General features: G+C 47.8%; 3 protein-coding genes across 3 annotated transcripts in view; 2 read left to right on the top strand and 1 right to left on the bottom strand.

Annotated features, from left to right (window-relative positions):
- Positions 1–3,957: 3,957 nt before the first annotated feature.
- On the top strand, positions 3,958–13,642 carry SELENOM (selenoprotein M). The gene is made up of 5 exons (XM_014053061.2): positions 3,958–4,163; positions 8,578–8,613; positions 9,787–9,821; positions 11,223–11,301; positions 12,414–13,642. The coding sequence occupies exons 1-5, from the start codon at positions 4,044–4,046 to the stop codon at positions 12,612–12,614; spliced, it is 471 nt and encodes a 156-aa protein (XP_013908536.2). The 5' UTR covers positions 3,958–4,043; the 3' UTR covers positions 12,615–13,642.
- Positions 13,643–15,548: 1,906 nt separating this feature from the next.
- On the bottom strand, positions 15,549–79,277 carry SMTN (smoothelin). The gene is made up of 21 exons (XM_087705560.1): positions 79,202–79,277; positions 75,855–76,038; positions 66,343–66,491; positions 63,465–63,564; positions 61,740–61,818; positions 60,682–60,785; positions 59,634–59,712; positions 58,438–58,775; positions 56,281–56,347; positions 49,914–49,979; positions 48,641–49,246; positions 45,260–45,339; positions 35,832–35,975; positions 34,177–34,252; positions 32,857–33,009; positions 32,509–32,571; positions 31,917–31,980; positions 28,240–28,410; positions 26,899–27,022; positions 26,646–26,797; positions 15,549–17,061 (listed from the first exon to the last, which is right to left on the bottom strand). The coding sequence occupies exons 2-21, from the start codon at positions 75,903–75,905 to the stop codon at positions 16,911–16,913; spliced, it is 2,817 nt and encodes a 938-aa protein (XP_087561686.1). The 5' UTR covers positions 75,906–76,038; positions 79,202–79,277; the 3' UTR covers positions 15,549–16,910.
- Positions 79,278–107,871: 28,594 nt separating this feature from the next.
- The window catches only part of MORC2 (MORC family CW-type zinc finger 2), a 46,608-nt gene continuing 12,060 nt past the window's right edge, over positions 107,872–142,419 (top strand). Inside the window, exons 1-18 of the mRNA XM_087705561.1 lie at positions 107,872–108,110; positions 115,588–115,641; positions 116,766–116,800; positions 117,134–117,202; positions 124,840–124,930; positions 125,226–125,334; positions 125,458–125,617; positions 126,007–126,118; positions 126,339–126,464; positions 128,452–128,531; positions 129,584–129,666; positions 130,579–130,664; positions 134,049–134,189; positions 134,870–135,024; positions 135,166–135,294; positions 138,450–138,555; positions 139,137–139,266; positions 140,834–140,908. Of these exons, the coding sequence (XP_087561687.1) occupies positions 108,043–108,110; positions 115,588–115,641; positions 116,766–116,800; positions 117,134–117,202; positions 124,840–124,930; positions 125,226–125,334; positions 125,458–125,617; positions 126,007–126,118; positions 126,339–126,464; positions 128,452–128,531; positions 129,584–129,666; positions 130,579–130,664; positions 134,049–134,189; positions 134,870–135,024; positions 135,166–135,294; positions 138,450–138,555; positions 139,137–139,266; positions 140,834–140,908 (1,809 nt within the window). The 5' untranslated portion in view covers positions 107,872–108,042. The remainder of the gene's footprint in view (positions 108,111–115,587; positions 115,642–116,765; positions 116,801–117,133; positions 117,203–124,839; positions 124,931–125,225; positions 125,335–125,457; positions 125,618–126,006; positions 126,119–126,338; positions 126,465–128,451; positions 128,532–129,583; positions 129,667–130,578; positions 130,665–134,048; positions 134,190–134,869; positions 135,025–135,165; positions 135,295–138,449; positions 138,556–139,136; positions 139,267–140,833; positions 140,909–142,419) is intronic.

Below are 142,419 nucleotides of genomic sequence, written 5' to 3' on the forward strand. Positions count from 1 at the left end.
CACATCTGCATGGCAAAATCAGAAAACTAAGGCTTAGAATGAGCTCAGACTTGAAATGCCATAAATAATTTGAAAAAAATGCAATATTGGGAGAATTAAATAGGGAAGTTGAAAACTTATGCCACTTATATTTGCATAAAATATCCGTGGCTTTATTTTAAGCCTTGCAACACCGCAGCTCCAGGAAGTATACAGTATGTCTCATTCTTCTGTTCTTGATTTTATTTCATTTTTTTCTTGGGAGCAGGTGCACAAACCGGGGATTCTGGATAAAATCCAAGTTTCCGCAGCACTTTGCAAAAGAAACACCAAAACACACAACTCTTCAAAGCGATGATAAATCTGACATCCATTTGGAAGGTGTGCCCCCTTGTGGTTTTATGTCCAAACTACATCCCGATGCCACGAAAAAAATGGTGCTTAACATTTAGGAGAATGGATCTTAAAAGTTAAGAATTGTTGCATGAACAACAGCCAGAGAATAATTCTTGCCAGAATAATCCTCTGCAGGTTAAAGCAAAAATTTGGCACCAGCAAGCAAGGAAAATGCAGCTCTGTATGTGTGTGTGATGGTTTGTTTTTTAAAATTTATTATCAAAGAGAGATTTTCCAAAATGTGGCATAGTCTCTTTCTATTGCCTTTTATTTTTTAGCAGTTAGACTTATATACCGCTTCATAGGGCTTTCAGCCCTCTCTAAGCGGTTTACAGAGTCAGCATATTGCCCCCAACAACAATCCGGGTCCTCATTTTACCCACCTCAGAAGGATGGAAGGCTGAGTCAACCCTGAGCCGGTGAGATTTGAACAGCCGAACTGCAGAACTGCAATCAGCTGAGTAGCCTGCAGTGCTGCATTTAACCACTGTGCCACCTCAGCTCTTGGCCTTGGTCGACTCAGCCTTCCATCTTTCCGAGGTGGGTGAAATGAGGACCCAGACTGTGGGGGCAAGTTGCTGACTCAATTTGCTAAAAAATCTGTAAACCGCTTAGAGAGGGCTGAAAGCCTATGAAGTGGTATATAAGTCTAATTAATAAATAAATAAATAAATGCAAAACATTAAAGAAATCAGACTTAAGAGGAAATGAATTTCCAACATTCCATTGTTTCGGGCTGCCAAATTTCAAGAGGAAACATAGACACTGTACTGAATCTTAAAAAATAAATAAATTGAATGTTAATATGCACAAGGGACGCAGTGGCTCAGGGGCTAAGACTCTGAGCTTGTTGATCAGAAAGGTCAGCAGTTCAGCGGTTCAAATCCCTAGCGCTGCGTAACGGAGGGAGCTCCCGTGACTTGTCCCAGCTTCTGCCAAACTAGCAGTTCGAAAGGACGTTAAAAAAAAATGCAAGTAGAAAAATAGGAACCACCTTTGGTGGGAAGGGAACAGCGTTCCGTGCGCCTTCGGCGTTGAGTCATGCCGGCCACATGACCACGGAGACGTCTTGGGACAGCGCTGGCTCTTCGGCTTTGGAACGGAGATGAGCACTGCCCCCTAGAGCCGGGACCGGCTAGCACACATGTGCAAAGGGGAACCTTTATCTTTATGGCCACGTATAATTTATCTGATTAGAAATCTTAACAGGGTAGATTATGCAAGCGAATCAAGAGATTATTTGTCCATGCAGAGTGGGAGAAAACTTCTAAATCTGGATTTACAGGTTTGGCATACGATTGGGCCAAAAAGGAAGTTTGGAAGCAGCAGCATAACAAGTGAAGCCCTCAATTAAGGAGAACCAGCCCTGGTTAGTATTTGGATGGGAGGCCAGTAGGAAATCCCAGAGTTTGACTGCGTTGAAAAGCCCCCCCAAATCCCAGGAGCCGATAGAGAGAGACAAACCATTTCTTCTATACAGTGGCCCAAAAAAGATCAGTGGAAGAATTCCGGAAGCCCCCGGGGAATCTAGCTTGATTCCATAGAGTCTTTAATTCAGAAATAACAGAGTTGGAAGGGACCTGGGAGGTCCTGTAGCCTGACCCCCTGCTCAAGCAGCCTACACCATGTAGAAAAAATAGTTGTCCAATCTCTTCTTGAAAGCGATTGATGGAGCACCCATAACATCTGGTGGCAAACTGTTCCACTGGTTAATTGTTCTCACTGTCGGGAAATTTCTCCTTAGTTCTAGTTTCCTTCTCTGCTTGATTAGTTTCCACCCATTGCTTCTTGTCCTGCCTGAAGGAGCTTTGGAGAATAGCTTGACTCCCTCTTCTTTGGGGCATCCCCTGAGAGATTGGGAAATTGCATCAACCTTTAAGGAGTTTTGCTTTTTGACGCAAGGCTTGCCACGGGGGAAGCGACTGCCATAGTATTTTCCTTTTATTCTCGGCTCAGGTGCCCCTTTGCCCCTCACAGGAGTGAATCACGGCTCAGAAGGCGGGAAATGACCCGGAGATGCTCCTCCCAGCCCACGGCTGTCTTTTCCCCCCCGTCTGATTCACAACTGCCCACCTGCTTTCCGATTTCCCACACTCACCATGACTCACGGAGCCTTGCTGCCGAGGCAGGAGTCCTGACGTGGCTATTATGAACGGCGATATTCTTAGAAGTTTTGCATGAGACATGAGGGAGAATGGGGATGGAGAAAAGGGAGGCCTCTTCCCCTTTGGGCAACCTGGGCATGGGGAGTTTCCAGGCAGGATGACTTGGCAGAGCCTGGGAGTTTGACATGGCCAACTCATTGCAGAACAACTCACCATGGTCAACTCATCATGGTCAAATCATCATGGGCAACTGACAAAGGGCAACTCATCATGGTCAACTCACTATGGTCAACTCACCATGGTCAACTCATCATGGTCAACTCACTATGGTCAACTCACCATGTGCAACTCATCATGGTCAACTCACCATGGTCAACTCATCATGGTCAACTCACCATGGTAAACTCACCATGGTCAACTCACCATGGGCAACTCATCATGGGCAACTCACCATGGCCAACTCATCATGGCTAACTCACCATGGGCAACTCATCATTGCCAACTCATCATGACCAACTTATCACAGGGAACTCGCCATGGGCAACTTGCCATGCCAATTAATAATGGTCAACTCTCCATGGTCAACTTATCATGGCCAACTCATCATGACCAATTCATCCTGGGCAACTCACCATGGTCAACTTGCCATGGTCAACTTGCCAAGGCCAATTAATCATAGTCAACTCGCCATAGTCAACTCGCCATGGCCAATTAATCATGGGCAACTCATCATGGCTAAAAGCCAAAGGAGGGACAGAATGACATGTGAATGACAAGGGTTAAAAAAATGTTAAGGAGAAATTTCCTGGCAGGGACGTGAGATTTCCTGAAGAACCGTCGGTGGAATGGCCTTGCCCTCCAACATTGTGGGTGCTCCATGACCAGAGGTTCACAAGATGAGGTTGGGGATCCATTTGTAGATCTCTTGCTTGAGCAGGGCATTGGACTAGAACAGGGGTCTCCAACCTTGGCAACGTTAAGCCTTGCAGATGAGGAACTCTGGGAGTTGAAGTCCACAAGTCTTAAAGTTGCCAAGGTTGGAGAACCCTGGACTAGAAGACCTCCAAGGTCCCTTCATCTCACTTAACAGCAGCCCTGATTCTCTTCCCAACCGAGCGCAGGGAAGTCCTAAAACGGGACAAAACTCAGTTTCACCAATGTCTTACTCAGCGACATAACTTCGGGGCTCCACTGTGATCATAACTGGAGAGGTTTGGGTGGGAGGGGGGGCTTCAAAGGGGCGCACTGCCCCTGGGGGGGGGAGGGGACTCATGCCCCCCACCTCCTCATGATAGCTGCCAGCTTCGTGGTAGCCCAGCGCTGAGCTCCTACCCGCCTGGGAGCGATGGGGGTTGTAGTCCCAAGACTACAAGACCCCGGGGAAAGGCGGGGAGGAGGCGCGGCAGGGGCGCAGCGGGACCCGCCTGGGACCCACCCTGGGCGGGGAAATCCTCCTCGGGCCCGCCCCGCCTGGCTTGACGTGGCAACAGCTGCAGCGGCGAAGGAAGCTCCGTGTCAAAGCGAAGCGCGCCCGGCTCGGCTCCAGCTCCGCTCAGCATCTGGATGGGGACGCCGCTGCTTCTGCCGCTGCTGCTGCTGGGGCTGCTCTCGGCCGTGGCGCCGCTGCGCGCCGTGCAAATCGACCGGAGCCGCCTACAGTGGTTGGCCCGCGGGAAGGTGGAGGTGAGCGGGCAGGGACGGGGTCCCCAATGCGGGCAGGGGGTCCGCCGCCGGGCCGGGGTTGCACGTCTCCCTCCGCGGGGATCTGGCGAGGTGGCTGCGCCTGCGGGACTGGCCAGGCCCCCTCCCCTCCGAGTGTGTGTGTGTGTGTGTGTGTGTGTGTGTGTGTGTGTCTGGAGTCCTCGACTTATGGACACAATGGAGCCCCTCCCCATTTATCTTGCTAAAGGGGACAGGGGGAAGCGAGTTTTGCCCCCTTTTCTTGCCAGCGAATGGGCGCGGTCGTTAAATGAGGAGCGCAAGAGAGCTTTTTCCCCGTTGCTTTTGTTGGTCGGAAAGTTAATAGATGAAGTCCAGCCCCCCCTCCCCCCCCCCCCCGCTCAGACAGGAGATCCTATAACATTTTAGAATAACAACAGTGTGGGAAGGTACCTTGGAGGTCATCTAGTCCAGCCCCCTTGCTCGGGCAGGAGACCCTGTCACATTTTAGAATAATAACAGTGTGGGAAGGGACCTTGGAGGTCATCTAAACCAGCCCCCTTGCTCGGGCAGGAGACCCTGTCACATTTTAGAATAACAACAGTGTGGGAAGGCACCTTGGAGGTCATCTAGTCCAGCCCCCTTGCTCGGGCAGGAGATCCTATAACATTTTAGAATAATAACAGTGTGGGAAGGGACCTTGGAGGTCATCTAGTCCAGCCCCCCTGCTCGGGCAGGAGACCCTGTAACATTTTAGAATAACAACAGTGTGGGAAGGCACCTTGGAGGTCATCTAGTCCAACCCCCTGCCCAAGCAGGAGGAGACCCTAAATCTGCCTCTACCTAGGATTGAACTCACGACCTCCAGATTGCGAGGCGGGGGCTCCACCTTTAGGCCAAGCATCAGCGGTTGTGTGTCTCGCTTGAACGGCAGGAAATTTAGAAAATTAGAAACTCTTAGGCTGACGTGGCCCATTTACACACATACACGCCCCCCCGCCCCCAACACACACCAGTCAGATTTGGCAAAGTAGAGCCTCTGTGTTTAGAGGCAGGCTATCTCTTGACTCACCCCGGGCTGACTTTTGGGAGCCAAGCAACATTCCCTCCTGGCTTGAGCCTCGGGACAAAAAACACAATAAATCAATTAAGTAGCAAATTGCATAATTTCCTCCCGGGAATTTCTGGAAATTGCAGCAATTATATTGCTGTTGTTATTGAAGTGTTGTTGATTTCCTTGCTGGATTGTTTTGAGACCGGGGTGGGTGGGTGGGGGGTGAAGAGTTGCAAAGTTTGCTGCGGATTAAGGCAAGCCCCCCCCCCCAATCTTTGAGGCACCAGTTGGTGAGAGGTTTTTCTGCAAACCGAAGGGGCCGCCTTCAATTTCACCGATGGAGTTTCGGTCGTTTGCGTGGCCCAGTCCATAGATCGGGCATTGGGGAAGCCTTGGGTTAAGCCAATGGTGGGATTCAGCCAGTTCGCCCCGCTTCGTGAGAACCGGTAACTTTCTGCGCAGCTTGGTGAACTGATCCGTTGAAAGAAATCATTACGGCGGAGAACCAGTTGTTAAATTGTTTGAATCCCACCACTGGGTTAAGGTTTTCCCTTGCAATCTGCCTCCTATGAAAGTTGGCTTCTTGCAACCATGTTAAGCTGTGGTTGGCCAGGCAGGATGGACTACAAAGCCCAGCTGTCTTGGTTTAGGTGCCGAGGTGGCGCAGTGGTTAGAGTGCAGTACTGCAGGCCACTTCAGCTGACTGCTATCTGCAGTTTGGCGGTTCAAATCTCACCGGCTCAAGGTTGACTCAGCCTTCCATCCTTCCGAGGTGGGTGAAATGAGGACCCGGATTGTTGGGGGTGATATGCTGACTCTGTAAACCGCTTAGAGAGGGCTGAAAGCCCTATGAAGCGGTATATAAGTCTAACTGCTATTGCTATTCATTCCAGCTGTAAAAGAACAAATCCCATTTTAGCTTCGCGTATCATCCCAACCTCTGCAGATGGTTTCCCACCATGAAATGGGGAAGATGGTGGGGAAACCCACAAGGGAAGGCACCCGATGGAGACATCATTTCATTTCCCCCATCAGACATTCGTAGATTTTTTAATGTACATGTTAAAGACAAGTCTAGGTACCCTAAATTGGGAAATTAAAAGGGAAACATTTTTTCTTCTTCTTCTCCTCCTCTCTTCTGGTTTTGTCTTCGCACTAATAGCACCTGCTATTAGTATTAGTCACGAAAGAAAATGAAACTATTAGAGGGAAAGAATTGGAGGCTGAAAAATGCTATCATTAGGTATATTTAAATAATACGATGATTGGCACTAGAATGGCGTACAGAAATATTGAATAACCAAATAATGAAGGACTATGTCTTAACATAACCATGTGCATTAACTCTAGGATAAGTAATGGTGACCTGATTAGAAGCTAGAATAGGGATAGGAATTAGGAGGAATATTAGCATATATAAATGTTGTATAACAGAATATAAGCAATAATTAGATGGAAAGTTTAGCAGTTAAAAGATGGCTTTGCCATGTATGTTTAAATAATATTACCGTTGGCATTAACTATTTTAAAACAAACAAGTATATTAATATTATTAAAGGTAAAGGTTACCCTCGCACATATGTGCTAGTCGTTCCCGACTCTAGGGGGCGCTGCTCATCTCCGTTTCAAAGCCGAAGAAGAGCCAGCGCTGTCCGAAGACATCTCCGTGGTCATGTGGCCAGCATGACTCAACGCCGAAGGGGCACCGAACGCTGTTCCCTTCCCACCAAAGTTGGTTCCTATTTTTCTACTTGCATTTTTACGTGCTTTCGAACTGCTAGGTTGGCAGAAGCTGGGACAAGTCACGGGAGTTCACTCCGTTACGCGGCGCTAGGGATTCGAACCGCCGAACCGCTGATCTTTCCGATCGACAAGCTCTTAGCCACTGAGCCACCACGCCCCTTACCATTGGCATTCACTACTTTAAAGCAAACAAATCTATTAACACTAGGATGATATCAGTTTGATTAATGTGAGAAATATATTATTAATACTATTATTGAGGCTTGTATCAAAATGAATTACACTCAGAGGCCACACTGTATTGATACTGATGTACATTTAAAAGTAAAAATCCAATAAAACTTGTAAAATATAGGAAGGAAAGGAAAGAAAACTCGCAGTGCAGAGAACAGATTCTTTCAAGAGATGAAAAGCAGGCCTTGGCAACAGTGATTTACAAGAGCGTGTAAAGACTGAGGATGCAAAAGACACCGGAATGTGTTGGTCATGGGAACTGGGAATGAATTAGACAGGAGCCGTGTGGGTGTGTGTTGCTGGCGAGTGTTGTTATTCAAAAAGCAACACGCTGTGCTCTTTGAAAAGGGCCCTAAAACGGTCTAGGAAACGTAATTATTGTGGCCCGCCAGCAGCCAGCACAGGTGGCAGCCGATTCAGACAGTGAGGAGGGTTGGGGAGGAACCTGGGCCAGTCCTGGAGTCTGGGGAAGGCTCTGAGGAGGGCTCTGTGTCGGAGGCAGAGAGGGGGACAGGGCCATATGCCAGTTATCAGCTGCCTTCGGAGTCAGACAGCAGTGAGGCAGAAGAACAGCTGGAGCCTGTTCCCAGTGTACCCATGCGCAGGGTTGCCAGGCAAAGGGAACAGCTAAAGAACAGGGGTCGACTCTGTTTTTTATTCTCTCTATTTTAATTTGTTAATTTTGAAATGTATTTCTGTAAGCCGCCCGGAGTCCTTCGGGATTGGGCGGCCTATAAATTTATTAAACAGTTAAACAGACTTGGGAGTAAGGCCACAGGTGGACGGTGAATGGCCCCTCCCAGAGGAAATAAAAGAGGAGCGAATAGGGAGTGGAGTTTGCAGGAGACCATCAGTTCGCTTCATTGGTTCGTGACTCTCCGAGGCTCCTAGCCAAGTTCTGCAGATCTCCGCCTGGCAGCTCTCCAAGCCAGATGAGGTCTGTGACCGTAAATCCTCCCTCGAAAGACTTTGCTGGATGTGAATGTGGAGAATTCACAGGAAATTAATACAAGGGGTTTTTGTCGGGACCAGGAGTTGGCTTCCTGCTCTCGGGAAGCCGAGACTCCTTGCTATGTATTTCCTTGTGTTTGGATAATATCAGCCTGGCAGCTCTCCAAGCCTGATAAGGTCGGTGGTTGTAAATTCACCCTTGAAAGGCTGTTGACTCGAAGACTTGGCTGGATGTGAATGAGAGGAAGTCACACTAGTTTCATTAAAAAAGGTGGGGGGTTTCGGGACACGAAGTCTGCTTCGTGATTTGATGAAGCTTGTCGCACAAAAAGTAAACCAACCAGTTGAATGGAATTACGTAGCCTTAGAAACACGCTTTTGATAGTACTTTCCTCTCTCTCTCTCTCTCTCTCTCTCTCTCTCTCTCTCTCTCTCTCTCTCTCTCCCCTCCTCTAGAGCTGTGGTGGATGACAGTTGAACCGCCTTCCAGAGGTAAGCAATGCTTCGAATTCGCTCCCCTCTTCCCCTGGAACATCTGCTTCCCTGCTGGAAAACCCCCGGGGGGTGGGGAGGGAGAAAACACGGCCCCTCCGTATTCAGATTTGCTGAATACAGAATAACAGAGTTGGAAGGGACCTTGGAGGTCTTCTAGTTCAACCCCCTTCTTGTGCAGGAGACCCTAGAGCAATGCTTCTCAACCTTGGCAACTTGAAGATGTCCGGACTTCAACTCCCAGAATTCCCCAGCCAGTTGGCTGGGGAATTCTGGGAGTTGAAGTCCAGACATCTTCAAGTTGCCAAGGTTGAGAAACGCCACCCTAGAGCCTTTCAAACAGGGTACTGTCCAATCTCTTCTTTAAAAACCTCCAGTGATGGAATCCCTACAACCTCTGAAGGCAGCTTCTGTTCCACGGATTAATTAACAGAATAACAAGAGTTGGAAGGGACCTTGGAGGTCTTCTAGTCCAACCCCCTGCTCAAGCAGGAGAACCTGTACTATTTTCACATATGTGACTATCTAGTTTCTTCCTCACTCCTTAATTCCAGGTCACTTCTCTCCTTGATTAGTTTCCACCCATTGCTTCTTGTCCTGCCCTCGAGTGCTTTGGAGAACAGCTTGACTCCCTCTTCTTTGGGGCAGCCCCCGAGATATCGGAAGACTGCTATCATGTCTCCCCTGGTCCTTCTTTTCATTAAACTAGATATATCTGCAATTGTTCTTCATATGTTTGAGCCTCCAGTCCCCTAATCCTCTTTGTTGCTCTTCTCTGCACTCTTTCCAGAGTCTCTGCATCCTTTTTACATCGTGGCGACCAAAACTGGACGCAAATATTCCAAGCGTGGCCTTACCAAGGCCTTATAAAGTGGTATTCACCCTTAATGTGATCTTGAGTCTATCCCTTTATTGATGCAGTCTAGGATTGCATTGGCCTTTTTTGGCAGCTGCTGCACACAGCTGGCTCCTATTTTAAATGGTGGCCCAGTAACCACCCAGTCCATGGGATTTCCAGAGCGTCAGTTGCCAGAAAAGCTCCTGGGTTTCCTTCCTTGGGCGCTGGGAGCTGATGCCAAGTCTTTCTCCCTCTCGTTTCTCCATCCACACCCGGAGCAGAATCTCCAGCAACCAGCCTATCTCCTCTAATGGCCGATTCTTCCTTTTTTCTAGGTGAAGGCCTTCATCAATGAAGACCTGCCTTTGTAGTATCCTTTGCTGAGGTTTCACCCAGGATCAACTTCTGTTGGGTTCATCCGCTACCTGGGCTCTGGTGTCCTTCTGGAGTGAGGTTCACCGGGTCTCGAGCCAGAGTCCCTCCTTCAATGGAATGGGACAGGTTGCCATGGCCAATTCGCTGTGGCCAACTTTGTGTGTGATGATGGAATGCTTACAAAAACTCCATCCAAATTATTCCAACGCATTTCAAAACTCCCCACCTCGGGCTGGGATCCGGGAGCTTGCAATGCGCTCTACATGGGGCAGCCCTTGAAGAATATTCGGAGACTTCAACTCGTCCAGAATGCAGCCGCGCGAGCGATTGTGGGTGCACCTCGGTACACCCACGTTACACCTATCCTCCGCGAGCTGAACTGGTTACCGATTGGTCTCCGGATATGCTTCAAGGTGCTAGTCGTAACTTATAAAGCCCTTCATGGTATTGGATCTGGGTACTTGAGAGACCGCCTGCTGCCAATTACCTCCCACAGACCCATTAGATCTCACAGGGTTGGCCTCCTCCGGGTGCCATCTACCAGCCAATGCCACCTGGCTACTACCCGGGGGAGGGCCTTCTCTGTGGCAGCTCCGGCCCTCTGGAACGAGCTCCCCGCAGGGATTCGGACCCTCACCTCTCTCCACGCCTTCCGAAAAGCCATCAAAACCTGGCTTTGCCAGCAGGCCTGGGGGTGATGAGTTCCCTCCCCTCTCGACATGTATGGTTGTGCGACTGTTGTTTACTTTTATTATTTGTATTTTGTTTTTTATGTTCCCCTTTTTCCCCCTTGAATTGTTCGCCGCCCTGAGTCCTCCCGGAGAAGGGTGGCATACAAATAATAAAATTCTATTCTATTCTATTCTTGTAGTCGGAGCCCGTTTTGGGGGGGAGGGGGGAGGTTCAGGGAAGACTATGCATGTGGGGCCAATTTGTGAAAAAATAGAAGCCGCTCAGGCCCCGAATTCCAGGCGTATGCAGGGAACTGAATCGCGACACAGACATTGGCGGGGTTCACCGACAAATGCGCGCCCGACAAATGCGTGCCGACAAAAACGCCGCGGCAAAACGGCGACGTCGAAAGCACACCCACTAAAGCGCGTTGAGAAGTGCGCACCGACAAAAGCGTGCCATCAAAAACAACGCAAAAACAATGGTAACAACGTTAACAACCCTAACCCTTACTCTAACCTTAAACCTAACCCTAACCCTAACCCTAACCTAAAAACCCTAATCGAGCTTTTGTGGGCGAGGTTTTGTCGGCGTGCTTTAGTGGGCGCGCTTTCAACGTCGCCGTTTTGTCATCACGCATTTGTCGGGCGTGCATTTGTCGGGTCACGCATTGGCGGTGTCCCTTTCCAGCAGCTGAGACGGCTCCTTAACGCTCCCCCCTTAGCCACAACATGGACCTGAAATATCTGGCGGGGGCGGATCCCGAACTCATCCTGCTCAACATTAAGTTTGAAGAGCTCCAGGTGAGAGAGAATTAAGTATTTTCGCCATCTTTTGCCTTACTTCTATTATTCAGGCACGTTCGTCACGAGCCAGGGTGAAATCCAAATTTTCTTACTCCCAGCTGTGTGGGCGTGGCTTGGTGGGCGTGGCTTGGTTTGGTGGGCATGACCTGGTGGGGGTGCCAGAGGAAGGGTACTGCAAAAATCTCCATTCCCACCCCATTCTAGGGTCAGCCAGAGGTGGCATTTGCCGATTCTCCGAACTACTCAAAATTTCCACTCCAGAACCTGTCACAACCTGCTGAGTTTCACCCCTGGTCATGAAGCTTTGAACAGTTCAAGTGTTCAGCTCAGCAAGGCTTGCGCCCTGCGGCCACCAGCTGTTCATGTAGCTTCTACATTGCAGCGGTTGTTTGAAACAGATACAATAGTCTCGGCAAAATATTCATTTTTATAGTAGCTATTTATCCCGTCAATGGCAGTTGCAGGTTTTTCCACTTCTCCAAATCTATTTTAATTTGTTAAGTCAATTTATACCATGTTTCCCCGAAAATAAGACAGGGTCTTATTTTCTTTTGGCCCCTAAAATATACACTTGACCTTATTTTCGGGGAGGTCTTATTTTTGGGGTGCAGGAGGCGGCGAGCGTGGTCACCTTATGGCTGCTGCTGTGTTGCATGTTGCCTGCTGCTCTTTTTACCGCGGCGATTAGCATCAGAAGAACTGGTTAGGGTTGCGGGAGCAGCCATTAAGGAAGGGCGTGCGGGGTGCTTGAGGCATGTTCCCCCCTCCCTTACCTCCCCCCCCCCGGCCTCACCTCCTCACCTTGTGTTGTTTGTGTGGCAAGCAACCAGAGGAAATAGCAGGGACCAGCTGCGCATGATTTAAATATTTTCAGGGAGGGCTTATTTTTGGGGTAGGGCTTATTTTAGCGCATGTGCTCAAAAGCCTGATTGGGCTTATTATCCAGGGAGGTCTCATTTCCGGGGAAACAGAGTAGATTAACTCCAAGGTTAACATCCAGCTTTCTTTCTGTGGTTGCGGCCAGAGGACGCTTGATCCCCCCCCCCCCTTACGATTCCCTTGATTTCTTTCTCTACGATTTTTTCCTTACGGTTTCCTTTCATTTACAGAGAATCCCCTTGAGTGACATGTCCCGGGACGAGATAAACCAACTGATGCAACAATTGGGGTTCTACCGCAAAGAAACACCGGATTCCCCAGTTCCCGATGCCTTCCAGATGGCGCCCGCCAACTCGCTGCCCCCAGATGTGGAAGCAAAGAAGGGCAAACCCGGGAAGCAGAAAAAGGGGGCGGGGGGCTCAGACCTATAGAATTCGGGGTGCTCTGTTGGTGTTTGTGAGGGGTGCCGTCTTGGAAGGAAGGGGAGATCTTGGGGCATTCAAAATATCTAGGTATAAGATCTCTTTTGTGGTTCACACACAATTGTGCTGTCAGAGATTAATATTCACAGATGCATAGCCAGTGGTGAGATTCAACCGATTTGCGCTACTTTGAGAGAACCGGTTGTGAGTGAGTAGTTTGGTGAACTGGTTGTTGGAAGAAATCATGAGGGCAGAGAACCGGTTGTTAAAATTATTTGAATCCCACTGCTGTGCACATTTTGCTCAAGGGGAAGAACGTGTTGCCACCCGCAAGAGAAACGTGGAAAATAAAGACAGCCACACATACGCAATCCTGGGCCTGCTACAGACGGTCCTCGACTTATGACCGCAGAGGAGACTGGGAAAAAACCGTGGGCAGAGCAGCGCGGTTGTTAAGCAAGACGCCGCACGCACGCCCCCCCCCCCGACTTGTGAATTTCCCTGCCAGTTTTCCCATTTGCCGATTGGAAGCCAGCTGGGAAGGTTGCGAATGGGGGATCGTGCGGGACACCAACCCTTGTTAAGGGCAAGCCAGTCGCCGCAAGCACAATCACAATTGCGGCACTGGGGATGGTTACGCAAGTCGGGGTGTGTGTGCGTTTCAGCGCCGTTCTTAACAGTCGCGAAGCGAACGGTTGTAAGTCAAGGACAGCCTGTAACAGAGAGAGAGAGAGAGAGAGAGAGAACACGGTTCTCTTTAACAGGATTTATTGGAAGATGCCTTGAGCAATTCTGCCCTTCATTCCAAGACTGGCATTCTGGCACCACCCGAGGCGCCACTCGCGTGCCCAGCACTTCCCTTCTAGCTGTGCCTCACCTGTGTAGGACCGGATGAAGCCTTCCGCAGAAAGCTCTTGCTGCCGGAGGTGGATAGACACGTCCTATCAGGCTGGGGGAGCGCAGTCCGTTGGGGGGAGCAGGCCGGCGATCCCGAACTGGTTTAGGATAGTAACAATAAACTTACATCTCCCACCAGAGATCCACCTCATTTGTATTTTTGCAGACGTTCCACGGGTAAAATTCCCTGCCGAACTTTACCGCTCAAGTCACGAGAATTAACGGCGAGGGTCTCCTAAAGGTGCACTTCCCCACCCCCCAGGAGGCCGTTGGACTTTCTGCTTTTTCTTTTGTAAATGTTTTGCTTCTCATCCAAGAAGCTTCTGACCGGATGGTGGGGAAGGAAAGGATCGATACTCCTTGCAGACGGCTGGCTGTTTGCATCCTTTTAGAGAGACGTCGAGGCCACTTGGAGGTTTTTATCCGTGTCCTCGGGGTGGTCTGTGTCCACCATCCGGGCAGAATTGAAGCAGCTTCTTAGAGGAGAAGCGAAACGCCTTCAAAAGAAAAAGCAGGAAGTCCAGCAGCCTCTTGGGGAAAATAAACCACTTTTGGGACAACCACGATCTGGATGCCTGGGAATCTCCATACATATTTAGTGGTGAGGAGGAGGATTGTGGGGTCCTTGGTGCTCTCTCTTAGCTTGCTTGTTTTCTGGCAGAGGTTTCGTTAGCCAAACTAGGCAACGTCATCAGAACTAGAAGGGAGAGGAGGAAGTGGAGGGAGAGGAGGAGGAGGAAGAAGAGGACGACTGTGGGGTCCTAGTCACTCTCTGAGCTTGCTTGTTTTCTTGCAGATGTTTTATTACCCAACTAGGTAACATCATCAGTGCTAGAAGGGAGTTGGGGGAGGAGGAGGGAGAAGAAGAAGAGGAGGGGGACTGTGGGGTCCTTGGGTGCTCTCCAGTGGTGGGTTTCAAAAACTGTTCGAACCTACTCTGTGGGTGTGGCCTCCTTTGTGGGAGTGGCTTACCACCCATGTGACCAGATGGGAGTGGCTTGCCGTCCATGTGACAGGATATGAAGATGCCGACGACACTTGTCAGAACCACCTTAAATTGCCTCACACACAGCACTGGCATGCATAAGAATAGGATGTAAACTTGTTTTTTAAAAGGCATCTTTGGTTTGCGTTAAAACAACTTCAACACACGCAATGTTCTGATTGCACCACAAACGCAGTAGTCATCCTTACCTTCCACAGAGGCACTGCGGTTTATAAATAGGAGCATGATAGTGTAGAATAATCATATCCAAGGACCAGTGGTGGGTTTCAAAAACTTTTGGAACCTCTTCTGTAGGTGTGGCCTGCTTTCCGGGTCCACCGGTGGAACCTCTTCTAACCGGTTCGGTAGATTTGACGAACCGGTTCTACCGAATTGGTGCGAACTGGTAGGAACCCACCTCTGGTGCTCTCTGAACTTTCTTGCTTTCTTGGAGAAGTTTCAAGACCCAACTAGGTAACATCATCAGTACTAGAAGGGAGAGGGATTTGCAGAGGAGGAGGAGGAGGAGAGGAGGACTGTGGGGTCCTTGATGCTCTCTGAGTGGTTTTCTTGCAGGCGTTTCAAGACCCAATTAGGGAACATCATCAGTGCTAGAAGGGAGTGGGGTGTGCAGGGAGGAGGAAAAGGAGGAGGAGGAGGTGGGGGGAAAGTGGGAGGACTGTAGGGTCCTCCATGCTCTCTCCACTTGCTTGTTTTCTTGCAAACGTTTCATTACCCAGCTAGGGAACATCATCAGAAGTAAAGGGGAGAGGGGTTTGGAGAGGGAGGAAAACGGTGGGGTCCTCGGTGCTCTTCTGAGCTGGCTTGCTTCCTTGCAGATGTCTCATGACCCAACTAGATAACATCATCAGTGCTAGAAAGGAGTGGGGTTTGCAGGGGGGAGGAGGAAGAGGAGGAGGAGGAAGAGTGTGGGGTCCTTGGTGCTCTCTGAGCTGGCTTGCTTCCTTGCAGACGTCTCATGACCCAGCTAGGTAACATCATCATTGCCAGGGAGGGAGGGAGGTGTGCGGGCGAGGCGAAGGCAGGAATGAGGCAGGGACGACAATCCAAACGCTTTTATTGTCTTGGTGGTGCTGATACACTCTTGTGCTGGTGCGAGAAGGGTTAACAATCCCAGAGGGAGGCGCTGAGGAGCACAAGTCCACTGTCCCGTTGGCACCCCGCGCAGGAATGGCCTGCCCCACTTCGGAGTCACTCGAGGAAGCGGGCAAGGCAGCTTGGTGTGTGTGTGTGTGTGTGCGTGCGGGTGTGTTTACCCAAGGAACAGATCCGTGGCGGGAACCCACGGGAAATAAAACTCCCCATTTGGGTCCTCCTTGGTGATGGAGATACACACACACACACACCCTCAGGAGGATCATCTCGGCAACATCTGTTGTTGGTCACCGCCAGTGGAAAGAGCTGGCACAGCCCCCTCCCGCATCCCACGGCGGACCTCAGCTTTTTAAAAAGCGCCCCTCCTCTTCATATTTTCTTGCGAACCAAAGAAAGGACACGATTTCACGATCGCGTCCCCCACCCCCAGCGCCAGAGGCTACCTCCCCAAAGGCCGAGGCGAGCTAATTTTGGGATGGGTGGGGTCAGGAGCACAACTCCCCCCCTTTCCCTTCCCACGCCCTCTGCCCCCTCCTTCGCGGCTCTCTCGGTGACAAAAAAGCGTGCCAAAAAACAAACAGTGGACACACACACACGGCTATCCGTGATCCGAGCTGGGCTTTGCTGGTGGGCAACCCCCGAGGCAGCCACGGAAGACTGGCGTCCCCCCGCAGGAGGGGTTCTACGTGTGGGCCCCTGGTTCGGCTTGCCTTTAGAAGGGTGGGGGAGTGGTCCCTAAGAACGAGGGGTGGGTGGGAGGGGAAAAAGCTGCTGCAATCAAATGAACTAGCCTGCGTTTGCGGAGAAAGCAGAAGGGAGCTTTCCCCCAAACCGCCGGACACAGCGTGGGGCTCACACAACGGACAGACCCTACGCTGAGATCCAGTAGATCTCTTGCAAGCCGCCTCCAAACAGATCCCCCTTTGTTGGGTTTGGGGCTTCAGGGAAAGAAAGCTCTGGTACCGTCAGGACTGGGGAGGGGGCGTTTTTTTAAAACAAAAACAGAATAACTTATCACAATCAAAGCAACCTTAGTATAAAAAGCAAGTGTGGTGCAGAATCGGCAGTCAAACCTTACGGTGTTCCCTTTTTCTGTGCCGGGCGGCCTCACCCGGCACTCGGTGTGGTCCAAATTTGCCAAACGGCTGGCCTGCGGTGGGGGGAAACGGGTGCTGCTGCAGCCCCCAGAAGAACAGGAGGTGGGGAAGAGTGGGGAAAGCTTTCACCCACCCCCCTGCTCCTCGACTGCCCGCCCAGCCTTTGGCGGGGGGGGGGGGAGAGGGAGGTCCCTCGGGAAGAGGAGAAGGCTACAGGTGCGCCTGCCGCCGCTGAAGCTCGTAACGCCGCAGGTGGTTGTAGAGGGACTGGACGTAGGTGAAGACGCACTTCGCATCCGGGCGTTTGCCCATGATCATCATGTCTTCCACGTCGACCAGCGGGACGCAATCCACCAGCATCCTGCAAAAACCAAGGGACACGGGGTTTGATTCGGGGGTGGGTGGGGTGGGAGGAAGAGCCCACCGTCCCCTCGGACTAAGCTGCGATTGGGGCCAGGATCCAGGATCCAGGTGTGTCTAGGGCAGGGGTGTCAAACTCGATTTCATCGAGGGCTGCATCAGGATTGTGTTTGACCTCAGGGGGATGGGGTGGGCGTAGTCAGATCGACGTCACTCATGTCGGGGGCACCTGTGGTGGGCTGAGCGCCCTGCCAGCCAAAATGGGCTCCCCAGCTCCTTTTTCGGCTGCGGCGGCCTCCTGCAACCCTCTGCCAGTGGAAGTGGAGCTCCGGAGGGCAGGATGCGGCCCTTCCCAAGCTCCATTTTTGCTGGCAGAGGACTGCAGGGGGCTGTTGCAGCCAAAAACGGAGCTGGGGAGCAGAGGCACTGCGGGCCAGTCCTTCGCTGTTTCCAAGGTGGCCCCGCGGGTCAGATCGAAGTACCCCGCGAGTTGGATCTGGCCCGCGGGCCTTGAGTTTGACACCCCTAGTCTAGGACAACTCGCCGTGGGACGGAAGTGGCATTAATATCAACAAAACCGGAGCCGAGGTGGCGCAGTGGTTAGGGTGCAGTACTGCAGGCCACTTCAGCTGACTGTTATCTGCAGTTCAGCGGTTCTAATCTCACCGGCTCAAGGTTGACTCAGCCTTCCATCCGAGGTGGGTGAAATGAGGACCCAGACTGTGGGGGGCGATATGCTGACTCTGTAAACCGCTTAGAGAGGGCTGAAAGCCCTATGAAGCGGTATATAAGTCTAACTGCTATTGCTAAAACGGTGGAATAGAACGGTGAAAGAAAGGATGCCAAAGGAGGGACAGGATTGAAATGGGCGTGGCGAGAATTACAATCACGTTTAAAAATATTTGTCTCACTTAGTGACATCCACGTTGGGCTGTGGTCATAAGTTTAAGAGCACCTGCATACAAATTCAGCAAAGTTTTAATACGGATATCAACTTCTCACCCGCGGAGTAGGGCCCAGGCATTCTGATCGATACAGCTAATCGTCCCTCCTTCCCTGGAGCAAAACGCCACTTACAAAATGGTCAGGCTTCTAGTCCTCAGTGAGGCTGACTGGTGAACTAACATCATAGTTTTGAGGCCATCAAATTTCTTAAGATTTAGCCTTCGGAGGAAGCCGGGTGTAAATTCCGAGATCTACATTTCTGCTGCTCAGAGAATGCCACGTTGGCACAGAGATGCCTCAGGGGGTTCTCACTTACCAACGGCTTTGCTTAGTGACCGTTTAACATTACAGTGGTGTCACCCCCCCCACCCGCAGTCTCTGCAACCAGTCCTCACACTTATAACGATAGCAGCCTCTCGTGCCCCCCCCCATGAAATGGAGAAGCCGCTCCGGGAATCGCACCTCGGGGTCCACTGGGACCTCGTTTTAACAACCTGCAGTGACTCACTTAGCAACCGAGGAGGAATGAGGCCGTGAACCCATCGTGGTCATGTGATTTTCTGTGGGCTTACTGACCACGGTGCTTGTCTGTCCCAAGAGGGGACGCTAAACGAGGACTACCTGTCGGTTTGAACACCGCAGTTATTTATTTTTTTATTTTCAAAGCGTAACCAATGATACTGTACTGACAGTATTTCTTTGGGGGTGGGGGAAACTCCAGTGAAATTTGTAACCGGTGGTTCAAATCAGCAGGGCTGGGACCAAGGGGTGGGTTTCAATTTTTTTTACTACCGGTTCGGTGGGCGTGGCTAGATGGGGGGTTATGACTGAATGGGCGTGGCTAACTTGATGTCTCTCACGTACACTCAGTCACATGACCCCCTCACCAAGCCATGCCCACCGAAACGGTGGCAAAAAGTTTTGATGGGTTTGGGGGGGGGGGCGCCCTTCAGCCTCGCCAGAACTAAGGGAGCACCGGCAAACTTACCCAGTAAGAAAAACAAGTTTTGTCCTCCCCCCGCCGGCCCCCAGGAACACTCTACAGGCTTCAGCAGGGCTGGAGGAAGGGAAAAATGCCCCCCCCCCTTTGCAAAAAACGGGCAGAAAATTGCCATTTTTAATTCCTTTCCCCAGCCCTGCTGAAGCCTGCAGACTGATTCTGGAGGCCGGGGAAAGGCAAAAACGCCTCCGTTTTTGTGAAAAAACGGTCCATTTCTGAGATTGGCATTAAAAAAAGGGGGAAAAAATATATTTTTTTCAGTGAAGATTGTTCTGTGCATATGCAGAACAGAAAATAAAGATGGCGGCGTCCGGGATAGAACCGGTATGGTGTCTGGCCGAGTTACTATCTATTTGACCAAACCGTACCCTACCGGTAGAAACCCACCTCTGGCTGGGGAAGGTGGAAATCAAAATTTCCCACCATAAAAGAGAAAGTCTGATGGATCAGTGGTGTGGTTTTCCCACAGCTACACAAGAAGAGAAACTCCGCTGTCTTCTTCCAAAGGGGCCTTTTTCTACATCCCACTCTAGCTGACAGCCCGTGCCTTTCCTGGTGGTGTCCCATCCCAGGGCTTTCTCAGCCAGAATGCCCCCCAAACCCCAACAGGGACGAGGGCCGCAGGGCCAATTGAGGCAGCAACTCAGTTACGCACAGGGTAGCTGAGGGGGGGGCGGGCAAGAGAGGAATTGATGGATGCCACCACTGTGCCCCCCCCCGCCGGAGGCAGAGGAGGAGGAGGCCTGGGCGAGCTCTAAGTGAGCCAGGCTGTCCTTATAAAGCCACTGTGTAGCTCGCTCGGTGTGAGGCTTCCCGGCCCCCAAGGAGAGGGGAGGAGATGCTGTTAAGAAGGCCGGAGTGACTCACTTTTTCCAGCTTCTCTCCAAGAACTTACAAGATCTGGCTGAAGCATGTGTAGAGGAGGGACCCTCCATCACCTGTCCGCTCCTGCCTTTTCCAAGGAGCTGGGAAGGGACCCTCCACCACCTGTCCGCTCCTGCCTTTCCCAAAGTCCTAGGAAGGGACCCTCAATCACCTGTCCGCTCCTGATTGTCCCAGTCCTGGGAAGGGATCCTCCACCACCTGTCTGTCTCCTGCCTTTTCCAAGGAGCTGGGAAGGGACCCCCCACCACCTGTCCGCTCCTGCCTTTCCCAAAGTCCTAGGAAGGGCCCCTTAATCACCTGTCCGTTCCTGCTTGTCCCAGTCCTGGGAAGGGACCTTCTATCACCTGTCCGTCTCCTGCCTTTTCCAAGGAGCTGGGAAGGGACCCTCCACCACCTGTCTGCTCCTGCCTTTCCCAAAGTCCTAGGAAGGGACCCTCAATCACCTGTCCGCTCCTGATTGTCCCAGTCCTGGGAAGGGATCCTCCACCACCTGTCTGTCTCCTGCCTTTTCCAAGGAGCTGGGAAGGGACCCCCCCCCCACCTGTCCGCTCCTGCCTTTCCCAAAGTCCTGGGAAGGGACCCTCCACCACCTGTCCGCTTCTGCCTTTCTCAAAGTCCTGGGAAGGGACCTTCTATCCTGTCCGTCTCCTGCCTTTTCCAAGGAGTTGGGAAGGGACCCTCCACCGCTGTCCGCTCCTGCCTTTCCCAAAGTCCTAGGGAGGGACCTTCTATCACCTGTCCGTCTCCTGCCTTTTCCAAGGAGCTGGGAAGGGACCCTCCACCACCTGTCCACTTCTGCCTTTCCCAAAGTCCTAGGACCCTCCACCACCTGTCCGCTCCTGCTTGTCCCAGTCCTGGGAAGGGACCTTCTATTCTGTCCGTCTCCTGCCTTTTCCAAGGAGCTGGGAAGGGACCCTCCACCACCTGTCCGCTTCTGCCTTTCCCAAAGTCCTAGGAAGGGACCCTCAATCACCTGTCCGCTCCTGCTTGTCCCAGTCCTGGGAAGGGACCTTCTATCACCTGTCCGTCTCCTGCCTTTTCCAAGGAGCTGGGAAGGGCCCCTTAATCACCTGTCCGCTCCTGCTTGTCCCAGTCCTGGGAAGGGATCCTCCACCACCTGTCCGCTCCTGCCTTTCCCAAAGTCCTAAGGAAGGGCCCCCTTAATCACCTGTCCGCTCCTGCTTGTCCCAAAGTCCTGGGAAGGGATCCTCCACCACCTGTCTGTCTCCTGCCTTTTCCAAGGAGCTGGGAAGGGGACCCCCCACCACCTGTCCGCTCCTGCCTTTCCCAAAGTCCTAGGAAGGGACCCTCAATCACCTGTCCGCTCCTGATTGTCCCAGTCCTGGGAAGGGATCCTCCACCACCTGTCCGTCTCCTGCCTTTTCCAAGGAGCTGGGAAGGGACCCTCCACCACCTGTCCGCTCCTGCCTTTCCCAAAGTCCTAGGAAGGGACCCTCCACCACCTGTCCGCTCCTGATTGTCCCAGTCCTGGGAAGGGATCCTCCACCACCTGTCTGTCTCCTGCCTTTTCCAAGGAGCTGGGGAAGGGACCCCCCACCACCTGTCCGCTCCTGCCTTTCCCAAAGTCCTAGGAAGGGACCCTCAATCACCTGTCCGCTCCTGATTGTCCCAGTCCTGGGAAGGGACCTTCTATAACCGGTTCATCTCCTGCCTTTTCCAAGGAGCTGGGAAGGGACCCTCAACCACCTGTCTGCTCCTGCCTTTCCCAAAGTCCTAGGAAGGGACCCTCAATCACCTGTCCGCTCCTGCCTTGTCCCAGTCCTGGGAAGGGACCTTCTATAACCGGTTCATCTCCTGCCTTTTCCAAGGAGCTGGGAAGGGACCCTCAACCACCTGTCTGCTCCTGCCTTTCCCAAAGTCCTAGGAAGGGACCCTCAATCACCTGTCCGCTCCTGCCTTGTCCCAGTCCTGGGAAGGGACCTTCTATCACCTGTCCGTCTCCTGCCTTTTCCAAGGAGCTGGGAAGGGACCCTCAACCACCTGTCTGCTCCTGCTTGTCCCAGTCCTGGGAAGGGACCTTCTATTCTGTCTGTCTCCTGCCTTTTCCAAGGAGCTGGGAAGGGACCTTCCACCACCTGTCCGCTTCTGCCTTTCCCAAAGTCCTAGGAAGGGACCCTCTGTCTCTGAGGAAGCACCCCTCTTTCCAGGCTAAAACCCCCTAAATCTGGGAATCCCTGCATTTCTCACAAATGCACGCAACCTACCAACTGAGGACACCCGAGGGGTAGGGGTCTGCACCTCTCGGCTTGCATCCACGGGGGAACCCCGAAGCCCCAGTCCCTAAACACAATCCCCCCTCCACCTACCACCCCCCGAAAGGAACAACCCCGGGGAAGAAGGAGAGGAAAGCTTCTCACCGTGGCGCCGTAGCGAAGGGGAGCTTAAGACTTTTTGGTTTTGACCAGCCCTTTCTGGACCAGACAGCGATAGAATTCCTGGATGTACGTGTAAACGCACTTCCAATCCGGTTCCCTCATCCGGACCATGTCTTCCACGTCCAGCAACTGCGGGCATTCTGCCTGTGTCCTGGGGGAGGAGGGGAGGAGGAAGGGAGAGGTCGTGGTGGAGGGAGGGGAGGGGGAGAGGAAGCCAGTGATCACAGCCCGGACAAATTTGGGGGCGGGGGGAAAGAGAAGATAGAGAGAAATCGGACAAAGAAAGAGAGAGAAAAAAAACAAAACAAGGTACATAAATCCAGTTCACATTCTCGGTGACGAGACCCACATGTTCATGCAACGGGGGTGAGCAGGCACGGACTCTCTCCACCATGCAATGCAAACAGAGGAAGGGGGACGTTGGGGTTCCAATGGACTGAGGAGTGGGCTCATTCCTGAGCGAGATGCAAAAGAGCAGGGAGCAGAGGAGGATGCGACGGAAATCCAGACGGGATGGCCAGAAGAGACAGACAAAAAGACAGAGAGGTGGATAGGACAGGAAAGCGAGTGGGGTGCTCTTTGCGCCCTCTGTTATCAGGGGTCCCCAACCTGTGGGCCACGGCCCACGACCTGGTCTGTGGCCTATTCAGAACCACATACGTTGCGGGTGGTTGAGGCCTCACTCGCGCGGGCCTCGTGGGCGCTCTGGGTCCCACTTGTGCGAGCTACGATGCTCGCGAACGCCCCTGCTCCTCCCATCCCTACTTTCCCCGATACCAACTCAGAACGGTTGGGGACCCCTGCTCTATATGGCCACATATAGAGAAGGGATGAACGCCTTGCTCTGCGCGTCCCATCCTTGGAAATGGGCCTCGGCACGGCGGGAGTGCACCAAGCCAAGAAACATGAGAAATAATCAAGGGATGGAAGGGGGAGGAGGGCAAGGCAGAAGCTGCACAGGAGACCCCTGAGTTTGGGCCGTGGGAAAAGGGCTCGCTCGGTCTCGCGGTCCATGCCTCGGACCCTCGGCGGAAAAACAGTAGGGCGGACAACACTGCAGTCTGGATCCCCCCGGCCTGATTTTTCCCAAACACGAATGGTTCAGAAGCCGCAGGCAGCGGGGGGGGGGAGGGGGGGAGCTGCAGAGAGGCAAGTCGGGGCTCCCACACACCACACACACACACACACACCACTCAAACACGGTCCCAGATTAGTTCTGCAAGCGCCGCTTTCCACCAGACCGCCGGATCCTGGAAAGGGTGGAGGGAGAGATTCCTGGCGCTGCTCAGGGGAAGGATGAGAGAGGCCTTGGGGGAGGAAGCACCGGGAGGGAACAGGCAGAAAACAGCAAAAAAAAGAGGAAAAGGCAGAAAGTTTTCTCACACACTTCCTTTCAACTGCCGGAGCAAAATCCTCACCGGAAAGGCAAAGCTGAGGAAGCCACCGCCGTGCCAGCTGCTCCGTAGATCAACAGGCCCTAAGTCGGCCCCCCAACCCCATCGCATCCCTACTCCAAGCTGCAATGGGAGCCCAGCCGGTGATGCCAACCTTAGACAGCCGTGGCAGCTACTTATCGCCCTTGGCCAATGATGCCGCCTCTCCCCTGCCCATGCTCAGCTCCAGCCAGCAATGCGCCCCGTATTTGAATGCATCCCAACCATGACGTGTCGTCCAGGAGCCGTTTCACGGAGGGAAAAAAAAAAAAACGCCCGAGGGAAGAAGTTTCTGGAATCCCAGGGCAGAGAAGAAGAGGTGCCCTACGGGAAAGCAGTGGCTCGGGGGCTAAGACGCTGAGCTTGTCGATCAGAAAGGTCGGCAGTTCGGCGGTTCGAATCCCCAGCGCCGCGTGACGGAGTGAGCTCCTGTGAATCGTCCCAGCTTCTGCCAACCTAGCCGTTCAAAAGCACGTAAAAAAAAATGCAAGTAGAAAAATAGGAACCACCTTTGGTGGGAAGGGAACAGTGTTTTGTGCGCCTTCGGGGTTGAGCCATGCTGGCCACATGACCACGGAGACGTCTTGGGACAGCGCTGGCTCTTCGGCTTTGAAACGGAGATGATCACCAACGCCCCCTAGAGTCGGGAACGGCTAGCACAGATGTCTGGCAACCTTTTTGATCGACAAGCTCAGTGTTTAGCCACTGAGCCACCGTGTCCCTGTCATACTAGTGCTGAAATCTCAAAAGGCCCGGAGTCAGGGTCCTGCAACCCCCACTCTCCTTTTGTCTTTCCAATGAAGGAAAAACAAGCCACGATTCTGCTTGGCTTACAGCCGTTCACTTAACCATGGTTTAAAATGGCAACGGCTTTCAGGAAAAGTTGAGTTAAAGCCCGTCCTTGAAGCTTTGTAACCATCGCCCCGTGCCTGGAGTTGCACTGGCTTCAATTGAGGCTGGTCTCACACCTATGATGGTGGCAATGCCTTGCGGTCACACAACGTTATCGCAATTTGCAACTGAAATCCCCCCCCCGCCAAAAAAAAGAATCAATGGGGGTTAAGCCCAGGTTTTGTTTCACCGTTGTGGTGATTCGCTTAAGAACTATGGTTAAAAAAAAAAGACGATTGTAAAATTGGGTTCGGTTGCCGGATGACTCGTTTAAGGACGGCATCGCTCAGTGACTGAAAGTCTCAGGTTCTGGTATGAGTCGAGAACTCCTTGTAAAAGGAGGGAGGTCGTTTGCTTTTTCCGACATCCAGAATTTGGGGCGTTCAGAAAGCTACGGACGCTGATTTTGACGTTCTGCTTCCCAAAATTTACAGCTTTCTTTTTCATTGGCCGGATCGTATTCTTCTGCGTCTTTCCTAACTGGATTTCCCCGCACCCCCCCCCACTTCCACATTCTTTGGCCTAGCGGGCAGCTCCGGGGCGCTTGGCGAGTGAGTTGTGAGTGCTCTCACAAATTGGCTGCCATTGGCAGAGTCCGATTGACCGAGCTGGCTCCAATTTCTATCCGTCATCTCCTGGTCCTCTTTTTTTCAGCCTGATGGAGATGCTGCCCAGTTTTGCCCCAACATGTTGGGGTTTACCATTTTATTTTGTGAAACATGGGAGGCGCCAGGAAGCTCTGGGGTGTCCTAGAGCAGGAGTCCCCCCACCCCCCGGGTCTGTGGATGTGCGGCGGGCTGTGGCATGCCAGAAACTGGGCCACGCAAACAAGGGAAGCCACATCTGTGGAATGCAGCCAGAATGCAAAACCACGTTCCCTCCGGTCCACAGAAAAACTCCTTGCCACGAAACCGATCCCTGGTACCCCAAAATTTGGGGAGGGGGCACTGCCCTAGAGCGCTGGGAATCTCGGGCTTGGCTCTTTTGGGGTCAGGAGTCCAGCACAATTCTGGGTCACTGTATGGACACGGCTTTCTTCTGTTTCTCCAACAACCCAGCCTTTGATTTTCCTTGTGGTCTCCCGTCCGAATAGCTACCCACCCCTGATCTGCTTAGCTGTCTCGGAATCCTCCGAGGTCAGCTCGGCACTGGCCGTGGGGCAGGTGGGATGGACCAGGAAGCCACCGTAGCTCTGGGGAGAATTACCTAGGTGGCCCTCTATCACTTCAGCCGTCCGTCCTTCCGAGGTGGGTCAAATGAGGACCCGGATTGTTGGGGGCAAGAGGCGGACTCTGTAAACCGCCTAGAGAGGGCTGTAATATCTCTATGACGCGGTATATAAGTATAAGTGCTATTGCCTTTCCTCCTTCCTTCCTTCCTTCCTTCCTTCCTTCCTTCCTTCCTTCCTTCCTTCCTTCCTTCCTTCCTTCCTTCCTTCCAGAATGTAGTAATTCTGCCGACTGCCAGCAGTTCGATCTTGACTGGCTCAAGGTTGACTCAGCCTTCCGTCCCCCCGTAAAACGAGGACCCGGATTGTTGGGGGCAAGAGGCTGACTCTGTAAACTGCTTAAAGAGGGCTGGGAAAGCACTGCGAAGCGGCATATAAGTCTACTTGTTATTGCCTTGCCTTGCCTTCCTCCCTTCCCCCCACACTCCCTCCCTTTTATCCTTCCTTCCTTCCTTCCTTCCTTCCTTCCTTCCTTCCTTCCTTCCTTCCTTCCTTCCTTCCTTCCTTCCTTCCTTCCTTCCTGTGGTTAGAATGTAGTATTGCAGGCTCACTCTGCCCATAGCCAAGAGTTCGATCATGACCAGCTCAAGGTTGACTCAGCCTCCCGTCCTTCCGAGGTGGGTCAAATGAGGACCCAGATTGTTGGGGGGCAAGAGAGGCTGACTCTGTAAACCGCTTAGAGAGGGTCGTAAAGCCCTGTGAAGCGGTCTATAAGTCTTAAGTGCTGGTGCTCCTGGGTGGGCTAGATAAGGGGGGTCAGGAGTTCGTCCGGTCGGGACAGACCCTGCCTCGCGGAGGGATACCTACTCAGCTGCGGAGAAGGCCATCTCAAAGTTGTGCCTCCGGTCCTGGGGCGAGAGTTGCGTGTAGTCAAAGGCCTCTGGGAAGAAGTTGTGGACCAGAGCGCAGAAGGCCATCCCGTCGCTCCAGCTGGAGGAGAAGTTCTGGATGTCCACGTGCTGCCCGGGAGGAAGAGAAATGAGGGGTGGGGGGTATGTCAAGAAAACGAGGACGGGGCCCAGGGAGGCCGTGGGAGACGAACGGGCGGGCGGGCGCTCACCTCGTAGCCCCGGGTCTTGGCACGGCACCAGTCCAGAAGCATCTGCTTGATGGTGTTGGCGTTGGGAACCCCGAAGCTGGAGGAGCGCTGGACGCCCACCCGGGCCATGGCAGGGTTGGCGGGGCTGCGGAGAAGACGAAAGCAGGGGTCATGTAGCCGCTTTGGGGCAGGCCGGCCAGCTGGCCCAGGGGCCTCCCAAAAGGAGGACCCTCCGAAGGATGGCAAGGGAAGAATGGAGGGAAGAAGGAAGTAAGTAAAAGGAAGAGAGGGAGGGAAGGAAGACTGGAGGGAGGGAAGGAAAGAAGAATGGAAGGAGGGAGGGAGAGAGGGAGGAAGGTAGGAGAGGGAAGAGAAAGGAGGGAGGGAGAGGGAAGGAATTAGGGTAGGGAAGAAGGAAGGATGGAGGGAAGAAGAAGGGAAGCAGAAGGGAGAGGCATGAGAGAGGAAGGGAGGAGGGGAAAGAAGGAAGGAGGGAGGAGAGGGAGGAGAAAGAAGGAGGGAGGGGCGAACGAGGGTAGGAAAGAAGGAAGGACGGCAAGGAAAGAATGGAGGGAAGAAGGAAGGAAGTAGAAGGGAGAGAGGGGGGAAACAAGACAGGAGGGAAGGAAGGAAAGAAGAATGGAGGGAGAGAGGGAGGAAGGCAGGAGAGGGAGGAGAAAGGAGGGAGGGAGAGGGAAGGAATCAGGGTGGGAAAGAAGGGATGGAGGGGGAAGAATGGAGGGAAGAAGGAAAGCAGAAGGGAGAGGCATGGGAGAGGAAGGAAGTAAGGAGGGAAAAGAAGGAAGGAAGAGAGGGAGGAGAAAGAAGGAGGGAGGGGGAATGAGGTTAGGAAAGAAGGAAGGATGGCAAGGGAAGAATGTAGGGAAGAAGGAAGTAAGTAGAAGGGAGAGGGGGGGAAGGAAGACAGGAGGGAGGGAAGGAAAGAAGAATGGAAGGATGGAGGGAGAGAGGGAGGAAGGCAGGAGAGGGAGGAGAAAGCAGGGAGGGAGAGGGAAGGAATCAGGGTGGGAAAGAAGGGATGGAGGGGGAAGAATGGGGGGAAGAAGAAAGGAAGCAGAAGGGAGAGAGGGAGGGAGAGAGGAAGGAAGGGAAGGAGGAGGGGGAAGAATGGAGGGAAGAAGGAAGGAAGCAGAAGGGAGAGAGGGAGGGAGGAAGGAGGGAAGGAAAGAAAGGAAGGAAAGAGAGGGGGGAGAAAGGAGGAACTGAGGGAGGGACGAGGGTTGGCCATTGTAAGTTGGCCATGGGAAGTTGGCCATGATGAATTGGCTGTGGCACAGACCCCCACCCGCCCAGAGGGTCCCAAGCACGCCCCGTCTCTTCCCCCTTGACCCAGCCCCTCACCTCCCACCCTCCTTCTCCAATTTCTCAATCATGGCCTTGCGCGCCTGCGAGGCGGACATCTTGGGCATGGCCTGGGCCTTCATGATCTCCTTCTTCCTCTCGGCTTGGCGCCGCTCCAAGTCAGCTAGACTGCCCCCGGACCTGGGGCTCGGATCCTCCCGTTCGAAGATGCTGCGCCAAGGGGTGGAAGAAAACGGAGAGAAATGACAAACCGCGGAGCAAAACAAGAGATTCCTCCTTCCCTTCCGAGGCTCTCGAGAAGACAAGCGCATCCACTCCAACTACTCGACGGGTTATTTATTAATTCGATTAAATAGCATCCGTTGTCTCTGTGCAAACAACCCCCCCCCTCAGCTCTTTTGAGCACTTCTGGCACCCTCTGAGCCCCAAAAGACCCATAGCACCCTGGGGGAAAGGCAGAGCTGCCACCTGCACCCACAGGTTTGGTCCAGGGGTGAAATCCTCCCAGTTCAGTGAACCGGTTCTGCAAACTGGTAGTTAAAAAAAAAAAAAAAGTTCTGAGGATCGCGCGGCTCGTCGAAAGCTTTTTCCCCGAATTTTAAAGTACCGTATTTTTCGGAGTATAAGACGCACCTTTTTCCCTCAAAAAAGAGGCTGAAAATCTGGGTGCGTCTTATACACTGAATACAGCATTTTTTTGCCTCCTGAAACCCCGCCCCCTTCACCAAAATGGCCGTGCATAGACTTTAGGAGGCTTTCAGAGAGCTCCTGGGGGCTGGGGAGGGTGAGCAAAAAATGGCCTGTTTTTTGCTCAAATTTGCCCCCCTCCCCACTTTATAAGCTTCCTAATTTCCCCTTTTTTTAAACAAAAAAAAAAGGGCCTGTTTTCATGAAAGAAGGGCCATTTTTTGCTCGTTTTTGCCCCCACACGCCCCCAGGAACACTCTACAAGTCTCCTAAGGGCTATTCATGCCCTTTTTTGAAAAAAAAATGGACCCATTTTTGCGAAAAACAGGCCATTTTTGGGAGGTTTGCAGAGTGCAAGAATGTTTTCTTTTAAAAAATTGCCTCTTAAAACCTTGGTGCGTCTTATACTGCGGTGCGTCTTATACTCTGAAAAATACGGTATTTTTCCCCTCGTCTGAACCGGTAGTAAAAAAATGCTTTAAAAAGTGTGTGTGTGGGGAGTTCCCACAATCGCACGGCACAGCTGAACCTTTTCCCCCCCACTTCTTAAAAGCATTTTTGCTGCCAGTTCGGGCGAATAGGCTGTAAAAAAAATGCTTTAAAAATAAAAATAAAAAAAAGTTGGTCGCGCCCACCCAGTCACATGACCCCGCCCCCACCGCCAAGCCACGCCCGGAGAACCGGTGCCAACTTTTTATTTTTTTTTACATTTCACCACTTCTTTGGTCCCTTTCAGATTGCAAACTTGGGGAGCGGGGAATAACAAGGGGAAAACAAAGAAAGAGAAGAGAGAAAAGCATCTTGGAAGCCGAATTCAGAGAATTCAAGATTTGGAGGGCTTCAAGTCCTTCGGGGCGAGGGGCGCAGAAGGCCACTTGCCAACGCTGGGCAGTGCCAACCGCAGAGCCGGAGGGATGGATGATGGTTTAGAGTGGCCCCTTTTCTTGCCTTTTTGTGTTTTATTTCCATTCGAGTTATTTTTAGCCCGTTTTTTTTTCTCCGCGGCGTGTTTCCAGCACTGGCGTTCAGCTGTCTTATTTAAAAACAGGATATAAATAACACCGGGGGGGGGGGGGGGGGAAACGCATGCAGTGAAGGGACAGCTCAGCTTTTACCAAGCAATGTAAGTTACCGCCCCCCCTGGGTTCTTTTTTTTTGGGGGGGGGGGAATGTCCCTTGACTGTGTGGGGCGGGGACTACAAAGTCTGCTTCCCCTCCTCAAGTCGCCCTTCCGGGTTGGCTTCAGAGAAACCCTTAGGGATCACTCATCCCTCTGTGTGTGTGTGTGTGTGTGTGTGTGTGTGTGTGTGTCACTTCCTCCTAAGATAACTGCTGTTGTCATTTATTTATTTTTTACTCTAAGCACACTGGAACACATTAAAAATGAAATTCTGCTTTCCAATCTCAAAAGTGTGTGTGTGTATGTCTGTATGTATATTATGTCTGTATGTATGTTTATAAATGTGCAAAAGTTAAAGGTTCCCCTCACACGTATGTGCTAGTCATTCCAGACTCTAGGGGGCGGTGCTCATCTCCGTTTCAAAGCCGAAGAGCCAGCACTGTCCGAAGACATTTCCGTGGTCATGTGGCCGGCGTGACTCAACGCCGAAGGCGCACGGAACGCTGTTCCCTTCCCACCAAAGGTGGTTCCTGTTTTTTTACTTGCATTTTTTACGTGCTTTCGAACTGCTAGGTTGGCAGAAGCTGGGACAAGTGACTGGAGCTTATGTCATTCTGGTCGACAAGCTCAGTGGCTTAGCCACTGAGCCACCACATATCCATCCATCCATCCATCCATCCATCCATCCATCTATCGTCTCTCTCTCTCTCTCTCTGTCTGCCTGTCCGTCCACCCACTCATACCGAAATCTAACATAACACACACATATATATGCTATATACATACATACATACATACATACATACATACATACATACATACACACACACACACACACATATATATTTACATACACACAAACACACACACAAATATAAATCACTGCCCATTTTTGAATACACGACAGAAATAGGAAACTTGGGGAGTTTGCAAGGTTGATGCTGTATGGAACAAAACTGTGATGAAATTTGGACGTTCTGCTTTGTATACCACAAAGCCCCCCCCCCCCCCCTTGAAGGTAACAAGGGAAACAGGTTGTGAAGATCTTTTCTACAGTCCTCACCACTCTCAGCATAACTTTCCTGTCTAAAAACGGTAGTATCTCCAAACCACATAGTGATAGAATATCAAACTATTTTCCAAGGCATCTGAGGATAGAACAAGAAGCAATGGGTGGAAACTAATCAAGGAAAGAAGCAACTTAGAACTGAGGAGAAACTTCCTGACAGTTAGAACAATTAATCAGTGGAACCGTTTGCCTCCAGAAGTTGTGAATGCCCCAATGCTGGAAGTCTTTAAGAAGATGTTGGATAGCCATTTGTCTGAAACGGTATTGGGGTTTCCTGCCTAGGCAGGAGGTTGGACTAGAAGACCTCCAAGGTCCCTTCCAACTCTGCTATTGTATTGTATAACAGGATGCTCTCCATCCTCCTCCTATAGAAAGTGGTAAGGACAGTGGGAAGAAGATGTACTTTTCTCACATGACACAGAAAGTGCAGGTGCTGTTGTGCCTGCTTCATCAGTGTCTCGCCGCTGAGCGACCAGGTTCTCCTCCTCGTTAGCTGCACACCCAGAATCCTGATGTTGGCAACCACCTCCACAGTTGAATCATTAACACACAGAGGTTGTGTAGCTGTGCCTGCCTTTTCTGAGGAGCACACACTTCCAGGACCAGAGCATTCCTTAGCCAAATCTCAGCTGGAGACCAGTGTAAACATCCTGGATCACCTGTGCGTCCACACAGACACACACCGAGCCTCCTTTACTCTGTGCACTCTCTGAACATTTCCTAACATAAGATCAGCCTTCTGGGGGGTAGGTCCGCCTGGGGTTTGGCTGCATCCCAAATTGGCAGCCGTGCAAGGCTCAGAAAACCCGGAGTTGTGGGGGAAGGGGGTGGTGGTCTTACCTGCCCACTTTCTTGGAAGACGACGAGCTGTAGGATTTAGTCTGGACAAAGGTGTTGCCGTCTTCTGGAAACGGGCAGCAAGAGAGAAAGAAAAGGAAATGAACACCGGTGCAATAGAAGCTTCGGAGCGCCACCCAAAATGCCAGCGATCTTCTGGAATGCCACCCCGGGAGAGAAAATAGGCAAGGAGGGAGGACGAGGAGGGAAAGGAAGGAAGGGTAAAGCAGAGGAAGTAAGGGAGGGGAAGTAAGAGGAGGAAAGAGGGGAAGGAGGAGGAGAAGAGAGGAGTGGGGAAAGAGAAGTTTTTGCCAAGTTCTGCAGAGATCGGCCTGGCAGCTCTCCAAGCCAGATGAGGTCTGTGACCGTAAATCCTCCCTTGAAAGACTTTGCTGGATGTGAATGATTAAATTCACAGTCAATTAATAAAAGGGGTTTTTGTCGGGACCAGGAGTTTGTTTCATGCTCTTGGGGAGCCTCGATCAGAACAGGGTTCGACACACACATACAAATCTTTGTGCGTGCATACACCCCACCACACACACACACAGAGCATCTTTTGGAAGGAAAAAAGAGAGAGACTGCGGCAACTTACTTTCTGATCTCTTTGTGTAGCTTGCCTCCATTGTGATTGTGCGGGACGCTTTGTTGCCATCATCTGGGACACAAAAATGAGGGAGGGAAGAGGAGACAAGGACTAGTTATGTCACCAGGGTGATGATGATGACGATGATGATTAGAAGTCTGAAGAAATTGTGCAACGAAGGAAGGGTTTTTCTGAAATTCCCGCCTTCGGGGTCAGGAGACGTTTTCAGGTTCTCACGCTCTGAGAAAACCTTGCCGGGAACCGGGCTGGGCCTTGGGTCCCAAGACTGGGATGGAGATTCAGGAGGAAGGAGTGGCCTGGGTGTTTTTCCGTGAAACCCTGCCCCCCCCCTCTTACTGGATTGCACGAGGCGCTGGGTCTTGGTAACCATGCTGATAGCCGAGCCGTCCGCGGACGTCCTGCTTTGCTGGGAAGTGGTCTCGGTGGTGTGGGAGCCCCCCTTCGCCTTGGATACTTGCAGCCGCTCGTTCCGCTCCTTCTCTCGCTGGTCTGCAAAATGGGGGGAGGGGTGGAAAGGGAGGGGAGGAATTGTTCAGCAAACGGGATTTGTTTGGCATTTAGAAGGCTGCTGCCCCCCGTCCCCCCGTTCTCCAAAGGAAGCCTTACTCCTTGGTCTGCTTGGTGATGGCATAAGCTAGCAAGCTTTATTTGGCGAGGGGGGCAGAGGTTCCTTTCATCTCTAAGGTGGGGGGGGCAGGCAAAGAAAGTTGAGAGGGGGCCGAGAGGAAACCCTCCCTCCCCCCTTGGCTAACTCGACATGACAGTAATTGAGCTTGGAATCATGGTCATAAGTTGTGGCCGTTTTCCAAGTGGAAGGGCGCCTGATTTTTATGACCTTTTTGGGGGGGGGAGAGGAGAAGGGGCGGTCGTTAAGCAAACATGGCAGGGAATGCGGCGGTCCTTAAGCGGATGCTGCAGTCATTAAGCAAGTGCACCATGCTCAGAAAGAAAAAATCATAATCGTTAAGCAAAACCCCATTTTGGTCAACGGGGCACAGAAATCAGAAGTAAAAAGGTAAAAGTTCCCCTCGCACATCTGTGCCAGTCGTTCCCGACTCTAGGGGGCGGCGCTCATCTCCGTTTCAAAGCCGAAGAGCCAGCGCTGTCCGAAGACGTCTCCGTGGTCATGTGGCCGGCATGACTCAACGCCAAAGGCGCACGGAACGCTGTTCCCTTCCCACCAAAGGTGGCTCCTATTTTTCTACTTGCATTGTTTTACGTGCTTTCGAACTGCTAGGTTGGCAGAAGCTGGGACAAGTCCCGGGGGTTCACTCCGTTAGGCGGCGCCAGAGATTCGAACAGCCGAACTGCCGACCTTTCTGATCGACAAGCTCAACAGCCCCTGAGCCACCACGTCCCTCTTAAATCAGAAGCCCCCCCCCAAAACTCACAAAAACCTGCCCCAAATTCGCAATCCTAAGGCCACCGGGCACTGCAAACAGCTATCTGTGCCAGCTGGCATCTCCTTGCCAAGGGCCCAAAATCCGATACGGTGGGGGAAACACTCATCAGAAGTCCTGAAATGGGTCATCAGTAGCTCTGGGGGATGTTCTGTCGCAATTCTTTGAGCAGGAACAGCCTGCACTTCTCGATATAAAGTACAGTATGGGTAGTCCTCAACTTACAACCCTCCATTCAGTGACCGTTCAAAGTTACCTCGCTTCCGCTGGCGCAGATCCCGCATGGCTGCCCGGATCAGCCGTCGCTCCTCAAAATCTCTGGTCTGGTCCAGCTGCGGAGAAAAAGAGGCGTAAACGCAGTACAGTACAATGGGTCAAAGCTCACTTAAATAATTTCGCTCACTTAGCAACATAAACTCTGGGCTCGGCTGTGGTCTTAAATTGAGGCCCACCTGGATTATTACAAAGAGGTAGATTGTCTCTGAATAGGCAGGTTCCTCTTAGCGTCCACAACTATACACATCAATCATCTTTTAACGACACCGTAATCCCTTGCAGGGTGGAGTTAGAGCAACTGAATGGAGCAGAGGGATTACTGGCCGGATGCCTTTCATGTCACCAATGCGGAGTTCCATTCAGCAGATAAATTCTCATCGTGCCCAGAGAGAGAAATAACTGCCTCTACCAAGGATCGAACTCACAGCCTCCCGATTGGGAGGCGAGAGTGCCACCTCTAGGCCACCTCATCACTCACAACTATACCTATCGATGAATTGGCCTACATTTGTTTTAATGCCCTGAGGGGGGAGACAAGGAGTTGGGGGCCCTGTTGGCTGCTGTTGTGGCCTGCTGGCAGCCTGTAGAATTGGCAGCAGAGTCAAAAAGTGAGGAAGTTGGGGAGGAACATGGGCCAGTCCTGGGGGGTTGAGGAGATCTGACTGCAGTGGTGTATTGCCGAAATGATGTTTCTAATAAATGACTGGATTTCTTTTGAAACTTGGCTCCAGGCTCATGAATTAATTAGGGCATTTTTCGGAGACCTGACGCTAGAACAGCAGCGAGGAAGAGGAACAGCTGGAGCCTGTTCCCAGTGTGCGCATGGGCAGAGCTGCCAGAAGACAAGAGCAACTAAGAAAGCAGGGTCGACTTGGGAGTAAAGCCACACCTTGGAGGTGATTGACCCCTCCCATGGGAAACAAGAGCGAATGGGGAGTGGGCTTTTGCAGGAAACAATTCGTTCCTTCGGTCGTTTCAAGAGTGGAAAGTTCTGTTTGTGACTATAAGAGATCCTGTGCCACGTTTTGCCTTGCCCTATGTTTAGTTATCTGGCAGCCTTCCAAGCGAGATAAGGTTCGTGTGGATAAACATTCCTTTGAAAGACTGTTTGCTAAAGCCTTGCTGACTGTGGATGAAAGGAATTCACAGTCGTGTAAATAAAAGGGGGTTTGCCGGGACCAAGACTCTGCTGCTTGCTTTCTAAGGAAGCCTGGGTCAGAACACCTGCTTTTCAGTGGTGGGACAGACTACGCCCCACATCCCGCTACTCTTTTAATGCTGCTCCCTGGTGGCTTGAATATTAGGGGAAGGACCCTGTCTTTCTCCTGCTTCCCTCCCAGATGGAGACCTGTGTTAAGCCGTGATCGAAAACACCTCTTGGCCACAAACTTCCCAACCCAAAACATGGGGAATTGTAACCCATTTCAGCATTCAGTTGCCCCATTTCCCTCTCAGTCCCTCCGCCATGAATGCGGCACTATCCAGAAATCCGGCAAAATCAAACTGGAAGGATTCACCCAGGACGGTGGGTGTGAAAGATTTGCTACAGAAATGTCTCCCCGCATAAACCCCGATGCCCGTCAGCCTAACCAGCATTTACTGATGGGAGCACGCATTTACACAGCGGATACGCACCATCTTATCCAAGACGTCTTCTTCCTCAATTTTGCCCAGCTCCTCAGCACTCAGTCGGTTTGGTTTCTGCTCTTCTGCCACCTTTTCCTTCTCTGTCCTGGTCAGCACGGACACCTTGGGCTGCGTTGGCAGCTTGGCATCCATCTGGAAAGACAGGGTGGCACAGTGAGGCTGGACCAGCCGCTCAGCTTCCTGGAGGGGCATCCGGGTGTAATAGCAATAGGACGTAGACTTATATGCGGCTTATATACCTTGGAAGGATGGAAGGCTGAGTCAACCTTCCAGCCGGTCAGGATCGAACTGCCGGCAGTTGGCAGAATTAGCCTGCAATGCTGCATTCTAACAGGAAGGAAGGAAGGAATAAGGAAGGAAGGAATAAGGAAAGAAGGAAGGATGGAAGGAAGGAAGGAAGGAAGGAAGGAAGGAGCCGAGGTGGCGCAGTGGTTAAATGCAGCACTGCAGGCTACTTCAGCTGACTGCACTTCTGCAGTTCGGCTGTTCAAATCTCACCGGCTCAGGGTTGACTCAGCCTTCCATCCTTCCGAGGTGGGAAAAATGAGGACCCGGATTATTGTTGGGGGCAATATGCTGACTCTGTAAACCGCTTAGAGAGGGCTGAAAGCCCTATGAAGCGGTATATAAGTCTAACTGCTATTGCTATTGCTAAGGAAGGAATAAGGAAGGAAGGAAGGAAGGAAGGAAGGAAGCAAGGAAGGAATAAGGAAGGAAGGAAGGAATAAGGGAAGGAAAGAATAAGGAAGGAAGGAATAAGGGAGGAAGGAAGGAATAATAGCAATAGCAATTGCAGTTAGACTTATATACCGCTTCATAGGGCTTTCAGCCCTCTCTAAGCAGTTTACAGAGTCAGCATATCGCCCCCAACAACAATCCGGGTCCTCATTTGACCCACCTCGGAAGGATGGAAGGCTGAGTCAACCCTGAGCCGGTGAGATTTGAACAGCCGAACTGCAGAACTGCAGTCAGCTGAAGTAGCCTGCAGTGCTGCATTTAACCACTGCGCCACCTCGGCTCAGTAAAGGAGGAAGGAAGGAAGGAAGGAAGGAAGGAAGGAAGGAAGGAAGGAAGGAAGGAAGGAAGGAAGGAAGGAAGGAAGAAGGAAGGAAGGCATAAGGAAGGAAGGAAGGAATAGCAGCACTTATTTATATACTGCTTCCCAGTGCTTCCCAGCCTTCTCTAAGCAGTTTACAGAGTCAGCCTCTTGCCCCCAACAATCCGCGTCCTCATTTTACCACCTCGGAAGGACGGAAGATTGAGTCAAGCAGGGGTCAGACTAGAAAACCTCCAAGGTCCTTCCAACTCTAAACAACTGGGTGAAAGACTAGGGGTAACATGATAGCAGTGTGCTAACATCCGAAGGACTGCCACAAATAAGAGACGGTGAACTTATTCTCCAAAGAACCCGAAGGCAGGACAAGAAGCAATGGATGGAAACTAATCCAGGAGAGGAGCAACCTGGAATTAAGGAGAAACTTCCTAACAGCGAGGACAATTAACCCGTGGAACCGCTTGCCACCAGAAGTTGTGGATGCTCCAACACTGGAGGTTTTTAAGAAGAGACTGGACAGCCCTTTGTCTGAAATGGTGTACGGTTTCCTGCTTGAGCAGAGGGCTGGACTAGATGACCTCCAAGATCCCCTTCAACTCTTGACATTCTATATTCTATGTCCATGGAACCCTGAGGCTAATGTTTGCTTGTTCAAAAGTTCAATTTTCGACGCGTCCCAACGGTGCTTTTTTCCCCCAAGAAGCAATAGAGCCGAGGTGGCGCAGTGGTTAAATGCAGCACTGCAGGCTACTTCAGCTGACTGCTAGCTGCAGTTCGGCGGTTCAAATCTCACCGGCTCAAGGTTGACTCAGCCTTCCATCCTTCCGAGGTGGGTGAAATGAGGACCCGGATTGTTGTTGGGGGCGATATGCTGACTCTGTAAACCGCTTGGAGAGGGCTGAAAGCCCTATGAAGCGGTATATAAGTCTAACTGCTATTGCTATATTGCTATAATTGGACTTTCTTGGGGGGTAGTGGTGGTCTAGAAGAGATTTCACTTCTCCTCCAAGAAGCTTCTTCAGCTCTGAAGAAGAACGGAGCTGAGAACCAAGGAAGCTTCTTGGAGGAGAAGCGAAACCTCTTCCAAGGGGGGAGGAAAAAAACCTCCAGAAAGTTCAGTTGCCTCTTGACAAAAAAATAATAATAAAGCACCTTTCGGGGGAACAATTGTGATCTGGACGACCTGAGAATCTCTCCAGCCTTTCCAGAAAGTGAGTTCCAAATATTTCGTCCTGGGCAATTCTTTTTGGCATTTTTAACAAGCAGCTGTTGGGTTTCCAGGAACCGACTGGGCTTCAGTTAAGGGGAAACGGTCATACAATACACAGCAACCACCTGCTGGGAAAGGGGTTTTTTTTGCAGGAAGATTTAAAGGGCTTAGTAGTTGAAATCCGCTTTGAGAAAGGGGCTCAAACTAGACTTGGCAACTCCTAGCAGCCCCCCAAAAGGACAATGTCTCGTTGGCATAATCCCTGCACGATGCAAAGCAGGACATCAGCCAGGTCGGGGGGAAAAACACCCCCGAGGGCCATTTGCAGAAATGGAGACCCTCTGTTGTCGCCCGCAGGCAGCCAGAGGAGCAGGCAGCAGAGTCAGAGAGTGAGGAGGGTTGGGGAGGAACCTGGGCCAGTCCTGGAGTCTGGGGAAGGCTCTGAGGAGGGCTCTGCGTCGGAGGCAGAGAGGGGGCCAAGGCCGTCTGATAGTTATCAGCTGCCTTCGGAGTCAGATATCAGTGAGGCGGAAGAACAGCTGGAGCCTGTTCCCAGTGTACACATGCGCAGAAATGCCAGAAGGCAAGAACAATTAAGAAAACAGGGTCGACGTGGGAGTAAGGCTTGGAGATGATTGGCCCCTCCCATAAGACATAAAATTAACTGCCACGTCGGGAAAGGACATACTTTCAGTCCCAACTCCAGGGTGAATTCCCCGCCTTAAGTTATCGGCGGCGGCCTCCCTCCATCGCGGTCCCCAGACATGTTGGGATTTTAGTCACCAATCTGCCCAAGGATGATGGGCTTTGCAGTCCAACCGACTTGAAAAGGGCAGAGCTGCCTCTTGGTTTGGGGGTGGGGGGGGAGTAAAGATGGAAGAAAGGACGCGGTGGCTCAGTGGGTAAGACACTGAGCTTGTCGATCAGAAAGGCCGGCAGTTCGGCGGTTTTGAATCTGGCTTCTAGCGCACGCCCGCACGCCAGTGAGCTTCCAGTGCTCCCCCCGCACATGCGCACACTCCCGTTTCGGCACTCGGTGCCGAAAAGGTTCGCCAACTCTGGTATAGGATCTTCTGACCAAGCAGGGGGGCTGGACTAGATGACCTCCAAGATCCCTTCCCACTCTTCTCCCCCCAGGAAATCATTCTCCACAGGTGCCTTTTCCTCCCAGGCCCGATCCCGTCCCCAAATCGATTCGCTTTGATCTGTTTTGATCCCAGAAGGGAGATCCGATCCCCTGTTATTTCCTGCCCCTTCCTTAGATTCGCTAGCCAAGGTTTCTGGAACGAAACTTGGCTGGGAATGCTGGGTTTTGACATCCGCCCACTTGGACGCGGCCGAGGTTTTAGGAAACCCCCCTCTAGGCGCTGCTGCCCCCCAGCCTCATTTGCAATTTTGCCACGGCTTAGGAGACTGATAGGAAAAAAAACAACCTGCTTTTCCTTTGGGGAAAAAACTAAATCAGCCTCTATTTATAGGACGCTATATTTTCTTCCCGGTAAGGCGACACCGGCGAGGTTGCGCTACGCCCCCCCCCTCCCCAGGTGCAGGAGAGACCCCACTGCACAGATAGCAAAGCTCCCTAAAGCCAGGAGAATCCAGGTTCCCCCCCCCCAATTCCCCCTCCCCATAATCTCCTCCCCCCTCCCTAAACATAACAAGCGATACGACATCGTAAAGCAGTAAATTTTTACTCGAGCCGCCAAAATTGCCACGCGCTTTCCGCCGCCGTTCTTCGGCGCCGCTTTCCGTCGTGCGCCAGGCTTCCGTAATGTCCTCGTTTCAATGTTCGTTTAAATTCTTTTTTTGGGGGGGACACATGGGAATCTCTCTGCCCCCCACACACACAAAAAAAGAGTCCCGGAATTTGGTTTTTTTCGGAGGAACCCGGATGGTGGTGTTTTAAGGGGGGTGGGGGCAGAAGCATCCTTGTTCCTTCTTCGTGCCAGGAAGTGAGCAGGGTCAGCCGTGCCCTTCTGCTCCAAGGAGAAGTGGGTGGGCGGGCACGAATAATCCTTCCCCAAAACTAATCGCCGTTCCCCGCAGTTGAGGGGCTCTTGGTTATGCTGTTGCTGGACACAGGCATTTCCGAAGGCTTCTCAGTGTCGGCAGAGGTTGGACTGTGGGCCGACGTCTCCTTGGCCGTCTCGGTGCCCTCGCACGGATCTTCCGAGCCCTTGCTGGGCTCTTTCTCCTTCTTCAGGAACTGCCGGAGCTTCTCCATGTGCTCGCGGAGGTGCTGCTGCTCCGCCCGCAGGGTGGCGGCCTCCTGGCGCAGGTGGCCGATGGTCGAGACCAGCAGGCTCACCACGCGCTTGGCCTCGGCCACTCGCTGTTCCAGGATCTGCCGAGGGGTCGCTTGCAAAGCCGGGTCCTCGGAGCCGGCCGCCGGCGGCTCCTGCCTTTCTTCCACGTCGGGGGTGGGCACTCCAGGCATGATGCGAAGCCGAGGGGCAACACCAAAGGACACTTCAGGGGTGTCGGAGAGCTCGCTCCAGGTGCAGGCCAGGCGTCCCGAGAGAAAGCAGAGCCCGGTGTTCTCGGCTGCCTGGCTTTGTCCGCGGGTCACAAGGCAGGACGGTGGGCTGAGTCCTGATGTCAGTGGTCGGCTATTCTGGTCGCGGAGAAGCCCTCCGTCCTGGGTGGCATTTCCCGTGACGGACAAGCACAGAGGGCTGGGCAGGAGCCAAGAGACCCGGCTGGTGAGGGGAAGGGAAGGGAGAGGATCTGGGTTTCTCCGGGAATAGCAATAGCAATAGCAATAGCAGTAGACTTATATACCGCTTCATAGGGCTTTCAGGCCTCTCTAAGCGGTTTACAGAGAGTCAGCATATTGCCCCCAACAATCTGGGTCCTCATTTTACCCACCTCGGAAGGATGGAAGGCTGAGTCAACCCTGAGCCGGTGAGATTTGAACCGCTGAACTGCTGATCTAGCAGTAGCCTGCAGTGCTGCATTTAACCACTGCGCCACCTTGGCTCTTCACAGCTTCCCTTTGGCAAGGGTCCATTCCCTTGCCATCACACTCCGCAGAGGGTCGCGGTGGAGAGGCGAGTGGCCAGGCTGTCTTCCCTGGGACGTTTGGGGGGTGAGAAGAACTGCTTGAAAGTGGGGAGGGGGTGTGAGGGGGGTCTCCTGCCCCAGAACTCGGACCCAGACAAGTTTGAGCCGCAGGTAAGGGCAGTAAAGCGACCGGAGACAGAGGTGTCAGCGCTCAACCCTCCATCTGTCGCACACAGTTGTACAATATGGTACCACCCACATCTGCTTACACAATAATTTGTCTTCACCCAAAGGAGCACCTGGCTCTCATCCATTAAGTACGGCTCCTTATGGCAGGTCAAGGGGATTCTATAAAGCGAATGAGAGAGAGAGACAGAGAGACAGAGAGACAGAGAGGCAGACAGAGAGAACAGAGAGAAAGAGGAAAGAGAGAGAGAGAAAAGAGAGAAAGGTGGAGAGGGAAGAGATAGGGAAAAGAGACAGAAAGAAAAAAGAGAGAGAGAAGAGAAAGAGAGAAAAGAGGGAAGAGAGAGAAGAGAGAGAAAGACTAAAGAGGGAAAAGAGGGAGAAAGAGAGAAAAAAAGAGGGAGAAAGAGAAAAGAGGGAGAGAGAAAGAGAGAGAGAGAATCAGAGACGGACAGATACAGAGAGAGAGAGAATAGAGAGAAAGAGGAAAGAGAGAAAGAGAAAAGAGAGAGAAAAGAGAGAAAGGGGGAGAGGGAAGAGAGAAGGAAAAGAGACAGAAAGAGAAGAGAGAGAGGAGAGAGGGAAAAGAGAAGAGAGAGAGAAAGAGGGAAAAGAGAGAGAAAGAGAGAAGAGAGAAAAGAGAGAAAGAGAAGAGAAAGAGAGAAAGAGAAAAGAGGGAAAAGAGAAAGAGAGAAAAAAGAAAGAGGGAGAAAGAGAAAAGAGGGAGAGTGAAAGAGGAAGAGAGAGAGAGGGAAAAGGAAGAGAAAAGAGAGAGGGGGAAAAGAGAGAGAAGAGACAGAAAGAGAAAGGAGAGACAGAAAGAGAGGGAAAACAGAGAAAGAAAAGAGAGAAACCTTTTGACCTTTGCAACATCCCCATAATCACATGAACAACATTCAAACGCAGGGCAACCGGTCCCAGTTTACGACCACTGCTGTGTCCCAAGGTCACCTGATCTCCTCTTGCGACCTGAACATCATCGTCCCCCCCACCTTCGCGTCTGAGCAGACCAAGCCGGACTCGGACACAAGGCCGAAACCCCACGCGACGGCCGAGGGAGCTGCACCCCCCGACTCCCTTTCAAATACTTCTCACACACCTGGGGGAGGGGGGGGCAGTCCTCACAGGTCCTAGCAGAGAGGAGGAGGAGGAGGAGGAGGAGGAGGAGTCCCATCTGGCTCACCTGAGCAGCTGTTCCCAGCCTCCGTCCCGGTGGCGGCCTGAATAATGCAGGACTCGAGCGGTGGAGATCGGATTCCCGATTTGACCGGCTCGCCTCACTTCGGCCCTCTTCAGTTCTGTATCCCTCCCTCCTGACTCGCACCCGGGACCTCGCAACCCTGGCTCTCTGCCCTTTGGGAGTGCCGGAGGGCTCCCATCTCGGCTCCTTCCTCACCTGGGCATGGGAGGGAGCTTCGCCCAGGGGCCGCTTCTGCTGGGCAACCCGAGCCAGGCTCTCCTACAGCCGGAAGGATTTTCCCGAGCTGCCCAACGTCACCCCCTTAAAGAGGGATGAGGCGGGTCAGCTCCCGGCCCTGGAGGAGGCTTAGCATAATCCGCCTGGACACCGAGGGGAGGGGGGAGAAAGTGGGGGGGGGGAATCCTGCCTTCGCTGCAGCCAGAGAAGAATTTGGGGGCTGGGGAGTGGAAACAGCGTCTCTAATTCCCAGGCTAAAATTGCAATCATCTCTTTCAAACTCCCAAACCACTTTCGTTTTTTTTAATTTTTCTTTACAAAAGAAATACAGGTAGTTTCAAATATTTCATTTAACAATAGCACTAACGTTAGCCCTTAGACTTATATGCCGCTTCACTATGCTTTCCAGCCCTCTAAGCGGTTTACAGAGTCAGCTTCTTGGCCCCCAACAACCAGGGATGGATGGATGGATGGGTGGATGGGTGGAAGGAAGGAAGGAAGGAAGGAAGGAAGGAAGGAAGGAAGGAAGGAAGGAAGGAAGGAAGGAAGGAAGGAAGGAGAAAAGGAATAGCAATAGCTCTTAGACATATACCGCTTCACAGCCCTCTCTAAGTGATTTACAGAGTCAGCTTCTTGGCCCCCAACATCCTGGGATGGATGGGTGGGTGGGTGGGTGGGTGGATGGGTGGAAGGAAGGAAGGAAGGAAGGAAGGAAGGAAGGAAGGAAGGAAGGAAGGAAGGAAGGAAGGAGAAAAGGCATAGCAATTGTTCTTAGACTTATATACCGCTTCACAGCCCACTCTAAGCGGTTTACAGAGTCAGCTTCTTGGCCCCCAACATCCTGGGATGGATGGGTGGGTGGGTGGGTGGGTGGGTGGGTGGGTGGATGGATGGATGGAAGGAAGGAAGGAAGGAAGGAAGGAAGGAAGGAAGGAAGGAAGGAAGGAAGGAAGGAAGGAAGGAGAAAGGGTATAGCAATAGCACTTAAGACTTATATACTGCTTCACAGAGCTTCACAGCCCTCTCTAAGCGGTTTACAGAGTCAGCCTCTTGTCCCCAACAATCTGAGATGGACGGATGAAAGAAAGGAAGGAAGGAAGGAAGGAAGGAAGGAAGGAAGGAAGGAAGGAAGGAGAAAAGGAATAGCAATAGCACTTAGACTTATATACTGCTTCACAGAGCTTCACAGCCCTCTCTAAGCGGTTTACAGTCAGCTTCTTGGCCCCCAACATCCTGGGATGGATGGATGGAAGGAGGGAAGGAAGGAAGGAGGGAAGGAAGGAAGGAAGGAAGGAAAGAAGGAAAGAAGGAAAGAAGGAAAGAAGGAAAGAAGGAAAAAAGGAATAGCAATAGCACTTAGACTTATATACCGCTTCACAGAGCTTCACAGCCCTCTCTAAGCGGTTGACAGAGTCAGCCTTTTGCCCCCAACAATCTGGGTCCTCATTTGACCCACCTCGGAAGGACGGGAGGGATTTGAACTGCCCAAATTGCAGGCAGCCGGCAGTCAGCAGAAATAGCCTGCAGTACTGCACTCTAAGCACTGCGCCACCATGGCTCTTAGTGAGCATTCAAAGTCACTAAGTCACCAATCAAAGTCACCTAGGATCGAACTCACAGCCTCCTGACTGTGAGGGGAGAGCGCCACCTCTAGGCCACCACTTAACTCTATCGAAAGCCTGAAAAAAAGACACAGCTACTTTAAAGGGGAGTCCGATCTCCCTCCATTCTTCCCCATGTCGCTTCCAAAAGGACAAACAGCCCCAGCAGGCCAGATTTTTACGGTGCTGCAGAATTTGGACCCCAGGGCAAATATCCCCATCCAGAACCGAAGTTTTCCTCCCCCGCCATCCGGCTGCTCCCTCCTGTTGTGGCCCGGCAGCAGACAGCATAACTGGCATCAGATTCGGGCAGTGAGGAGGGTTGGGGAGGAACCTGGGCCAGTCCTGGAGTCTGGGGAAGGCTCAGACGAGGGCTCTGCGTCGGAGACAGAGAGGGGGATAGAGCCGTATGCCAGTTATCAGCTGCCTTCGGAGCCAGACATCAGTGAGGCAGAGGAACAGCTGGAGCCTGTTCCCACTGGGTGCATGAAAGAGTGGCCAGACGAAGGGAACAGCTAAAGAACAGGGGCCGACTTGGGAGTAAGGCCACAGGTGGACGGTGAATGGCCCCTCCCAGAGGGAATAAAAGAGGAGCGACAGGGGAGTGGAGTTTACAGGAGACAATCAGTTCGCTTCATTGGTTCATGAGTCTCCGAGGCTCATTGCCAAATTCTGCAGATATCGGCTTGGCAGCTCTCCAAGCCAGATAAGGTCTGTGACCGTAAATCCTCCCTTGAAAGATTTTAATAATAATAGTCAATTAATAGAAGAGTTTTTTGTCGGGACAAGGAGTTCGCTTCAGGCTCTCAGGAAGCCTCGGTCAGAACAGGGTTTTACACACGCACACACAGAGCCTGTGTGCATATACACACACAGCCCCGCCGAGCCAAGGCAGCCTCTTCCTGCCGTCAGAATCGGAGGCCCGACAAACGGCGACGGACTCACCTTCTCAAAGCTGCCGCTGGAGCCGCCATGGCTGGAGGTGGTGATTCGCAGCGGGGAGTTCCTCAGACCCAAGGTGAGCTCTACGGGTAAGGGAAAAAAAGGGGGTTAGGGATGCCCCCCACCAAAAGGGTTATTGCAAGAGGACAGGCCTGCAGAGAAAAGATTAAGCAGGATTTGGATGGAGCCGTTGGCTTCGTGTGTGCGCGCAGATCCGCAAAATACGGCGCGCGACATTTACGAGTCGTGGAGCTAAAAAGTTCCCAAATGTTTCCTCCGGCTTAGCCTAACCATGTAAGAAGGATCAAAGGGGATTCCCGGGACGCCAAGGAACAGGGTTAATCTCTTCCCGAGCTTTCCCGATCGAGCGGGCTGTACACCAGATCGGAAAAGGGAAAAGGGTCTCCCTTAATAGGAAGTATTTCTGCCCCGTACCCCAAATTTGGACGCTTGGCAAGTTGTCACCTTACTTAGGACGGTTGCAAATTTCTCCGGGGTCGTCCGTTCACTTTTGGGGACCTTCTGACAAGGCATTCGATTCCCTTCACCGCAGTGGTACTAATTCAACGACCGCGGGGAATTCACAATTAGGGGCGAGACAGGTTGTAAAAACGGTGTGTCTGTGTGTAAAACTCGTTGAACACAAGTCTTGCTTAACGACTGATTTCGGGCTTAATCGCAGTCGTAAGTCGAGCGAGACAGGTTGTAAAAACAGTATGTCTGTGTGTAAAACTTGTTGAACACAACTGTCTTGCTTAACGACTGATTTCAGGCTTAATCGCAGTCGTAAGTCGAGCGAGACAGGTTGTAAAAACGGTGTGTCTGTGTGTAAAACTCGTTGAACACAACTGTCTTGCTTAACGACTGATTTCAGGCTTAATCGCAGTCGTAAGTCGAGCGAGACAGGTTGTAAAAAAGGTGTGTCTATGTGTAAAACTTGTTGAACACAACTGTCTTGCTTAACGACTGATTTCGGGCTTAATCGCAGTCGTAAGTCGAGCGAGACAGGTTGTAAAAACGGTGTCTCTGTGTGTAAAACTCGTTGAACACAACTGTCTTGCTTAACGACTGATTTCGGGCTTAATCGCAGTCGTAAGTCGAAGGACGAGCTACGTATCACGGTTTAACGCCGCCGTCGAGGCCGAAATGCTTTGTTAAACCGATTTGCACCTCTCAAAACCCCTTTTCCTCCAAGCGGAATCCTGCGTTTTGAAGCCGGCGCCAACGTCCTTCGGGCCGCCCGAGCGGCAAGGCTCGGCTGGGAATGATGGGGGTTGTAGTTCAGGGCCTGAAGGAACGGGGTCGGCAGACGACGCGAAGCGCAACGCTACCACCGACAAAACCGCTCTCCCAAAGCGATCACAAACGGGTTCGATATGAACGGAAGGGGTAAGTTGTGGAACATGCAAGGCAGCTGCGCAACTCAACGCAACCCAACGAGGAAGACGCATGTCTCGGCGTCCGTACGGGGGGGGAGGCACCATCATCCACAGCCTTTTGTGAAAATCAAGATTTTAGCCTGCTGTAAATTTTGCAAGGAGAGGTCTTAATATGGGCAACGAACAGGTTTTCTCAGCTGCAAAAGGAGGAGCCGGTGCCAGGATTTAAAACACACACACACACACACACAGACACACACACACACATGCGCGCACAGATAAAACTTTCCATCCAGTTAAGTGGATAAACATCAGCCAGGGGACGTTGCGTCCAGAAGTGATTTCGCCCAAAATAGGAAAATTTCCAGCCTCTGGGACCTCACTCACGCAGGAGCCCAATGGCCACAGTTCGTGGCTAATGTTTCCAGTGGTCGCTGCTATGGGGAAGGGGTGGGGGGTCTCCCTGGGAGCAGCGCAAGCCCACCTCCGGCTGCCCAACTTTCAGCCGTGCTGGGATCAAGCGGATCTGCAGAGCGCAGAGGAAGAATGAATCAGCCGAGGGAATGAAAGGAGAGAGAGGGAGGGAAGGAAGGTAAGAATGAGAGAAGGAAGGAATGGAGATAAGATAGGAAGGAAGGAAGGAAGATAAGAATGAGAAGGAAGGAAGGAAGGAAGAATGAGAAGGAAGGAAGGAAGGAAGGAAGAATGAGAAGGAAGGAAGGAAGAATGAGAAGGAAGGAAGGAAGGAAGGAAGAATGAGAAGGAAGGAAGGAAGATAAGAATGAGAAGGAAGGAAGGAAGGAAGATAAGAATGAGAAGGAAGGAAGGAAGGAAGAATGAGAAGGAAGATAAGATTGAGAAGGAAGGAAGGAAGGAAGGAAGATAAGAATGAGAAGGAAGATAAGAATGAGAGGAAGGGACGGAGGAAGATAAGAATAGAAGGGAGGGAGGGAAGAAGATAAGAATGGAAGGAAGGAAGGAAGGAAGGAAGGAAGGAAGAAATGGAGGAAGGAAGGAAGAAATGGAGGAAGGAAGGAAGGAAGGAAGGAAGGAAGGAAGGAAGGAAGGAAGGAAGGAAGGAAGGAAGGAAGGAAGAAGAAGCTGCTGTGTAGCCTTTCTTGGTAAGGAGAGGCACAGGTCGGTCAGCCTTAAATCAGCCTAAATGCCCAATCCCAAGGGGGAGGAAAAGGAGGGAGAGAAGGGAGGGATGAATCAGAAGAGAAGGGAAGGAAAGGGAAGAAGGAAGAAAGGAAGGAGGGAGGGAGGAAGGAGGAAAGGAACAGAGTTTTTTAGAGTTTAGAGTTTTATTTGGCATTTATAGGCCGCCCTTTTCCCTGAGGGGACTCAGGGCGGCTTACAACTGTAACAGGAGGGAGAGAGGGAAGGAATCAGAAGGGAAGGAAGGAAGGAAAGAAGGAAGGAAAGAAGGAAGAAAGGAAGGAAGGAAGGAAGGAAGCCCTTCTTGACAATTAACATGGTCCTGAACCTTCCACCGGAGTCATTGACCCACTCGTGACTTTACCCAAAGCCTCCTGGATCCCCGAAAATGCCCAGCAATTATTTAAGTGAACCGAAATGCAACCGAAATTTTTTGGGGTGGGGGGCCCACCTGAAAAGGCAGCCCCCATATCCTGAGCAGAAGGTCTCTCGCTCTGGCTCTCAGAGAAGCTCCAGGTTGCAACGCAGAATTGTCTCCATAGACTTTTTTTGCGGTGTGTCAGGATGAGCCCCGCAGAGATTCCCTCCTTTGCAAAACCCTATTTTCCTCTCTTTTCTTTTCTTTTTCATTCCCCCCTTTCCCCCCGCCTATCTCCCCTTTGCTCTCCTGCCTGGAAAAGGCCACAGCTGCCTGCCTCCCACAGCTGCCCGCCTCCCACCAACCCCCCTGTTTTGCAAGGGACCCCCCCAAGAGGAATGAGAGCCCCCTTCTTCCTCACCCCCAAAAGAGGGACAAAGGGGGAGAATCTGAGGTGCCCTCACCCTCCAACCCTCCCAGGCCCCTCACCTGCTTGCTGGTTCCCGGGGCCCCCCACGAGGTGGTCCCGTAGAGGCTGATTCCGGCTGTCCTTGATCTCGATGGTCAGGAGGGTCTTCATCTCGTCGTCAGGGTGGGCAGCTGGGCGGCGGACCAGGGAGCCTGCCGGGTTGTGGGCAGTGCCGCTTGGCTGGCCGCGGAGCACCTCTGAGTCCAGGGAGACCCCCTTGGCGTTTTCAACCCCGGACCGGGCGGGGGGCAGCTTCCTCTCCTGCCATTGGCCGGCCTGGATCCGCCCTTGGGGGCCGGCCGCCTCTTGAGGGACGGACGGAGCCTGCGAAGGGAGCCTGCCCACCCCAGCCTTGGCGTCTGTAGGGACCGCCCGGGATGCCTCCTGCGCCTTGCTGCCGGCCTGCAGCGTCCGGACGGCGGTGGTGGTGGTGCTGCGATCCCTCAAGGGTGAGTTGGCTGCATGGCGGGAGGGCAGAAGACGGTGCTGTTGCTGCGACGGGACGGGCGACCCTCCGGAGACCTTCTGGGGCGCAGCCGGAGGACGATTTGTGGGGTCCGAGGTGAACTGGCGAGCGCGCTCGCGGATGGAGCCGGCTCTTTGGAAGGGCTGCTCCTGGCACGGCTCTGCAGAGAGGGAAGGAAAGGGGAGGGAGATGTCAGTGGAGGGAGGGGGAGGACCAGCCTGGGAGCAGAGCGTGGTTTATCTCAAGCAGCTGGGAGCCCTGCCAGACTTGGGGGGGGGGAGGAAGGGGTGATGGGGAAAGGGGGGGTGTCAAGCGCTCAGCGGTGTCCTCTGCCTCCCTCCCACTTCGATTCGGAAACTCTCGTTTTCTTTCCAAAAAAAGGAAAGGGAGAAAACACCCAGCGGTGCCTCCCTTCCCCGCCTCACCGGAGCTTCTCGGCTAAGTTTTCAGCCTTTCTGGGATAGGCAGATCTCAACCGTGTGTGTGTGTGTGTGTGTGTGGCAGTCAGAGGGGTCCCCCGCCCTATACATTCCCCCGATCGGTTAAAGAGCGGGACAAGGTGCAAGGGGACCTTTTCGGCTCCGAGGGCCCAAAGCAGAAGGCGGTTACATGCGCGGGCCCTGAGTGCCGAAAAAGCTGAAGACAAACCGGCTTTTGGCCATTTCTCAGGCTGTTTTCAAGCTGTAAAACAGCCCCCCAAAATGGCCTGAAAATGGCGCAATAAAGGCCCCAAAAGCAGCCGGGAGGAAAGGAGGCCTCGGGGGGAGGGGGGTTGTATTCTGAATTGAGGCCGAGGCCCACCGGGGGGAAAGAACCAAGAGAATTACCTGGACCAGGTGGCTTCGAAGGAGCTTTGCAGCCGTCCGTTTCTACTGTTCGGGAGCCTCCAGTTGCTAAACGAGCATTACATTGAAAAAAGAGAAGGTGTGTTGAGAGAGGAAGGGATTCGGCCTCCCACTGGCACGGACACCGATGTGACTAAACGGCTGTGACCAGATCCCTGGGCCTGGATCGCACCCCTGCTGATCTTGTGAGCATTAAGAGATCCCAGAACACTTCACAACTCTATCATCGTAACCGACGGCATGGCCAACTCATCATAGCCAACTTGCCATGGCCAACTCATCATAGCCAACTTGCTATAGCCAACTTGCCATGGCCAACTCATGATAACCAACTTGCCATGGCCAACTCATCATAGTCAAATTGCCATGGCCAACTCATCATAGCCAATTTGCCATGACCAACTCATGATAGTCAACTTGCAATGGCCAACTCATGATAACCAACTTGCCATGGCCAACTCATCATAGTCAACTTGCCATGGCCAACTCATCATAGTCAACTTGCCATGGCCAACTCATGGTAACCAATTTGCCATGGCCAACTCATGATAGTCAACTTGCCATGGCCAACTCATCATAGCCAACTTGCTATAGCCAACTCATCATAGCCAACTTGCCATGGCCAACTCATCATAGCCAACTTGCCAACTCATCATAGCTAACTTGCCATGGCCAACTCATGATAGTCAACTTGCCATGGCCAACTCATGATAGTCAACTTGCCATGGCCAACTCATGATAGTCAACTTGCCATGGCCAACTCATCATAGCCAACTTGCCATGGCCAACTCATCATAGCCAACTTGCCAACTCATCATAGCCAACTTGCCAACTCATCATAGCCAACTTGCCCCAGCCAACTCGTCACAGATGGGGGGGGGGAGAACTCTGGGAATTGGAACCCCCTCCACTGGCAGATACCCAAGTAAACCCCTTCTTGCTGCTTCATCAGGCCACCCAGTCAAGGAAACTGCCCTTCAAAGGCACAGCTGGTCACAGCTGGAGCTTCTCCAACCCATTTCAAGTTGGCCGCAAATCCCCTTCCCCCAGTCGGGCCGGCTGTCCAGTGAGGCTCACTCCCGCTTTGTCCTCAGCTGAGCTCCGTGGCCCTGGCTGGCCTCCAGTCCCTCCCAGCGCTGCTCATCCTCACTGCGTTTCTCCACTGTTGGAAGGCTCCCACCAACAAGACAGATCGTGCGTCAAACTCCTTCCCCCCCCACGATCTGCAGAGCAGTGCCCTGACGGATGTCCGCCTCCCGCTCCAAGTGGGGTCAGCCAAACATTTAACAGATTAACAGAGTTGGAAGGGACCTTGTAGGTCATCTAGACCAACCCCCGCCCAAGCAGGAGGCCCAACCACTGTTTCCGACAGATGGCAGTCCAGTCTCTTCTTGAAAGCCTCCAGGGATGAAGCTCCCACAACTTCTGAAGGCAACTTCTGTTCCATGGGTTGATGGTTCTCACTGTCAGAAAATTCCTCCTTAGAGCCAAGGCGGCACAGTGGTTAGGGTGCAGTACTGCAGGCCACTTCAGCTGACTGTTATCTGCAGTTCAGCGGTTCTAATCTCACCGGCTCAAGGTTGACTCAGCCTTCCATCCTTCCGAGGTGGGTGAAATGAGGACCCAGACTGTGGGGGCGATATGCTGACTCTGTAAACCGCTTAGAGAGGGCTGAAAGCCCTATGAAGCGGTATATAAGTCTAACTGCTATTGCTATTTCCCGGTTGAATCTCTCCTTCCATTATTCCTTGTCTGGCCTTCAGGGGCTTTGGAAAATAGCTTGACCCCCTCCTCATTGGGGCAGCCCCTAAGATATCGGAAGACTGCTATCCTGTGTCCCCTGGTCCTTCTCTTCACTAGACTAGCCAGGCCCAGTTCCTGCAACCGTTCTTCATATATTTTAGCCTCCAGTCCCCTAATCATCCTGGTTGCTCTTCTCTGCACTCTTTCCAGAGTCTCAACATCTTTTTTATAGTATGGTAACCAAAACTGGATACAGTTCTCTAGGTGTGGCCTTACTAAGGCTTTACGGAGTGACATTAGAGCAAATTCAATGCTTCACTCGGTATCCACAATCCACGAAAGGTGGGAGCTTGGCGTATAGCATGCGCCCATGCACACAAATAAAATCACCAAAAACTTCACACCAAGATTATTAGGTGCAAATAGGGCTCAAATCGTTGGAAGATACAATAGAATGAGCTGGGAGGGACCTTGGAGGTCTTCTAGTCCAGCCCCCTGCTCCAGCAGGGGAACCTATACCATACTAAGAAGGACCACCACGGGGAACGAGCATCGTGGAGAATGTTATTTAGGTGGTCATGAAGAATCAATGACAACATGATGGCTTAGCAATAGCAATAGCAGTTAGACTTATATACCGCTTCATAGGGCTTTCAGCCCTCTCTAAGCGGTTTACAGAGTCAGCATATCGCCCCCAACAATCCGATAGATAGATAGACAGACAGACAGATATATATATATAGAGAGAGAGATATATAGATAGATATATATATAGATAGATAGATAGATAGATAGATAGATAGATAGATAGATAGATAGATAGATAGCAATAGCAGTTAGACTTATATAGCGCTTCATAGGGCTTTCAGCCCTCTCTAAGCGGTTTACAGAGTCAGCATATCACCCCCAACAATCCGATAGATAGATAGACAGACAGACAAAGATATAGAGATAGATAGATAGATAGATAGATAGATAGATAGATAGATAGCAATAGCAGTTAGACTTATATGCCGCTTCATAGGGCTTTCAGCCCTCTCTAAGCGGTTTACAGAGTCAGCATATCGCCCCCACAATCTGGGTTCTCATTTTACCCACCTCGGAAGGATGGAAGGCTGAGTCAACCCTGAGCCAGTGAGATTTGAACAGTCGAACTGCAGAACTGCAGTCAGCTGAAGTAGCCTGCAGTGCTGCATTTAACCCCTGCGCCACCTCGGCTTGCAATCATGATCATCATTTTATGGTGTGGTGACCAAAACTGGATGCAGGACTCTAGGTGTGGCCTTACTAGGGATTTATAGAGTTGCATTAGTACTTCCTATGATCTTGATCTGTGAATGCAATTTAGGATTGCATTAACCTTTTTGGCTGCCGCTGCACACTGCTCAAAGAAGATCATGAGCGGTGACCCCACAAAGGCACCTGGCTTTGCTCCCCAACCCCCAAAGAAGTCCGTGCTAGGAAAAACTGGGGTCAGCAGTCAGCTCGAGCCAGTGAGCCAAGGAATAAAATGATCCGGGGCTGTGGCAGGAGTGGAAGGGGAAAGAATTAGGCCTGTGTGGGTGGAGAAGATTTTCTGTAATGCTTTCTTAAGCTGAGCTGAGCTGGGCTTAGGATAGAGAGGGGGGCTGCAGAATGACAACCCCTCGACCCCCCCCCCCCGGTGAGATCTCCAAGGAAAGGGAAAGGGCCTGGAAGGTACCAAGACCCTCCCCACAAAACCAGTTTGCAGGATTTCTCCAGCAATAAACATAAAACACGCCCAGGGTCATCAGTCAGGGAAACTGGGGAGAGAGAAAGACCGAGAATGGCTGTTTAGGATCCAGAAGGATGAGAACTAGGCTCCCTGCCCAATCGCCCCTTGGGACCAGACCAGCTCCTTCCTCTTTCTCGCTGAGGGACTGCCAGGAAAGGCCCCCCCCCCCGCTCCCCAAGTGCCCATCGAAAGTCAAGAGGGGGAAACAGGAGAGGAAGGGGAGGAAAGGAAGGAGAGGGAGAAAGAGGAAGGAAAGGAGAGAAGAAGGAAAGGAGAGGAGGAAATGGGAAGGGGAGGGAAGGAAGGAGAGAGAAGGAGACAGAGAAGGGAAGAGAAAGGAAAAGAGAAGGGAAGGGAAGAAAGGGAAAGGAAAGGAGGAAAAGGGAAGGGAAGAAAGGGAAAGGAATGAGAAGGAAAGAGAAGGAAAGGAACAGAAAGAAAGGAAAGGAAAGGAGAAAGGAAAGGAAGGGAAAGGAAGAAGGAGAGAGGGAGATGGAGAAGGAGGAAGGAAAGAAAGGGAAAGGAAAGGAGGAAAAGGAAAGGAATGAGAAGAGAAGGAAAGGAAAAGAAAGAAAGGAAAGGAGGAAGAAGGAAGGAAAGGAAAGGAAGAAGGAGAGAGGGAGACGGAGAAGGAGGAAGGAAAGGAAAGAAGAGAAAGGAAAGGGAAGGGAAGGAAAGGAAGAGGAAGAGAAGAGAAGGGAAGGGAAGAAAGGGAAAGAGGAGGAAGGAAGGGAAGAAAGGGAAAGGAAAGAAAGGAAAGGAAAAGGAAAGGAAAGAAGGAAAAGAAGGGGGAGATGGAGAAGGATGAAGGAAAGGGAAGGGAAGGAAAAGAAAGGGAAGGAGGAAGAAGGAAGAGAAGGAAAGGGAAGGGAAGAGAAGGGAAGGAAAGAAAGGGAAGGAAAAGGAAAGAAGGAAAAGAAAGGGAAGGAGGAAGAGAAAGGGAAGGAAGAGGGAGATAGAGAAGGAAGAAGGAAAGGAAAGGAAAGGAAAGGGAGGAGGAAGAAGGAAGAGAAGGGAAGAGAAGAAAGGGAAAGGAAAGAAAGGGAAGGAAAAGAAAAAAAGGAAAAGAAAGAGAAGGAGGAAGAAGGAAGATAGAGAAGGAGGAAGGAAAGGAAAGGAGTGGGGAAAGGGAGAAGGAGGAGGAGAAAGGGGCTTTCACAAATAAAAGAAAGCAAGGAAGGAGGGAGGGAAGGAGGGAGGGAGGGAAGAGAAGCTCCTGACCTTATTGGGAGAAAGAATGTGAAGGTTCAACGCTGAAGAGTAAATTCCCTTTCTGGATCTGGGCAGAAACTGCAGCTTCCCTTGGAGACCGGAGACCGCAGGGCAAAGGGGGGGGGGGGAGCCCAGCCTCCAGGCAGGAGTCCCGGGAGGCGGGGGCTGCGGGGGGGGGGAATCTTTCGGAGCAAGGAGACCCTGCAGAAATCCCTTTCCCTGCCCCCCCTGCAGCCCCCCTCTTCCCAGGAAAGGGAGGCCGAGGGGGGGGGCAGGAGAGTGCAGGGAACCAGCGCTGGGGGCCCCTTCGGAGTGGAAACAGCCTTGGGGTGAACCCTGAAAGGTGGGCTCTCTGAGCATGGTGGTGGTCTTGGGGCTGATTGTGTTACCCAGGTGGGTCATGAAACGTTTGCAAGAAAGCCAGCAAGCTCAGAGAGCACCAAGGAGCCCACCGTCCTCCTCCTCTTCCTCCTCCTCCTCTCTGCAAACCCCTCTTCCTCCTAGCACTGATGATGTTACCTAGGTGGGTCATCAAAGGTCATCAAGAAAGCTCAGAGAGTACCAATGACGTCACAGAGATCCTCCTCCTCCTCCTCCTCCTAACCCTTCTTCTCTTCTCTGCAAACCTCCCTACCTCCTAGCACTGATGATGTTACCTAGTTGGGTCATGAGAAGTCTGCAAGAAAACAAGCAAGCTCAGAGAGCACCCAGGACCCCATAATCTTCCCTCCTCCTCCTCCTCCTCGCAACCCCCACTCCCTTCTAGCACTGATGATGTTCCCTAGTTGGGTCATGAGACGTTTGCAAGAAAGCAACCAAACTCACAGAGCATCAAGGACCCCACAGTCGTCCTCCCCCTCCTCCTCCTCTCTGCAAACCCCACTTCTTTCTAGCACTGATGATGTTCCCTAGCTGGGTCATGAGAAGTCTGCAAGAAAACAAGCAAACTCAGAGAGCACCAAGGACCCCACAGTCTTCCTCTTCCCTCTTCTTCCTTTTTCCTCCTCCTGCTCCCTCCCTCCTCCTCCTCCTCCTCCTCTCTGTAATCTCCCTTCCCTTCTAGCACTGATAATGTTCCCTAGTTGGGTAATAAAACGTCTTCAAGAAAACAACCAAGCTCAGAGAGCACCAAGGACCCCACAGTCTTCCTCCTCCTCCTCCTCCTCCTCCTCCTCCTCCTCCTCCTCCTCCTCCTCCTCCTCCTCCTCCTCCTCCTCGTGTTCTCTACAAATCCCTCTCCCTTTTAGCACTGATGATGTTACCTAGTTAGGTCATGAAACGTCTGCAACAAAACCACCCAGCTCAGAGAGCACCAAGGACCCCAGTTATCTTCTTCTTCTTCCTCCTCCTCCTCCTCCTCCTCCTCCTCCTCCTCCTCCTCCTCCTCCTCCTCCTCCTTTCTGCAAACTCCTCTCCCTTCTAACACTGATGACGTTACCTAGTTGGCTCATGAAACGCCTTCAAGAAAACCACCCAGCTCAGAGAGCACCAAGCACCCCACAGTCCCCCCTCTTCAAACCACCCTGTCCTCCAGCACCGATGGCGTTACCTAGTAGGGTTATGAAACGTCCGCCAGAAACCCCAGCAAGCAACATTTCCAACAGAGTTGCTGTTCACCCCCCCACCCCTCCCAATTACCTTCTCTGTCTCCCTTCTGGCCTGCAGCACCTTCTCCTCCTCCCTCTTCTGGGGCCTGAGGCACAATCTGGGGCAGAGAGAAAAAACCATATTCTGAACAGGATTCTGACACCCCACCCCTCAAAACGGGCTGCAGCATGGATGAGCCCAGAAGGGGAAGCTCAAACACCCCTCCCTCAAACATCTGGCTTGATCTGGGGCTGGGGAGGGAGACGGCGTCCGTGGCATCCCCTAATATTTCTCTCCCCTCCCTCCTCTTGGCTCGAGATTTTTAAAATCTTCATTTATTCGTTTATTATATTTATATTTATATGGCGCCCTTTCCCCCCCGAAGGGGACTCCCCTTTATCTTAGGTGAAGGTAAACTTGCACATGTGTGCCAGTTGTTCCTGACTCTAGGGGGCGCTGCTCATCTCATAAGCATGTGCATTAACTCTAGGATAAGTAATGGTGACCTGATTAGAAGCTAGAATAGGGATAGAAATAAGGAGGAATATTAGCATATATGAATGTTATATAACAGAATAAAAGCAGTAATTAGATGGAAACTTTATACATAGCTTTGCCATGTATATTTAAATAATATTACCATTGGCATTAACTATTTTAAAACAAACAAGTATATTAATACTACTAAAGGTTTTCCCCGCACATATGAGCTAGTCATTCTTGACTCTAGGGGGCGCTGCTCATCTCCGTTTCAAAGCCGAAGAGCCAGCGCTGTCCGAAGACGCCTCCGTGGTCGTGTGGCCGGCATGACTCAACGCCGAAGGCGCACGGAACGCCGTTCCCTTCCCACCAAAGGTGGTTCCTATTTTTCTACTTGCATTTTTCAACGTGCTTTCGAACTGCTAGGTTGGCAGAAGCTGGGACAAGTCCCGGGAGCTCACTCCGTTACGCGGCGCTGGGGATTCGAACCGCCGAACTGCCGACCTTTCTGATCGACAAGCTCAGCTGTCTTAGCCACTGAGTCCCCTTAAAATCTTAAGCCGAGTGCAAATTACATCGGCCGGGGAGTTGAAAAGGGCTGCCGTAGTCGCTATTTTCAACTTTTACAAAAAGAGGCCACCCCCCCAGAAAACCAGCAGAGATGGTTCCGGAAATATCTTTTCATTTGGGTCTTTGCCCTGCTGCAATTTCTATGATTCTACTATGCATTTTCTATGGTGGGAAAATGGGATTGTACAGGGTTTGATGATATGCAGCCATAACAACATTCTTTCCAGAAAGCCAAGGTCATCCTTTGTCTCTGCACCTCTGCACCTGACCGGAACTGGATGGGTGGAAGCTGCTAGTGTGGCAGTGGATGATTGGACCATGGGATGGACTTGTGGGTGTGGGGGGGGGGGAGGGCAAGATCTTGAACTTTCAACTGGGTGGGGAAAACCGGGAAGCTTTCAGATTCGGGTTTTCCCAGATGTGCCAACGTGGCTCTCTTCATAAATTGGAACTTTGAGGAATCTTTTGCCTTGGACTCTGATTTAATTTTGGATGCTATTTGGAAGATAGACACTTTGAGCTCAAAGGAGGGGCGTTTTTCTTTGCAGATCCAGATGTTTCCAGCATCTGAACGTCCATTGTCCGGTTCCACCACAAAACCGCGGACGACAAAATCGCGGTCGACGAAAGCGCGCATTTGACGTCATCACAGCGCGACGAAAACATCGCACTGTGATCGAAAAATGTAAAAATAAAGCAAAAACCTTACCCTAACCCCCCCAAACCTAACCCTAAACCTAACCCTTAACCTAAGCCTAAATCTAACCCTAAACCTAACCCTTAACCTAACGCTAAACCGAACGCTAACCTTTAACGTAACGCTAAACGTAACCCTAACGCTCTAAACCTAACCCTAACCCTTAACCTAACCCTAACCCTAACCCTTACCTTTATGTGAATCGGCTTGCTTTAATTTTAATTTTATTTCAATTTTTAATTTTTTTTGTCGCGCTGTGATGACGTCAAATGCGCGCTTTTGTCGATCGCGCTTTTGTGGACCGCGGTTTTGACGGGTCACGCATTGTCCAAGTAACTCTCCTACTCTTCCCCATTCAACAGAAGAGGAGTGTTTGTCTGTCAGGTGCAGGAGTCCATTCCTGCAGGGGATGCCCCCCCCCAAAACCCAATTCGCAGCCAACCGGGATTTTCCCACCATACCTCTCTCTTCTGGCTCAGGAGAGACTCTTCTTTTTGGGGGGCGTCCCCCGCGACGCTGCCACTCTCCCGCTGCTCCTCTTCCCTGGTTTGAGAGGCGGCTTCCCCTTCGGAGGAGGTCAGCCCCTCCTGGACTTTGGGGGGCGCCAGGCCTCCAGCTTCTTCTTCCTCCTCCTCCTCCTCCTCCTCCGAAGGCGGCTGTGGTTCGGGACTGGAATCTTGCTCATGGGAATTTGGCCCAGGGTCTTCACCGCTCGCCTCGCTGTCTGGGAAAGGCGCCGGCTTGGAAAACGGGTGGCTGGGGACGGCTTCCAGGAGCAGGACGGTCCCCAGAGGTGGTTCTGTAGGGGGAGGAAGGAGCTTGAGAAAGCCCACCTCAATCAGAAGGAGCAGCCAAGCGTTGTGGGGCCCCACAACTCCCATCATCCCTGTTACGGCCGGCCAGGGATGATGTGTGCTGGTTTTATAAACTCGGGAGCTTAACATGTGTGCTGAACTAAATTAGTGGCACCTGTTGTGGCCCACCAGCCGCCAGCGGTGCCGACAACACATTCGGAGAGCGGAGGAGTTGGGGAGGAAACATGGGCCAGCCCTGGAGTCTCTGGAAGGCTCTGTGTCGGAGGCAGAGAGGGGCCAGAGCCGTCGGACAGTTATCAGCTGCCTTCAGACATCAGTGAGGCAGAAGAACAGCTGGAGCCTGTTCCCAGTGTGCGCATCCGCAGAGGAAGGGAACAGCTAAAGAACAGGGGTCGACTTGGGAGTAAGGCCGCAGGTGGACGGTGAATGGCCCCTCCCAGAGGAAATAAAAGAGGAGCGAAAAGGGAGTGGAGCTTGCAGGAGACACTAAGTTCATTCCAAGTATTGCGGCGTCTGAAAGATATCGGCCTGGCCACTCTCCAGGTCGATAATTGTGAACTATCTCGAAAGACTGCGGGAGAGGAAAGACTTTTCTGGAGAGGAATTCACGGCCAATTCAATAAAAGGGGTTTATCGGGGTGACGACTCGGCTTCATGCTGCTGAGGAAGCCACGGTCGGAACAATCCCCGCCAGCAGTATATAACTCTAGGCTTCCGCAGGCTCCAGCTTTATCGCCTCGATCCAATCTACATGCCAACAGGCTGGGCTCAGTGCCAAGCCTCACCCCCCACCCCCAGCCCACCCCAGGTGTCCCCTGCAGGGATCTTCATCCTGGCCTCACCTGGACCATCGGCCACCTTGGGATCCGGCTGCTCCTGGACCTGGTTTTCAATCAGTTCCTGCCCTGCTCGCTTTTGCCCCTGGAGGAAACCGAAAGGAAAATAAACTCTCAACGCCCCCCACCCCCAAGATCCGTTCAGCAAAACCCCTAAGCGCACGCAGAGTCTGCTGGCAAATGCTGGGAAGCCGTATGATAGATGGTCCTCGACTCACGGCTGCCGTCGAGCCCGAAATGTCCGTTGTTAAGCGATCCCAGCTTCCCCGTTAATATTAAAGCCATTAATTCCCCCCCCCACCCCCGGCAATAGCCAGATTAGCAGAAAGGACCATCAACTAGGAAAAATGCTGCCCTCTGGTGGGGAAAATGGGGAAGTCTCAATCCCTGGCAAAAGGATAGGGAAGAAATGGAGGGAGTGACCGTTTTTATTTTCCTGGGTTCCAAGATCAGATGGGGACGGCAGCCAAGGAATCAAAAGGGGATTTTGCTCCTGGGGAGGAAAGCGATGGCCAATCTAGGCAGCATCCTAAAAAGCAGAGAGATCACCCTGCCAACAAAAGTGCGCATAGCCAAGGCTTATGGTTTTCCCAGTTGCAATGGATGGCTATGAAAGCTGGACCATAAGGAAGGATGAACGCCAAAGAATGGAGGCCTTTGAGCTCTGGTGCTGGAGAAGAAGACTCCTGCATTGAGTCCCTTGGACTGCAAGGCCATCCAACCGGTCAGTCCTAGAGGAGATCCACCCTGGCTGCTCTTTAGAAGGCCAGATCCTGAAGAGGAAACTCAAAGACTTTGGCCACCTAATGAGAAGGAGGAAGGACTCCCTGGAGAAGAGCCTCATGCTGGGAACGATGGAGGGCAAAAGAAGAAGAAGGGGACGGCAGAGAAGGAGGTGGCTGGATGGATTCCCCAAAGCAGCCGGCGTGAGCTTCAATGGACTCCAGAGGATGGGAGAGGACATGAAGGCCTGGAGGAACGTTGTCCATGGGGCCGTAGAGAGGGCTGGAAAAGCATAGTGAAGCAGTATATAAGTCTAAGGGCTGTTGCTTACCTGGGCCTTTCTGTCCCCTGCAGCATTTTCATCTTGCTCCTTGGACGCCCGAGCCGTTTCGGTGGCCCTCCGGTGATGGAAAGCTTTCCCCGCCAACTTTGCAGCTTGAGGGAAAGGAAAAAGAGCCGTTTCAAACAGGAGACCATCGTTAAGAGCAACGGCCCTCAACTTTGGGGCACCGGGGTTCAGTTCCGTGGAGAGATGTTTTTCCACGGATCGGAAGGGATGTGGTTTCACGTGGTGCCTCCATCCCACGGATGGGACTTTGCTCGTTGGTGTGGCATGATTGCTGGCATTCCGGGGCTCATTTCTGGCCTCCAGTTGGGGACCCCTGATTTAGGGAGCCTTGTTTGGAAGATGGCGGTGATGAAAGGACGCAGTGATCCCTCTCCACCCTCCACCGCTTCCTGGAAGATTACAATACACACACACACCCCAAACCTCTGGAGACGACCTGTTCTGACCGAGGCTTCCCGAGAGCCTAAAGCAAACTTCTTGTCCCGACAAAAATCCCTTTTATTAATTGACTGTGAGTTCTGCTCCTTCACATCCAGCAAAGTCTTTCAAGGGAGGATTTACGGTCACAGACCTTATCTGGCTTGGAGAGCTGCCAGGCCGAGATCTGCAAAACTTGACAAGGGGTCTCGGAGAGTCAGGAGCCAATTAAGCAAACTAATTGCCTCCTGCAAACTCCACTCCCCTTTCGTTCCTCTTTTATTCCCTCTGGGAGGGGCCATTCACCGTCCTCCTGTGGCCTTACTCCCAAGTCGACCCCTGTTCTTTAGCTCTTCCCTTCGTCTGGCAGCACTGAGCATGCGCACACTGGGAACAGGCTCCAGCTGTTCTTCTGCCTCACTGATGTCCGACTCCGAAGGCAGCTGATAACTGTCAGACGGCCCTGGCCCCCTCTCTGCCCCCGACACAGAGCCCTCCTCAGAGCCTTCCCCAGACTCCAGGACTGGCCCAGGTTCCTCCCCAACCCTCCTCACTGTTCGACTCCACTGCCAGATCATCTGGCCACTGGCGGGCCACAACAACAGCCCTGCTGGGTCTGGTACCTTCAATTTCTTCCGCGCGCAGCTGGCGGATAGCAGCCCGGATGAGTTTACGTTCCTCGTACTCGCTGGTTCCTCGCAGCTGAGAAGGGAAGCAGAGTCAGGAAAGGTTCAAAGGGATCATTTCCCCCTTTGTGGCCCATGCGCGGAAGGGAGGCCACCCAGAGAGCCCAGACCCATCGGCTGGAGTGCAAATGCAAGCAATTTTCTTGGTGGAAAATAACAATAGCACTTAGATTTATAGACTTTCCAGCCCTCTCTAAGCAGTTTATAGAGTCAGCCTCTTGCGCCCCCCCCCCCGAAAAATCTGGGTCCTCATTTTACCAACCTCAGAAGGACAGAAGTCTGAGTCAACCTTGAGCTGGTCAGGATCTCCTGGCTGTGGGCAGTTAGCCTGCAATGCTGCATTCTAACTACTGGACCACCATGGCCCTTCCTTCCTTCCTATCTTCCTATCTTCCTTCCTCCCTATCTTCCTATCTTCCTTCCCTTCCTTCCTTCCTATCTTCCTTCCTCCCTCCCTATCTTCCTTCCTTCTTCCCTTCCTTCCTATCTCCCTCCCTCCCTCCCTATCTTCCTTCCTATCTTCCTTCTTCCCTTCCTTCCTATCTTCCTCCCTCCCTCCCTATCTTCCTTCCTATCTTCCTTCTTCCCTCCCTCCATATCTTCCTTCCTCCCTCCTTCCGTATCTTCCTCCCTCCCTCCCTATTTCCTTCCTCTCTCCCTATCTTCCTTCCTTCCTTCATCCCTCCCTATCTTCCTCCCTCCCTCCCTCCCCACTTACCACTAGCACAGACATATGCTGCTTTCCAGCCCTCTCTAAGCAGTTTACAGAATCAGCTTCTTGCCCCCAACAATCTGGTTCCTCATTTTTCCGACCTCGGAAGGATGAGCCGTGTTGGTGCAGCGATTAGTGTGCAGTACTGCAGGCTACTTCTGCTGACTGCTGATTGCGAGCAGTTTGGCAGTTCAAGTCCCACCGGCTCCAGGTTGACTCAGGCCTCCGTCCTTCCGAGGTGGCTCAAATGAGGACCCAGATCGTTGGGGGGCAAGAGGCTGATTCTGTAAACCACTTAGAGAGAGGAGCTATAAAGCATTATAAAGCGGTATACAAGTCTAAGTGCTAAGTGAAGGCTGAATCCACCTTGAGCCTGGTGAAATTTGAGCTGCTAAATTGCAGGCAGCCGGCAGACAGCAGAAATAGCCTGCGGTGGTGTACTCTAACCACTTAGACTTACCGTATTTTTCAGAGTATAAGACGCACCAAACTTTTGAAGAGGCAAATTAAAAAAAAAAAGTTTTTGCACTCTGCAGACCTCCCCAAAACGGCCCGTTTTTCGCTCATTTCTGCCCTCCCCAGCCCCCAGGAGCACTGTGGAAGACTCCTAAAGGCTCTGCACGGCCATTTTGGTGAAGGGGGCAGGGCTTCGAGAGGCAAAAAATGCTGTATTCGGTGTATAAGACGCACCCAGATTTTCAGCCTCTTTTTTGAGGGAAAAAGGTGCGTCTTATACTCCGAAAAATACGGTATATGCCGCTTCGTAACGCTTGACAGCAGAATTTCTGGCTTGGTTGATTGGCGGGAGGACAGGGCACGGTCCCACGCGAGCAGCTCTGTGTCAATGACCCTTTGAGCTCCCACTGGAACGTGGAAGTGCCCCTCTGGGCTCCTCTGGGGTCAGGAAGGGCCTCTCCGGAGAGCTACGGCCCTGTTCAGCAGGGACCTACCAAGGCAGTCAGCTCCTCCACCTCCTGGATGTTCTCCAGCTTTCGCGAAAGGGCGTCCAGAGACTTCTGCTGCCGCTGCTCCTCTTCTTGCTGCCAGGACCTGAAGGGACCAAAGGGTGGAGGGGAGCATCGCTCGGGAAGGCGCCCCAAATCCTTCGCCTTGCCTGGCGTGGCCTGGGCTGCCTCTCCCAGGGGAAGGGAGCTCTTGCGCTCCGGGGAGAAGGATCCGGCGGCAGGAGGCAGTGAGAAGGCGGCGGCCCAGGGTCTGCTGGAAAAGCAGACATTTGGGTGGGGTCGCAGCCCCTTGTGGGGCGCCCAAGATGGGGGGAGGGAGGGAGGGGCTGGGCTTTCTCGGATCAGCCACAAATGCCCCGGCTTTTGTGGACAGGTCAAAGGGACGGGAGGAGCGATGGATAGGTTGACATTAAAGATAAAAGGATAAAGAAGATACGGAATACATTTTGAGATGTATACTCTGGGATTTGTTTTCTCAACAGACAATCGAGGTAGAAATTAGAAATCAAAAATTACGACGGTGTATAAGGAGGCCGATAATAATACCCTGTTGACTAAGCGTTCATGCACGTTAAAGACAAACGGATATATTTTTTTAATTCTTTAATTCTTTTTTTTTTAATGTATTTTCTGTAAGCCGCCCGGAGTCCTTCGGGATTGGGCAGCCTATAAATTTATTAAATACTAATATTAATATTATGTGTACATACATTGACCCAGACAACATGTTGTTCACACAGCACTTATGCATGGATAATGAGGAAGGAAGGAAGATAGGAAGGAAGGAAAGAAGGAAGGAAGATAGGAAGGAAGGAAAGAAGGAAGGAAGGAAGATAGGAAAGAAGGAAGGAAGATAGGAAGGAAGATAGGAAGGGCCATGGTGGTGCCAACTGCCAGGAGTTAGATCCCAAGTGCTTATTTTGAGGCTCAAAAGAAAATAAGACTCTGTCTTACTTACACGGGAGATAGTTAGCACATATGTGCAACCTACTACACATACACACAGTCACACACATATATACATACACATACCATGTTTCCCCGAAAATACGACATGTCCTGATGATAAGGCCATGCCACATTTTTCTGGTGGGCAAAAATATAAGCCCCTCCCCCCCGCAAGTAAGCCCCTTGGACAACCCCCCCACCGCCAGCCAGGTAGAGCGCCACTCACCAACCTAGCGGTATCCCAAAGGTGCCAAACCGCGGGAACTGGGGGGGGGAGGCAAAGGTGATTGCGCTGCTTGGTGCCTTTGGGATACCGCTAGGTTGGTGAGCGGCGCTGTGCCCAGCTGAAGAGGGGGGTTGCCAGGCAGCTGCTATGTTATATTTATGCTGATAAATAAGTTATTTATACCTCCCTAGCTGATGAGAGCTAAATAGCTTGAAATAGATCTATACTAGTCTCCCTTTATTTATTTATCAGCATAAATATAACAAATGTAACAAAAAGGCAACAGTAAAAAAATATTGGGTTTCTGTCTGGATGGTCTCTTGTGACGAGCCTAATGACAGAGAGTGGAAGTGTGACCTTCCTCCCATACTTGGGCATACCAGGGGTTGTGACTTTAAGTATATACCTCCCACCCTGGCTGGCTGATAAGGAGTCGTTCTCTGTAGCTCAAATGGTTAACTCCCTGCCTGGGAGGCAATGGAGCACAGGTTCGATTCCCAAACATGGGTATGGCTAGCTGATGAGAGCTAAATAGCTTGAAATAGATCTATACTAGTCTCCCTTTATTTATTTATCAGCATAAATATAACATATATATATATATATATATACACACACACACACACCACACACCACACACACACATATATATATATAAACACACAAACATATATATATATATAGACACAAACATATACACACATACATACACACACAAATATGTACACACATACACACACACATATATATACACACACATATATATACACAGATACACACACATATATACACACACACACACAGATATATACACACACACATAAACACAGATATATACACACATACATACACATACACACAGATATACACACAGACACACACAAACACACATATACACACACACACACATATACACACAGATATGTACACACATACATACACACATATGCACACACATACACAGATATACATATATATATACACACAGTTTCACACACACACACACATATATATATACACACATACATACATAGGCACATACACACATATATACATACATACTGTGTGTGTGGTGTGTATGTGTGTGTGTGTGTGTTTGTGTGTGTGTGTGTGTGTGTGTGTGTATGAATGAGGTGGCAAGTGAGAAGCAAAGGGCCCCCCCTGGGTAGTGAAATGGGTATACAGGAAAGTCTTCGACTTTAGACTTACAACAGTTTGTTTAGTGACCATTCAAAGTTACCCCATCACTGAAAAGAGTGACCTAGGACTGCCTCCCACGCTTATGACCGTCACAGAGTCCCCATGTGATCAAAATTGGGATGTTTGGCCACTGACTCGTTTATGACCCTCCCAGTGTCCCGGGGTCCTGTGATGATACCCTTTTTGCCAAGGAAAATCAACGGGGGAAAGCCAGTTTCCCTTAACAACCATATGACTCATTTAACAACTGCTGAGATTCCCTTAACGGCGGTGGCGAGAAAGGTCATAAAACCGGGACGGGACTCGCGGGACGGCCGTCTCGCTCAGCACAACCCAAACCTCGGGCTCAACGGCGGCCGTTCGGTCGAGGACTGCTTGTAAATTCATTGAGCCAGGAAATTAAAAAAAAACGCTTTGGGGAGGTTGGCCCGGGAGGGTGTCAATGCCAGAAAAGTGGGGTGCAGAGGGAAGCGGGGCCCCCAAACTCACCTCAGCCGGTTCTCCTTGTTCTCCTGCCGTTCCGTCCGGAAGCGCTTCGACGCCAGCGCCTCCTCATCGCGCTCCAGCTCCTGCCGGCGCAGCTCCCGGATGGCCGAACGGATCTGCCTGCGCTCGGCCAAGTCCAGGGTTGCTTCCAGCTATGTGGGAAGGGAAGAGAGGGGGGGGGGTCATTCAGGGACAGGTCAAGGGCATTGCGGAGGCAACCCACCCCGCCTAGGACAGGCATTCCCGGGCCTCTCTTCGGCCACCCCCGGGGCCAGACACACAATGGGCGCAGTGTGAGGTTTGCACAAAGTGGCCCTTGTCCCTCCGGGCCAAGCCCTTGTGCTCTCCGCAGGCTTAGTGGCTCATGCACGCAACCGTCCCCATCCCTCGCCATCTCGGCTACAGCCCAAAACTCTCCGCAACTTCAGCCGAGGGATACGGCTACCTCTGTAATCATCCTGCAAGGAAGATGCCTGCTCCTAAAACTCTCCGACTGGCTTCAGTGAACAGATTAAATTACGCTCCGTGGAGGCAGGAAGCAGTGTGTGTGTGTGTGTGTACATGTGCACAGGTAGCCCTCGGCCTACAGTTCATTTAATGACCCTCCAAAGTTACAACAGCACTGAAAACGGACTTCGCCCCGTCCTCCATCACGTACGGCCGTGGCAGCGTCCCCAGAGTCACCGGGATCCGAATTCAGGTGCTTGGAAACTGACTGGTATTTATGGCGGTGGCGGTATCCCTGGCGGGGAGGGGGAAGACGGGGGGGGGGCGGTGTTTGTCACACGATCCGTTTTTTGTGACCTGCTACCCAGCAAAATCAAACTGGGAAGCCCGGCTCCACTTAACAAGCGCGCGAACTAACTTCGCAACTGCAGCGGTTCGCTCAGCAGGGGTGGCAAGAAAGGTCGTAACACGGGGCCAAACTCGCTTAAGAGACGCCTTGCCATAATAGCAACAGTACTTAAGACTTATATCCTGCTTTGCGGCCCTCTCGAAGCGGTTGACAGAGTCAGCCTCTTGGCCCCCCAACAATCTGGGCCTCCTCATTTTACCCACCTTGGAAGGATGGAAGGCTGAGTCGACCTTGAGCCGGTCAGGATCGAACTCCTGGCAGTCGGCAGAGTTAGCCTGCAATACTGCTTTCTAATTACTGCAGAGAAAGGAAGGAAGGAAGGAAGGAAGGAAGGAAGGAAGGAAGGAGAAATAGCAATAGCAGATTTATATACCTCTTCGCAGTCCTTTCCAGCCCTCTTGAAGCGGTTTACAGAGTCAGCCTCTTGCCCCCCAACAATCTCGGTCCTCATTTGACCCACCTCGGAAGGATGGAAGGCTGAGTCCACCTTGAGCTGGTCAGGATCGAACTCCTGGCAGTCGGCAGAGTTAGCCTGCAATACTGCTTTCTAACTACTGCAGAGGAAGGAAGGAAGGAAGGAAGGAAGGAAGGAAGGAAGGAAGGAAGGAAGGAAGGAAGGAAGGAAGGAGAGAAATAGCAATAGCAAACTTATATACCACTTCATAATGCTTTTACAGCCCTCTCTAAGTGGTTTACAGAGTCAGCCTCTTGCAAAACCCCAACAATCTGGGTCCTCATTTGACCCACCTCGGAAGGACGGGAGGCTGAGTCAACCTGGAGCCGGGTGAGATTCGAACTGCCAAATTGCAAATCAAATTTTGGCCTCCGTTGCTGTCGTAAGTCAAGAACCACGCATTTGACCGATGTACAAAGCCCACACACAGGAGGGAGAAGGTTGGGAAAGAAGAGTTGAGCTATTGTCCTCCGACATTCCTGGTTCTGCGGAGGCGCCAACCGGCAGGCAGAAGCACCGGCCCCCCATCATGCTCGGCAGAGATCACGGGGCGCCTTGGGGCTCTGAATTCTAGGGAAAGTGGACAACCAGCCTGGGGGAAGCCGCGGACAAGCTCACCCTCCCTTCACCCCTGTGAGCCATCACAGGCTGACGGAGACAGGCAGGGCTGGGAACGCAATTTGTAGCTGTGAACGACAAATGTTTCAGAGGGGTTATTAGGCAGCAGGAAGGTGTGCTGGTTTAATAAACGGAGCTTTCCAGATGTGCTGAGCGAAATCAGTGGCATCTGTTGTGGCCCGCCAGCAGATTCAGAGAGAGAGGAGGTTGGGGAGGAACCTGGGCCAGTCCTGGAGTCTGGGGAAGGCTCTGAATGAGGGCTCTGTGTCGGAGGCAGAGAGGGGGCCAGAGGTCGTATGCCAGTTATCAGCTGCCTTCGGAATCAGACATCAGTGAGGCAGAAGAACAGCTGGAGCCTGTTCCAAGTGTGAGTTGTCGGACGAAGGGAACAGCTAAAGAACAGGGGTTGACTTGGGAGTAAGGCCACTGGTGGACGGTGAATGGCCCCTCCCAGAGGAAATAGAAGAGGAGCGAAAGGAGAGTGGAATTTGCGGGAGACCATTAGTTCGCTTCATTGGTTCGTGACTCTCCGAGACTCCTTGCCAAATTTTGCAGATTGGCCTGGCAGCTCTCCAAGCCAGATAAGGTCTGTGACCGTAAATCCTCCCTCGAAAGACTTTGCTGGAGGCGAATGAGCAGAATTCACCGTCAATTAATAAAAGGGATTTTTGGGGTGGGCTGGTGTCGCGCACGCATTGCATTATCGGTGTGGGCCCGTGAAGGCAAAAAGGTTCCCCATCACTGATCAACTTCCTGCCTGAACAGGGGGTTGGGCTAGAAGACCTCCAGGGCCCCTTCCAACTCAATCATTCTCCGAAGCACCGGAAAGCGAGACAGGAAATGACGGATGGAAACCGATCGAGGAGAGAAGCGCGACATGGGAAGGAAGGAGAAACTTCCTAACAGTCCGAAAAATGAACCGGTGGGGGTCTTCTGGGGGGGGGGAGGAGGGGGGTGCCAAAAAGAAGGGAACGAGAAATGCAAACAAGGAAAGGGGGGGAAAGGAAGGAGGGAGGGAAAGCCAGTTGGAGGAGGAGGAGGAGGGGAGGGGGAGAGAAAGAGAAGGAACAAAACAACCTAAAAGGACAGAGAGTTTCTCCTTATATGGACTAATTCCCTTGTAGCCGCAGCCAGGAAAAGGGTGGAACTAATTCGTGTTCCAGAAACAGAAAAAAAGGAAAGCGGCTGTCAGAGAAAGAGAGATGTGAAAATATCTACTCCGACCCCTTTCATATCCTGGACGTTGTCCGTTCCGACACTATGAGGCATTGCATGCCAAGACAACCAGACACAGAGGCGGTTTTTCTCCCCCTGCCGTCACTCTGCTGAAGAACTCCTTCCCACAACATGGTGGGTGGAGGGTCTCCTGCTTGGGCAGGGGGTTGGACTAGATGACCTACAAGGCCCCTTCCAACTCTGTTAATCTATCTATCTATCTATCTATCTATCTATCTATCTATCTATCTATCATCTATCTATCTGTCTATCTATCATCTATCTATCTATAGTATCTACAGTATCTATCTATCTATCTATCTATCATCTATCTATCTATCTATTATCTATCTAATCTATCTATCTATCTTCTATCTATCATCTATCAACATCTATCTATCTATCAACATCTAATCTATCTATCTATCTATCTATCTATCATCTATCTATCATCTATCAACATCTATCTATCTATCTATCTATCTATCTATCTATCTATCTATCTATCTATCTATCTATCTATCTATCTATCTATCTACATCTATCTATCAACATCTATCTATCATCTATCTATCTATCTTCTATCTATCTATCTTCTATCTATCATCTATCTATCTATCTTCTATCTATCTATCTATCTTCTATCTATCATCTATCTATCTATCTATCATCTATCTATCTATCTATCTATCTATCTTCTATCTATCTATCTATCAACATCTATCTAATTATCTATCAACATCTATCTATCTATCTATCTATCTCTATCTATCAACATCTATCTATCAACATCTATCTATCAACATCTATCTATCAACATCTATCTATCAACATCTATCTATCAACATCTATCTATCATCTATCTATCTATCTATCTATCTATCTATCTATCTATCTATCTATCTATATCTATCTATCTATCTATCTACCTACCTACCTACCTACCTACCTACCTTCTATCTATCATCTATAAACATCTATCTATCTAACACTATCAAACAACCTAGTAGAGCTGTATTATTATTATTGATATTATTGATGATGATGATAATAATAATAATAATAATAATAATATCCTTCTCATTTTTCCTATTCCCTATTTCCTTCTCTTCTTAAGGCCATCCCTGTCTTGATTGTACCGTATGATTTATATTGCTTGTATTAGTTCGTATCCTTCTATGCTTTATGCTGGTTGCTTTTTCAGTATCCCAGAACTATTTATTGTTCAGGGCTGTAGCTTATGACTTAATGAGTATTGTGTTTTATCATGATGATGATGATGAGCATGACTCATCACTTGTGGCTTGAATGTACACTGTGAGCTTAATATGCGGTTGAGGCAAATTCCTTGTGTGTCCAATCACACTTGGCCAATAAAGAATTCCTATTCTATTCTATTCTATTCTTCATTCTATTCTGTTCCATTTTATTCATTCTACTCTATTCTATTTACTCTATTCTTCATTCTATTCTAACTCTCATTCTATCCTTTCTGTTTATTCTATTCTATTCTTCATTCTATTTTATTCTCCTATCTATTCCATTTACTCTATTCTATTCTAAATCTTATTGTGCTTTCTGTTTATTCTATTCTATTTTATTCTTCATTCTATTCTATTCTATTCCATTCCATTCCATTCTAATTCTTATTTTATTCTTTGTTTGTTCTATTCTATTCTATTCTATTCTAGTGGTCCGTGAGAAAATTTTGGTGGTCCGCAGGAAAGATTTTTGCATTTTTGTATTGCACTAAATCAGGGGTCCTCAAACTGTGGCTCCTGGGATGGATACGTGCAATGAATGCTTGTGTTGCTGCAGAGAGTCTCCCCCTTGGGGGTCTTTTTGTGGGGGTCGGAGGGAGGCAGAAATTCTGACTTGGGGTCTGCTTTGTCCTCCTGGTGGGGGGCTTTGGGCAAAGGCTGGAGGGAAGAGCCGGAGGGCCTCGTTCCAGTGGGGCTGCATCCTGGCCTGGAACTGGCTGACCATCTCAGCCTGCTGAGCCTCCAGGCGCCGGCACCTGGCCTTGCACTCCCACAGGTCTTCCTTCTGCTTGGAAACTATGCTCCTAGTCCTCAGTGAGGTGCTTCTGCTGAGCCTCCTTCTCGGCCAGATCCAATTTGAACCGAGCTGTTTTGCCAACTCTTCCTCCTGGGGGCTGCTTAGCTCCAGCAACTGCTTCCTGTTGGGGGCCCTAAGGACCCTGGGTGGGCAGGCGAGGAGTGGCTGGCAGGAGAGGGGTGAGTAGAGGCTAGTGAAGCATCTCTCGACCTGAGTGACACCGAGTTGGCCACGCCCACCCAGTCACATGACCCCCATCCAGCCACAGCCACCCCAGCCAGTCATTAGGTGGATCATATTAGTGGTCCGCTGAATTTAAAATTATGAATTTAATGGTTCCTGAGGTCCGAAAGGTTGGTGACCCCTAAGTTAAAGGACAGAGTAGGAAAGAGGGGAGGAATGGGAAGAAGAGGGGAAGGGTAAAGGGGAGGAAGGGGAAGGAGAGAAGGGAAAGGAGAGGAGAAAGGAAGGAAGGAGAGAAGAAAGAGAAGAAAGGGGGGTGGGAAGGAGGGAGGGAAGGAGGGAGGGAAGCAAGGAGGGAAGGAAGGAAGGAAGGAAGGAGAGAAGAAAGGAGGGAAGGAAGGAAGGAAGGAGGGAAGGAAGGAGAGAAGAAAGGAGGGAAGGAAGGAGGGAAGGAAGGAGGGAATGTAGGAGAGAAGGAAGGGGGAAGGAAGGAGGAAAGGAAGGGGAAAGGAAGGAGAGAAGGAGAAAAGAAAGGAGGGAAGGAGAGAAGGAGGGAGGGAAGGAAGGGGAGTAGGAGAGAAGAAACGAGGGAAGGAAAGAGGGAGGGAGGGAAGAAGAAGTAGGACCGTTGTAAGATAAGATGGATCTATGGGATGATAAAAAAGCAATCTTCAAGTATATTGTCAACAGTAGGGAAAAATTGTTATAAATACATATTATTAACAGTTATGAGATCATATAATTGTGAATGTATATATGAAATTGATAAAATAAAATTTAAAAAAAAATAAAGGACAGGGACCCTCTTCCCGACCAGGGGTGAAATTCAGCGGGTTCTGACAGGTTCTGGAGAACAAGCTTGCACTCGATCCAGACAAGACCGAGTGGCTATTGATGTTGCCTCCCAAGGATAGTCCAGACATTCCACCTCTTAGCCTAGGGGGTGAAATTATACACCCCTCAGAGAGGGCCCGCAATTTGGGTGTCCTCCTGGACCCGCAGCTGACGTTAGAACACCATCTGTCAGCTGTGACCAGGGCGGCTTTTGCCCAGGTTCGCCTGGTGCACCCGTTGCGGCCCTACCTGGACCGGGAGGCCCTTCGAATGGTCACTCACGCCATCGTCACCTCAAGACTGGATTACTGTAACTAAACTAAACTAAAACTTCCCCAGGAGTACGGAGGGAATGGAGATTTTGCAGTATCCTTCCCCCTGCCACGGCAACCCAGCCACGCCCACAGAACCGGTCCTTTTGAGCAAGAACTCGATGTAGCCTCCTGCCTGCCAAAACCTCCCTGGTGGGTGATGCCTCAACTGGCAGAGGTGAGTGCCAACGGGATTCAGGTCTGAACAAGGCTCTCTCTTCCCCCTTCCAGGCAGGGCAGGGCCTTGGCGCTCCTCCCCACCACCGCGCAAGCAGTCAGGAATCCCTACCACGGAGCACAAAGGGCCCTTGTGTGCGGCAGGCAGGCAGTGCTGCCTTCTCTCTGGCTGCCGACGGGCCAGGTGAATCCCAGAGAGAGCGAGAGAGAGAGAGAGAAGGCCAACTCACTCTGGCTTGGAAGAAAAACGGCTCCCAACCAAGCAAAAATTTATATTGGGGTTGGGCTGGGAAGGAAGGGGGGATTTCGGCTCTCTCTACCTAACGACACCTTTGTAGTTTACCACTAGAACCGAGCCCAAGATTTCCGTCGCCGAGCGAAACCTTTGTCGTGTTTTGAGATGCCGTCCTTGGCGCGGTTTTGAAGCGAAACCGCCGCCGTTTAGTGAAATCGGTAACACAGCCATCGGGGAGGAATGACACCCGTCAATTAGAGACGTCACAGTGGCTGAGTTCCCATCTCGTCAAGTTTCACACAACCACACCTTCGCCTCTTTCATTCCGCAACTTATTAAGGCCGGAGTTGACAACTCTGGGAATGGGAAACCGCACAACCCGGAGGCCATCCAGGTGGGAGAAGTCTCTTCTAAGCCAGTTTCTAAGCCGCAACGGCGAAGTTTACACAACGTGCTAAGCCAACTTCAAACCTTATATAGCCCTTTGCGTGAAACGGGCATGAACTGGCATGAAAGCTAAGGCACCAGACAACCCTTGGGTGGGTAGTTTATTTCCCTGCTGGCGGGGTGAGCAAAGGAGCAATTGGGTGAGTCCTTCCCACCGACAGAGGCCAAGAATTGGAGTAACAGATCTACGGAAGCGATTCTGCCGAAAGCCACCGGACTCGGGCCGTTTCTCACCCAACACAGGATTTGGACATTGAAGCGTTACGTAAAGAAGGAGTTTCAAAACCTCGTGGTAAGAAGGAGTTGCAAAGTCTGTGTACGACTACGGGGACCTGAGAGCGGGCGGCAACTCGCACGAACTCCAAAGATGCGTCACTGAAGGGCTGCCGTCAAAATATAATAAACCCGGGAAAGGAAGCTTGCGAAACGAAGATGGGGATCTCAAAGGAAGCGCCATTCGAGGTGGCAAGCGGGGGGAAGGGGCTTCCCTACCTGGCTCGGACACCCCCCCTCCAGGCAGACCCTCTGCATTTTTCTATTTTTTTCTAAAACGGGGACAAAAATCGTGACCAGAAGCTGCTTTGAGTAAGCAGAAGTTGGTTGTAATCAGGGATTAGTTATTTGTGGATTAGCGCCGTTTGATGAATGCAGGCCGGTTGGGTTACCTTAAAATACCTGTATACAAGAAAGCAGGTAATTCGGTAATTGGGTTAAGGAAGGCTTTAAGCGACAGCCGCTACTATGCTACGGTGTTCCTCGCTTTTGGATTGGTGTGAACTTCATAAGGAGTAGCCCTGTAATTTGTAAATGAGGGCGAGTTTACAGAATTGGATTAAGCAGCTTCGGTAATAATCTCGCCCCTTGTTCCGGTCTCAAAAGGGGAATGCGTTCCCTTAAGCTTCTAATGTTTACAGATTAACAAGAGTTGGAAGGGACCTTGTAGGTCATCTAGTCCAACCCCTCCCCCCCCCCGCCGCCCAAGCACCATTTCTGGCAAATGGCAGTCCAGTCTCTTCTTGAAAGCCTCCGGGGATGAAGCGCTCACGACTTCTGAATAATAACAGAGTTGGAAGGGACCTTGGAGGTCATCTAGTCCAACCCCCTGGCCAAGCAGGGGACCCTACACCATTTCTGACAAATGGCAGTCTAATATCTTCTTGAAGGCCTCCGGTGATGAAGCTCCCAACTTCTGAATAACAGAATAATAACAGAATAACAGAGTTGGAAGGGACCTTGGAGGTCATCTAGTCCAGCCTCCCGCCCAAACAGGAGGCCCTATACCATTTCTGACAAATGGCAGTCTAATATCTTCTTGAAATCCTCCGGTGATGAAGCTCCCAACTTCTGAATAACAGAATAATAATAGAATAACAGAGTTGGAAGGGACCTTAGAGGTCATCTAGTCCAGCCTCCCGCCCAAACAGGAGGCCCTACACCATTTCTGACAGATGGCAGTCTTAATATCTTCTTGAAAGCCTCCGGTGATGAAGCACCCGCAACTTCTGAGTAACAGAATAACAGAGTTGGAAGGGACCTTGGAGGTCATCTAGCCCAACCCCACGCCCAAGCAGGGGACCCTACACCATTTCTGACAAAGGGCAGCCCAGTCTCTTCTTGAAAGCCTCCAGCGATGAAGCTTCAGGACTTCCGCCGCTCTTTAATTTCCTTTCTCTGTTTTTCCTTTATCACTCAAAAGTCTCACTTTGGGGATTGCTGTAAACTTAGGCACAACGGGCTATTCAACAACTCAGGCTCCTCCCCGGCTCCACCCTCCAAAAAACCCTGGCCTTAAATGCAACGTGTGAACCCACACACACACACACCCTTCTGTCCACAACCCACAAACTGGCGGCATGTGACAAATTCAAAATTGGGAAATGATCCTTCTCCTCCCACCTCCCGCCAAAGAAATCCAGTGAAAATCCACGAAAGGACGACGGGAGGACCGGATCCACATAACGACGGAACGGAAAGCTAGCAAAGCAAACGCCACGTCTAGTTGCCACCAAAACAACTCACAAAAACAGAGAATTGGGCCAGAAAAAAAAGGGGGGCAGAAAGAAGCTTTCTCTTTAGGCTGCTTCACCGCAAACCGTCAATTGTCTCCAAGCGGGGAAAGGAACTCACCAATTTCCGGAGCGTGCCTTCGTCCATGCTCAGGAGTGCCTCTTCGGACATGCTGCCGCCGGATTCCGCCGTCGGGGCACCCCCCCCCTCCTCCTCCTTCTGCCCAAAGTAACCGGCCAGGCACAGAAAGGAAGGGAGGTCCGGCCCTCCGAAGGTCTACTTTGGGGTCAAAACGGATGGTGCCCTGGAAGCGAACAAAGGCCAGCTGATCAGGCAGAGCAAGAAAAAACAACAAACCCATCAATCAATTATCCCAGAAAGGCAACGGATGGGAAAAGCTAATCCCAAAACTGCCAGGGTCTTGCCCCCTCTTTAACGCCAACGAATGAGATTCCCCTCCCTCCCTGCCCAATTCCTCTACTTTTCAGTCTTCCTTAGGACATAGGTAAATAGCAATAGTTAGACTTATATACCGCTTCATAGGGCTTTCAGCCCCCTCTAAGCGGTTTACAGAGTCAGCATATCCCCCCCAACAATCTGGGTCCTCATTTCACCCACCTCGGAAGGATGGAAGGCTGAGTCAACCTTGAGCCTAGTGGGATTTGAACAGCCGAATTGCTGAACTGCAGTCAGCTGAAGTAGCCTGCAGTGCTGCATTTAACCACTGCGCCACCTCGGGCTCCTAGAGTTCCCCTCGCGGATAGGTACTCATCGTTCCCGACTCTAAGGGGCGCTGCTCATCTCCGTTTCTAAGCCGAAGAGCCAGCGCTATCCGGAGACGTCTCCGTGGTCGTGTGGCCGGCATGACTCAACGCTGAAGCTGCACGGAACGCCGTTACCTTCCCACCAAAGGTGGTTCCTATTTTTCTACTTGCATTTTTTTAACGTGCTTTCGAACTGCTAGGTTGGCAGAAGCTGGGACAAGTCACGGGAGCTCACTCCGTGACGCGGCGCTGGGGATTCGAACCGCCCAACTTCTGATCGACAAACTCAGCATCTTAACCACTGAGCCATCGCATCCCTCGTAGGACATTTGTACAGGGAGTTAAAAAACAAGGATGAGAAACAGCTTCTATCCCAGGGCAGTAATTATATTGAATTCTGCGGTTTAGTGCGATACGAATGCAACATCCGAGGTTTTCAACTTGAATTATATGGCATGTGAAGGATGTTTGTGTTTTGTGTTTTTATAGTTGTAATCTACACTGAAGATGGCATTTAATTTTCGTTGGACGAGGTGCAATGGCAATAAAGTAAACCAATCGCAATAAAGTAAGCTAAACAACACCGCAAGTTGTTTGTCACCGAAGCCAGAGCCCCGGTGACTTCACTCCCAGCAATCTTGGTGCCTACGGAAGTCCCTGGCATTTCTCTCCTGCAAACACGCACCCAGGTGAAGAATTCCCCAGGACTGCGGAGGACGAAGGGATCGGGAAAAGAGACGGCCAGCTCATTCCGGTCATTGGCTGCCCGTGTACCCGGCATGAGAATGGGACATGGGCGCTACCACGTTGGGGAAGGAGGGAGCACAGCGCAAGGGGAGGAGAACCTGAGGCTCAGGGTCTCATTGCTACCAGCCAAAACTTTAGCCCGAGTTCCCACAATTTCTGTCATGCCCCCCAAGGGAAACAGAAGCGAGAACAGGCACATTCCCACGGCATATATATATATATATCCAAACACGGCATGGTTTCTCCACCTGGCCTCCCGCGTTCCGTGTGACTCCGGTCCATCAAGGTACGTTTACGGTTTGGAGTTCATCCAATCTAGAAAACTGGCTCTATAAAGGAAGCCAGGATTTATTTCAAACTGGATTTGTTTATTCTCCCCTAACTACGCCAGGGGGGCAGATGCCCCCTTCCACGCTTCATTATTGGATGTCATGCCACGGGAAACTGATCCAGGGCCCCCTTCCCCTTGGGAGAGCTGTATGCAACCAACACCTCGTTTTCATGCATGCTGATTTAAGTGTACATTTAAAGTGACAATAAAGTTGTTATTATTCTGTTTCAATTGTTATGAGATCTTCTCTGCCGTTTCCTCTTCCTGGCACGTTTTCCAAAGTCTCAACATAGTGTGGGGTCTCCTGGTTGGGCAGAGGGTGTAGCCGTTGGACTAGATGACCTCCAGGGTGCCTTTATTCCATTCCATATTCTATTCTATTCTCCTTCCTTCTTCCTTTCTCATTCTATTCTATTCTCCGTCATTCTCCTCTCCTCCTTCCTTCTTCCACTCCATTCTTCTTCCTTTCTCATTCTATTCTATTCCATATTCATATTCTATTCTCCTTCCTTCTTCCCTTCTCATTCTATTCTATTCTTCATTCTTCCCTCCTCCTTCCTTCTTCCACTCCATTCCTCTTCCTTCTTCCTTTCTCATTCTATTCTATTCCATATTCCTATTCTATTCTCCTTCCTTCTTCCCTTCTCATTCTATTCTATTCTTCATTCTTCCCTCCTCCTTCCTTCTTCCACTCCATTCTTCTTCCTTCTTCCTTTCTCATTCTATTCTATTCCATATTCCTATTCTATTCTCCTTTCTTCTTCCCTTCTCATTCTATTCTATTCTCCTTCATTCTTCTCTCCTCCTTCCTTCTTCCACTCCATTCCTCTTCTTCTTCCTTTCTCATTCTATTCTATTCCATATTCATATTCTATTCTCCTTCCTTCTTCTCTCCTCCTTCCTTCCTTCTTCCATTCTATTCTTCTTCCTTCTTCCCTTCTCATTCTCTTCGCCTTCCTTCTTCCCTTCTCTTCTTCCTTCTTCCCTTCTCCTTCCCTTCTTTCCTTCTCTTCTCTTACCTTCTATTCTATTCCTGCATTCTATTCTATTCCTATCCTATCCCACCCTCGGCATTAGCCTCCCTGCCTGGATCCACAGGGCATCCCCACTGCTGACCGACAGCCCAACCAACCAGCCTTGCCTAGCCCTGCCCAGTGCCCACCCAAGCCACGAAGCGCCAGAGCCTCCCTGGGACACGCGCTCACACAACCCTCCAAACCCGTGCAAAGCAAAGCTCCGCCGATCTTGCCAGGGAACCCGCTAGGGGGCTCGGTGGCTAGATAGCTGAGCTTGCCGATCAGTAATGATCGGCGGTTCGAATCCCTAGCACGGGTCTCCTGCGTGAGCAGGGGGGTTGGACTAGATGACCTCCCGAGGTCCCTTTCCAACTCTGTTCCTGTTACTAGACCGGCCAGCCAGCCGAATTCTGCTCCAATGGATCCCAACGCGGCCCCACTTTCCCACCCAGATCACCGCTGCCACGAAGCCAGCTCCTCCTCCTCTTCCTCTTCCCAGCACAAAGACCCCCCCTACTCCAATCGGGAGACCCTCTTCCCAAGCCCCCCCCCTTAATCCGGATCAAGGGTGGGAATCCCGAATCCCCAATCCGGATCGGCTCGACGTACCTCCCCCGGCGGCGCAGAGCTATCCAAAGGTGCCCGCAGCGGATGCCGACGAGACTCTGAGCTCAGCCGCCCAGCGCAGCTCAGCGAGACAGCCAGCTTTCCCGGAGCTCCGCCCCTCTCCCCCTCGAATGAGCCAATGGCAGGGCGCGGCCCCGCCCAACGGTCCTGGCCGCGCCCCTGGCCCTCCTTGTCATTGGTCGGTTTGTAACCGTCGGGCCCGCCTCCTAGAGGCTGGACGCGCTTGGCATGTTGGGAATTGTCGTTTCGGGCAGACTCTGCCCTGGCGGGTGGGGGAATCAATGCAAGGTGGGTTTTTTCCTGTTTTGATGCATCTGATTACAGATTAACAGAGTTGGAAGGGATCTTGTAGGTCATCTAGTCCAACCCCCTCCCCCCCACGAGCATTGGGCATCTCTGAAGATGCTTTGATTACAGATTAACAGAGTCGGAAGGGACCCTGTAGGTCATCTAGTCCAACCCCCCACCCAAGCATTGGGCATCTCCAAGCACGCTTTGATTACAGTTTAACAGAGTTGGAAGGGATCTTGTGGGTCATCTAGTCCAACCCCCTCCCCCCCCCAGCATTGGGCATCTCTGATGATGCTTTGATTACAGATCAACAGAGTCGGAAGGGACCCTGTAGGTCATCTAGTCCAACCCCACCATCCAAGCATTAGGGCATCTGCAAATCTGGAGGTTGGGAGAAGAATCAAAACAGTCATGCCTTGCATGGTGAGTTTTTAAACAGTGAATAGGGTCATTGGTTTGCATATCTGAAATGGTCTGGGGTCTCCTGCTTGAGCGGGGGGGGGGGGGTGGACTAGAAGACCTCCAAGGTCCCTTCCAGCTCTATTCTCATTGATTGATCGCCCCCAAACGTACAAGGGACGTTTCAAGCATTCAGCTCTTGAGGTTGAGCCCTTGGTGACCGCATGGGCTCATCCAGAGTTCGCAAAGGAGTGGGCTGCTACTGCCTTTATGGGAGATTTCCCCCTCCCCTTTTAATTTCCTAGTCTTGGTCTCCAATCCAAGCCCAGCCAAAGTTGACCGAGCCGTGCCACGTGTGTGGGAGTTCGGACATCTTGCTCGCTCCTTGACCGAGCTCCCTCTCTGTAGCCCTCGGGGAAAACGGCGGGTGATTTATGGACGATGCAAATCCCTTTCTAAGCTGAACTGTTTGCATAAAATGGAAAAAATGCATTTGTGATTTGTGGCTTTGATGATTAAGTGGGAAACAGAAAACTCTGGATAATAAAAAGAGTGAACTCTCTTTGGGAATCATCATAGCATAAGAGATAACATTGCCATTATATTTGCCGCAAAGGAAATTGGAAACTTCTGCTTCTTTTTATTCTTCCTTTAATGCACTTTTTCCTTTCTTCTTCTTCTTTCTTCTTCTTCCTCCTTCTCCTCCTGCTCTTCCTCTTCCTCTTCTTTCTTTCTTTCCCCCACCCCTTCTATCGTGACTTACTGTATTCGCTTTTTGCTATTTTGTATTATGGTAAATTTATATTGGGACGTGGTGGCTCAAATTGGGACGTGGTGGCTCAGTGGCTAAGACGCTGAGCTTGTCGATCAGAAGGTCCGCGGTTCGAATCCCTAGTGCTGCGTAAAGGAGTGAGCTCCTGTGACTTGTCCCAGCTGACCTAGCAGTTCGAAAGCACGTAAAAATTGCAAGTAGAGAAATAGGGACCACCTTTGGTGGGAAAGGAACAGCATTCCGTGCGCCTTCGGCATTGAGTCATGCCGGCCACACGACCACGGAGACGTCTTCGGACAGCGCTGGCTCTTCGGCTTTGAAATGGAGATGAGCGCCGCCCCCTAGAGCCGGGAACGGCTAGCAGGTATATGCGAGGGGAACCTTTACCTTTATATTTGCCGCAAAGGAAATCGGAAACTTCTGCTTCTTTTTATTCTTCCTTTAATGCACTTTTTCCTTTCTTCTTCTTCTTTCTTCTTCTTCCTCTTCTTCTTCCTCCTCCTCCTGCTCTTCTTCTTCTTCTTTCTTTACTTACTGCTTCACTTTTTGCTGTTTTGCCTTATGATTAAGTGTTTATGCTTTTGTAAAACTATTTATGGGATTATTATTTTTTTAATATTTAGTGCGGATTCCGAGAGTGTGAGCTGTTGTTGGCCGGTGGCTCCGTCAAGGGGGCAGCAGATAAGGAGAGACCCAGTTACAAGCAGCCTTTAAATGATTGTTTATTTTGCCTTCACGCGGCTGTTTATTCTGCGGCTGTTTATTCTGCGTCTGGTGAAGGCAATGTCGTTGTTTGTAGCACGTCCTTCTCCCGAAAGGAAAAGGAGGAGCAGATGGCAAGCTGAGTGATGGCACTTCAGATCTGGACCAGAGACCGATAGGAGAGGAGGGGAAGTGTAAAAACATCCCGGACGTAAGGAACAATGGCCTGGATTTGTCCATAAAGTCTCTGGGATCTGAACGTGGCTTAGGGGAGGGGCGGGGGCAGCTGCCTCTCTCCCTCTGCATCCCAGAATAAGTATAGCACACTTCTGCCTGAGCCCTACCTGCTGGATTTCCCCCAGTACAACTCACCTGGGGACTAAATTTTAGAATAGAATGGGAGGGGAGAGAATAGAATAGGATAGAATAGAATAGGAGACTAGACTAGACTAGACCAGACTAGAAGAATTGAATAGAATCAAATAGAATAGACGAGATGAGAATAGGAGAATAGAAGAATTGAATAGATGAGACGAGAATAGGAGAATAGAATAGAATAGAAGAATCGAATAGATGAGACGAGACAAGAATAGAATAGAAAAATTGAATAGATGAGACGAGAAAAGGAGAATAGAAGAATTGAATAGATGAGACGAGAATAGGAGAATAGAATAGAATAGAAGAATAGAATAGATGAGACGAGACAAGAATAGGAGAATAGAATAGAAGAATTGAATAGATGAGATGAGAATAGGAGAATAGAATAGAATAGAAGAATCGAATAGATGAGACGAGACGAGAATAGGAGAATAGAATAGAAGAATTGAATAGATGAGACGAGAATAGGAGAATAGAATAGAATAGAAGAATCGAATAGATGAGACGAGACGAGAATAGGAGAATAGAATAGAAGAATTGAATAGATGAGACGAGAATAGGAGAATAGAATAGAATAGAATAGAATAGAATAGAATAGAAGAATCGAATAGATGAGACGAGACAAGAATAGGAGAATAGAATAGAAGAATTGAATAGATGAGATGAGAATAGGAGAATAGAATAGGATAGAATAATCAAATAGACGAGACGAGAATAGTAGAATAGAAGAATTGAATAGATGAGATGAGAATAGGAGAATCGAATAGATGAGACGAGACGAGAATAGGAGAATAGAATAGAATAGAATAGCAGAATTGAATAGATGAGACGAGAATAGGAGAATAGAATAGAATAGAATAATCGAATAGATGAGACGACGAGGAGAATAGAATAGAAGAATTGAATAGATGAGATGAGAATAAGAGAATAGAATAGAATAGAATAATCAAATAGACGAGACGAGAATAGGAGAATAGAAGAATTGAATAGATGAGACGAGAATAGGAGAATAGAATAGAAGAATTGAATAGATGAGATGAGAATAGGAGAATAGAATAGAATAATCGAATAGACAAGATGAGACGAGAATAGGAGAATAGAATAGAAGAATCGAATAGATGAGAGAAGAGGAGAATAGCAGAATAGTTAGAATAAAAGAATCAAATCAAATCAAATATTTTTATTGGCCAAGTGTGATTGGATACATAAGGAATTTGTCTCTGGTGCAGATGCTCTCAGTGTACATAAGGAGAATAAAATACATTCATCAAGAACAATAAGATACAACACTTAGTGATAGTCACAGGTTACTAAGAAGCTATCAAATCGTACTAGGAGAAAATTAAAACAATACAAATCAAAAAACACAAGCAACATGGTTATAGTCATAAGTGGGGAGAGAGAGGTACAAGGAAGGAAGAGAAGAAGAATAGTAATGCAGACTTAGTGAATGGTTTGACAGTGGCGAGGGAATTAGTTGTTAAGCAGAGTGATGGCATTCGGGGGAAAAACTGTCCTTGTGTCTAGTTGTCTTGGTGTGCAATGTTCTATAGTGTCATTTTGAGGGTAGGAATTGGAACAATTTGTGTCCAGGATGCGAGGGGTCTGTAGATATTTTCACAGCCCTCTTTTTGACTTGTGCAGTGCGCAGGTCCTCAATGGAAGGCAGGTTGGCAGCCATTGTTTCTTTCTGCCGTTCTGATCCTCCTCTGACGTCTCCGTCTGTCTTGTTGGGTTGCAGAGCCAAACCAGACAGTCATGGAGGTGCAGATGAGAGACTCAATCATTCCTCTTTAGAACTGAATCTCTAAACAGAGACCAAAGGGGCTTGGAGGGAACCTCACCCTGGAACAATGTGATAAAGAGGGGAGGTATTATTAAGCACCCCCCACAGAGAGCATGATTTGTGTTTTGGAAGGAAGGAAGGAAGCCAGTTCAGGGAGGAAAAATATATCTCCAGTCTGGAAAATGTGGCAAATCCAGACATTCGCTTCTCGATTCATCTGAATTGCGTCTGGGTGTCCTGTGGAATCGAAGTTAACTTGTATGCGGTGCTTAAACGCTTCCATAAACTCTATTCCTGGCGCTGGAGCATCAGGGTTTGCCATATTTATGCATGAAGATGACAACACACTGTTGTGACAATCACCTGTGGACACAGTGTGGATTCTGCAGTCCCGGCCTGGCACAATAGGAGCCCTTGGAAGTGCATTGTTGTAATAACCGGGGTTGTTATTCTTTGATGTCGCTCATGGTTTTCTGTCTTCAAAGCCATTGGAGGAGTCCAGCCAGGGGCTGGACTAGAAGACCTCCAAGGTCCCTCCCAGCTCATTCATTCTAATTCATACCCTCCAGGGTTTGCCAACTGGTGTGGTCAACAGCTGCAGCTTCTCATTCCCCTGATTGGATGTCACAATGGAGTTTCTTGTGTGGTCCACGTTAACTCCAGGACATATACAGTTGTGCTTCTCAACAGTTAGAAGATGCCTGGGGATTCTGGGAATTGAAGTCCACAACCTCTTCAAGTCCCAAGGTTGAGAAACACCGCTGGAGAACAACTGGTGAGGAATACAGCGGCCATCCACTCTGATCGGAGGTGGGTTGCTGCCAGTTCAGCCCAGATCCGGCAAACCAATAGTAGTGCTGGTGGGAGGCTCCACCCACCACCCAGACGCTTCTGCGCATGCGCAGAAGTGTCACACACGGGCGTGAGCAAGAGCACAAGCACAAGAGCGTGTGCATGCACAAGCAAACCAGTAGTAAAAAAAATTGACAACCCACCATTGATTCTGATGGGTCCAGCCTGTCTCACCTGAATTCTGACTATCAGGAACTCCATACTAGAGGATTCCGTTCAATCGAAGACTGGAGACAAGGACTTGCCAACGAATGCCAAGGATGGAGAGGATGCGTGAGAAATTTATCCAATTCTTTGATGTGCCTTCAGAACAAGAGTTCAACTCTCACATTCAATGGGAGGCAATGGATAACTACAGCTTTGTCGAGATGCAGATGTTGTATTGATGGAGCCCTCTAGGATGAAGCTGTTCTGACCGAGGCTTCCCAAGAGCATGAAGCAGCATCCTGGTCCTGCCAAAAAAACCCTTTTATTAATTTGCTGTGAATTCTGCTCATTCACATCCAGCAAAGTCTTTCGAGGGAGGATTTACGGCGACAGACCTTATCTGGCTTGGAGAGCTGCCAGGACGATCTCTGCAGAACTTGGCAAGGAGTCTCGGAGAGTCACGAACCAATTAAACAAACGAATGGTCTCCTGCAAACTCCACTCCCCTTTCGCTCCTCTTTTATTCCCTCTGGGAGGGGCCGTTCACTGCCCCCCCTGTGGCCTTACTCCCAAGTCGACCCCTGTTCTTTATCTGTTCACTTCCTCTGGCAACTCTGTGTATGCGCACACTGGGAAGAGGCTCCAGCTGTTCTTCTGCCTCACTGATGTCCGACTCTGAAGGCAGCTGATATCTGCCTCCGACACAGAGCCCTCATGCGAGCCTTCCCCAGACTCCAGGACTGGCCCATGTTCCTCCCCAACCTCCTCACTGTCTGAGTCTGCTGCCAGCTCTGCTGACCGCTGGCGGGCCACAAGAGAAATGCCCCGGTGCCTGGTTGGCCACCTGGAGTCAATGTCTTTGTTGTCCAAAGACCCATCGCTCAACGTGATGCTTGCCAAGTATTTGCTTACCTTTCTCAGCTGGGTGTCAAGCACAGTGACTTTCGGTTTTATGAGCTTAGTATTTGGCACAAGCTAAAAAATACATCAGTATTGTTCAGGTTGACAGGCAAGCCAAAGAGCATAGCAGCTTCAGAGAAGGCGTTCAAAATCCACACCAAACCGCTGTCTACAGTTCGAAATAGCCAAACTAAACATTTGAAATAAATTCATTTAACGGTTTGAAATGGCCAGTCTAGAGAAAAGGACTGGGGTGTGTGTGTGTGTGTGACATGATAGTACTATTTCATTATTTGAGAGACAGCCACAAAGAATAGAGGTGTTTGTGTGTGTCAAATTATTTTCCAAAGCACCAGAAGGCAGGACAAGAAGCAATGGATGGAAACTATTCAAGGAGAGAAGCAACTTGGAATAATGAAGGAGAAACTTCCTAATAGTGAGGACAATTAACCAGTGGAACAGAAGCTGCCTCCAGAAGCTGCCTCCTTCCATCACTGGAGGTTTTTAAGAAAAGACTGGACTGCCACTTATCTGAAATAGGATCAACTGCCTGAGCAGGGGGGGTTGGGCTAGAAGACCTCCAAGGTCTCTTCCAGCTCTATTCTGATTGATTGAAATAGCCACACAATAGCAATAGCAGTTAGACTTATATACCGCTTCATAGGGCTTTCAGCCCTCTCTAAGCGGTTTACAGGGATTGGCTTTGAATTGGATTTATTCAATTTGTATGCCCGAGAGACTCAGGGCGGCTAAAGTCAACATATTGGCCCCCAACAACAATCCGGGTCCTCATTTTACCCACCTCCGAAGGATGGAAGGCTAAGTCAACCCTGAACCGGTGAGATTTGAACAGCCGAACTGCAGAACTGCAGTCAGCTGAAGTAGCCTGCAGTGCTGCATTTAACCACTGCGCCACCTCGGCTCGACAAAACATCTGGGCAATTAAGCCAGCCTGGCTGGCTTTAAGCGGTGGGAATGTAATGGGCTCGAGCATTTTCCTGTGGCATCTCCTCGGCCCAAGATTAAGCCGATGAGAGATTTCTTTTCATTAGTTTTCTAGAGACACCCCCCCCCCTTTAGGCGCCAGGATAGTTAACCGAATATCCCCCCCTCCCCCGCAACTTGATTTTGCCTCCTGTTGGCTTTTGTGCTGTGCTTATTTGTCTTAAGTATTTGAAGACAACTTTGAAGTCAGAAGCGAGAGACAGGCAAAACACAATCAAAGGTGAGAGAAGACCTCTTGGTCAAATCTTTCATTAATCAAAGGCCAACTTGAAGGACTCCTCCATCCTGCTTGGAGAGAAACCAGCAGGAGCAATGAGGTGGGTGGATCCCTTTTTTAAAAAAAGTTTGGCCAATATATCAGAATTCAAATTTCTCTGGGGCTGCTATAATTGGCCAACGAAACTCAAACGCAGATCTTAGGTGAACGCAGGATGCCTAAAGTCCTGGCTGCCCCAGACGGCTATCCAAAGCCTAACCCAATTGCAAAACGGTGCGACTGGGATGTGACAAGTTTGTGAGAAGATCAGATTGCAGTTGTGTAAGTGTCAGTCGAAGAAGCTTCGCAGACGAGAAGCAGAGAAACGCCTTCACAGAAAAAGCAGGAAGTCCAGTTGCAGTGGTGGGTTGCAGGCGGTACGCTTACTGGTGCCTGCCGGAAGCACTGGGTACTGTTCCGGTACGGTGCTCGAGAGGGGCCGCCCGCCCGAGCTCCCTTACCTGTATTTGAGCTCTTCGGCGCTTCCGTGCATGCACACGGAGCATACAGCGCGTGCGTGACATTCTGCCGAGCAACTGGAGGTCACAGAGGTAAGGACGCATGCGGGCATGTATGTGAGGGACGCCGGGCCCCATGACGGGATCCGAACCGACCACTCTCCAGTTGCCTCTTGAAAACAAAGCACCTTTTGAGACAACCAGGGGTGGAGATTTTGGTAAGAGTAGCCTTGTACCACCAATCTGTTTGTGAGCCTAAGACATGTTGTTGAGCCTCTGATTTCATGAAGAGACCTGGTCATCCAAATAATGGCTTGCCTCCAGAAGTTGTGGGTGCTCAACACTAAAGGCTTTCAGAGAGACTAGACAACCATTGATTGGAAATGGTGTAGGGTCTCCTGCTTCAGCAGTGGGTTGGACTAGAAGACCTCCAAGGTCCCTTCCAACTCTATTTTTGTATGTTCTAAATGTTTGGGGTCTCCTGCTTGACCAGGGGATTGGACTAGAAGACCTCCAAGGTCCCTTCCAACTTTAAACCCTTAAAGGTAAAGGTTCCCCTCGCACATATGTACTAGTCGTTCCTGACTCTAGGGGGCGGTGCTCATCTCCGTTTCAAAACCGAAGAGCCAGCACTGTCCAAAGACATCTCCGTGGTCATGTGGCTGGCACAACTCAATGCCGAAGGCGCACGGAACGCCATTCCCTTCTCATCAAAGGTGGTTCCTATTTTTCTACCTGCATTTTTTATGTGCTTTCGAACAGCTAGGTTGGCAGAAGCTGGGACAAGTAATGGGGGCTCACTCTTTCTCGCAGCGCTAGGGATGCGAACCGCCAAACTGCCGACCTTTCTGATTGACAAGCTCAGCCTCTTAGCCACTGAGCCACCATATCCCTGTACGATTTTGTTATTGTATTCTATGTACACTTTTAACCAGCTATAAATGTCTCTGGATGTTTTGTGGCCTCAATGTGATGCCACAGTATCAATTACAGTGCAAATGGACAAGCATTGCCATCTCGACTTTCTGCCTGGCTCCTTTTCTCCTGCACACGCTGCTCCGTGCACCAGTGGGTTGCGAACCGGCAATAACGCCATTATGACATCCTGGGGTTTTGGGGAGGGGGGGGTTGCACCAGGCCAAATTATGGAGTACAGTCTCTGGGGCATGGCGCATTCAGCACCGCTCTGGATTGGGTTCGTTTTCAACCAACTCTGGGAAAGATGCCTCTTCTATTTCACTTGGCCGGATTGCTCCCTGGCAATCTTAGAGCAGCTTTCCATCCAAACATTTATATTAAAAGCCGTCTCCATCCTTCTCCATCTGTCGTGCCAAGTCACAATCCTGAGGGGTGGAGGGGCGGGGAGGTGACTCTTTCCAACTGTTAGAACGCTCCGTGGTGGTTTCATTTTGGGCCTGGCCCAAAATTCAGGACAGGGCCTCACCCACCACCCCATCACACATCCCCCCTCCCTGCAAACCCAGCATTTCAAATAAGTCCCGTTTCCCTGCTGCAGATTTAGACGGGAGGGAAACATGTTCGGTTAAAGAGAAAAAACTGTTTCTGGAAGGAAAAACAAACATGAAGCATGGCCTGGGAATTTTGCTCCCCTGGGCTGTGCTTCGCACAAAACCCCAAATTTGGGTGTAAACCTGACTCGCAATATTTCAGCACCCTCCCTGGATGCAGGGCCCAGTCTGGGGTCTTTCTGGAGCGGGGTGAGAAATAGAATTGCCCACCCCTTTTTTCCTGGCTGAATCCAGTCTGGGACAAAGTGGGGATATCTCAGAAGGGTTATGGAACGCCTGGAAAGGCTGCCTCAATTGAAGGTGATCATTCCCCACGATCAGGACATAAAACCTAATTTCCCGTACACATTAAAAAAGAGGTGGGTTGCTCCCAGTTCAGTCCGGTTTGGCCGAACTGGTAATGATAATCAGGCCTAGGTCGCACAACCAGCAGCGACTCAGGCTGGCCATGCCCCTGAACTGATTCCCCAGTCTCCTTTGGCATTGCTGGCATCTTATTACCTTTTAACGGTCTTTGTGCATGCGCCAAACCATTTTCAGTGAACTGCGCATGCACAAGCAACGCGCAGCTGGCATGTGTGCGAGCAAAGCAGTGCCGGTTCGTGTAGGAACCCACCACTGCATTAAAACCTACATTCAAATTATTAGCAAGCAACGGCAGTTGCAATTACAAGACATGCAAACTTGGGTTAGTTTATTGTGCTGTCCTGATCTGCAGGATATGTTCAATTAATGCTTAAGAGACCTACATCACCCTGAACCGCAACTATTTGGTCCCAAAGATTGAAATCCTTCCATTCTCCACCGTTCAGTCGGAACGGAACAAACCTCTGGGAGGAGAAGTGAAATGTCTTTAAGCAAAGTCCAGTGGCCTTTGGGGGGAAAAGCACCTTTGGGATAACTCTGACCCTACGAGTGAGACTCTCCATAAGACATAACTATACCGCTTCTAGTTGGCCTCAACTGGCCGTTTTGTAAACTCAAGCGAGAGTTCGGGGCAGTTGATCCTATCTATTGTTAGGTCAACTTCCTTGGACGGATAAACAGAACTTGTTATCCGGCACGGAGCTTGCCATCCGTTTGTTCTTACGTGTGGAACAGATGCTTTGTTGGTCTGAAATGCAAAACACCCGCGCAATTGCAGCAGGAAGGCTGCCTGCCAAAGAACCTTTTATTGATCAATTGCTAGCCCAATTCTCCTGCCAAACCCTGCAGACAGTCAAGAGTCCCTCACTTGCTAGCTTTCCTGGCATAGCTCTTTGCAGCCAGACGGTGCCCAGAACGGCTTCGCTGGCAGGAGGGATTTTCCCCCGTTAACAGTGAACATATTTGGAGGTCTCAAAGGACTGCTTAATGAGGAAAGAGTGAAAGTCCCTTCATGAGTGGAAGATGCGGACAGCTAAATAAAAGATAGCAATAGCGCTTAGCACTTATATGCCGCTTCATAGTGCTTTACAGCACTCTCGAGGCCAGGGACATCAAACTCGCAACCCCTGGGCCAGAGGCATCACACACTGGTCACGCCCACCCTCATTTTAGCAATAGCAGTAGCAATAGCAGTTAGACTTATATACCGCTTCATAGGGCTTTCAGCCCTCTCTAAGCGTCAGCATATCGCCCCCAACAATCCGGGTCCTCATTTCACCCACCTCGGAAGGATGGAAGGCTGAGTCAACCCTGAGCCGGTGAGATTTGAACAGCCGAACTGCAGAACTGCAGTCAGCTGAAGTAGCTTGCAGTGCTGCATTTAACCACTGTGCCACCTCACCTCATTTTAGCAAGGGTGGGGGAGTCATGATACGTCACGTGACGACAATATGACAATGCGAGTTTGCTACCTCTGCTCTAGGCAGTTTTAGAGAGTCACATGAATATGTTTTCCGGCATTTTTTTGTCTATTGTCGTGTTTTTTGTTGGTTTCTGTCATTGGATATAATGAATTCATTTAATGACCACTGCAAAACAAAGTAGAATCAAGCCCGGTCACACGGTGACTTGCTTAATGACCAACACAGGTTATGACTGTAATTCCAGGCTCAATTAGTCATAAACCAAGGACTACCTGCAGTTGACATTATGTAAGTTTGATGAAATGGTACTCAAAACCCATCTCCCTATAATACAGCTCCCTGACCTGCTTCTCCTCCTAACTTCTGTGACCTGTTGGGCTACTAATACCACTTAGATTTTTATACCACTTCGCAATGCTTTACAGCCCTCTCTAGGCAGTTTACAGAGTCAGCCTCTTGACCTCAATAATCTGGGTCCTCATTTTACCCACCTTGGAAGAATGGAAGGCTGAATCAACCTTGAGCCGGTCAGGATCAAACTGCTGGCAGTTGGCAGAATTAGCATGCAATACTTCATTCTAACTATGGCATCACCACAGCCCTTCCTTCCTTCCCTCCCTCCCTCCCTTTGTTCCTCTTTCTCTTTTCCTTCTTTAGCACTTAGCAATAGCACTTAGATCTATATACTGCTTCGCAGTGCTTCCCAGCCCTCTTTAAGCAGTTTACAGAATCAGCTTCTTGCCCCCAACAATCTGGGTCCTCATTTTACCCACCTCGGAGGGATGGAAACCTGAGTCAACTTTTGAGCTGGTGAGAATCGAACTACTGGCAGTCGACAGAATTAAGTTGCAATACTGCATTTGAACCATCAGCACCATTGTTTTTAGGAAAAGCCAAGTTGATCTATTGGGCAAAGTCATGGCTTTTTGATCACTGATTTAGTGAATAAACCACGATTAGCTAAGTTTGTGCAAAAAAACCTGAGCCATAAACTGCACCTTCTTTCCCACGATGGCTGGGTTCACACAATGGCAGAGTCCTGAACTAGATGAATGATCGGAGGGCTTAGTGTACCATGCAGGACAATGAGAGACAGCGAAGAAACAATAAGTGGCCAGAAAGAGAAAAATAAAGAATAGGGATATTTAAAATTCCTTAGGATTACCAGTAAGATACTTGTAGGCATTGCCCATTTGTGTGGTTTTTAAAAATTGCTATTGTACAATTTCTTCCTGTCCTAAATTAGTCCCACAAGGCAACTTTTTTTTTAAAGGGCCCTTTTAAGAGGTGCACTTCAAGACCCACAATTCATCCCTAAAATGACTTTTTTCATGTTTTATTTTTTAGCTTTAAAAAAAAAACACTTTGGCCTTTACATCTGTTGTACAATATGTTGAAAGTTTATCTTGAGGGGGGGAAAAACTTTAATGTAGCGGAAATGGGGGAGGGGAAAATGTTTGTCTCCTTTTTGTTTGTTTCCCAACTGGAAAAGTTTTCTTTCAATGAATTTGAAAGTTTCCTCCAGCTGTTGCACAACTGTCTGAACTCCCTATTGCTGAGTATGCTTATTGTTGTTGTTTTAGTCAATTCCAGGTGCCAGGAGTCTGTACGGTGACCTGAAATCTCCCATTTCAGGCTGGCCAACCCTCTTGCAAGTCATCAGGCGTCAACAGTAATTTGAAGGACAAGATCCAGTTGTCATTGCAAGTTCTCCAGCTCTGTGTGAATCTGAGCAGCTCCAGCTGTTCTTCCTTCATTGCCCCTTTTCCGCAATCTGGCAGCTCTAGGAACTTGGGAGAAGATTGTTTGCTGCGTGGGGGAAGATTGTTTGCTGGCTGGGAGGTGAGGGAATGGATTGGGTTGACCCAGGTTGGGTTTGAGTCACGAAAAAACATGGATATAGCTGTCCCTTGGAGCTCACGGAGGTTCTAGGGAGACAGAATCAGAATCGATCAGGAAGAGACATTGGAGGTCTTCTAGTCCATCCCCCTGCTCAAGCAGATCCTACACCATTTCAGACAAGTGACTGTCCAGCCTCTTTTTAAAAGCCTCCAGTGATGGAGCACCCACAACTTTTGAAGGACAGACATTCCACTGGTTAACTATCCTCACTGTGAGGAATTTCCTCCTTAATTCCAGGCTGCTTCTCTCCTTGATTAGTTTCCATCCCTTGTTTCTTGTCCTGCCTTCTGGTGCCTTGGAAAATAAATCTTGCTTTAACAGCACCACTGTGTTATTATTCATGACTGAGCCATCCAGATAAGCAAATTATGATGGCATCTATTCTGCCACCTGAAGGAAGTGTCACAAGAGTCATCCTGAGTTAAGCGGGGTTACCTTTTTAAGGTTACCATTTAATAAGGAAGAGCAACTCCGTCCTGGAATAGGGGAGGCGCTCTCCTTCCCCAGAGAGAACAGGTCTGCAGGTTCTCCTTCTTAGGATCTTCCTGTGGGATCGCTTGTCCTTTCAATGGGAGAAACTCTGCTTTTGTAGGTAAGTCATGCTCTCCTCCTGGAGCTGCCAGCTGGAGCTTTACTCTCAGGAATCTGGCTTCTGCTCCCATTGCAGAGCCCTGACTCACCGCGGCAGGCTTCGGGTGACTCATTGCCCAGCAGGAGAGAAGAGGCTCTGTAGGGCCAAGCCAGAGGCGTCTGGAAGGAGTGCCAGCTCCATAGGTGCAGATGTTGATGGTGGATAAGAAAGTGGAAGAGCTTCTCAATATGCCTTTTCCACCATATGCACCTGGCACACCGATCGCCCCTGCTGATTCTCTTTAAGTACAGGTAGTTTCACTTTACAACTGTTTATTTAATGACGGTTCAAAGTGAAAAAAGTGACTAAGGATCATTTTCCAGTTACAAGCTGATCAAAATCCAGGTGCGTGGCAATGGGCTTGTATTTATGATTGTCATGTTGCTAAGCAAGGCAGTTGTTAAGTGAAACATGTGAAACCAGCTTCCCCCATTGTTCTGCCCGTTCCCCTCGCACACACGCATGTACAGCAAGAGTTCTACCGGTATTTATTCAAAGCCCTCAAACACGTCCTTGGAGAGCATCCCTGTTTGGTAGGTCCTGATTCCGAGCTCAGCGTGATGACCGAGTCCAACAGGTCCAGGGAAGCATTTCGGGAGTCAAGCGGGTCAGGATACATGGCACGAGCACACAAGGCACAGAACTGGGTACGTTGCTCCAGCAAGACTCAAGTCCTCAGGGCGGGATTAAGTAGGTGATGCCAATGCAGCCCTTCATGAGAGCTGAGGTTGCCTCCTCGCGAATAGTCTAGCTGGCAGGTGTTGTGCCTGCCTCCTCTCTGTCCGACTTGTCCTTGGATCAGGAGGAGGTGTGGACTCCACTTCCTCCTCATTGCTAACAGGCAGCAGCTGCTTCTGATCCTAGCCTGGAGCCTCCTGGCCACTGCAGCTTGCCTAACCTCAGCCTCAGCCTCTCCCCTCCTCTGATCAATCCAATTGAGGCTGCTCTGTCAGGCTAGCAATCTCCGAGCCTCGATCCTGATCAATACACATTCCCGCGCTTTCCTTTGCCGACTCAAACTCACCCTCCTCCTCTGAACTTGTGTCTGGAGATGGGTGCAGGGGCAGATCCATGACCCCCATTGACTCTGCTTGTCAGAGAAGTTGGTTGGAAAGGTTCCAAATGGTGATTAAGTGGCCACTATCATAAATGCCTGCTTATTGATGAAGCTGAACACCATCTGTAAAACGTTTTGTGCCACTTTTCTCCTAAGTTACAACTTTTTTGTAAATTGAAGAGATTTGTTCCACAGTTCTTCCCATGGTATTGGTTTTGTGATTGTATCCCTGAAGAGTCAATCCTTCGATGATGTTGGTAATCAAGAAACTAGGGGAATTGTTTGAAAATGGACAACTCCATAAAACCTTTCTGAGCAGATCATAATGATGGCTTAGCAGCTGCCCTTTGGACTAAATGGGGACGATCACATATGGCTTCCAATTTAGAGGAAGTAAAATCTGTTGTTCCGTCTGGCCATGTTTACATCCTTATTTGAATTTGGTGCCTTTGCAAGCTCACAACATTCCTTGCGTAAGTGTTTGATGATGTATGTCTAGTCACACTTTGCTTTTCAGCCGACAGCCTGGACCTCCTCTTGTCCCCTCCTCTCCTTCCACTCCGGTTCTCTCTTTGCTCATATTCTCTCTCATTCCTCCTATGAATGCATGAATATAAAAGAAAAAAAAAGAATGGTATTGCCATAGGTGTGTACTACAGGGCACTCAACCAAGCAAAAGAAATAGCTGAACTTTTTGCCAATCAGCTAGCTAATGTGTTCAGGAAACAAACCACAGTAGTAATGGAGGACGTTAACTACCCTGACATCAACTGGGAGATAAACTCTGCACCAAATTGGAGATTAAACAGTATTAAATGTTGCCAATACTGCAATATCAAACATAAGCACTAGCTCACTGCAAGAAGCAGACCAACTAATGTACAGCACAGCTGACAAGAAACGGTACAGTCTGGGCACAGGTATGAGATAACCCTAAGAAGTACAACAAGAACACAGCTTGGTTAAAGGAGATGGAGAAGAGTAAAAAAAAGATGGAATGAAACAACAGCAGAAATGGCGGAGAAAAGGGCATGGAATTGGTCAGCAGTAGGTGAAAATGAATTGCATGGATTTTGATCGAAACATCTGACTAGTCTACACCCTAACTGGTGCGATAGCTGGTCTAGAGCAATGGAGAGGCCATCTCCCATGTAAGACTACTCTGGTTAGACCCTGCGTGGCTTTGGAGCTCAGAGGTTAGCCAAGGGTTGAGATGATGAATAATACTGTAAAGCAGGAGATAAAATCAACATTAAAATTTATAAGACGTTAAAAATGCCTAAGTAAACAAAGAAGAGTTTTGCTTGCAATCTTTGGAAAGTTAAAAAATAGAGGCGAGGCAGGGCTTCATACGCATGAGAAAGCCTTTGCTTTTTCTTTGCATGGCAAAGATGTCGTCTTCCAAACAGCCTGAGCAGATGATGAGGTGCAAGAACAAACACAACTGTAGCTTTTAGGGACTTAAGCCATTTAGCACTTTCAGTAAGGTCCAGTACCTTGAAAACAACTGTGAGAAGGACTTTGGAATCCTAGTGGACGATCACTTAAACATGAGCCAGCCATGTGTGACAGCAACGAAAAAAGCGAATACAATCCTTGGTTGTGTAAACTGAGGCATAGAATCAAAATCACGTGAAGTATTAAGTACCGCTTTATAAAGCCTTAGTAAGGCTACACCTGGAATACGGCATCTAGTTTTGGTCACCACGTTACAAAAAGGCTTTGGAAAAAGTGCAAAGAAGAACTAAGATGATAAAGGATCTGGAGACAAAAGGATATGAAAAGGTTGCAGGATTTGGGTACAGCAAGTCTAGAGAGAAGGAAGACTAGGGGTGACATGACAGCAGTATTTCAGTATTTGAGTGGCTGCCACAAAGAAGAGGGGGTCAACTTATTTTCCAAAGTACCAGAAAGCAAGACGAGAAACAATGGTTGGAAATCAATCAAGAAGAGAAGCAATCTGGAATTAAGGAGAAACTGTCTAATCGGTGGAACAGCTTACCTCCAGAAGTTGTGGGTGCTCCATCACTGGAGGTTTTTGAGACTGGACAGCCACCTATCTGAGGTGATACAGGATCTCTTGCCTGAGCAGAGGGTTGGACTAGAAGACCCCCAAGGTCCTTTCTATCTCTATTCTGATTAAAAAGAACTCCAAATGGGCAATTCGTTAATATGATTTAAAACCGGCATGACTAAGGCTGCATCAGTAGAAAAAATTGTCGTCTGATGAACCAGGAAAGTTTCTTTCTATAACAAATCTTTGTCCTTAATCCCCATTTTTCCAAGTCATTTTTCCATCAAAGATACTTATTCTGAAGTTTGGGGGGTAGCAGCTTTTAGCAAACTAGAAGACTATGGGGAAGAACGCCACCTGCTGGCTCCCTTGCAAAGTGCAAACCCGAAGCCTCATTACTCTTGAAAAGAAAAGGATTATAGAATTATAGTTGCAAAGCATTCAGAAGGTGCAGGACAAGGAATAGTTACATTAGATTAAGAGCTGAGCCATACTTTACCTGCTTATATACACCTAGATTTCCTTTCTCCCCCAAAAAAAAATTCAGAAGGGAAAGAGGTAGTGAAGTAGAGTGGGCACTACTTAACTTTTTCTGATTTTGTTGCTTCCTCTATTCAGATCAGTCTTTCCTCCGCCCTGTGTTTCTGGTTTGGTGGATTCCATAAAAGTATAACTAACACAAAATGCAATGGAAGAGAGCAGAAGAAATATTTTTCCTAGTTTTGAATAGTTCTTTATACGGTGTTTAAATGAAGCTGGATTTCTTTCAGGGCTTACACGCTGCAGTTGGAATGGATGAGGTCCCTTCAATTCTGCTATTCTACTTTTTAAATGTTTCTTCAGTCAATTCTGGCTAATGAAGCCATAGCTTAGAATATTGCGCGATTGTAATCAGCAACTTGAAAACCGGTATATTACAGCATATTCAGAGTACATGTTTGGTTCAATAAATCGCAATTAAGGAATCCATGTGTTTTTTATGAATCTAGCCACTTAATTTTTTCAAATGAACGCTAATATTCTCACATTTTTGTCCCTTGACTTTTCCTCTAGTAGTGGATTGGGCTCTTTCTTGTGCATATTGCAAAAATGGGATTTGGAGTAGAAATAACCAGCAAATCCTCTTGGCTGCTTCTATCCAGGCAGTCCTTTTGGCCGCCAATCTCTGGTGAGCAAAACCCATCCATACGTTACTTAGTCATGTCTGCTGTTTTTGCTGCTAGAACATCGTCTTCCGTTGCAGGCCTCCTTTCCCACATCCCTATCTATCTTCTTGAAGGACTGTATCTTGAAACTCATAAATCTGCAGCTTGAAAATCCAGCTATCCCAGAGAATAAAGGCGTAGCTTTGGAGATAAAACGGGAATGCAGACAGCCAAGTTCGGCCTCTCAGTGCAGAGAAGATTTGACAATCCTCAAAGGCTTCCTCATCCCTCAGTGCAGAAGCACTGAATTACTAAGTCTTGTGCCAAGGGCTAACTTTGCTGCTCTTTCCATAGTTCCTGCTGCTTTTGGGAAGGTGGCAAAAGTGGTGATGCTGTCAGCAAGCATCTGATGGTGCACCTGGGATATTGGTAATGTCTTTAGCTGCGTCAGCAAAACAAAGAAATTCCCTGGCAGTGAAAGATAAAAAACCCTGAGGGGCCATTGATATCCTAACTTCTATTCCTGGGAAATCACTATAAGATTTATAAATGCATTAGTGCTTGACTTACGACCACAATCGGGTCCAAAATTTCCATTGCTAAGTGAGGCATTTGTTAAATGAGTTTTGCCCCATTTTACAACCAGTCTTGCCAGAATGGTTAAGTAAATCACTACAGTTGTTACGTTAGTAATGCAGTTGTTAAGTGAATCTGGCTTCTCGACTGACTTTGCTTGTTCAGAAGGTTGCAAGAACAGCAATCGTCATAAATTTGGGTCAGTTTCCAAGCATTCTGAATTTTGATCATGTGACCATGGGGTTGCTGCAACGGTCATAAGTATGAAAAACAGTCATAAGTCACTTTTTTAAAGTGCCATTATACCAGTAGTTTTAAACAGTCACTAAACAAGCTGTTACAAGTCAAGGACTATCTGTAGAATTTGCTAAAATTTAGTAACAATTATCCTGTTAGGTTCATTTCTCCTGCAGGAAAACATTTCCTTGATATTTGTGCTCTCTGCTTGTAATTCTGAGCTTTTTTTTAAAAAAAAAAGGTTTACTGAGAACTCATTTTGCCTGTATTAACCTAATACAGTCATAACATGCTAACAGTTATTTATTAGGTTTATCCTTGTTGCAATTTAAAAGACTCTTAGCAGTTTACCACAGCCACTGCTACAAGTAATAAAACATCCACACTACAACAAATAAAACCAAACATAAATCTACAAGAGTGCTGAGCCAGTACCAACTCATATAACATTATTTAAAAGCCCCATTTTTAATAGCTTTGACTAGGCTCATACATTTAAAGAGATTTTTTAATGAAGAATGGAACATTTCTGGGAACTCACAGACTACTCTACTCACGTTGTACAAGCATGTACATGAGAAATCCAACTATTTTGGTTTGTAAACCATGTCTTGTTCCATAGTTTAGAATTTGCTGGCTCACTCAAAACGTTAAGCCAGCAGACATGATAAAAATACCTAGTACAAACCATAGTTAAATGACAATAATGCAAGTTATCGTAAAATGCTGACTGGGTGCCTATATTCTAAGAAATCAAGACATCGCTTTGGCTGAGTAGTTACCCCTACCAAACCGTTGCTTCTTTAATTATGGGTAAACAAATCAGGACTTAATCTCCTATATGAAGGTGCATGGAAGAACTATTGGTAAAGCAGCTGGACAAGGTCTCTGTATTTCCTCCCCAAGAAATTTGTTGCCTGGAATCAAAGAATCAAGGTTTCTAATGGAAAAAGTATGCAGATTTTGATCATGTGACTATTCAGTATGGAACTCAAAGCTGCTACTTGGACTGATTGCATTCCTGGGCATCGTCATGCAGTGCTTATACAGAATGAAGACCAATGCACATGTCCGAGGATACTGTAGGATCCAATCTTGGTTGGTTACCGGGACCAGAGGTTTCATCTTCTGAGCTTTCGGACTTGTGCTGAAGTTCATCTTCAGGGAACTTCTCTCTAGTCTTCTTCTCTGGAAAGGAAACTTTTAAAGTTCCAAAGCAATTGACTACTTTCCCATACCGGTGTTTTATTTCACTAGTTCTTGAACGCAAGTTTGCTAACTTGCAACCCAGATTCTTAACCATGTGAGCCACTGCACTCCTATAGTTTAATATTTAGAACATGGGTTTATTGCATTCTTTGACAAAGTAATTAAATTAGTGGATCAGCAAAATGCTGTGAACATAATGTACTTGGAGTTCAGTAAAGGCATTTGACAAAGTAGATCACAACCTACAACTTGACAAGATAGAAAAATGTGGGTTAGATCACATCACCATCAGATGGGTTTATAAGTGGCTGACCAACTGCACTCAATGTGTAGTCCTTAACAGAACTACATCTATATGGAGGGAAATATGAAGTGAGGTACCCCAAGATTTTGTTTTAGGCCTAGTATTCAACTTCTTTATATATAATTTAGATGAGGGGATGGCCAATTATTCACTTAATGGCCCAACTCCCCCACTAACTTTGGTTGTCAGAAGTCCCCTGGGAAGTTTGCAAATGGCGATCATATGATCCCAGGACACTGCGAGTGTGGTAAAAATCTGCCAGTTGCCAAGTGCCCTAATTTTGATCATGTCACCATGGGTACATTGAAAGAGCAAGGACTGGTTATAAGTCCCTTTTGTCAGTGCCATCATAAACTTTGAATGGTCATTGAACGAGTTGCCATTAGACAAGGAATAGTGAAATAGGTTGATATCAAACAGTATTTTGATTGGAAGTTTTCAAATAAGAGACTTTACAGGCACATATTCAAAATAAGTTAACGTATCTTGCAGTATGTAGGGAATTGGACATGAGTTCTAAGACATCTTCTAACTCGATTCTATTCCTTGGAGAAAAGCTTTACGATTCTGGCAGAAGTTATGCAGCAAAGGAGTCATTTCAATGGTGCTTTCTCCCTAGAACCTGGCTCAAACTATTTCTTTTTAGAACAGCAAGTGTACATCACACATCAGTTTCACCAGCGTGAGTTTTTTTTAAAACTAGATCTTCTTTTGAGGTATTTTTGAATTAAGTATAAATTTGTCACAGAAAATTCATTAAAACAGATTATTTGGTCTCAGTATCATTTTAAAAATTCAAGAAATGAGAGAAAACTTACATATTAGAAAAATTATAGCACAAACTTGGTATTAGAAATAGTTACATCCATCAGGAGGTATATCACACAAAAGTATAGGGTGGGAATGGTATGCCATCTGAAAACGAAGTGACAAATAAGAAAATGTTTATCTTTTTCTTATGCAACAGAAAATAAGCAACAGCACAGTTCGGTGTCCAAACATTTTCTTCTTATTTCATGTCTCTGTTTTCAGTCAACACCCGAATAAATGAGTCTTGATGTAAGAGAACTGAGAGGGCAAATCAAAGGCAGCTCTACTTTTAGGCTGATTGAGGCAGTCGATTAAAGTTGCAAATGTTAAAGGACCACCAGACTTTGGAGGGCAAAACTGATGTAATATTCCTTAGCTTCAGCTTAAGTGCCATAAAAATTTCTCTTGCTAATAGAAGACTCAATTGCTAGTATAGTCAGATTTGCATTGTGGTAGGAGGGAATGCCATCTTATCTTGGTTCTTTTTGTTTCCTTAGGGCAACAAGATTTGATAAAAGCTGAGGGGAAACTGGATTTTCTGGTTAGTCCTATTTTCTTTATTACTATCACAGGAGGAAGAAAGGGGTATAATTGCTCTTCTGAACACCAGATGGTTTAAATGTTTTCTTTTTCAGTTTCTGCAATCCCTTAATCTTTCCGTGAAGTTTTTAAAAAATGATGTTTACATCATGTCTCTCTTCTAGTATCTCAAGGCAGCATACTTAATAGTCTCTTCTTCCCTCTTAAGCAGCTCACCCCAAAATAGAGGCTTAAAAGTACAGAAGGCGTTCTGAGTTGCTGCTGAGCTATAATTTACTGGATTTGGAGGTTTATTCAAAATACTTATTGTAATGGACAGATCTGTCAGAACATAATAATTGAAGATTTGTAAAGTTTACTTTGACCATAATTGTCTCCGATCCCAGAAATAACAATCTGACGTAGGTGAATGTTGAAATTGAAAAATCTACTGTCTTCTCACAAACAACTGTAAAGTTTAAACTACTGAAAGTGGTTTTTCATTCAACTACTTAACTCTGTAACAGTCATTCTACCTGATTCAGTTTTGTTAAGTGTTGACGTTTGGCAGAGAACATCCGAGATGCCATCGAATTATTTTATCTTCATTCACATTATTTTGCATTCTTGTTTTTCTCCATTCTTCATATCTCAATGGAAGATTCTGGTAATGTGTTTTCTTGATTGCACTGTTTCTCATTATTCCACTATTAAATGCCACCTTATAATAGTCATATTATTCACATTGATAAATATATGGTATTTTTCCAGTTATATGGTGGAATGCAATGGTTAGAATTCTGTATTGCAGGCTAATTCTGCTGTCTGCTAATTGTCAGCAGTTTGTTTCTCACTAGGCTCAAGGCTGACTCCACCTTCTATCCTTCCAAGGTCGATAAAATGAGGACCCAGATTGTTGGGGGCAATATGTTGACTATAAACCACTGTGAGAGTGCTATAAAGCACTGTGAAACAATATATAAGCACTATTGCTATATGCTTTTAACTAGATATTTTACAGAGTAATTTAATTCTTGCAGTTGTTTTGTAAACCAAACATCTCTTATGGGATGTGTGTGAACATGTTCATCTTTTAAAGGAAAATATTTGTAGCTCAGGGTTGAAATGACGTGTCCTTGGTGTTCTTGAGCTCGATAGTTTTCTTGCAGATGTTTTATAACTAGGTAACATCATTAGCGCTAAGGAATGGTTGGTGGTTTCCGAGATGTTTTTGATGTATGCCAGCGTTATTATTTTTGTGTTGGTTGTGCTGTATTGGGTTGAGTAGTCAGGCACTTTTGATAAAGTTGAATGAATGTCCATTTTGTTGGAAGATGTTGTATAGATGCTCTATTTCCTTTTTATGCTGTTCAAGATTGCTGCTGTGAATTTGTGCTCGTCTAAATGAAGTTCTTACAGAGCTTCCACTTGTGGGAGGTTGGGTTATTGCTTTGCTAGTGGGGCACCTGGAAAGTATGGGTGGGTTTTCTGTACACTTGCCTTTGTAGTTTACCATTGTAGTCTCTGCTGATCAAGATGTCCAGAAAGGATTGTGAGTTTTCTTCTTCTTCTTTGGCGAACAGGATTCCTTTCAAGATGTTGACAGTTTTGTGGGTGTTCTCTAATTGATCCTTTTTATTATGGCCAGTGTCATCTACATATTTGTTCCATGATTTGGATTGTATTTGAAGAAGGTTCCATCCATAATGCACAATGGCCCTCATTATAAGTTCTGAAAGTGATTATCCTATAGGTGTACCTTTAATTTGTTGGTAAACTGGTCCATGAAATTGGAGGAATGTGGCTAGGCAAAGGTTTATAGGATCCATAATCCTGGGTGTTCCAATCTTTGGGTATTTGGTTAAGTCCCCAATACCCCAATCAAGAAACTGCCAAACAAGCCAACAGTAACAGCTCAACCAAAGACCCTCTAAGACCACCCCCACCAACATTAATAGGGCAAGCATTAAACATTAGCTAAATGAACAAAAGAAAAGCATTTCTATAAACTTGCCAAAAACCTGGGTATTTTTTGTGTCAAAAATATAGGTACTTTTTTTTTTATTCTTAAGTGTCAAATTTTGGAAAAGATTTTGTATTTCAAAAATGCTAAGAGCTTTAAGAGTTTTTATATAAATGTATGGATACTTCCTAACTCAAAGGGGTAGAAAACAATAACACCTATTTTCAATAATCCTGTTCAGATATTGTTCCACATTTGAACAAGCAAATCAAATCCAAACCTCATCAAGTTGGAAGGCCACATTTGGGTCTGAGGACTCAAGTTATCCACTACAATTCTAAATATTAATTTCAGGAAATTGTAATTGAATAAGGGACATTAACTTTAATTTAGAATGTGCTGAATTAGTCATATATGGAATTACCAATAATTGCATTTGCAACGAGCCAAGGTGGCGCAGTGGTTAGGGTGCAGTACTGCAGGCACTTCAGCTGACTGTTATCTGCAGTTCAGCGGTTCTAATCTCACCGGCTCAAGGTTGACTCAACCTTCCATCCTTCCGAAGTGGGTGAAATGAGGACACAGACTGTGGGGGCGATATGCTGACTCTGTAAACCGCTTAGAGAGGGATGAAAGCCCTATGAAGCGGTATATAAGTCTAACTGCTATTGCTAATTTGAATATGTACTAGAACTGCACTGCTTTCCTGCAAATAACAGGGTAAAAATGTTTTGTACTTTTGGATCTCACCCTGGAAAAAATGGTTCGGGCGAAAGAAAGTATAACACAATGGTGAACATCTTAAAAAAATTGTCTTTTTCCCTGGTAACTGGACAAGCTATGAAAACAAGGAGAGGCTGAAATGGTGCCTGCACGTGGAATCTCCTTTAATTCAAACATTTGTTTTCCTAAGATACATTGAAATATATACATAGATGCCTAAATCTGATCTCTTCAGCTATACTGGGCAATTAGTTCATAAAGCATTTTAACTATTCCTTCCACATGCAAATATCTAGAGGGTAAATTTAAAATGAAATATATTTAAATAGAAGACATTATTCAAGTTAAGACATACTGAAATATAAGAATTAGTATAGTTCATAGTAAATCCTTGAATCTGCATATTTATGTGAGTAGAATAAGGGTGAATCCAGCATAACAAAGGCTCTCACAACTTCCTACAGTATAGGTCTGTTGCTATTAACATGCCATAAACATACAGAGTACCCATTCAATACAGCAAGGCAATAAACATGTTGCAATTAGGACCAAATGACATAATTGAACATAACATTTCTAGAAAGACTAAGAAAAATCCCTTGACTAGAAGTCACAAATACTAAAAATTTGCACCTTGGGGTTCAAAGAATATTCCTTTCCAAACAGTCTATATTAAACTTATATACCAACCAATTCCAGTGACTAAGCAGTGCACAACAAACTAGTAAAATACTAGGAAATAAATGTTTCACCAATATAGTAAAAAAGATGAGTCTCATGGCAGTTTCATCAAATGTATTAAGGAATACAAATTAGAATTGGTTTTAGCAACCTGTTTGTGTGCACATGTGTACCTTCAAGTAACTGTTGACTCCTGGCAACTGCTTGGGCAAGTCCCTGAGGTTAACAGAATAACAGAATTGGAAGGGACCTTGGAGGTCTTCTAGTCCAACCCACTGTTCAAGCAGGAGACCCTATGCCATTCAGGACAAATGGCTCTTAGCAATAGCAATAGCAGTTAGACTTATATACCGCTTCATAGGGCTTTCAGCCCTCTCTAAGCGGTTACAGAGTCAGCATATCGCCCCCCACAGTCTGGGTCCTCATTTTACCCACCTCGGAAGGATGGAAGGCTGAGTCAACCCTGAGCCGGTGAGATTTGAACAGCCGAACTGCAGTTAAACCCCCAACTCTCCTTCCCCCTCTCTATTAAGGTCTCCCACAGCAGCAGTTCCAGATAGGGAGGGGCACAGGGTAAGCAAGGTTTTTGACTCTGCTGCACTGCTTTTCTAAGTCATTTGCCTGTTTCCTAGGGCTGAGAAAGTATGATTTGCAGAAAGTCTCCTAATTGGCTTTGTCCCTAAGGTACTATTTTTCATTGTGTTATTTTCTTTTGAGTTGTCTTCATATTCAAGAAAAATAGGCCACTAACCCCATAAACATTGAGCTTTCTTTTCTAATTTATCTTCTAATCTATCTCCAAGCGGAATATGCTACAACACAGCATAATCAAAAATTCCAAGACTATTAGAGTCTCAGTTGACAAGGAAGTAAATGGCACTTATAAATTCTGTCATTGTTGTCTTTTAAAAAACGATTAACCCACAATTTTAAATCAACTGCAGTCACAACAGGTAGGAATACATAATCTTCTAGATCCAGCAACTACCAATCAACCACTGTAAAATTGAGGTGTGCCAAAACAATGTTATATCCTTTAATCTGCATGGCCTTCAAAATGAATCCGGCTTTTGGTTAAAACATTCACTGGCTTCTTAGTGAAAGATACAAATTCTGTATCAACTGCCCATTAATGAAAACCTACTGGTATGTGTATGAGCTGAGAACCAAAAGCTTTCACTGGGCTTACAGAAGTTTTAAATCCTGATTCAGAATACCTGTCCTAAAATCATTCCATGGTGTATGATAACCAATAATCAGAGCTCAATATCCTAAATAGAATTTATTGCAAAGCTATTATCAGATTTATTCACTCTTTCATTCTTGTGACATATGCATTAGTTTTCTTCATAAAAAAATAAAACAGGTATGGTTATTACTAAAACAGCCCTTAAATACACATCAGAAATGCCCTAAAAGTGCTCACAATCAAGACTGCATTCAGTAACTAGGAAAAACACATTTCCTGCTTTTCCATACTTACGTGAGTTTATGAGCTGCATGGCAGCATATTAAATTTCAATCATTCTTATATCCAGTTTTAGTGATGAATTCAATAAATATATGAATAATAACTTAAAAGCTTGTTACAGTTTTAATAATCCGATTTGATGTTTCAATACTCTTTTTGGTATTTTCTTCAAGACCACTTAAAACTCACCTTGTTCTTCCAAGTTATCAAAATTGTGTGATGTAAAAATGGAATGGATGCAACAACATGAACAAAGAGGAACATTTCTTCCATAATACATAAAAGTAAAATTCCTGAAAGGCTTTATTAAAAGAATGACATCTGATGTTCTGATTTATTCACTGAAGGAGCCCTCCCTCCCTTTTTAAGAATTAAGTAAATTCTCAATGAAGAATTAAGAAAATTGAAAAAATAAGAACCACAGATCAAAGCCCAACTGCCTTCACTGAAATGTGCTTTGTTGCCTGAGCTGGGTTTAAAAATTGACTTTTTATCACCTATAAAGAAACGAAACACAATGTAAAGATGATCAGGTCAGGTAAATAAAAAAAAAAGCTGTCACCTGCAGTCCTGAAAATAAACAAAGCACAGCCAATTTATTACTTTTCTTTTGCTCTCCATCTTAATCAGTAATACCAACAGAATGAACCCGTTTAAGTTATATAGTGAAAATTCGTTTTGATTAGAACCCTGAATGCATCAGATTTCAGACAATGGATGGAATTTCCATTGTGACTTCTCATTGTGTAACGCTGCCATTACAATGCGTTAACAACGCAGTTGTTAACATTGATATTAAAAATATCAAATTCCCATAATGACATACTGAGCTCTTTTGTTTAGCCAACATTCTAACACAATTCTTGCGATTTTGTGATCCGAGAAACGCAGGTGGCAAGAAAGGTGTCAAATTCCCCACAAACACATACACAATATCGTGCAACTGTTATCACAGAACCCGCAAGTCAGTTCATTATAATGACGCAATGATTGCCGAAAAGCTCAAAATTCCTGTATTTCTCTTCAGAACCATCGCAACCACCTTTTTCCCCCCTCACTCCGAATTTATGCCCGGACTCGAGATAGAGACAACCGCGGAGTTAACAAAATAGAATCGTGATTAATTTTATCCCAAACCCCCCCCCCCCCCGCGGGGAACACCGATCTGAGTCGATGATAGATGATCAACACAACATGTACATCAAAAGCCAGGAGCACTTCGGTAAGAGAGGGGATCGTTTGCAAAAAGAAGAGAACCGACGGCTTAAGAATACGTTAAAATTCCTGGGGGGAAAAATCGCGGGAAAAAACAAAACAAAACAAAACTAGGAGCCCGGCCGGCGACGATGCGGCGTCGCGCGCGCATCGAAAAGACAGCCCCGCCGCCATCTTCGTGTGGAAACGCTGCGTTTTCTGAGGAAAATAAAATGGCTCCTTCTTCTCCGGGAGCTGAGGAGCCGCGCGCGCGCGCTCCAGGGCAGGAGCAGTTAGGAGGAGGAGGAGGAGAAGAAGATCCGTTAGCCCGTCGGGGGTGAGGAGAGGCGCGCGCGTGCCCGCCTTTCGAACCCTCGCGGGGCGAGAAGCTGTCGCCTCAACCGCCACTCTCCCTCCCACCCTCAGCAGGCGGCGGGAGGCTGGAGGAAAGGCGCTGACAGCGAACTCCTCGCGCGCGTGCGCCAGCTCCTCCCCTCTCCCTGCTCCCTTTCAACGGTCACCTGAGGCAGAAATAAAAGTGTGGGGGGGGGAGAGGGAGGGGAAGAAGAAGAGGGTAAAAGGCGTCACTGCCCCCCTCAGGCCGCCTCTCGCGCGGCCGTGGCGCCACGGGTGCTGGCCACGTGTCAGGCTCTCCCCCAATCGCCGTTGAAGGGCGCTGTCACCGTCGCTCCGCCCCCTCTTCCTCCCCGCCGCATTGTGTGAGGGAAGGAAGAGCGGATCGGTTGTGAAGCCGGATCGGATCAGCGGCCTAAAAGGGATCGGGGAGGAGGGGGTGGGGGAGAGGCCCGAAGGTATCCGTTTCCCTCAGAGAAGGGGACCCTACGGCTGTGGAAGAATTGAGGCGGAGGGGCGGCGGATTGGACGGCGAAGGGCTGCGCTGACTTTGAAACTGAGGAGATAACGGACGGGGGGGGGTGAGGGGGAGGGGATCAACGGACGGGAGCACCGATGTGAGAAGGATGTTGATCTGGGCTAGAAGGCTCGTGTCTTGGGACGGGCAGAGGTAGCTTCTGAGGAGGGTAGGAGAGGCGGGAAAGCAGACGCGTTCCGCTTTTTCCTCAGGGGGAGGGGCTTGGTGGGGGAGGGGCGTCCGTTGCCATCATGTCCTTCGCCAACTACAGCAGCCTGCAGCGCGCCCAGCTCACGTTCGAATATCTGCATACCAACTCGTGAGTAAGGAAGGGAAGAAAGCTGTGGGTTACCATGTAGCATTAAGAAATTTCTTCTTCCTTGGATCTTGGCAATAACTACTGTACTAATAAAAAAAAACCAAAACCATTGGGAAGAAGCTAATCCTCGTGGGCAATCAAAACCAATGAAAAACTACTTGGAATCTCTGACATGAATCAGCTAGCTAAAGATGCTGCTCCAGTTCAGGATTCACTGGATCCCGAAGAATCGGTTTTTTGGATTTTTTAAAAATGCTTTTGGCTCAAGAAAGAGGGAGAAAAAGGATTTTAAAAGAGGCAACAATGAAGCAAAATATGGAATTGAGGAACAAGGCTGATGCAATTTCTGAAAACGACATACTCCAATAAGCTATACTGCATAACTATGAAGTTTTGATGGCAAAAAGCGTAGAGAATTCTGCAAAGATTTTTGTAAAAAAGCCTGTGATCGCTAATCGACCAAGAAACATAACTTTTAAATAATAGAAGTAGGTAGGTAAGTATTTTCACTATATTGGAATGAGAAATGGGTTACTAATTTAGTATCCTATTCTAAAGATGAAGTTAGAGAATCTGAAGATTTTAATCCACAAGAACACAAATAACAAAGTGAAGAGACCGACTTGCAGAGAAATCTTAACTGCTGCCAATTGAGATAGACTTGATTTATAAATGGCTGCAAGTTCTTGATGATAATACACTGCAAAAAGCTACAGTACTTCACAGCGGAACATCCACATCTTGTTTTTAGTTAGATTACTTGTATCAACAAGAAGATAACCACTTGCCAACTTCTGAATACATGTCAAGAAAGAAGTGACATTAGATGTCAAGGTGTGACAAAATCTGCTCCCACAATTTGATGGTACAGAAACTACAGAAGGTGGAATTAAATGGAATAATAACAAAATAGTTCTAAAAAGAACAGCATATATGATACGCATATGATAAGATTTGCATATCAAAGAAGCATGAATTATTCTTTAGGTATAGTTCTTTAGGTATAGTTTTGTTGAATTTACAGAAATGGCTCTTGCACTAAAAAAAAAACTAAGCGAACAAGAGAATCCTAATAGGAAAGATGCAGAGATGATTACTGAGTGTGAAGTTTGTGATATTAGTGAAAGAGCTAGTTTGATTAGACGTAAATTATGACAATGGTATATTCCTAGAATATCCTTGATTTAATGAAGATGAAATTGTGATAACAGGAAACTGAAATATTTAAGTATAATCTTTATTGTCATTGTACTTAAATACAACGAAATTGATTTGATAGATACATTTGTCACTTTCCATGGCAAAAGCTGCTAAATGGAAAGTTGGACTGAATTTTTTGTTTTTGGCTAAAAAAGAAAAGGAACTTCCAATCTGGGAAGGTATGATAATGTATAAAATTCCATGGCATTGTTCTCTGTTCTAAGCAGGGATGTTCACATATGAACATGAAGTAACATGAGGCAGTATGTTTTTCATTTAATTTTCATACAATATCGCAAATTATTCATACCTTGAGATCTCGGCAGAATTGACATGTTAAAATCAGATCCTGGTTTCCTCGTTAGTTTATTGGATGTTTGAAATGTTATGATTTTGGTATAATGTAGAATCTGCTGAAATTGTACAATTGATCAGTCTTGCAGAATGTTTCCTGATCAGTTGATAGGCTAAAGTTAAAAGTGTTGATACTCAGAAGCAGGAAAAACTGGGTTAGTCTTCGACTTACAACCATTTATTTAATGGCCAAAGTTACAATAGCTCTGAAAAAAGTGACAGGGTTGGTTTTCACACAACCATTGCATTGCAGCAGCCCCATGGTCACATGATTAAAATCAGCCACCTGGCAACATGGTCATGTTGAGCCGAGGTGGCGCAGTGGTTAAATGCAGCACTGCAGGCTACTTCAGCTGACTGCAGTTCTGCAGTTCGGCTGTTCAAATCTCACCGGCTCAGGGTTGACTCAGCCTTCCATCCTTCTGAGGTGGGTAAAATGAGGACCCGGATTGTTGTTGGGGGCAATATGCTGACTCTGTAAACTGCTTAGAGAGGGCTGAAAGCCCTATGAAGCGGTATATAAGTCTAACTGCTATTGCTATCATCTCTTCCACCTTTCTGACAAGCAAAATTGTGAAGACAGATTCATTTAGCAACCATGTTACTTAACAACTGCAATGATTCACTTAAGAACTGTGGTGTTTAAAATTATAAAACGGGGCAAAACTCACCTATTTTGCTTAGCAATGGGTATCTTGGGCTCCATTGTGGTCATAAGTCGAGGACTACCTGTTCTATGTTTCAGTTGTCTTTGAGAATAAAGTGAAGATTATAGCTATAGCGTAGAAAGCAACAAAAACACAAGGTTTGACTTAAGACATTTATTTAAACTTAAAACAAGATTACTCTGCTTTAAACAGTGGTCTTTCAAAAGATAACTTACATTTTGCTACTTAGGGAAATACAGGAGAAATTGAACCAAGTGGAAATGGGAGTAGACTTTGTGATAAGACTGAGCTCAATTCCTGGTGGCCACACAGTTCATCCATGTAATTTTCTTGGCAATATGGTAGTGATTTACCATTTTTAAAATTTCTGAATCTAATTTAAAGCCTGGTAATGTTCCATGCAAGTACTAACTAGGTCCAGTTCTGCCTATTTATTTCTTTTTGAGATAGTCAATACTGCTTCCTGTTGTCATCTGCTGAAGCAGGATTTCAGTAAAACAATGTTCCTTTCATATCAGCTGTGTAGGCATTTAGTGAATGTGTGATGCTGAAAATAATTGATGCAGACCTTGGAGATTTTTTAGTCCAACCCATTGCTCAAGCAGGAGACATATACCATTTCAGACAAATGGCTGTCCAGTCTCTTAATAGTCTTCAGCGTTGAAACATCCATAACTTCTGAAGACAAGCTGTTCCACTGGTTAATTGATCTCATTGTCAAGAAAGCTGTCCTTCGTTCTAGTTGCTTCTCTCTGATTAGTTTCCATCCATTGTTTCTTGTCTTGCCTTCTGGTGCTTGGAAAATAGGCTGACCTATTCTTTGTGGCAACCACTCAAATATTGGAACACTGCTATCATGTCACTCCTTGTCCTTCTTTCCTCTAGATTAGCCATACCCAATTCCGCATTCTTCATGTGTTTTAATCTCCAGGCCCTAAATCATCTTAGTTACTCTTCTCTGTGCTCTTTCCAAAGTCTCAACATCTGTAATGTGGCCAAATCTGGATGCAGTATTTCAGATGTGTTTCTGGGATGTTATAAAGCTACATACAATCTCAATTCTATCCCGCTGGCTCACTGCTGGCTCTTATTTAAATGGCTGTCCACTTGGACTCCAAGATCACTCTCACACTTACTACTTTTTAGCCAGATTTCACCTAAACTTATACATTTGATTTTTCCTATCTTACTTTTCTCTACATTAAATTTCATTTTGTTGGCGCAGTGTTCAAGTCTGTCAAGATCCATTTGGATCTTGAGCCAGTCATCGGGGGTATTGACTACTTAGTAACTACTACTTACTTAGCCAACTTAGTATCATCTCAGATTTGATGAATTCCCCTTCTATTCCCTCATCTAAATCATGAAGATATTGAAGATACTCTACTGCTTGCTTCCCTCCATGTGAATATAGTACCATTAAGGATCACTCGTTGAGTGCGGTTTGTCAGTCAGTTACAAATCTATCTGGTGATAATGCTGTCTATCTCATATTTTTAAGCTTATCAACAAGTAGGTTATGATCTACTTTGTCAAATTCTTCACGGAAACCCAATATGTCCACAGCAATTGACTGGTGCACTAATCTAGTCACTTGTCAAAAAATGCAATAAGATTTGTCTGGCATGATCTGTTTTTGATAAACCCTTGTTGGCTTCTGCTTCTCGGTGTTCGCAGATCTGTTTTCTGGTTATCTTTTCCAGGATCTTCCCAGATATTGATGTCAGACTGATTGGTCTGTAGTTTCCTAGATCTGTTTCCTGCTTGGAACCATCAAACTTGCGTAGATGATATTGAACGTAATTGAAATGAATGTAATTAAATGTTTTCAGCATTTGACTGGATTCAGCATGAACAATTTAATAATAAATAGTTCTGATTGTCTGAATAACCCTAAGTGGAGAGAAAGCATTGAAGAGCCGAGGTGGCGCAGTGGTTAGGGTGCAGTACTGCAGGCCACTTCAGCTGACTGTTATCTGCAGTTCAGCGGTTCAAATCTCACCGGCTCAAGGTTGACTCAGCCTTCCATCCTTCCGAGGTGGGTGAAATGAGGACCCAGACTGTGGGGGCAATTTGCTGACTCAATTTGCTAAAAATCTGTAAACCGCTTAGGGAGGGCTGAAAGCCCTATGAAGCAGTATATAAGTCTAATAAATAAATAATAAATAAATAAATAATAAGTAGGGAAAGTTATCGGAGAGTACATAATCAGTATATTACAGTAATTTAAATCCCAAATTTTCTCAAAAGACAACATGCATGGTTGTGCTCTGTCACTTCCAATTCCATTTTTACAGTAACACAGAATGATAAATTATGCTGAGGATCTAATGATTCTCCAAGAATTCACCTGGAAGCATTATTAATAGTGACAGTAATCCATCAGGTCATTTAATATAAATGCCGTATTATAAATACATAATATGACATAAATAATATGTTTATATACTAAATTAACAAATGTCTTGTGATATATAAGAAGCTGCTTATTAGCATCCTTTGTCTCCCTGATTTAGTGAGTTAATGCTTAGGTTGTTTATAGAATGTTTAATTTGAATTAAAAATAGTCTTCAGAAAAAAAATCATTAATTTGGGATTATAGATCTTCAGATAAGAATCAAATTTGGGAATTGTACAGAACTTTCTCCATGTCAAGGGTGCATTTTACATGCTTGGGATTGTTTATGTATCTATATAATAAAATCAGTTATTTGAGTACCAGTCCACATGCAATAAGGAAAGGAGAGAAAAATCCATCTATGACTTAATGAGACTTCAGAATACTGAATAATACTGATAGATGTTTAGGAGGAAAATCATATTGAGACATAAGACAGATCTTTAATAAAATTAAACAATTGAAGTTCACAACAGATTTAAAAACTGGTGTACTATACTAATAGCAATAGCCCTTAGACTTATATGCCGCTTTACAGCCCTCTCTAAATGGTTTGCAGAGTCAGCATATTGCCGCCAACAATTTGGGCCCTTATTTTACCCACCTCGGAAGGAAGATTGGCTGAGTCAACCTTGAGCCTGGTGAGATTTGAACTGCCAAATTGTAGTCAACCTGCAGCACTGCACTCTGACCACTGTGCCACCATGGCTTGTCCCTTTCCTGTCGGTTGTGTCTCGCCTCTTCTACCTTGAAGATTCAGTGGCTATTTACCTGTGGATTGATGAAGAGAGGAATCTGTTAAGAATCTTTCTGTTGGGTTTTGCTCTTCTTGGAAGATAAACATTTGAAGAACCATCTTCTAGTTCCCTAGTTCTCTGTGCTTATTTCCAGTAGGTCCTTTTGAAGATTCTACAGTTTTCCACAAGATTCAGTAATAACTGGCGAAAATATTTTATACCGCATTTTCAAAAATAAAAATAATATTGCGTCTTTGAAGAAAATTGCCTGCCGGAGATCATCCAGATGACCAAGTCCATCTAGACACAATGGAAATTGTGAAATAGTGCGGCTTTCTGAAATAAGATTTTTCGCTGTCGCTTAAGTCAGAGAATAGAATAAAATTTGCAATGCCTCTTGCCTTTCACAAGATTAGATTACGTTTCCCACGCATTGCGACCTCCTCAGGGGGCTTCCAACAAGCAAAGTGAATGGGAGAAGCTATTTTTACTTAAAGTTCGTAATGAAAAAGGCTGAAAATCAGGTGCAACTTGATTTTAATAACCATGGTGCTTAGCAACAGATGTTTAGCAACAGATATTCTGGTCCCAATTGCGGTCAAGGACTATCTGTAAATTGTTTCCGTGATCTGTTAAAATGAATAAGATTACCGCGACAGCACTTGGCCTTAGCAGAAACCTTTTTGGTTCCTGTTCTTAGTTCTATGGCATATAGTGTTAGCAAATGGATATTAAATTGATATAAAAATGTAAACATCCCGTCTTTTATCGCTTGCTAGAAATTGGAGGTTTTATTTTTCCAGTCCTTGAAAAATGTGTAAGCTTTTCTTAGAAAGCCGGCACATTCATACTTAAGGTCTTTAAGAATCCTAATATGGTTAAGTTCGGAGGCTAGGATTTGCTGTTCTTTAATAGTCAAGTTTATAATATAATTTCTTGTTATTTCTGTTACTCGTCTGGTGTAACACTGTGCCTGAGCTTGTTTTTTTTTGGATCTGCCTGATCTGCCTTATCTCCTCAAAAGGGAAGACATGCTAAGACACTTAGCTTGAGGAAAAAACACCTAGAAAACCAACTTCTTACTTGCAGTTATCCAAATTAAAACATCCTAGAGAAACAGATCTTCAGTAACTAGCTGAATAAATATAGTGAACAATAGTTTCCTTATCTTACTTCTTCGTTGTATCTTCTCTGATTTTGCTCATTAACCAGCATTCTAGCATTGATTTGCAGTTGGTTACAGTACATCTCTTATGAAGTATTTCATTTCACTTAACTGTACTTTTAAATAACCTCCAAGTATTCTGAGAGATTTGTCCTTATTCTCTGTATTTTAGGGAAATTTGCTTTTACTGTGAACAGGAATATGGTTTGAGATTCTTTCAAATAGTCACATCACCGCTGAATGGCATGTTGGTGTCAGATGGCAAAAGGCCTGTGTCATTTTAGATATTGATTAGATCAATGATAAAATTGCCTTATTCAAGTTTTACAAACTCAGAAGTAGAAAAAGTGATTTTAAAAATTACCACTTTTCCATTGTTCTGCAAAACAATAGTTATTACTTTGAGGGTTTATTATTGTATTAGTGTGGTTAAGAATAGTAAAATGGAATTCTACCTAATGGATTAGCATTGAATCGAAGTACAAATTTAAATTTTTTCTTTAATTTTCTGGATTAGCAGTAGTTATTGACATGCATTTCTGAACATTTGCATCACCAAAAGGATGCAGAATTTCCTACAAACAAATTATAAAATTAGAAAAGCCACTTTTACAGAAAAGAAACTTCTTAATGCTACATATATCAAGAATGATTTCAAATTGAATTGTTAATAGTTTTACACATTTGAAAAACATTGAAAAGAAGGTTTCGTTGATTTTTTTTTATTTTATTTTGCTGAAATTGTACTCCCCCAGTTTCTTGTCTTACTTGGAGTAAACACGGAATATGCTGCCATCCTAGTTAATTGTAGAAATGTGTTCTTTTTTGAGGGACAGATTTATGTAATTTTCTGGGCTGCTTTAAGAATATGTTATAAATTGGATAGCGTTTATAATGTTTTGAACGCTGCTTCCTGGATTCAAAGGATTTTTACTGATTCTGTTTGGTATTGCAGAACGACGCATGAATTCTTGTTTGGGGCCCTTGCTGAGCTTGTAGATAATGCAAGGTAATGTACTTAACACAATAACTTCCTAGGTTTTAATTTTGTTTTCTTGCATTATTCCATCACCTTGAATGGTGAAATGGTCAGCAAATAAATTTGATAATACTAATAAAAAAATTACCTTACAAAATGTTTAGATTACACTGGATTTAACTTGCTTTCAGTTCATTGTTTTATTTAACTTACAGAGAAATTTGAATGTAAAGATTTCTTTTAACTTCACATACCCTACCTACACTGGAAATTTTAAATAATGCTTTTATTGAACTTTGCTCAGTGCTATTTTACATCACTTTATTAAATGGAAAATAACACACCCAAAACACTGTTCAGCAGTATTTAACCCTCTCCTGGAATGCTTGTGTTCCAATGTGATGCTATAATTTTGTGTCCTTCTATCAATTGTGCTAATGTTATTTCCATTGCAGTTACAAAGAACACCAAAATGGATAAATAGAATCAGCTCCTATGTGATTAAAATTGTATTGATCATAATTTTTAAGATCTTGGCTGCTTTACGCCAGTTCAATCACTAGCCTATCTAGGCGGTACTTGAGAGACCGCCTGCTGCCAATTACCTCCCAAAGACCCATTAGGTCACACAGATTAGGCCTCCTCCGGGTTCTGTCTACTAGCCAATGTCATCTGGCTACTACCCGGGGGAGGGCCTTCTCTGTGGCGGCTCTGGCCCTTTGGAACGAGCTCCCTGCAGAGATTCGGACCCTCACCTCTCTCCAGGCCTTCCGAAAAGCCGTTAAAACCTGGCTGTGTCGGCAGGCCTGGGGTCGATGAGTTCCCTTCCCCTCTCGAATCGTGTGGCTGTTGGTTATTTTAAATTCCCTGTACTTTTTGTTGTAGTTCTTGTGTTTCCCTTCCCCTCCTTTGGGTTTGTGCGCCGCCCTGAGTCCCTCCGGGAATAGGGCGGCATATAAATAAAATGAACCTTGAACCTATCTATCTCCATTAAAGTGTTCCCTTTTTGGCTCTTATTTTCATCTACGATTTTAAAGTATCTTCTTGCAGGGTGCGATAGTTCTTGAAGAACAGATAAAAGTAACTTACAATACCTCTATCAGACGTGATAGCTGATCTGCAACTAAAATCAATTCCTTATTGCTGTTTTCTAGAGACGCAAATGCCACAAGGATAGATATCTTTGCTGGTAAGTTAACTTTTTTCCTTATAGCTTGGCAGATAGTCACAGAACACAGAAGGCAGATTGGAAACGAGTGGGTGGAACACACAGAATACGTACATATTTAATGAGAACTAAGAAAGGGTTAAATGGTTTGTCTGGTCACTGATTTCATTCCCAGGCCCTCACTTAAGCTTTAAAGCATTTTAACTCATTTATTCCATTAGTTCTTGATGCTGTTCTACCAATAAAATATGACATAAAGTATGATAAACACCTTGAACACTACAGTGTTTTTTTTATTCCTAATATAAAAGAAGGATTATAGACTCGTCACTCAAAACTCTTCTCTTCTCATAGAGAATCGTCAAGATCTTCGAGGTGGATTCATGTTATGCTTTTTGGATGATGGAGCTGGAATGGACCAAAGTAAGTAAAAAGAGAGAAAAAGAATATTTCAAATTGACAGCTTACAGTACGTGAAGTATGGATTATCCGTTATGTTTTACCAAGGTTTGTTAGAATATTTGTGAAGTCAGCAAAGGCAGAATTGCAAAAAATATATATAAGATTTGTTGATTAGTGTGCTCAGAAGGTCTGTTTCAAAGGTAAGTCAATTGAAATTTCAAGCGCGGTACCTTCAAAACGATATGGTAATTTAATGAGTTATTGTAATCTGGTAATCATGTACAACTGCTCACAAATCACACTTCTTCCACTGAATATTTTTTGACTTGTCATATTAGTAATAATCAATTTGATATGAATTTGTGTATTTGTATAAGAAATTTTTATTATTAAATAGTCTGAAGTGGAGTATTCCAGAATTTTTTTTTAAAGAAAATACATCTGTGACTTAAACTGTCAGCCAAGTGGATGATTATGGTTTTTTTTTTCTTAAACTTGACAGTTTAGGGAAATTGTAGGGTCTTTTTCAAATAGAGTTTTAAAATTATAAAATATTCAGCATCATAAAGTACAAATTTAAGTGTAAAGAATAGCTGTCTTGGTATCATTTGCTTTTTTATATTTGAGCTTCAGTGGTGGGTTTCAAAAATTGTTTGAACCTATTCTGTGGGTGTGGCCTCCTTTGTGGGAGTGGCTTGCTGCCCATGTGACTGGATGGGAGTGGCTTGCCGCCCATGTGACCGGATATGAAGATGCCGACGACACTTGTCAGAACCACCTTAAATTACCTCACACAGGACTGGCATGCAGAAGAATATGATGTAAACTTGTTTTTTAATAGGCATCTTTGGTTTGCGTTAAAACAACTTCAACACACGCAATGTTCTGATTGCATCACAAACGCAGTAGTCATCCTTACCTTTCCCAGAGGCACTGAGTTTTATAAATATGAGCATGATAGTGTAGAATAATCATATCCAAGGACCAGTGGTGGGTTTCAAAAAATTTTGGAACCTCTTCTGTAGGTGTGGCCTGTTTTCCGGGTCCACTGGTGGAACCTCTTCTAACCGGTTCGGTAGATTTGACGAACCGGTTCTACCGAACTGGTGCGAACTGGCAGGAATCCACCTCTGTTGAACTTCCTTTCTTGTTTGTTTTATATCTACCTGTAATGTTGATTTTGGAGGAATAATATTTTATGCAAATCGATCAAAATACAAACTTAACTAAAACTGACAACTTTTTTTTTTTAAAAAAAATAAGGATTTCTTTTTCACAGCAACATGATAGTAATTTTTTAAAAGTTCTGCAATGGAAAAGGAGAGAAAAGAACTAGAGGTAAATTTGCAATATCCATTCAGTCTTGAGTACAAATTCTGTTTCTGCGTAGAACAAAACCGCAGAATAGGCTTTTCAAGTCAGTTTTTCCTCGACCATTACAGATGTTGCCTTGTTGGAATTTCTCTGTGGACTTCTAATGCAAAATTAATTCCTCCTATTTTTTTTCCTAATTCTGTTATTCCTCGTTTTTAAACAATAGCTTTATAAAAGTGCTTTCAAGGTAGCAGCAAGCTTTTATGATCACATTGATGCCTTTACCCTGGTGACAAGTCCCTCCAAATGCTTAAGTTTCTTTTTGTGAATGATTTTAGGAAGTATCTCGCTTTAATGACAGTGTATCATGATCTTGGACTCTTAGATTCTTTCAGGGACAGCAGAAAACACACAATAAGATGCAGAGGATGGTATTTCTATGTTCATTTTCTGACAAATTTTTAGTTTAGTTTTTTAGTTTTAAAGTTTATTTATAGGCCGCCCTTTTCCCTGGGGGGGACTCAGGGCGGCTTACAACTCATAGGGAAGGGAATACAAACAGTGACACATAAGAACAATACATAATTAAAATAGAACACAACATTCATACCATTCGGGTGGGGGTGAGTTACAACTTTAGCCCCAGGCCTGACGGGATAGCCAGATCTTAAGGGCTTTGTGGAAGGTCTGGAGGGTGGTGAGGGTACGAATCTCCACGGGGAGATTGTTCCAAAGGGTCGGAGCTACTACCGAGAAGGCTCTCCTCCGCGTAGTTGCCAGTCTGCACTGACTGGCAGATGGAACTCGGAGGAGGCCTAATCTATGTGATCTAATTGGTCGCGAGGAGGTAATTGGCAGAAATGAAAACAATTTGCCATATTACCATGATGCAAAGGATGAACTTTTACCAAATAATTAAAGGAAAACTTAGAGGATCACCACTTTCAGGACTTATAACGGAGGTCGTCATGCAATATCTATAAGCCATATCACTTCAGCAAATAAAACCAAAAATATGGATGAGATACGTATTCGGCATCTTCACCATAATGAAAAGGACCAATTACAGAATACCCACAGAACCATCAATGACATTTGTAGGGAATCCAGTTTACTAATAAATAAGAAAACAACAGCTCCCTATCCTTCCTGTATATCTGATCATTTAGATCAAACTAGAAACGCAAGTGTACAGAAAAACCAGCCATACTATCCAGGTGCTCCGCTACCAAAGCAAGAACCCAACCTTCCACAACAGAAGCTGTGCAAGGACTTTATTCAGATGCGCCCAAACGCACTGCAGCAACCCGGAACAGCGGAAAAAGGAAATGGAGCATCTGTACAAAAAAATGGATATCCACGCAACTTTATCAAAGTCGTCAACTCAATATAGCATAAATAATTAGACTGCCATACATAAGGAATATCTCAGGCACCCCCAACAGATTGCTACTATTACATGGAATCAGCATGGCACACAAGCCAATTAAAGCCCCCCAAAACATCCTAAGCAAAGCAAAAGACCCAACAACCCCGGAAGTAAAAATGAGTCATCTACAACATACAATCTAAGAGCTGCAACAACTACTATGTAGGAGAAACAGGCAGAAGGCTGGCAGAATGTATCCATGAACACCCAACTACCCATCGGGAGCCGTGGTGAAGACCCTTTAATTTCACAACATATAAACAGATATAATCATAGTTTCAATTGGGAAAATGTGACAATCCTAGCCTAGGCCAAATCCAAAAACACCAGAGAATTTCTAGAAGGCTGGCACTCTTGACAAATCAGCCCTCAATAGACACATAGATGTTCTGACCCCCCCTACGTACCGTGAGTCACGCCGACACAAGATTACTGCTAGCCAATTTATTCACAGTAATTAACACACAGACAAGACTTTGGCAGCAACCCAGACTTCCACAGATAAGAAATACACACAAGAGCTTCTCCAGCTTGAGTATAACAGTTGTGTCCTGCAAAAAGCCTCCTCCCAAAGTCTCTTCTTATATACTCTCTTGGTAGGAGCCTAATCACAACCACCTGGCCCCAATTATCTTCTATATCTCCGTAGTTGCTGCCGTTGCTTATCTCCCCGTCTTTGCCTGGCGTCTGGGACCAACTCCCTTAGCTCCTCCCCACTGCTCCAGGGTCTGATGTCTTCACCACTGCTCCAGGGCCTGACGTCAGGGACAAACTCCCTTTGGCTTTCACCGCTGCTCCATGCCTCAGGCCCCTTCTGGCGGCCAACCAGCCTCTCTGGTCCCTGCTCGGAGTCTGAACCCTGTCCAGGGTCCTCCACATCTTCCAGAGCCGACTCATAGGGTCCCCTCGCTATCGGAGTCTGTTGGCAGCTCCAACGGCTCCTGCTGGGCTACAACACATAGATATGAACAACATCTATAGACTATGCTAAAGGGACTATTACCCAACCCCCCCCAAAAACCAGAAAGACTCAAAACACATCTCCACCAGCAGTTGGCACCCAAATCAGCATAGATTAACTCCAAGGTTAACCTCAGACTAACAATCAAGTAAACAATACTCCAATCAAAAAACTGCCAAAGAGCCAACAGTAAACAGCCCAACCAAAGAATCTGTAAGATCACCCCCACCAAGACTGACAGAGCAAGCCACCACTGCACTCCTTGCTAGCACTTATGATGTTACCTAGTTTGGGTAATGAAATGTTGGCAAGAAAGCGAGCAAGCTGAGAGATCATCAAGGGCCCCAAGCCAGTAGCCTGCCCCAAGAAATGCTGATTGAGTACTTCCGAGACTGCAAGATCTACATCTGTCTGTCACGAGGAGCACCTAGACCCCTCCACCAATGGTACAAGTTGGCTGGTGAGGTGGAGAGTAACTTGGCGACATTTCACGAATGCACTGGCTGGGAGCAATGACACCCTTATGCCCCAGAGAGGAAGTATTCACCCCAGATGGGAAAGGAGAGGGCCAGCCCTAGGCATCGCAACATATGCTATTTCCAATGTGGCAAAGATAGCCACCAAGCAGCCGATTGTCCTTCCCAGGGCCAAATACAAACACCTGTGAAGCTCCCAAGAAGACTAAAGCAACCTTTAGTTCCCGAGAGGGATCATTAAGAGGGATTGAGATCGTAGAGTTCACCCCATTGTCCAGCAAAGGTGAGGGAACCACCGATCAAAGGCCCCAAGTTGCATCAAGACAGTGACAGCGGAGAGGAGACGACCCTATGATAAGTGGCCCCCTAATCCCAGTGACAATTAGCATAGAACTAATGGTTCTTTCTCAGGATTCAGGGCATGATGACGGTTTTACTGGACTCCAGGTGGACCCATTGCCTAGTTAGCCTAAATGTAGAGGAGAGGCTTGGACCACAACTTTGAAAATTAAAAACTCTTAATAGCCTTCTTGCGGTTAGATGGTTTGCTAGCAGGGGAAGGCCCAGCGACCTTTTTTGATTGAACTAATAGGAGTAAAAACGGGACCTCACAAAGAGATGATTAGATTCATTGTAGCCCCAGGAATGGACCATCCCATGGGGCTTGGTTTCGCTTGGCTGGAAAAATGGAATTTGTCCGTAGACTGGAAGAGAAAAGGGTTAAAAATCCTCCGGCAAAACCCCAGAACCGGAAGCCCCAAAGAAAGTGAAATTAAGTAACCACACGTCACTTATTTAAAAAGTGAAAGGGGAAAACGGGGCTTCAACTGAAGAGCGGAAAGAAGCAATTAGCGCCATACCTAGTTGAATACTGGGGTCCCAACCACCACCACCAGATATTGTGCGATCGAGATCCTTACCTAGAGCCAAACTACTGAATCCTATACTGTACTTGATGACACCAAGGGAATTGGAAGAGCTTAGAGCGTTTATTGGCCAGGAAAATTACGCATGGCCGCCGTAGTGTTGTTTTCGGGAGAAAGAGGAGGGCTCTCTTAAGATTTTGCATTAATTACGATGGCCTAAATGCGATTTGTATGGAGAATGTGTACCCCTTGCCACCGATGAAAGACATGTCAGTCCACTGGAAACATTTGGCGAAGGGTAAAAATTTTCACCAAATTATTCAACATGTCTTTCAAACTGTCAAAGTCCTCTTTGTATTATTTAAGGTCATCTTTCTTGCTGGCATCTTCACTAAGCTTTGCCTGCCCTGGGTGCTGATTTGTTCACCTGGGTGCCTTGAATCTGCCTACTATGGTTGCCAGATCCACCTACTTGGTCATCTTGGATCTGACAAATCTACGTTACATTTTTTTTGTACGTAGTTTCATATGACAGGTGCCCAAGAGTGGAAAATGCAGTTACAATTGATACGATAAGAGCCGAGGTGGCGCAGTGGGTAGAGTGCAGTATTGCAGGCCACTTCAGCTGACTGCTAGATCAGCAGTTCAGCGGTTCTAATCTCACCGGCTCAGGGTTGACTCAGCCTTCCATCCTTCCGAGGTGGGTAAAATGAGGACCCGGATTGTTGTTGGGGGCAATATGCTGACTCTGTAAACCGCTTAGAGAGGGCTGAAAGCCCTATGAAGCGGTATATAAAAATCTGCTATTGCTATTGCTATTGCTATATCTTGTTGCAAAAGCTGTACACATGATTACGGTTGACAATCTTATGCCTTGGACATGGGAAACTTTTACTAGATCTGGTTTTTTTTTCCTGCCTGGCTTTTTGGATTGATAAAAATTTCAGTATTGCTATTGGCTGAGACTTATTTCCTTGAAACATATTCTTTGATACTATCTTTTCTTTGTATCAGAACTTTAAGGCTATATAAGGTAGTCTTCACTTACCAACCATAATTGGGACCGGCAACTCTGTCACTAAGCCACATAGTCATAAAGAGAAATATGTGATCAAACTGTGATGTAATTTTCAGCTGTGGTTGTTAAGGGATTCGCCCTTAAGGGCGTGACTGCAGCTTGCCATTTCCCACTGGCTTTCCCAGTGACTTGATCGAAATTACAAATGGCAACCGTGGGGCTGCAGGACCCCATGGCCATTGTAAATGTATTGTAATTGCCAAGTATCCAAATTGCAATCATGTAACTGTGGGAATGCTGTGTTGGCCACAACTTGGAGGACCATTGGTCATAAATCTGCTATTTTCAGTTTCTTCATAGCTATGAAGGGTTGTTAAGCAGTCAATAACTGAGGACCGTCCGTAAAATAATTCAGTGAGCGGGAAATAATGAGCAGACTGTTTCAGAGATCGTGCCAGGCATTGAAATAGGCCTTTGGCTAACAATATTCGTAGCTAATTAATACCTCCAGTTTAATTACCAGTTATTGGGTAGTTAGCTTGGAGTTTTGATTCATACAAAAATTTCAGTATGTCTTACCGTGTTTCCCCCAAATTAAGACATGGTCTTATCTTCTTTTGACCCTCGAAATAAGCGCTTGGCCTTATTTTCGGGGAGGTCTTATTATTTTTGAGACGGAGGCGGTGAGCGTGGTCATCTCATGGCTGCTACTGTGTTGCAATATTTTTAGGGAGGGCTTATTTTAGCGCATGCGCTCCAAAGCCCCAATTGGGCTTATTATCCGGGGAGGTGTTATTTTAGGGGACACGGTATACCCTGGCTTATTCAACAAAAAACGTTTTAGTCTAATCAACCCCATTATATTTGTATGGAAAAGGAATGAATAAATCATCTTGGTTGTTAAAATTACGCCCCCTGGTGGTTAGGTTCTATGAAGAAAGAATTGCATAACATGGAATATGGCTTTGAAGATAGTTTAATATTTTCAAAATCCGCGATCTCTTTTCATTATGTACCAGTTAGGTGGCTGTTCACAGCCAGACAAAGGAAGCGGATTTTAATTGTATCGACAGTTTGCTCATCTGTCAGGCATCCATACAGCCTTGCATTTTCCAAAGTTACAACCTCACAAGATTTAAGAAATCAAGTAAAGGGCAGCAGAAGGCTTTAAGCAAACGCTTCCATTTTTTGGGCGACAAAACTATATATGCTGCTGAACAGTAACAATTTATTTACAGAGCTAACATGAATGAAATTAATTGGAATAACTTGATGAAAAGAGATGGGTATGAAAATGCTATAACCTAGAAAACTGTTCCGTGGCTTTCCCAGTACAGAAAACGACACCCTCTTTGCCATACAATATAATTGCCTAGCAATTATACCTTCGTTATTATTGAAGATCAGTTTCAAGCTTATTGTCAGAAGAAGGGAAGCGGCTCCCAGGTGGCTTTGTGAATTCACTTCTACCTTTTAACCTTCCGAATAGAGATTATGAAAATGGAAACACACCTGGAAGAAACCTTTACCTGACGCTTCGGCGCCCCGAGGGAGCTAGTAACATACATGTATCTCTTTGTTGTATTGCTTTCAGATGACGCTGCAAGTGTGATTCAGTTCGGTAAATCGGCCAAACGATCCCCGGAATCCACCCAGATTGGACAATACGGAAATGGCTTAAAATCGTAGGTATATGGAGTCCGGTCTCCCAAATACTTTTTTTGTTTCATTGAAATGCTAAAAAGAAAAAGAAAAAATTACTTACTGAATGATGGAAAGAGTATTATCTGTATCTCCAAGTTAAATTGAAAAACCCGGTGTCTTTATAGTCAGATTCCATTCTTCTCAGAAGCTTGCACTTTGCTGAATTTTTGCTTTAGCCCTCTCCAGATTTTCAGCTAATTCAACACAGTAAGCTTGTCCATATCTCCCGGCAGAATTGATTTTGATATTCCATAAGCTGGACTCTTTTTTCTGCAGAGGTTCCATGCGGATCGGCAAGGATTTCATCCTGTTTACGAAGAAGGAAAACAGCATGACGTGTCTCTTCTTGTCCCGCACCTTTCACGAAGAGGAAGGCATCGACGAGGTTGGCAGAGACGTTCGCCTTGATAAAATAGAGAACGCTCTGGTTTCTGCAAAAACATCGGAGTAGAATTAATTCTAAAGCAATTTTTGTTTTGTTTTTGTTTTTTTGAAAATAATCTTGCAGGTGATTGTTCCGCTGCCCACCTGGAATGCCCGCACCAGAGAGCCTTTGACGGATAACATGGAAAAGTTTTCCATCGAGACGGAATTGATTTACAAGTATTCTCCTTTCAAATCGGAGCGGGAAGTGATGCAACAGTTTGACAAGATTTTTGGAGAGAAAGGTAGCGTATTTTTAGCACACTTTACGGGATAGTATGTGAATGCTTCAACACTGGAAGTTCTTAAGAAGACGGTGGATAACCATTTTTCTGAAGCGGTGTAGTGTTTCCTGCCGAAGCAGGGGGGGGTTGGACTAGAAGACCTCCAAGGTCCCTTCCAACTCTTATCATTCTATTTCTATTGAGCACAGAAAATTGAGCACAGAAAACCCAATTTTTTATCTTAAGTGAAACAACTGTTATTCTTTAAAAAAAAAAAAAAGTATTCTTTGAAATCAAGTTTTCAACCTAGCATGTTTTCACAATAGACCCAGTGTGTGTGTCTGCCTATTAAAAGCAAGAGACTGCACACACGAGAGAGGATTAATGGCACTGTGTGTCTCTTACTCCAGGGACCTTGGTGATCGTCTTCAACCTCAAATTGATGGACAATGGTGAACCCGAGCTAGATGTGACCTCTGATCCCCGAGATATCCAGATGGCTGAAACTCCACCCGAGGGAACGTAGGTTTGATAGAGTCCGCAGTCTTAAGTTCCCCTTTTATTTGGTCTTTAATCAAGGATAACCTAATTTGCATGCTGTTAATCACTCCGTTTGCAGACGATGAATTTGGTACGATGAGAGAACATTTTTAGGATGATGTGCGCTCTCCTCCCTCCCTCCCTCTCTCTCTCTCTCTCTCTCTCTCTCCTCTTTGATCTGTAAGCCTGTGTTCCATTTCAGGAAACCTGAACGTCGTTCTTTCCGTGCATACGCTGCTGTGCTCTACATCGATCCCAGAATGCGGATCTTCATCCATGGCCACAAAGTTCAAACCAAACGCCTCTCCTGCTGCTTATACAAGCCTAGGTATGATGCATAGCCCGTTCTCTTGCAGCCAGCGAGTTCTCTTCAGATGTCAAAACAAACTCGAGTTGCTATATTGCTATTTCAGTCGAATGTCAACCGAAATCCCCTTTCGGTTTAGCCAATCCTTCAGGCCTCGCCTCGCCTCCTCTCATCACAACATACTTCAGATTTTAGCTTGCATTCATCATCTGATTCTTTCATCAACATGCAAGATGTTACGATTATTATCAGTTTGACCCTTTCCCTTTTACAAGTTACGCAAGCCCGCACGAAATTTGGTACCCGGTATATCTCCACTCTTGCCCTGGCGTGGCATTTGCACAGTTTTGGCCCACAGATGAAAGAGAAATGGAAATGCTTTGTGAAAGACTTGCAACGAAACGAACAGATGCCTATTGCGGTCATGAACCAGCAGAAAGAAAGAAGAAAAGAAAAACATTTTTTAAATATCCTGAAGATCCGAAAAATATTAAAGGCTTCATTCTTCTTAGTTAATATCTAACTTGTGGAATTATGGAGCCTTCTGACAGATCTGAGAAAAATATAGTACAGTAGCTGACGTTAAAAAAAAGTCACTTTGCCGAGGCGAAGCCATTCCCTAATCAGAACAAGTTCAATGGCTCTTAATATTCATTGTCTAATTTTATGTAGCACAACACAAAACCTGGCAATCTTATATTCAAAATGTAAAAATCACTCGCCATGCTGGTCATTACAGCATATCCTGTTTTACTTGCCAGGAGTGGTGCAATTAGAGCATTTCGGGATGGGCCGCCATCTTTTTGCATGCTTCCCAATCAGCTTCCGACAAGCAGCGTTAATGGAGAATGTGGAAGTAAAATAGCAAGTTCTAATCACTTACGATGTCTTGCAACCACGGTGATTTATTTAGCCGAATGAGAAGTAACCTTGTTGTTGTCACGAGATTTTCTGCGTGGTGTCTGTGGCCCTTAACGGTGGAGTTGCAAGGCAGGGTACAGGGCAACCAAAGGGGCAGAGATAGGGGGAGAACAGGTGGTTAGGGGGAGTAGAAGGAGAGATCGTCCTGGAAGAACCGAGGTTCGGGTCTGGGAATGACCCAGTCCGGAATGGCTTGGTTTAAGGGGGGGAGTGTGGACTTCTGGCTAATGACCAGTGGAATTCGGTTGAGAATGGCAGTGCTGGGATTGCCATCACTGATGCAATCGCGTAGGGTCACGCTTTATGACTGCATCGCTTAGTGACAGACATTCCGGTCCCAATTACTGTCGTAATTCATAGATTTACTTTGTATTTTTAACCTCTCGATGAAATTTCTGTTGGCTGTGGATAGTCAAATGTCAGGTAGGCGTTAAATTACTTGATTTCAGGCTCAAAATCCACATCTGGGCAGTCAGGCAGGAGGGAGCCTGATTGTATGACCGTAGAACAGCTGGAATCAATAATCTTTTGGTTCTTTTAAGCTTTGTTTTGCTCACTTAAGGTGCAGTTAAGGGCTCGTTCCAGTTAATTTTTTCTCCAGTTTTCTTAAGAACAATAAGGAAATGGTTTTCTGTGGCTTTTTCCAGAATTTTTTTTTTCTCTCAAGCATTTCGAGGTGTGTGGTCCAGCTGAGCATACATTTTAAGAGCCAAGGTGGCGCAGTGGTTAAATGCAGCACTGCAGGCTACTGCTAGATCAGCAGTTCAGCGGTTCAAATCTCACCGGCTCAGGGTTGACTCAGCCTTCCATCCTTCCGAGGTGGGTAAAATGAGGACCCAGATTGTTGGGGGCAATATGCTGACTCTCTGTAAACCGCTTAGAGAGGGCTGAAAGCCCTATGAAGCGGTATATAAGTCTACTGCTAAGTCTACTGCTATTGCTATTTAAGAAATTGGAAGCCTGCTCTATTGTTAAATATCCAAGAGAATTACAAGCCGTATGGAATGCGCAGGTTTTTGTGGATTGTGGCCGTATTAATGCATTCCCTCTCTTTTTCCCCCTCCCTCTTCTTGCAACTTCTTAACAGGATGTACAAGTATACATCCAAGCGCTTCAAGACTCGAGCAGAACAAGAAGTGAAGAAAGCAGAGCATATGGCTCGGATTGGTGAGTCCCCGAAAAGAAAGGAATGGGAACCCCTTGGAGCAGGAATGGGGAGCTAAATCAGATAGTTGGATTAATTAAACCAAGGGCACTGTTCTGATCCAGTCTTCCTTAGAAAGCAAGAAGCAAAGTCTTGGTCCCTGCAAACCCCTTTTATTTACACGACTGTGAATTCCTTTCATTCACAGTCGGCAAGGCTTATTAAAACAGTCTTTCAGAGGAATGTTTAGCCACACGAACCTTATCTCATTTGGCGAGCTGCCAAATAACTAGTTTCCAAACGCAGGGCAAGGCAGAACTTGGCACAGTCGCTTAAAGTCACACACAGAACTTTCCACTCTTGAAACGACCGAAGGAACGAATTGTTTCCTGCAAAAGCCCCCTCCCCATTTGCTCCTCTGTTGTTTCCTATGGGAGGGGCCAATCACCTTCAAGGTGTGGCTTTACTCTTTTAAGTCGACCCTGCTTTCTTAGTTGTTCTTGTCTTCTGGCAGCTCTGCGCATGGGCACACTGGGATCAGGCTCCAGCTGTTCCTCTGCCTCACTGATGTCTGACTCTGAAGGCAGCTGATAACTGTCGGACGTTCCTGGCCCCCTCTCTGCCCCCGACACAGAGCCCTCACCAGAGCCTTCCCCAGACTCCAGGACTGGCCCAGGTTCCTCCCCAACCTCCTCACTGTCTGACTCTGCTGCCAGCTCTGCTGGCAGGCCACAACACGCACAAGTTTTGCACACGTTCTGTATCCAAACTGCATTGTGTTCCTACATGGGGCTCCCCAAGCCTTCCGAAAAGGGTGTTGCCTTTAGAAAACTGCCCTGGTTTTCTGAAGGCGGCACAATTCCCTACCCATTCTGGGAGCCGTGTTCACTGGAGAAGCTGGGTCCAAAAAGGAAACGGAAAACGCAGTGAGATTCTCATGCTTCTGGAAATCACCTGGTGACCATAGAACACTAAATGGCAGTAAATCCGATCCATCATAGCTTTGAAGCAACTGGTTGCACGCCGAAGACCCCCGGTATACATTTTCTCTGAAGGTTTAATTTCTCTCTTGCAGTGGAAGAGAAGGCCCGAGAAGCGGAAAGCAAAGCCCGTGCTTTAGAGCTACGGCTGGGAGGAGACCTTAGTAGAGAGTCCAGGGTAAATACACTGCATTTGATTGCTAAAGTGAAATGCCGTTACCCAAGAAGAGATTCAGAGAAATCTCCTCTAGCTGAACGAAAGAACTGGATGTGCTTGGTAGACGGGAAGGACAAAGGTTAAAGAATAAAGGTTCATGATCAAAATTGCTGGAATATCTATTCTGATGATGCACCATAATAATAATATACGTGTACATATGCACATAATATAATCATTATATAATTGCCTGACTTACTATTTGAAAAAATGTTTCCTGTCTGAAGTAGGAAGAGAGAGCTGAACATTTTGAAACCTCAGCAGAAGTAGGCTTCTTTTTTAAAATTGTGTGTGCTTAACTTTTGTGAGGGGACGCGGTGGCTCAGTGGCTAATATACTGAGCATGTCGATCAGAAACTTTGGCGGTTCAAATCCCTAGCGCCGCGTAACGGAGTGAGCTCCCGTTACTTGTCCCAGCTTCTCCCTACCTAGCAATTCGAAAGCAGGTAAAAAATGCAAGTAGAAAAATAGGGACCACCTTTGGTGGGAAGGGAACAACGTTCCATGCGCCTTTCGGCGTTGAGTCATGCCGGCCACACGACCACAGAGACAGACGTCTTTGGACAACGCTGGCTCTTCGGCTTTGAAACGGAGATGAGCACTGCCCCCTAGAGACGGGAATGACTAGCACGCATGTGCTGGGGAACCTTTAGCTTTAACTTTTGTGAGTTCCAGATGTATGATGTTTTCTGAAATCCATGGAATGAATGTGTGAGTGAATGTGTATAAACGGGCAAACAGTGCTCGGCCTCACTGTGCTTATTGGAGCTTAAGGCCTTGAGCGAACGAGCTGTTGTTATAAAGATGTGAACGTTAAACAGACAAATTACATTACTTCCCTGTTTTAAGTGGAGGTGTTTTTTACCTCTGTAGGTTATGCTGCGCCAGGCTCAAGACGTAGCAATAACCATACGGAGGGAGGCAGATGTTAAAAAGAGGATCAGGGAGGCAAAACAGCGGTGAGTGGACAAGATACCGTTCCTTCATGTTCCTTGCTTTCTTTCTCTTCAAATAAGTGGTCCATTAAAGAAGTTAAAAAAAAAATAGGGGAAAGTAAAGTTTCAACGGAACTGAAAAAAGGGAATTACCGTATAAGATGCACCTAGCTTTTGGGGTAGAAAAACGGGGGGGGGGGGAATATGCCTCTGCCTCCCAGCAATTTGCCTCCTAACAGCAAACAGCCTGTTTCAGTTTCAGCACAGCCTGATTAGCACAAGCAGCTGATTGTCGGTTGGATTGGTCTACTGCTGTTTCAGGCTGCAGGGATTGCCGTTTGCTTATTGCCGCCTCAGTGCGCCCCGTTTTCGGCCCGTTCTGGGCGGCAGGGATCGGAACGGGCGGAAAACAGGGCGCGCGGAGGCCAAAAGTGGGGTGTGGAGGCTGAAAAAGGGGCGCACAGAGGCGGAAATAGGCTATGTCAATCTCTGCAACCTGAAACAGCTGATGGTAGGGAGGCTAATCCAACCAACAATCAGCTGCTTGTGCCAATCAGGCTGCGCTGAAGCTGAAACTGAAACAGGCTGTTTGCTGCACGGAGGCAAATTGCTGGGAGGCAGAGGCAGATTTTTTCCCCCGTGTGCCAATCCGGCTGCGCTTAACCTGAAACTGAAACAGGCTGTTTGCTGCAAGGAGGCAAATTGCTGGGAGGCAGAGGCAGATTTTTTCCCCCCTTGTGCTAATCAGGCTGTGCTGAAGCTGAAACTGAAACAGGCTGTTTGCTGCACGGAGGCAAATTGCTGGGAGGCAGAGGCAGATTTTTTTCCCCTTGTGCCAATCAGGCTGTGCTGAAGCTGAAACTAAAACAGGCTGTTTGCTGCAAGGAGGCGAATTGCTGGGAGGCAGAGGCAGATTTTTTTCCCCTTGTGCTAATCAGGCTGTGCTGAAGCTGAAACTGAAACAGGCTGTTTGCTGCAAGGAGGCAAATTGCTGGGAGACAGAGGCAGATTTTTTTCCCCTTGTGCTAATCAGGCTGTGCTGAAGCTGAAACTGAAACAGGCTGTTTGCTGCAAGGAGGCGAATTGCTGGGAGGCAGAGGCAGATTTTTTTCCCCTTGTGCTAATCAGGCTGTGCTGAAGCTGAAACTGAAACAGGCTGTTTGCTGCAAGGAGGCAAATTGCTGGGAGGCAGAGGCAGATTTTTTTCCCCTTGTGCTAATCAGGCTGTGCTGAAGCTGAAACTGAAACAGGCTGTTTGCTGCAAGGAGGCGAATTGCTGGGAGGCAGAGGCAGATTTTTTTCCCCTTGTGCTAATCAGGCTGTGCTGAAGCTGAAACTGAAACAGGCTGTTTGCTGCAAGGAGGCAAATTGCTGGGAGGCAGAGGCAGATTTTTTTTCCCCTTGTGCTAATCAGGCTGTGCTGAAACTGAAACAGGCTGTTTGCTGCACGGAGGCAAATTGCTGGGAGGCAGAGGCGGAATGGTGGGGACCGGGAGCTTGGCGGGGCTACATTCAGTCTAAGGTGCACCCAATTTTTCACCCTCTTGGGGGGGGGGGAGCGTGTTTTATACTCCAAAAAATACAGTATGTCCATTTTTCACACTTCGACTATCATCCCCACAGTCATATAATAAAAATTTGGATGGTTGGTCATTTGTGTGCATTTGTGACGCTTGCGGTGGGGTCCTGTGATAATCTTTTGTGATCTCCTGGCAAGCAAAGTCAATGGGGAAGCCAGATTCATGAAACAACCATGTTAACAACTGCAGTGATTCACTTAACAGCAGTGTCAAGGAAGGTTGTAAAATGTAGTAGCAAAACTCAGCAAAACTTCCTTGCCTAGAGAGCAGAAGTGTTGGGCTCCACCTATTAAGCCTGGGAAAGGGAAGATTGAAATAGCTGTCGACTATTTAAAAGAGTGAATTGTTAGAACGTGGGCAGAACCACACAGGACAAGAAGCAAAGGGCTTAAATTGCATTCACCTTAAAAGGTAAATTTTGGATGGGCCCTAGGAAAGTTTCCTATCGGGAAAAGCTATTCAGCAGTGGAACAGAATGCTTCGTGAGACTGAATGGCCACCGGAGGCATTTAAATTGAGGCTGGATGGCCCTCCGTTGGAGGTGATGTAGTAGTGGATTCTTGAAACGGCAGGAGGGTTAGATTATCTCCCCATGTCCAAATACTGCATTCCGCGAACCCCTAAAATTTGGCTAAGTTAGTAAAGTAAGTTTATTTTTGTGGGTTTACAGACGTCGTTTCGAACATTTCATATTAAATGATTTAACACAGTGTTTCCGAGAAAGGCTGCAAGGTATAGAACTGAAATATTTATTGGATACGCTACTGAACAAGATCGCAGGGCGGATGCCGCTCTCCACACCCGAGAATCAGTCAGGGGGGGCAGCTCTTCCTCATAGGAGGTGATGTGTTGGCGCCCTTTGCTGCTGACCAGAATATAATAACAACAACAACAACTCTTGGTCACTAGCTGATAACCCGGCGTTGGCCAGGTATTTATTTATAGGGGGAAAATGTCCGGACCAAACGTCATTTCTAATGTTGGATTTTCCCCGTTAACAGAGGGAGCCCCCTTGTGGAGTACTGTGAAGCCGTTACCATGGCAACTCCACCATGCTGTGCAGTAGAAGCCATTTTACAGCAATACAGTAGAAGCCGTTTTAAGGCACAACAGGCTGCATCTTAACAGAACCCGAGGGGTGTTAGGGGTGTCTTATCCCCCCCAGTATTTGTTTCCAGAGAGCAAGTCATCTGTGTTGAAGTTTGGTTGAAATTGCACACACACACAGAGAGAAAAAGCTGTGTGTGTGTGTGTGTGTGTGTGTGTGTGTGTGTGTGTGTGTGTGTGTTGTATTTGTGCTGATAAATAAATAAAGGGAGACTAGTATAGATCTATTTCAAGCTATTTAGCTCTCATCAGCTAGCCATACCCTTACTGGGATTAGAACCTGTGCTGTATTACATCTTAGGCAGATGTGTTAACCACTAAGCCACAAGGTCCTCCTCCTTTATCAGCTGAGCCAGGGAAATAGGTATGTATTTAGTGTTGCAACCCCTGGTATGCCCAAATATGGGAGGAAGCTTACTGCTTCCATTCTCTGTCTATCGGCTCGTCACAAGAGACCATCCAGACAGAAACCCAATATTTTTACTGTTGCCCTTGTTACAACCCAAATGTAACATATATATATATAACCAATAGTTGTACCGAGCCCTTGGAACAATACCTCCTCTTATCCCTATTTTTACTCCACATGGGAGACTGGCTGCACATCCCTTCATAAAAGGGCAAGAACGTGAATCTTGTGAGCCCCCTTTTAGGGTTCTAATCCCTGCTCCCCAGATAAACATCCACGGATTTTCTTTTGACTCGGTTTCCCGCTTTGCAGAGCCCTGAAGGAGCCCAAGGAACTGAACTTCATTTTCGGTGTGAACATAGAGCAGCGCCATCTGGATGGGATGTTTGTCTACAATTGCAGTCGGTTGATTAAGATGTATGAGAAGGTGGGCCCTCAGCTGGAAGGTGGCATGTGAGTTCCCGCGGAGTCCTCCCCGTCCCCTTTATCATTGAAGGCCTCTTTTTTAGAAGAAGTGGGGACAGCCTTTCCTTGCTGAAGAAGAAGAACTTTCTTTAATTTTCTGTGAGAGATAAGAGCTGGACGTTATATTCTTAAAGAGGAAAGAACTTCCAGAATTCCAGATTCACTTCACAACCACGTTACTAATTCCACAACGGCAGTGATTCACTTTAAGAAAAGTCGTAAAGTGGGAGCAAAACTCCCTTACCAAATTTCTCACTTACTAAACATAAATTTTTCGGCCCAATCACGCTGTAATTCGGGTCCCTCTACTCCCGACACATTCCCCTATTTGTTGCCGTGGGGAATCCATCTTCCCTGTATTTCTTCTCTGACATTTATTAGCAATAGCAATAGCAGTTAGACTTATATACCGCTTCATAGGGCTTTCAGCCCTCTCTAAGCGGTTTACAGAGTCAGTATATCGCCCCCAACAACAATCCGGGTCCTCATTTCACCCACCTCGGAAGGATGGAAGGCTGAGTCAACCTTGAGCCGGTGACCGCTGAACTGCAGATAACAGTCAGCTGAAGTGGCCTGCAGTACTGCACCCTAACCACTGCGACACCTCGGCTCTTATTAGGGGGTTGGATTGATGCCGCCAAATATGAACCCATGTTCCTTCCCCCTAGGGCCTGCGGTGGTGTAGTTGGAGTAGTGGATGTCCCCTATCTGGTTCTGGAACCCACGCACAACAAGCAGGATTTTGCTGATGCGAAAGAATACCGGCACTTGTTAAAAGCAATGGGAGAGCACTTGGCTCAGTATTGGAAGGACATTGAGATCGGTAAGAAGTCATGGGGGTGGGGAGTGGGGGGGAGGAAAGGAGGAAGAATAATGGGAAGGAAGCTCTAGGAACCATGGAGACATTGATCGTTCATTTGAAAAAGACATATATATATATTTTTTTAATTCAAAAAACATCCAGCTCAGAAAGGCATCAGCAAGTTCTGGGATGATTTTGGCTACCTCTCTGCCAACTGGAATCAGCCGCCATCAAACGAATTGCGTTACAAAAGGCGGAGAGCCATGGAGATCCCGACCACTATTCAGTGTGGTAAGTGGTGAATTGAAGATTCCTCTATTCTGGGGTCCAAACGCAGCAAAAGCCAGCGGTCACAGCCAAAGAGCAGAAATAGCATTAGCACATAGATTTATATGCCGCTTCGCAGTGTTTTTCCAGCCCTCTCTAAGCGGTTTACAGAGTCAGCCTCTTGCCCACAACCATCTGGGTCCTCCTCATTTTGCCCACCTCGGAAGGACGGAAGGCTTAAGTCAACTTTGAGCCGGTCAGGATCAAACTAGTGGTAGTCGGCAGAAATAGCTTGCAATACTGCATTCTAACCACTGTGTCACAAGGAAGGAGAAAAAGGGAAGAAGAGAGAGGGAGGGAAGGAAGGAATAGCATTAGCACATAGATTTATATGCCGCTTCGCAGTGTTTTTCCAGCCCTCTCTTAAGTGGTTTACAGAGTCAGCCTCTTGCCCCCAACATTCTGGGTCCTCATTTTAGCCACCTCGGAAGGATGGAAGGCTGAGTTAACTTTGAGCTGGTCAGGATCGAACTACTGGCAGTCGGCAGAAATAGCTTGCAATACTGCATTCTAACCACTGTGTCACAAGGAAGGAGAATGAGAAAGGGAAGAAGAGAGAGGGAAGGAAGGAATAGCATTAGCACATAGATTTATATACCACTTTCCAGCCCTCTCTAAGCGGTTTACAGAGTCAGCCTCTTGCCCCCAACATTCTGGGTCCTCATTTGACCCACCTCGGAAGGACGGAAGGCTTGAGTCAACCTTGAGTCGGTCAGGATCGAACTGCTGGCAAGGGACCCTTGGTATCGCATCCTCTTTACACAACAGTAGTGGAGAATCTGAAATCCCAGAAGCTTCTTGTAGTCCCCAAATTAACTTTCTTGTAGTTCCTAGAATACCTTCAACTGGAACAGGCCAATATAGTTTGCTGCCACTTTTAGTTGGGGAGTATATTATACTGAAGTGCAATCCTTATAGCTAAGTGTATGTAATGAAAGTAAAGCTAAGTCTTAAATCCAAGAAAAAGGAGAATTTGTATTTTTGTTTGTATATGTGAGATGGATTGATCCATTTCCCACCATTGCCTTTCCCTCGTGACTCTTCGCCGATGAACAATTGGCAGAAGAGCATTTTTCAATGTTCTTTTTGAGACATTTTCTCACGCAATAAGAAGCCACACACACACAAACAGTGTACGTGGCTTCTTTCTTAATTATTGATTGATTTGATTTATAACCTACCTACTCTGGAGGGAACTTACTGGAGGTAGCTAAACAGAAAATTTAAAAACAATATACATTAAGAAATGGAAGTTAGTCTTAGAGGTAAAACAAATACATCTTTCTCTTGTGCGCTGCTTGGGGAATCCAAGCATGGGTTAATTTTGTCCATTAGCCTAGAGACTGAGTTATGCAAATTGCTGGCCACGCCTCCTCTGACTGGACTGGTTCAGTTTTTTAACTCAGTCCAGCCTAAAGAGACGCAAAAAATTCTCTCTAGGTTACTAGACAGATTCGTCATTATTATTTTCACACATTCATCATTATTATTTCACAAATTCATCGTTATTATTTCAGCTTGGTTACTTGACCAATTCATCATTATTATTTCGGCTGCTTGCTAGACAAATTCATCATTATTGTTTCAGCTTGGATTCCACTTCACTGGATTGAGTTCCCTGCAGGGTAAATATCTCTGCAAGGGGTTCATTTCTCCTCGGTTTCAGTGACGAGTGGTGATGTAATAGTAGTAGTAGTAGTAGTAGTAGTAGTAGTAGTAGTAAAACAATGCAGCTAATCTCTTGGAAAGACAAATACCACGTCCCCCAGGCATATATTTACTTAAGTAAATTAAGTAGGGTTTAGGGTTTTAGGGTTTTATTAACATTTATAGGCCGCCCTTTTCCCTGAGGGGACTCAGGGCGGCTTACATAAAATCAAGGGAGGGATATACAAACAATAGCACAGACAAAACATAGAATAAAATAATGAGCAACATTCATTCATCATTCAGGTGGGGGCAATTATCTTTGTCCCCAGGCCTGACGGGCTAGCCAGGTCTTAAGGGCTATGCGGAAGGCCTGGACGGTGGTGAGGGTACGAATCTCCACGGGGAGATCGTTCCAAAGGGTCGGAGCTACTACTGAGAAGGCTCTCCTCCTTGTAGTTGCCAGCCGGCACTGGCTGGCAGATGGAACTCGGAGGAGGCCTAGTCTATGAGATCTAATTGGTCGCAGGGAGGTAATTGGCAGAAGGCGGTCTCTCAAGTACGCAGACCCACTACCATGGAGGGCTTTATGGGTGACAAGTAGCACCTTGAAGCGCACCCGGAGATCGACGGGTAGCCAGCGCAGCTCGTGGAGGATAGGTGTTATGTGGGTGAACCGAGGTGCACCCACGATCACTCGCGCGGCTGCGTTCTGGACTAGCTGAAGTCGCCGGATGCTCTTCAAGGGCAGCCCCATGTAGAGCACATTGCAGTATTCCAGCCTAGAGGTCACAAGGGCCCGAGTGACTGTTGTGAGAGCCTCCCGATTCAGGTAGGGTCGCAACTGGCGCACCAGGCGAACCTGGGCAAATGCCCCCCTGGTCACAGCTGTCAAATGATGGTCGAAAGTCAGCTGTGGATCCAGGAGGACTCCCAAGTTGCGAACCCTCTCTGAGGGGTGTAGAATTTGACCCCCCAGCCTGAGCGATGGAGCACTGGTCGAATTATTGGGAGGAAAGCACAACAGCCACTCGGTCTTCTCCGGGTTGAGTACAAGCTTGTTAGCCCTCATCCAGTCCATAACGGCCTCAAGACCCCGGTTCATCACGTCCACCGCTTCATTGAGTTGGCACGGGGCGGACAGATACAACTGGGTATCGTCCGCATATTGATGGTATCTTATCCCGTGCCTTCGAATGATCTCACCCAGCGGTTTCATGTAGATGTTGAATAGTAGGGGGGATAAGACCGAACCCTGCGGCACCCCATATGTAATGTGGATCGTTGTAGGTGATAGCTCTAACTATCTATGCTATAAAAAATATCCGTGAAAGGAAATTCCTCGTGTACCAGGCTAAAAATGCGTAAGGCCGTTGCCAAGCACTGCACTTTCAATACCTTAGTTGAGAGACCTGTGTGAAGGTATCTCACGTTTTAGCATGCTGATTGTGTGTTATGTCCTCAAATGATAGATGTGTGTTTGAAATGGCGGACGCTCCCATTCCAGCTCAGCTCTGTGGAACAAGAATACCCAGATACCTGGATGTGCGCCATGAACCCCGATCCCGAACAAGATAGGTGAGTAAGAATCAGAAAGCCGTTTAAATAATTAAATTGCCTTTGCACCCGTTAGACTTATAGCAGTTAGACTTATATACCGCTTCATAGGGCTTTCAGCCCTCTCTAAGCGGTTTACAGAGCCAGCATATTGCCCCCAACAACAATCCGGATCCTCATTTTACCCACCTCAGAAAGATGGAAGGCTGAGTCAACCCTGAGACGGTGAGATTTGAACTGCCAAACTGCAGTCAGCTGAAGTAGCCTGCAGTGCTGCATTTAACCACTGCACCACCTCGGCTCTCATTCTCCTATTAAACAGAATCGAGAGAGAGAGAGAATAGAGCCCAGAAAGAACAAAAAAAAGCAAGTTGAATAGTATAATCAATAGGGGAAGAGAAGAAATTAGCTCAATCTTTAGCTCAATACTATCAAACTAATCACTGAGGCTGCATTGTTATTACTGTTGATCTTCTCATCGTTCCTATCACGCCTGTGGTGTGAATCTTCATCTCATTGTTAGCTGAAGATCCCCTAAACCCGTGTATGTTTTCATCACATTGCTGAGCTTTTCTTCTTCTTCTTCTTCCTTCCTCTGACAGGTGTGAAGCTCTTGAGCAGAAGCAGAAGGTTCCCCTGAGCTTCTTGAAAAAAGAGAAAACGCAGGAAGATAAGCAGAAAGAGCTGACGGATAAAATTCGCCAGCAGCAGGAGAAACTGGAGGCCTTGCAGGCAAGTTGGCACGCTGGACTCTTAACATTCTTCAGACTTTAAATCCCGTCATGTTCAGCGGCTTCATTCCACCAAAGTATTTGCAGATGTTTACTGTCGGAACTCAGTCGTTCATACGTCCGCGTTTCTACAAATTCTGCTACAAATCTGTTGACTCTACACTAATTCAGAAGCATATTGTTGTGGCCTTGACGGCTGCCAACCGCTCCATCAACCGAATCACAGCAGGCGGAGGCGTGGGATTCAGGGTCAGCATCAAGGCAACCTGGGAACTCCGAGGGGGAAGAGGGAATGGAGCTGGCAGAGAGAGGGGTGGGGAGAGAGAGAGAGGCGGAGCTGGGCTGTCCGTCAGCCCTCAGATGGAGCGTCAACAGCCCCCAGGTCTGGAGGTGGCTGATGAAGAAGAGGAGGAACAGCTGGGTCCAGTGCTTGATGCGTGGATGCGCAGAAGGGAGAGGAGAGGAGAGCAGTGGAAATCTATGAGCCGGTCAGCATCAAGGCAACCTGAGGGCTCTGAGGGGAAAGAGGGAATGGAGCTGTCAGAGAGAGAGAGGGAGAGAGGCAGAGCGGTTCCACCATAAAACCGCGTTCGACTAAATCGCGCCCGACTAAACCGCGTCGCTGACGTCATCAACAGGGCGACAACAGCGCTGAGACAGAAGCACGCTGTAAACCCTAAACCTAAAATTAACACCTAAACCTAAACCTAACCCCCCTAAACCTAACCCTCAACCGAAACCTAACCCTTAACCTAACCCTAACCCTAACCCTAAACCTAACCCTAAAGCTAACCCTAAACCTAACCCTTACTTTAAGTTGAATCGCCTTGCTTTCAAAGCGCTATTTAAAGTGCCCTTCTTTCTCCGCGCTGGCTGTTGTCGCCCTGTTGATGACGTCAGCGACGCGGTTTAATCGGGCGCGGCTTAGTCGAGCGCGGTTTTGACGGGTCACGGGCAGAGCCCGGGCCGTCCGTCAGCCCTCAGATGGAGAGTCAACAGCCCCCAGGTCTGGAGGTGGCTGATGAGGAAGAGGAGAACAGTGGAACTCTATGGGCTGGTCCTCGGGACAGAACAGTCATCATTGCTAGCAAAGCCCCACCCTAGCTGTGGGGATAAAAGGCAGGGGGCGGAGATGAATAGATGTGGCAGACAGCTATTCATCTTCCGACTGGACTTGTTAGCTTGCGGTGAGAGAGAACCTTTTTTGCCGGGGCTAATAAGGGAACCATTGATTTAACTACAGAGGCTTTGCTGTGTTTAGGGAGGCTGGGTCAGAACACCTATGAGCATATCTAAGAGTACTTTAGAGGACCACTTTGGTCTAATGCTTGAGGTGGTGCCAGGCTAGAAACCAGGAGACCCGTGAGTTCTAGTCTCACTTTTAGGCAGGGAAGTTGCCTGGATGACTTCGAACTAATCACTCTTCGCCGAACCCACAGACAGGTTTGCTGTTGGCGGGGGAAGAGGAGGAAGGAGTATTCTGTGTTTCCGCGGCCTTGAGTTAAAACAATAAAGACGGGGTGAAAAAATAAATAAATGCATAACTTTATTCCACTTGCTCTGTCCAGAAAACTACCCCGGTGCGTTCTCATGCTGACCTGAAGAAGCTCCCTCTGGAGGTCACCGCGCAACCGATGTTAGAGGTATGTTCCCCTCCTGCCGCTGCTGTTTACAGAATTGCCGTCCTCCGTTAGACCAGAAGACATCCAGTTTAGTCCTCTGCTTACAACGGCGGTTGGGGACCAGGTGTTTTCATCGCTAGGTATAATTTGGCTGTAAAGTACAAGCTCGCACGGAACTCTGTGGGTGGCTACACAGGAAGAGGCAGGATGCCCGAGTAAGGAGCACAAGGGATACCACCGATAGTTGCTACAGTGCATAGTTACTGCCGGGATAGAGATGCTGTGGGCAGGCACTGTGAAGCTTGAATTTGCTTACAGGCACTACAAAGGCCCACGGAGGCTTAGATAATTTGAATTTGAATTTACTTCATTTGTATGCCGCCCTTTTCCCTGAAAGGGACTCAGGGCGGCTCACAATTCAAGGGAGGGGAAAAACAAACAAAGTTACAAAATATAAAGACCACACACAGTTAAAAAACACAACAATCATACCATTCGAAGTGGGGCTGCAAGTCTTTAGCCCCAGGCCTGTCGGAACAGCCAGCTTTTAAGGGCTTTGCGGAAGGCCTGGAGGGTGGTGAGGGTACGAATCTCCACGGGGAGCTCGTTCCAGAGGGTCGGAGCAGCCACAGAGAAGGCTCTCCTCCGGGTAGTCGCCAGTCGACACTGGGCGGCTGATGGAATTCGGAGGAGGCCTAGTCTGTGGGATCTTATTGGTCTAGTGGAGGTAATTGGCAGTAGGCACTACGTCCACAGTGTGTGGATGGAGGCAATTGCTACAGAGCGTGCGCATGTACAGCAGTGGTAGTCAACCTGGTCTCTACCGCCCACTAGTGGGCGTTCCAGCTTGCTGTAACTCTGCTTTATAAATTTTATAAAGTAAAGTTACTTCCCTACTTTACAAATCACCATGACTGTGGAAACGGTGGGCGGTTAGAAAATTTTACTACTAACAGTGATACAAAAGTGGGCGGTAGGTATAAAAAGGTTGACTACCCCTGATGTACAGGGTACGATGCGGTGGCTTTAAACAGATTAACCAGAGTTGGAAGGGACCTTCCAGGTCATCTAGTCCAACCCACAACCAACCCAAACAGGAAACCCTATATTATTTCTGACAGATGGCAGTCCAGTCTCTTCTTGAAAGCTTCCAGGGATGAAGCTCCCACAAACGTCCGAAGGCAACTTCTGTTCCATGGGTTGATTGTTCTCACTGTCAGAAAATTCCTCCTTATTTCCAGGTTGAATCTCTCCTTGGTCAGTTTCCATCCATTCTTCCTTGTCTGGCCTTCAAAGATCCTTTGGAGAATAGCTTGAACCCCCCTCCTCTCTGGGGCAGCCCCTCAAATATTGGAAGACTGCTATCGTGTCTCCCCTGGTCCTTCTCTTCACTAGACTAGCCATGCCCAGTTCCTGCAACCGTCCATCGTATGTTTTAGCCTCCAGTCCCCTCATCATCCTGGTTGCTCTTCTCTGCACTTTTTCTAGAGTTTCAACATCTTTCTTATAGTGTGGCGATCAAAACTGGATGC

This window comes from Thamnophis sirtalis, unplaced genomic scaffold (assembly GCF_051295495.1).
Source record: "Thamnophis sirtalis isolate CommonGarterSnake01/CBP01778 unplaced genomic scaffold, rThaSir2_p1.2 scaffold_2, whole genome shotgun sequence".
Taxonomy (NCBI): domain Eukaryota; kingdom Metazoa; phylum Chordata; class Lepidosauria; order Squamata; family Natricidae; genus Thamnophis; species Thamnophis sirtalis.

What these genes read in the sequence shown, in the direction of transcription:
- SMTN (XM_087705560.1), bottom strand. Translation starts at nt 75,905, where the DNA reads ATGTCCGAAGAGGCACTCCTGAGCATGGACGAAGGCACGCTCCGGAAA. An exon ending in GCGCGCGGAAGAAATTGAAG is followed by an intron (nt 60,786 to 61,739) that starts GTACCAGACCCA and finishes CTTTCCCTCAAG; the next exon opens with CTGCAAAGTTGGCGGGGAAA. An exon ending in CCCCGGGAACCAGCAAGCAG is followed by an intron (nt 45,340 to 48,640) that starts GTGAGGGGCCTG and finishes CCTTACCCGTAG; the next exon opens with AGCTCACCTTGGGTCTGAGG.